Raw genomic sequence first — 120,902 nt, forward strand, 5'->3', positions numbered from 1 at the left:
GGGTTTCCTGAATGCAGCACACTGATGGGTCTTGAGTCTTTATCCAATTTGCCAGTCTGTGTCTTTTAATTGGAGCATTTAGTCCATTTGCATTTAAAGTTAATATTGTTATGTGTGAATTTGATCCTGTCATTATGATGTTAGCTGGTTATTTTGCTCGTTAGTTGATGCAGTCTCTTCCTAGTCTCGATGGTCTTTACATTTCGGTATGATTTTGCAGTGGCTGGTACCGGTTGTACCTTTCCATGTTTAGCGCTTCCTTCAGGAGCTCTTTTAGGGCAGGCCTGGTGGTGACAAAATCTCTCAGCATTTGCTTGTCTGTAAAGTATTTTATTTCTCCTTCACTTATGAAGCTTACTTTGGCTGGATATGAAATTCTGGGTTGAAAATTCTTTTCTTTCAGAATGTTGAATATTGGTCCCCACTCTCTTCCGGCTTGTAGGGTTTCTGCTGAGAGATCCGCTGTTAGTCTGATGGGCTTCCCTTTGAGGGTAACCCGACCTTTCTCTCTGGCTGCCCTTAACATTTTTTCTTTCATTTCAACTTTGGTGAATCTGACAATTATGTGTCTTGGAGTTGCTCTTCTCGAGGAGTATCTTTGTGGCGTTCTCTGTATTTCCTGAATATGAATGTTGGCCTGCCTTGCTAGATTGGGGAAGTTCTCCTGGATAATATCCTGCAGAGTGTTTTCCAACTTGGTTCCATTCTCCCCGTCACTTTCAGGTACACCAATCAGATGTAGATTTGGTCTTTTCACATAGTCCCACATTTCTTGGAGGCTTTGCTCATTTCTTTTTATTCTTTTTTCTCTAAACTTCCCTTCTCGCTTCATTTCATTCATTTCGTCTTCCATGGCTGATACCCTTTCTTCCATTTGATCGCATCGGCTCCTGAGGCTTCTGCATTCTTCACGTAGTTCTCGAGCCTGGTTTTCAGCTCCATCAGCTCCTTTAAGCACTTCTCTGTATTGGTTATTCTAGTTATACATTCTTCTAAATTTTTTTCAAAGTTTTCAACTTCTTTGCCTTTGGTTTGAATATCCTCCCGTAGCTCGGAGTAATTTGATCGTCTGAAGCCTTCTTCTCTCAGCTCATCAAAGTCATTCTCCGTCCAGCTTTGTTCCATTGCTGGTGAGGAACTGCGTTCCTTTGGAGGAGGAGAGGCACTCTGCTTTTTAGAGTTTCCAGTTTTTCTGCTCTGTTTTTTCCCCATCTTTGTGGTTTTATCTACTTTTGGTCTTTGATGATGGTGATGTACAGATGGGTTTTTGGTGTGGATGTCCTTTCTGTTTGTTTTCCTTCTAACAGACAGGACCCTCAGCTGCAGGTCTGTTGGAGTACCTGGCCGGCCGTGTGAGGTGTCAGTCTGCCCCTGCTGGGGAGTGCCTCCCAGTTAGGCTGCTCGGGGGTCAGGGGTCAGGGACCCACTTGAGGAGGCAGTCTGCCCGTTCTCAGATCTCCAGCTGCGTTCTGGGAAAACCACTGCTCTCCTCAAAGCTGTCAGACAGGGACATTTAAGTCTGCAGAGGTTACTGCTGTCTTTTTGTTTGTCTGTGCCCTGCCCCCAGAGGTGGAGCCTACAGAGGCAGGCAGGCCTCCTTGAGCTCTGGTGGGCTCCACCCAGTTCAAGCTTCCCAGCTGCTTTGTTTACCTAAGCGAGCCTGGGCAATGGCGGGCGCCCCTCCCCCAGCCTCACTGCCGCCTTGCTGTTTGATCTCAGACTGCTGTGCTAGCAATCAGCGAGACTCCGTGGGCATAGGACCCTCTGAGCCAGGTGTGGGCTATAATCTCCTGGTGTGCCGTTTCCTAAGCCCGTTGGAAAAGCACAGTATTCAGGTGGGAGTGGCCCGATTTTCCAGGTGCCGTCTGTCACCCCTGGAAAGGGAACTCCCTGACCCCTTGCGCTTCCCGAGTGAGGCAATGCCTTGCCCCTGCTTCGGCTGGTGCACGGTGTGCTCACCCACTGACCTGCACCCACTGTCTGGCACTCCCTAGTGAGATGAACATGGTACCTCAGATGGAAATGCAGAAATCACCTGTCTTCTGCGTCGCTCACGCTGGGAGCTGTAGACTGGAGCTGTTCCTATTCGGCCATCTTCAAAAGAGGTCATTTAAATAGTTAAGTAGAATATTGTTTTTAAGAAACAGCTTCTGCTTATTAAACATGTTCCAAACTTTTACATAAATTATTGCATTTAATTTCTTAAAGCAAACCTATAACATGGATATTAGTAGACATATTTTATAGAGGAAACTTATTCAGAAAGGCTGAGTATACTTTTCTAAATCTTTCTCATCAGTGGCAAAATCAGATTCTGAATCCAAATCTGATTCAAATCCCAAGCTCTTTTCACTATGTCAAACTAATTGCATTGAATGAAATCAGACTAAGCTGTTTTGTGTGGAACTCTGTGCCTATCACTTAAGAGAGTATGCCTAAGGACTTTCTGCTTTTACTATGGTGGAAAAGACTCTGAACTGCCCGTTTTATCAGGAGACCAAATCTCATACAACCTACTAAGAATCATGTGGCTTAGTCATGAGACTGTGACCCAGGCCTTCATCTCCACATATGTTTAAAGAAGATCTTGGAATTAGAATGGTCTCTATGATATTTCCAGTACAGAAATTTTAAGCTCGTGCAGTAATGGAAAAAAAAAGTGCAAAAAAATAGGAATTTATTGTCTTAAATAAAGGACAAGAAAAGCAGAAATTGGGTTGACAATAATGAGGTGTAAAACCTACTCCTCGTAGCTCAACTCACCATGAAATAATCATATTAACACCTGTATCAGTCCATTTTCATGCTGCTGATAATACCAGACATTGGGTAATTTATAAAGAAAAAGAGATTTAATGGACTCCCAGTTCCATGTGGCTGGGGGGGACCTCACAATCATGGCAGAAGGTGAAAGTCACATCTTACATGGCAGCAGGCAAGAGAGAAATGAAAACCAAACAAAAGGAGTTTCCCCTTATAAAACTATCAGCTCTCATGAGACTTGTTTACTACCATGAGAATAGTATGGGGGAAACCACCCCTATGATTCAATTATCTCCCACCAGGTCCCTCCCACAACACATGGGAACTACGGAAAGCTACAATTCAAGATGAGATTTGGGTGGGGACACAGCCAAACCATATCAACCCCTATTGAATGAACAAAATATGTGAATGTAAAAGAACTTGCCTTAGCCCACCAAGATGCAGTCCTTGAGAAGAACTTTATGAAATTTATGAGATCCTAGAATACACCATTAAAGGAATAAGGATGTAAAAATGGGAGAGAAGAAAATAAATACAGTTTACATTGGCGAGCAAGTTACCTTTGTGGGGAACTGAAGCTAAACCCCTTAAGGAACCTCAGGTAGAGAGTGTAGAACATGTCTCAGAGATTGCCTACCTGTGGATTAAGAAAGCTGGCATTTATATCTACCAACATCCATCTTGGTACCATATCCGAGAGAGGCCAGCCAATCACTTGGGTTCCCATCATGGAAGATACAGTGATTTGCCTCTGCAGCAGTAGATTCTTGAATGGATTTGGATTTATCATCCCTGTGGCAAGGCTTCTTGCAGCCATACCATCTGCGGAGTTACTAACTGCTTTATTCGCTGTTATGGGAGGACATACATTATTGCTTCTGATCAAGGAATTCACTTGATGATGAAATAATATAAGTCAATGAAATGATGTTCCTGAGATTCACTGGTCCTATGTGGTATTCCATCATAGAAGCAGCTGACATTATGAAAGAATGCAATGGTCTATTGAATGCCCAAGAAGCTAAGAAAGAATGCCTTATGAACTTGGAGTATAGACCTATAGCATATGGTTTCTTTTCTTTTCTTTTCTTTTCTTTTCTTTCTTTTCTTTTCTTTTCAGACAGAGTCTTGCTCTGTCACCCAGGCTGGAGTGCAGTGGCGCAATCTCAGCTCACTGCAACTTCCACCTCCCAAGTTCAAGTGAGTCTCATGCCTCAGCCTCCTGAGTAGCTAGGATTACAGGCATGCACCACCATCCCTAGCTAATTTTTGTATTTGTAGTAGAGATGGGGTTTCACCACGTTGGCCAGACTCGTCTTGAACTCCTGGCCTCAAGAGATCCACCCACCTTGGCCTCCCAAAGTGCTGGGATTACAGGCGTGGGATACTATACCCAGCCAGGATACAATATATTTCCTAAAATAGTAGTTGATAGTTTGAGCTATTCTGAAGTGGCCAGACTAGTAAACCAAAGGGCAGATATCACATAAAGACAGAGATGCCTGAGGAGTCCCAGCTGTTCTAGCCCTCAGCTTGTTAAGTCTGTCCAGCTCAGATACCAGACACGTGAGTAAGGAAATCTTTAGATGATTCCAGCTCCCAGTCTATGAGACACCTCTACTGATGCTAAGTAGAGCAAAGTCATCCTCCACAAAGTTCTGCCCAGACTGCAGATTTATGAACAAAGTAAATGCTACCATTTTAAGCCACTAAGTAAGTTTTGGGGTAATTTATTATGCAGCAACAAATAGCATTACAGCATCCTCCACATTAACAGAAAAAATGTTTTTGATAACTTCACTAGGTGCAGAAAACATACTTGATAAAATTCAACAACAATTTATGATAAAAATGGAAACCTCTTAGAAAATTAGGAATGAAAAGAAACTTTCTCAATCAGACAAGATCAGGCATGTTCAGGGTGGTATGGCCATAGACATACTACATAACAGTGAGCCATTAAAAGTTTTTCTCTTGAGATCAATAAGAAGACGTGAACCATTGCTATATTCACTTCCACTGTACATTGCAATGTACACTTCCATTGTACATTGAATTGCAGGTCCCATTCATGGGAATAGAATGTTAGCTGAGTGAATAGATAGATAGGCAGGCAGGCGGATAGATAGATAGATAGATAGATAAATGGTAGGAGTGGGAAGGAACGTAAACTGTTATTTCTCACAGGTGACATAATTAGGAACTTTAAAAAGCCAAAGACATATCAAAAATTAATTAGAATTAGCTAATTATCAAATAAAATATCAACAATTAAAAACAATTACCTACTGTCCAAAAATTATATAAAAAGATTTTTTTATAAATGTAAAACTTAAAATGCCAGGTGCCTAGAGGTAAGTTCAATGAGAGATGTATAAGAGCTCTTCACTGAAAGCTAGAGATAAATAAAAGATATAAATAAATGTAGGAAAATACCATGTTTATGGATTAGAAGGCACAATGTTGTATAGATATCAATTCCTCCCAACTTCATACATCAATAAAATGCATTCTAATAAAAATTTCAAAAGAATTTTGGTGAAAATTGACAAGCTGATTTTAAAATTCGTTTAAGTGCAAAGGAGCAAAGTTGTCAATGTAATCTAAAGAGGAGGTGGAGGAGGAATAGGAGAAGGACACACATTGCCAGATATTAAGGCTCATTATGAAGCTGTAGTAAAGAAGACATTGTGGTATTGGTGTAAGATAGCCAAATAGACCAAGGGCTAACAACTGTGAGTCAAGAACAAACGCCAAATATGCATAGCTAATTGGCTTATGACAAAGTGACACTACAGAGCAATGGGAGAAAGGATGGTCTTTTAAATAAATTTTACCAGATTAATTGTATATCCATATGGAAAAAAATGAATCTTGGTCCTTTACCTTACACCATAGCAGTTATGGGTAGATCGTAGTTCTAAGTGTGAAAGTAAAATTCTAAATATCTTAAAAGAAAACATGGGCAAAGATTTGGGGGTAGGCATAGATTTCTTAAATGGTGTACAAGACACTAATCAAAAGAGAAGCACTTGATATATTGTACTACATTAAAATTAGGAATTTATGTTTATAAAACACATAACTTTATAAAAGTAAAAAAAGCCAGGCCATAGATCAGGAAAAAGACATTTGCAATACATATCTCACAAAGGACTTTTGTCCAGAATATATTAAAAACTCCTACAACTAAATTAGAACTAGGTAAATTATCCAATAGAAAAATGAGTAAATAACTTGAACTAGAACTTCACAGAAAAGGAATATCTAAATGGTCAATAAACATATGAAAAGTAATTCAACCCCACTAATCACTGGGGAACAACAAATTTAAAGCACAATGTGATACCAAAAAGAATTTCTCAAAAAGAAAAAAAAAGAACAATTAACAATAGCAAGTGTTCCATGTTCTGCAGGAGTGTGTTTTGGTATAACAGCTTTGGAAAACTGAACAAACACATACACACACCTTACAAGCCAGCAAGCCCATCCTCAGGTATATGCGGAGAAAAAAACGTCAATGTTCAGCAAAAGGCATTTACAAAAATATTTGTAGCAGCACTATTCATGATAGCCAAAAAACTAAAACTAACCCAAATGTTCATCAACAATAGGATAGATAAGTTAATTGTGATATATTCATACACTGGTGGAATACTAAATAGAAATGAAAATAAATGAACCTCAACTATGTATAACATGGATGAATCTCACAAATATAATATTTAAAGGAAAAAAATAACATGTATGAAAGAATGCATAATGGATGATTCCATTTCTATAAAGTTGAGCAACATGCAAGCCCAATCTGTTAAAAGTGCTGTTAAAAGTGAGAAGAGTGGAATTCTGTGCGGGGGTAAAGCGATGAGTTACTAATGGACAGGGGCCATCAAACAGACAATGGTTTTGTCTGTAATGTTACAGAAAATCCTTTGAGTTTTGTATCCTTTTCTGTAGATTAAGGGTAGGCACATGCGGGATTCAGAGTAAAGGCATTCAGATAAAGATTATGGTATGAACATGGTTTGAATTTCCTGGCTTCCATTCTTTCTGAGGTACAAAAAAGGTGAGGCAAAGTTAATTACAGAAACTTTAGGCAGTGGATTTGTGTACTGGAGTGTGTCATATTTATGCGACATATTGACCAAGATGACAACACAAACTGATATTTGGTAAATAATTATTTAATTAACCAGCTCAAGTCCAGGAAAGTAGACATTTGAGCTACAAAAGGCTAGATTACCAATAATTACACATTTTCTCTAGCAGTAATAAGAAAGTTCTCCTAGCCCAGACACTTATTAGAGTGATGGTGCTTAAGGAAGAGTAGGGTTGATGAATGAAGATTCTGTATGTTGATTTGAAGGGAAAAATAAGTCCTTCATTTCCTCTTTTTCAGAAAATTTCTGATGGGTGTTCATCAATTTGTCTCTCTCTTTTTCAAGTTGTTTAATCTCCAGAGACAGCTTATACACCTCCAGGGCCACTTTCACATCCTCTGGGCTTGGGAGACACTGCATGAGTTTTCTGCCCGTGAGGACTTGCTCACAACCTTCAGGTGCCTCCTAAAAGTGATTTAAAGAAATGAGTAGGGGATGGGAGTACATTCTCTTTTTTTTTTTTTTTTTATACTTTAAGTTCTAGAGTACATGTGCACAACGTGCAGGTTTGTTACATATGTATACATGTGCCGTGTTGGTGAGCTGCACCCATTAACTCGTCATTTACATTAGGTATATCTCCTAATGCTATCCCTCCCCCCTCCCCCCACCCCACAACAGGCTCCGGTGTGTGATGTTCCCCTTCCTGTGTCCAAGTGTTATTGTTCAATTCCCACCTATGAGTGAGAACATGCGGTGTTTTGTTTTTTGTCCTTGCGATAGTTTGCTAAGAATGATTCCTCACGGATCTAGAACTAGAAATACCATTTGACCCAGCCATCCCATTACTGGGTATATACCCAAAGGAATATAAATCATGCTGCTATAAAGATGGGAGTACATTCCGAGAGTCATTACTGGCAAAAGGGAGATTGACCTGAGGAACAAATAGGAAATCTGGAGAGACAGTGCATCCTAGCAAGTGTTCACATGCAAGCCAAGCCCAGATCTGTCCTTGAGCAGCAACCAAGCAGGTTGAAGCCAAAAAGATGCAGGGCTCCAAAGGAGATGCAAAGCACGTCCACAAGGACAACTGAGGGATGGTTCTGAGGACCAACCGGAAATAGAAGAAATGCACAACCTTTATTGTAGAAAATGTAGAGCTAGGGGTCAGGACATCTGGGTCAATAGACTCTCAAGTCTAGAGATTTGGGCTCTAGACACAGAGCAGGAAAATGTGTCTCTCTTGGCTTATCACCATGCAAGTTTGTGGTAATTGTGCTAATTGTGGTAAGTTACTTATGCTTCCTGACAAAAGTCGGATCTCCTCATTGCTAACTGGGACACAACCTTGGGAGAGGCCACTATTTTTAGGGATTGGTAGCACAGAACTTCCTTGAATTGTGCCACTTACCCACTCACACCTGGGCACTTCTGGGTACCAGGTTCTCTTCTCTGAGCAAGTGATACTTTTGAGACCAACCACACCATAGCCAGAATCACATTCAATGGTAACATTTTCAGGCTCAACATACTGATCCTTATCCACAGACAGCCTTCCATTCACTATTTCTGGTTTCAGACACAGAGCTGTAATGAAAATGTATTTTTGATCACATTGTTTCTCAAAAAAAGTCATCATAACAGCACTGGATAATAAAAAGGATATAAAATTATATTCACAATTATATTCTGGTCCTGCATGTTGTTCTATGCTTTTATTTTAATGATAATTATAACAGTAATAATTAGCATTTATTGAACAAGTACTATATGTCAGTCTATGTGCTAATTTTTTTACTTATCTCATTTAATCCTCACTACCAATCTATGAGTTAGATACTATTATTATCACAATTTTACCAACAAGGAAACTGAAAAGTTAAATATTTCCTCAGTATCACATAGCTTATAGGTGGTAAGAATTGGTGCTCTCAATTGCTGCATCCCACAGCCTTGATTTGTGGATTCTTGATATGTACTTTCCATTGTTCTTGCTTCATAATCTTCCTGGGTTAAACGGAGCCAGTGGTGATTATTAGCAGAATGATGAAAGCTCTAAGCACAATCAAGAGACAGAGCCTTACTTGATTCGTCTTGTTTCTACAGCAGGTTTACCAACAGTACCACCATCAGGTAATCAAAAGTGGAAATGTAAATATCATGGGGAGATGGTGACCATCATGAAGTTTTTGTGGAGATTTCCAACACTTCATAATTTGGGAATTAACACTTGAGATTCCTCTTTCTTGAGTAGTTGAAATTAACTCAGGATTCTCATGAAAACTAGAGCCACAAAGGTATTCTCAGGTAAAAGATACTGTCTCAACATATTCTGGAAAGACACATAAGAACCTGGTAGTAGTGGTTCTCTCTGAACATAGGGCAAGCTATGCTTTTGGAAGACTGGAGTAGGAAGTAAAGTTCATTTTCAATATACCTGTCAATTACTTTTTAAAATATATCAGGCATAATTTAAATAGTATGAATAAATAAATAAAGACAAAATTTATGCTGCCTTTGATTAATAGGAAACATTGCTATTAATATTTTCTAATTCTATCTTCTATGGATTATGAGTTGAGTTGGAGTTACCTTTACATTGAGGAGGTGCATGTTGCCAGTGAAAAGACTTGCAGTAGATTGTAGCAAATCCAGCCAAAACATATCCTTCATCACATTCATATGTAGCCTCAGGATAAGGAGTTATTAAAATAACTTTCTTATAGTGTCCATGGGCAATACTGGGAGGGTAACTGCAAACTTGGATGATGAGAGAGAGAGAAGAGCATGAACTCATAGTTTCAGATTAATCTCCCCAAATCTGAGTGATCTGTAGGAGATTCAAATGTTCCCATCCAAATCCTTTTTCCATAGGGTAACTTGACACAACTCAACATTTCTACTGCTTTCAGGCTGAGAACCTAGAGAAAAGCTTGATGTGAATGAAAGCAACTCTTGGGTTGAGAGAATTCTCCATTTTATAGGACTTTTCTTGGTTTTTGTTTACATGATCACTAAAATATTTCACTGCTTAGGGAAATTAAATGAGCTTTGGTACGAAAGCATGAATTCAACCACAGAGAGTCATATTAAATGAAAATCATTCTCAATAGAAGTCAGGCTAAGTAAAGGAATAGTTGTAAAGGCCCTGAATAACTGCAGGATCCCCAAACAATCTTGTCCATAACTACAACACCATAAGAACATAATTACCATATCTTACAATTTAAACAATGATTTCAGTGTTGACATAAGTAATATCAAATGATGGGGTAGTCACACTAGAAGGGAACTTTCAAGTTTCAGGAACTTTTGAATGAAAAATTGCAATAAATTTAGAGCCCTGAGAATGTCAAAGGAAGTCCTGTGTTGAAGGATGATTGCCTCCGAAGATTAAAACTAAGTGACAGGGATTTTAAAATGCTCCATTTTCTAAAAATAAAATAATCAGCATCTTTAACAACCATGGACATATGAAAAAATAAAAATACCTCTATTGGCCTTTTTCATAGATCCTTCAAATTCATCTAGCACTATTTTTTTTTTTTTTTTTTTGAGATGGAGTCTCACTCTTTTGCCCAGGCTAGAGTGAAGTGACACAGTCTTGGCTCACTGCAACTTCTGCCTCCCAAGTTAAAGCAATTCTCGTGCCTCAGCCTCCCAAGTAGCTGCGATTACAGGCATGTGCCACCACACCTGGCTAATTTTTGTATTTTTAGTAGAGACGGGGTTTCACCACGTTGGCCAGGTTGGTCTTGAACCTCTGACCTCAGGTGATCCGCCCACCTCAGTCTCCCAAAGTGCCGGGATTACAGGCGTGAGCCACCGCTCTCGGCCCCATCTAGCACTATTTCTGTTTGACCAAACTAGTCAACTCCTCCTTCCCTAAACTTGTTATGTACATTTCCACTTCTATATATTAATATTTCCTCCTGGGACTCCCCTTTATTAGCATCCGCTTACCTTCTTTTTTTTATTTTTTTATTATTATACTTTAAGTTTTAGGGTACATGTGCACAACGTGCAGGTTTGTTACATATGTATACATGTGCCATGTTGGTGTGCTGCACCCATTAACTCGTCATTTAACATTAGGTATATCTCCTAATGCTATCCCTCCCCCCTCCCCCCACCCCACAACAGTCCCCAGTGTGTGATGTTCCCCTTCCTGTGTCCATGTGTTCTCATTGTTCAATTCCCACCTATGAGTGAGAACATGCGGTGTTTGGTTTTTTGTCCTTGTGATAGTTTGCTGAGAATGATGGTTTCCAGTTCCATCCATGTCCCTACAAAGGACATGAACTCTAATTGTTATCTCAAGTCCCACTTCTCCATGAAACTTTGTTTGATTATTCCAATACACAATGTCTGTTCTTTCTTTTTATAACACTTGTTAGCAGTAGATTACTTAAGATTAATAGGGTTTAATTAATGGGACATAAACAAATCGAGTGGTGCAAAGGATATATTGTAACAAATGTTTTGTACCCATGCCATGTCCCTTTGGACTTCTGACTACAGTCGCAGATGAAATATATAATTTTACAAAAGCTCAGATTTACGCTGATGATGTTCTACGGAAAGCATTCAATGTGAATCTGTCAGTCTCACTTTGGAGCCTCCTTTGCAGCTGAAAGAGCACAGTTGCAATTGAGGCTCAGTTACTGACTAAATTACTGAAGCGGTTACTGCCCCTTAGGGCAACCCTAAACCAATGAGCAACAGAAAGTATTGGATAAATGTCCCAGTCTCCCATCCTTCAGACAGACAATGATGAAAGGCATTCCTTACACTTCTCTGTGGTCCCAAAGAATTGAGCCCCTGCTGCTTATAATAGTCACCTTTGCTGATTCCCCTTGTCTCTCTCTCATCCCTCGCTCCTACCTCCTAGAATCACCTCCAAAATAAACTACTGGCTCCCAAGTCATTTTCTCAAGCTTTGCTTTTAGAGAAACCCACAAACTATAGTACCGAGTAATCACCATCTTGTTGATGTGAAGAGTCTTTCATAATGAAGATACTTCCATAATAATAACATTTTCAGTGTCTTATCCTGATAAGAGACAGATGTTTATCACCTTAGATGCTTATTTCTTCTCCTTCATGGTATTTCAACAGAGAGGTGGTTCAGTAGGTCTGAGTTAAAGCAAGGAAAGAAAAGGCTGACACTGTCAGCCACTAGGCTTCAAGGCTCTCCCTAACAGATCACTTCTTCAACCTGGAGCTTCCATTGTTACACAATATGTAAATCATGTTTTCTCCCTTGACTTATAAATATGGAGCATTGTGAGGTAGTGTCCCTCTTTACTAAAACATCAGCATACATGCAGGAAAATGACAAAATGAGACTGAAAGACTTCATCAATTCTACTTTTTTCTCTTACAAGAAAATTTCTCCTGTAAGTTTGTCTTCCAACATATTTTGTTCTATAGCTGCCTTGCATGGTGCTAGTGATGTGTATCTGTGATCCTTTTTGCACAATGCTTCTTGCAGGAACAACCTCTAATTCAGTTAAAGTACTTTGATCTTTTGTGTAACCAAGTGGAATCATTTGGGGAATCTAGGAAATGATTATGACAGGTTCTCTCAATATTCTTACCTGGCTCACATGCTGGCATTTTAGGCTTCCATGTGCCATCTGTGTGGCATGAACTCTCCCCATCAACAGAAACAGGGTAATAGCCTTCATCACACATATATGAAACATAATCTCCATAGGCATAGACACATCTACCAGTGAAATACCTCCTTTCATTTATGATTCTGATATTCTCCAGATCTGGTGTTGGGCAACATACCCCTGATGGATTAAAAAATGTTCAACATTACATGTCTGTATAAAAATATCTCATGTACCCCATAAATATATATACCTACTATGTACTCACAAAAATTTTTAAGAAAATTTTTAAATGTTGTTCACATTTAGTAAATCATTCAGGGGGACACACCTTTGGCTGAGGACCTGATTCCACCTTATAGAAGATACTAATATCTGAAGGCAAACTCATAGAAGCAGAGAGTAGAACGGTGGGTGCCAGAGGCTGGAGGAGGGAGGGGTAACAACTCCCCAGTTGTTCAACAGGTATAAAGTTTCAGTTGTGCAAGATTAATAAGTTCTAGAAATCTGCTGTACAAATAGTGCCTGTAATTAGCAGTACTATATTGTACACTGAAAAACTTGTTGAAAGGGTGGATCTCATGTTAAGTGCTTTTGCCAAAATTTAAAGTGAGAAAGAGAAAGAAAGAAACAAAGAAGTTGAGGGAAGAGTTAAACCAAGCATCTTCTCCAAATTCTGCCATTGTTTGGTTGAAGTGCTATTACTTAATTTCCCTCCAACCGTGTTTCTTCATTAGAAGTCCTTAAAACGAAGTGTTGATTTTGGCAGTAATGAGCTAAGCAATTTAGATTCACCTTCTCTTTGATAACAAGTAGAAAAACATGGTGGGGAGGGGGCAGTTAATCCATGAAGAAAGAATTCAGGTGCTAAGACCTTAATTGTCTTAGTTGTTCTTTTAATGAGAAAGAAAGATACCCAATGAGGTGTACCAGGAATGTAGAGCTGCTTTTTTTATATATATCTAGAAGTATATGATAATTCTCCTCCCCCAAAATACAACTGAGTGGCTAAGAAGCTGATCAGAACTCAATGTGTGTGTGGTAGTGGGGATTGATTGCTGGTAACCCACAGCTCTTGGGAATCTTTAGAACTACACCTTGAAGTAAGAATAAACCAAAAATAGACCAACTATCTATAATAAGTATTGAAGCCCAGGCTTGTATCATTACATTCCCTGATTGGATTCGGGTCATTCAAAGCCCTTAATGCCCCTTACTACCTGCCACAAGCAAACAGGAGACCAGACAAGGTTATTAAAAAGCCAAAGAAAGCAAGACACAATACTAACAGATCTGAGAGGATCCAGAAAATGAAGTTCTAAACATTGACTTAAAAGCCACTTTGCTTTGTTATGTAGAAGGAAATAAAATACAACATTGAGAATTTTGGTAGAAAAATCAATATCAATACTACAAATCCACTACAAATGGGAATCTTGAAACTGAAAAAACAATAAAGTTAAGAATTCAACTAATAATTAATATCAGATAATACATCAATGAAGAGAGAATTGGTGAACTTAATTTATATTCATAGTAAAATACTGAGAAAGAAACAAAAAGTAAAAACACAGGTAAGAGCACAGGAAATATAGAAGATTCAGTATAAAAGCTTAACACAAATGTGGCCAAAGTATCAGTAGAAGAGTGAAAATAGGGCTGAAATTATACTCAAAGAAAATACTTATTTGTAATATTGAAGTATTTGAAGTTGAAAATTTTTCCAAAATCAATGAAAGCCATCAAACCTCATATTCTAGATATATCCTAAATCTCAAAAAAGGCTAAACACAAAGAAACCAACCTAGACATATCAGACAAAAACTGCCACAAAATAAAGACAAGAATGTCTTTAAAAGCAATCAGAAAAAACAGAAAACCTTCACATGATCAACAGTATGACTAATAGCAAAATTCTTGACAGAAACAATTAAAGGCAGAAGACAATGGAATGAAATCTTTCACATGACCACGGAAAATAATTGCCAATATAGAATTTTATATCCAGCAAATGTATCTTCAAATATTAAGGTGAAATAAAGACACATTGAGAAAAACAAAGAGAGAAATTTATCATCAACAGGTTCTCACTAAAAGAAACTAAAGAGTATTTATGAGGCAAAAGAAAGGGATAACAGATATGACTGAAGAATCAGAAGAGAATAAAATAGTAATTATGTGAACAAATGTAAACTAATTGGATTTACTAAGTTAATAATGCAATAGTAATAATGATAATAATAATGCAGAGTTTAAGACACATTTAGAATTGAAAAATAAAATCATATAAGTCAGGCAGGATAAATCAAGTTAAAGGTTTCTAAGGCTTCTCATTGCCTGGGAAGAGGCAAAAGTAGTAAATTATGTGTAAACATCATAAAAAGATCTAAAAGTAAATAAATACCAAGTAAATACCAGGTAAAAAAATGGAAAAAAAATTTAAAATCAATTCAAAAGAAGGGAAAAAAGGAATGTAAAACAAAAATGTATATAGCAAATAATGGTAGATATAAATTCAAATATATTAATAATTACACTAACTGTACACTGACAAGTGCTCTAATTAAATAATGAAAATTGTCAAGTAGGATTAAAATATCCAACTCTATCCTGCTTCCAAGATACACTTAAAATATACAGTTACAGAAAGTATAAAAACAAAAGACTAAAAGGATAAACCATGTAAACACTAACTCAAATAAAGATGTCAGAACTATATTAATGTAAAAGTAGAATTTTAAAGATAAAACAGTTATAGTATAGAGTCATTTTATAATGATAAAAAGTGAAATTTATCAGGAAAATATATCATTCTAAATTTGTATGCATCTAGCAATGTAGTCTCAAAATGTACAAAGCAAAAAATGATTTGAAAAAACTAAAAAGATGGCCAGGTGTGGTGGCTCATACCAGTAATCCCAGCACTTTGGGAGGCCGAGGTGAGTGAGTTTCTTGAGTCCAGGAGTTTGAGACCAGTCTGGACAACATGACAAAACCCCATCTTTACAAAAAATACAAAAATGAGCCAGGTGTGGTGGTGTACACTTGTAGTCCCAGCTACTGAGTCAGGAGGATGGCTTGAGCCCGGGAAGTTAAGGCTGCATCGAGCCGAGATCATGCCACTGCATTCCAGCCTGGGTGACAGAGCAAGACCCTGTCTCAAAACAAGCAAGCAAGCAAACAAACAAAAACTCTGAAAAGATAAAAGACAAACAAAACTTTTTTAGTAACCGAGAGAACAAGTAGACAAGAAATAAATATAAATATGGAAATAGATTTGAACAAAACCATTAAAATTAGATCTAATTGATGTATATGTAACATTGCACCCAACAACTGCAAAATATGCATCTTTTCAAGTGCACACAGAACATTTATAAAAATTAACTATATGCTATGGAGTGAAGCAAGTCTCAGCAAATTTCAAGGATTGTGCTCAACATTTTCAATATCAAAGAAGATACACACACATATATACACAAAACAAAGTTCAAGTCTTCTTACTCTCACACTCGTTGGAAGATGTCCATGTCAAATTTTCCTGACAAGTCACAGTCAGAGGCTCATCTAAAACAGGTCTATAGCCAGGTTTGCATAGATATTTCAACTCAGTTCCAATTTCAAATATTTCGTGATCACTTAGGTTGTAGTCATTTCTCTCCCAGGAAGCATAGGAAATGTCCGGTAGGTCGGTGCAACCATTCACTCATAAAGAAAGCACAAGGGTGAAAGAAACGTGTTACTGGGAATGGCAGAGTGACTCATGAGCCTGTCACAAAAAAAGGGATATAACATAGTCATTCAGCAAAAAATGAGATGGTAAAGATGAAATGGGAACTCCAGAAAAAGACTCGGCAGCACCACTGCCCAATAGACTAGTGTCTATTAAGTGCATGTGTCTACTAAATGCATGTGCCACTGGAGAGGCTGTACTGAGAAGCATGCCATGGTGCAGGAAGGGGACAGTTTCTAGGTGCTGGGCCAACTCTGTAGGAGGTTAGTTTTCCTTTCACGTCTCTGTACTTTAGAATGGTTGGTCTTCAGGGGAAGCATTAGGATCACTAGAAAGACACAGCAAAAATTTGCTCCAAGATGAGACTGACTTTCTAATCTCATTGCCTAATGGGGAATTAAAATAAGAGGCATTCTTCTTGACATCATGACACTATCATCTGCAACTTCATTCTTTGGCCTCAAACCAAGCCCCATATAACTTTTGCAGCTGGGCCTTTCGTCTTGTATTTTTTTTTTCTATTCAACAATATGCTAAAGGTCAGTGTGAATCAAGGAGAGGATACGTGTCTGTCAAATTGTATATTTATTGAATTTCATTACTACACATTTTGAATGGCACCTAAGTTCATGTGATAGCAGAAGAGACTAGATAAACCACAATGTAGTGGTGGCTTCCACCTCCAATTAACTATGTGAGCTTGTGCCAGTTACTTAATCTTTCTTTTTCGGTTTTCTCATCATTAAAATTGGATAAAAAATAGCAACTTCTTGGAATAGTTGTAAATATTGAATGAGTTAATTGATGGAAAGCACTTAGAACAGTGTTTATAACATAGAAAATGCTCAGTAAATGTTGGCAATAAATCATTAATGTTATAAATGATCTGTATGCATTTACAACATGAAGGTCTCAAGACCAATATTGGCCCATAGAGCATTTCTATGCAAATTATAAAAAAGAACTGTCTTAAAGGAATCTTACTTCCATTGTTCAAAAAATTCTCATGATATATTGATTTTGTTAGACTGAAACACTTCACTATTGTCTCCTGGAAAATTTTTATAGCAAATATATAAGTCTACAATATCTATGAAGTCATTGGTCTCATGACTATATGATATATATGAAATTCTTCCAATAGCACTAAGAGATTATTAACAAAAAAACTTCCTTTTAACAAGAAAAGTATTAATTTATCTTAAAATGATTATTGGGAGTAGAGTTGGCTTGTGCCTATGAGCATGCCACACCTATGTCAGGATAATTTTAGATCCAAATATTGGAACTCCATTGTAGTCCATACTCACTGGATACGCAAGAGGGAACAGAAGGATACCACTCATTATTCGCTTCACAATAGATTAAATTGCTGCCTCTGAGGATATAACCTTCCTCACAGTTAACCACAATAGAGTCTTTGTAAGTATAGAGGGGTCCAAATCCAGAAACAAAGATTGCCTTTGGAATCTGTGGTCGACGACAGACAATTTCTAAAGAAACGTACAAAAGACATCTGAGTTATCAGAGAAAAATGGCAGTAAAGATGTGACTGTAACTGTTGGCATGGCTTCAAGGAGGGCCTGATACAAATATATATTTAATAGGCACTGAAAAAAGAAAACGTTTTGGAGATTTGTATACTTCCTGTCAGTTGCCAGAAACCTCAGCAAAATGAGGTCCCATCATGTTAATCATGTAAAGTCCTCCAACTTTCTCATCAATAAGAATGGGCAATATCTAAACCCTGAAGTCCAAATCTCAATGTCTCCAAATCCTTCCATTAAATGGCCTAATTTCCTGGATGATTTTGGTTGGGGGTCAGTGACCCATGGTAATGATATGGTGTCATGCAGAGGCAGCCAGAGTATCGGGAAATCTGTGCTGCGCTTCCATAAGCAAAGAACAAGCCGCCTTCACCCCACATCATGTTAGTCATCACGTCCTGTCAATCCTGCCATCTTAATTCCTCTATACTTCCTCAACTTCCCTCCAGGCTCACTGCTGTGGCTACAGTTGAAGCCACCTTCACTTCCTGGCTGAAAGGTTGCAACAGGTACCTATTAGTTATGTTTTGTCTCACTTCAGATTGTCCTTTTAATGTCTTCCCTTTTCCTTCATTCCAAACTCCTGAAAGTGACAGACAAAGCTTTCGTAACCTGGCCCCTACTAACTTATGCAGCCTCAGCTCCTGCCTTTTCCACTTCTTGCAGTCTTTTCACTATTATTCTCTCTCTCACCCCAGCACTGGCTGTATCCTGTACTGAGTCAAAACAATATGTGGTACTATGGTTTTTAGGCACTTTATTTGCAGTAAAGAATAATGTCCTAAACCAGCAAGCTTAATCATTACTGATATTGACGTAACATCTCTTCTGGCTTCCGTAGAGAGGCCAAGGGAAAGTACTTTCTTTCATTGTCTTTTATTACCTTTATTACCTGCTGGTGTTGGTGTTTTGTTTGCTCCTTAGGCATGCATGGTTGACATTATTAGTGTCCACCCATATTTCCAGTTATTGTAAAGTAAACAAAAGACAATGTTCCCCGGTTATTCTGTATTAGGCAGAAATAAGGAACTAGTTCTGGTCAAAAGGCTGTAATGACAAGTGATATATGTCACTTCCAGGTCAAAGAACTGAAGAGCCGGAGACTGACTTTCCTTGTTCTCTTCTCCCACTGAACTAATTGTGTAAGTTTTGACATGGAGGTGTCAAAGATCTAAACAATCTGAATTACCGTATAAGTGACAGATGCCCTAGGGAGTTTCCCAGGCTAGCAGTGCACTGAGAAGAAACTTGAAAAAAACTTTTACTATATAAAGGCCTTGAGATTTAGGTGTTGATTACTACTGCAGTACAGCCTATGCTATTCTGACTGATACAGCATGTAACAAGATTAGTTGAACAAATGAATGACTCCATCATTGCAGTGATTAGTTTCTCTTTGAATCATTCCATCTTCCCTAATAAATATGCCTTCCTTTTGTTTTTAAACAAATAAAAGAGATCAAAGCAGAACTCATCATTCTGACTTACTTTCACAGATAGGAGGGTTTGGGCTCCAGACACCTATTGTTTTATTCTCCACGGTGCAGGAGATGGAGGCGTTGCCTATGAGTGAGAAGTAGGGGTTGCAGCTGTAGGTGACAGAGGAGGCATATGTGTAGAATTCTTGATCTCCACCACTGTGCTTCCCGTTCCTGATGTCTGGAGGGGGCTCGCACTTGGCAACTGAGGTGAGTGAGTGAAGAGAAAGAAACACTCAGGGTACGCATTGTGTTAAACCGAAAATTCATGCAAATTCTAATGGAGGGTAAAAGAAGCAGTGAAATTTCACAGCAGTGTTATTACCTAAAGTAGTTTAGGTCTGTAGTCAGGTCGGAAAAAAAATGTTTTACTTACTTACACATTCTGGGAGAGGATCACTCCAGTCAACTCCTTTACCTTGGATCTGACAATGACTGGTGGTTGAGCCAATTAAAAAAAATCTAAATAAGATAGGTCAAACATTTTAGTGGAATTCATTTACTCTAGACATAAATTGTCTATGAGGTTTTGGACAAATGGGAAAAAATAAATATTGAGTACTATGCTTAGTACATGTGTGATGTAATAACCTGCACTCCAAATCCTCACGACATGAGTTTACCTATATAACAAACCTGCACATGTACCCCTGAACCTAAAGTAAAAATTTTTTAAATATATATTTTTACAAACTTTCTTATCTCCTGTTTGTAATCCTGAAAATGTATTTATCTTTCTAAAAAGTAATTTGTTTCCCATAAGTGCCTTTCTCCCTTCATTTACTGAAATGGTATATAAGCCCCAAATTCTCATCACCCCCTTTGAGTTACTCATCACCAAGCTCTCCCACATGTATGTTGCATGAATAAACACTGTAATTTTCTCCTGTTAAAGAAAAAAAGAAACAAATTTTTATTAAATATTTTAAAATGAAAAAATAATGCTGTCTTGATTACTAACTACCATTTAGGCCAACTTACATTTTCTCATATCAAGCAAAGGTCTTATTTGTTCAGTTTTAAAATGCTCTAGCTTGTCTAAGCAACTTAAGCTCTTTCTTTGTATCACATGGTACCCATCCGCAATGAATAAAAAGAGAACACAACAAGTTTTACACCTAAAATCTGAGGACTTGGCTTAAATCTTACACTCTTTCCCTAACAAGCTATAAATCAGGCAGTTCAAAACAAGTAAGTGGTTCACTTGAGTTTATTATGTAGTTTCTTTTAAATAAATGAGCAAGAGACATTACTGATGTGTACTAGTACTCTGACCTCTAATTTGAATCTTTCTTCTGGCTTCTAGAGCTTGGCTTACTCTCATAAACCTGAGAGTTCCTTAGGAACTGATAAGTTCCTAACTTCCTGATTATCATCTCATTGTTCTTGCTCTTGACAAGTCCCAGTCTTCTAGGACTTTTTGCCTTTAAAAAAAATTTACCCTGAATATCAATAATAAGTTCCTGAATAAAATATTATCAAACAGAGTCCAGGAACATTTTAAAAGAAAATTATACAATGACCAAATAGTATAGTTTTATTTCAAGAAAAAAAGGATCCTTCAAAATTAGGAAATATATTAATATAGAATAACTTGTTATGGACTGAATGTATCTGTCTCTCAAAATTTATATGTGGAAGCCCTAACCCCCTAGTGTGGCTATATTTGCATAAGGAAGTAATTAATGTTCAGAAAGATGGGGCCCTGATCCAGTAAGATTAGAATCCTTATAAGAAAAGACACCACAAAGATCTCCCACTTGCAGTCCCTGCGCCCTCATGCTGACACCAGGAAAGGTCATGTGTGGACACAGTGAGAAGACAACCAGCCATCTGAAACCCAGGCTGGGAGCCCTCAACAGGAACCAAAACCTGCGGGACCTTTTTCTGAGACTTCTAGACTCCAGAACTGTCCCAGCCCGCGGGATTTTGATATTTTGTTATGAAAGCCTGAGCAGACTAATATATACATGATATTAATAAATCTATTAAGAAAAATAAACCATCTTCTTGATAGTCACTAAAATGGCATTTGAAAAATAATCAACAATTAGTTTTGGCCAAAAATGTTCAATGTAACAGGAATCCGTACAGATACACCTCCACTAAATTTAGGAAGAAAATGCTAGTCATTTCTGCTAGAGTCAAGAGTAAGAGAACAATAACTGGTATCGATTTTTTATTTGAGATAATTGCTAGCATAAGTATATAAGAAAAAGGAATTAGAAATACAAAAATCGGAAAAGAGAATATAACAGAATCATTGTTTTCAGATGACATAATTACATATCTGGAAATCCCAAGAAAATCCGACTGTATTAGTCCGTTTTCACACGGCTGATAAAGACATACCTGAGCCTGGGTAGTTTATAAAGAAAAAGAGGTTTAATGGACTGATGGTTCCATGTGGCGGAGGAAGCCTCAAAATCTTGGCGGAAGGGAAAAGGCATGTCTTACATGGCAGCAGGCAAGAAAGAATGAGTGCTAAGTGAAAGGGGAAACCGCTTATAAAATCATCAGATTTGGTGAGACTTAATCATCACCATGAGAACAATAACGGGGAAACCGCCCCGCCATGATTCAGTTATCTCCCACGGGGTCCCTTCCACCACACGTGGAAATTATGGGAGCTACAATTCAAAATGAGATTTAGGTGGGAACAAAGCCAAGCCATATCACCAACTGATAGACTATTATAAGTAATAAGGAAATTCAAGGCATTAGCTGAGATATGAGATTAATATATAGAAATAAGTAGTTTCCATATATACGAATAAAAATTGTTAGGAGATATAATGGAAGAAAAGACACCATTTGCAATCTCAAAAATAAGACAAAAATAAAAGAAGATAGTAGAGACTAAACGTAAGAATTGAAAAATGTAAATGGAGAAAACTTTAAAACAGTCCTGAAACACACACACACAGCCACACACACATAGACAACTAGGACAAATGGAAAGTCTTGGCTGGCAAGATGCAACATCATAAAATGTCTATTCTCTTAAAGTTCATTTAAAAGCTTAATACAATTGATTAAAAGTAAAAATCAACCAATATAAAAGTTCATATAGAAATATAAACAAGCAAACATAGGAAAACTATAAAAACAGAACAGTCAGGCGGATACCTCTAAGTGATGTTGCACACTAAAAATTCAAGAGAAAGGAACTGGTTGTGTGAATATACAGAAGGACTAAAAGCATTGAATAGAACATCTAAAAAAGACTAATATACACTGAAGAATTAAATACGTATTTTTAAAAGATGTTCTCTCACATGGATTAGATGTAGACTTATTAATAAATGATGCCAAGACAATGTGAAGGCCATCTAGAGAAAGATATGGATTCTTTCTGTATTTTTTTAATATTTGCATGTGAACCTATACTTACCTCAAAATAAAAAGTTTTTCACCCCTGAGAGTTCTGAAAAAAATAAAAAACTTAAAAAATACTATACAGAGATTTTATTTTCTCTTTTTAATAGGCAAAAAATTCAAAAATAGTAAATCACAGAGGTAAAGACACAGGCATTTGTTTATATTACAAAATTTTACAGTTTATAAACAGCAATTTGGCAATATTTAGGAAAATTTCAAAGCATCTTCTCTCTGATCCAACAATCCCACTTCTGGGAATTCGTCCTACAAACATCTCTCTATATTAATACATATAACATAACATATATAAAAAGTATGCATCAGGACATTGTATGTAACAGGAAAAGATTGGAAACACACGAAAATCCATCAGTAGGAATCATTAAATAAACTATGATAAGCTACGATACATGCATTAGAAAACTATACGGCTATAAACATACATATACACACAGAGAGAGAGAATGAGGACACACTTGGTGCATGAATGTCAAAGATCTCTAGTACATATTTGTCTTAGTTATTTCTGGTTGCTATAACAAAATGCCATAGACTGGATGGCTTAAACAACAGAAATTTATTTCTCACAGTGCTGGAAGCTAGGAAGTCTGAGATCAGGGTACCAACATAGTTAGGTTCTGGTGAGGGCCTGCTTCCTGGTTTGCAGATGGTTTGCCTTCCTGCTGTGTCCTCACATGGCAGAGAGAGAGAGAGAAAGATAGACAGAGAGAGAGAGAGAGAGAAAGCTCTCTCACGTCTTTTTATAAGGACACTAATCCCCACATGAGGACTCCGCTCCCATGACCTAATTAGCTCCCAAAGGCCCCATCTCCAAATACCATCACATTGGGGATTCAGATATGAATTTTGAGGGAATACCAAGAAAATTCAGTCCATAGCAATGTTGTAAGTGAAAAAAACAAAAGCAAGGTTAGAAACGATGTATGCAGTCAGGTATCTTCTGTATAATAAAGGGGGAAAAGTATTGACAAAAATACTTGTACTCACTTGTATTTATAGAAGTAAACACTAAAGGGATAAATCTGAAACTAATCAATGTCATTTTCTGTCAGAGGGCAGAGAGAAATGGGATGAATGAGGATGGGGTGGAAGTGAGAATTATTGATGTATACCTTTTTATTCCACTTTTATTTTTGAAACATATAAATGCATTAACTCCTTATAAAAATTAATTGAAAAGGAAATTATTGCTTCTAGGTTGCCTTATACTCACCCCTCTGAGCAGCTGAATTCTATGGTTGAACCAAGGAGAAGATCTTTTTTAACTTCCACTATCCCATTGATTAATTCTGGATTTCTACATCGTTTCTCTAGGAGGAAAATTAAAATAATGACTCATGATTCCAATTACTCACAAAATAGAACATTAGGGGAAAAAAAAGTCTGGTTCACTAACTTTAACTCCTGCTTCCAGATAGACCTAGAGATATTTTTCAATGCTTATTTCTTATTCTGACTCATTAATATTTTGCTTTGAGAAAAAAATACATGTAAACATATATCTCATTTTTCTGACACATTTTAAGAAGAGAAAAAAAAACTTCACTTAGTTTCATTTGCTCAGTTAGACCACTGTGATAATGCTGGATGTATTTATTGACCAGTTGTCCATAAAAATGTATGCTCTTGAAAATATATGATCTTCGTCACAGGGAAACAGAAGGAAAAGGGAAGCAGATGCTATATTCTAACTGTTCGAAAAATATGTCCAAGTGTATTCCCAACTGATTTCTTCTAAATACTATAGGTGATGTTAATTCTGAACTGTTTTGATCGAAGATTTTCATATGAATTAAGTAATTCATTAAGTTCCTAAAGAACTTTCTGGGAAAAAAAGTAAAGGTGAGAAAAATAAATGTTGATACTTACTTGCACAAAAGATGCTATAGTTCCACGAGCCTTTGGCATCACAAATCAGTCGACTTGAATTGATTTTACCATACCCAGGGTGGCAGGTGTACTTCAGAGTAGTTCCAGTTTTGAATTCAGTATCATACAACGGATTTATTGGAGAAGCAAATGGTAATTTGGGTGGAGGACCACAGTCACCTGCACACACAAAAAAATGGCAAGGAGCATCAACAGTTATATCTTGGGACACAATGTCTCGATGTCCTAGTACTAAGTTTTCTAGAGCAGAGACCATGATTTTCTCTTTCATCATAACTCCTATTATGTCATTGTTCAATGAGCGCAGTAAGTGATAAATAATACACATTTGTTGAGTAATGATAATGACAGCAATAATGAGTAAACACAGAAAAATTCCACCCGTCTTTGACTGTATAAGTGCTAATTTATTAGAAAGTGAATGAATAGACTTGATTTTCGTCATTCTATCAGATTGCCCATATCTGTCTGCTCAGAATATAGGTAGCTATGCCATGCCATATGACTCTACCTCCTGCCTTAGCAGAAACATATTTTCTACTAATAATAGCATTATGCAAGATTAGTTGCCTCAGTCAAGGATGAGGAGGCATTTCATTTATGTCCTTTTGGACCTTTTAGATTTAGAATAAATGGCCTGTTAAAAAATAAAATATTTTTCAAAAGCATCACAAGGTGGAGAATCATTAAACCCTTGAAAAATAAAATCTTAATTCTACTTCCCTGGCAAGAATTAAACAAAGTACTGAGTGGCCTTCCAAATGCCCCAGAAGAATTATACCGACCCCCTCTACATTCTAAATAACCACACAGGCAGTGAGAGTTCATGGCCAGGCTGGCAGATAATACGCATTTATTACAAGTCATGATTGCTTCAATGTTAAGTTGTTCAGAGTTTCCTGGAGAGAAAAATTCTAAAAGGGAGCATCAGGAGGTTCTATAAAACAAGACTTTCTTTTTTTAGTTTATAGCATGTCTCTCAAATTCCAGGTGGTCAAATATATCCCATAATGTTAAAGATCTCTTAGACACCTCTTACAATAGGGTGTATGATGAACTCAGTTGCATGCTGGTCACCTGGCCTGTCTCCCCACTACTTACCAAGGACAGTAGCCAACAAAACAGTGACCAGCATCATTTGGAACAGAGTTGAATTGGAGACTTTCCACAGCCTAGAGATGAGTGAAGCTGCCGTTTCTCCTTTTCTATCGAGGGTGGAGCCCTCAAGGAGTGCAAGTGGAGCTCTCTGGGAGTGCATGATCTGATGCGTCTTCAGTGTTTTCCTGCTGAAAGAACTCAACTTAATAAACAGTCATTGAATTCTTACCTTTCATAAAGTACTACGAAGAATACAATGGGAACTGTTTTCAAGGAGATTATAATCCAATGTAGAAGGAAAGGCATTAAATGTTTGTAATAAAAGATAGCTTGTATTTTCTGTGACAGGAGCATATTCAGGAGACCAGTAAATTCCAGAGATCTGGGGTGGACTGTACAGAGGTAGTAGATATTGCTGTGAAATTTGGAGTGTTAAATGTGGGATATTTTATGGCAATAGTAAAAATTGAGTAAAGGCACAGCAGTGAGAAGGTAAAGGTTATTTCTTGAAAATAGTAATTAGTACTTCAGATTGATTAGAAGATAAGGAATTCCTGATAGAAGATGATAGTTAAAGATAGAGAGGCAGGTTAGAACTGGGTTTCATCAGGTTTTCAATACCAAGTTTGGGAGCTTGAAACTAGGGAATATACATATACTTTTTTTAAGTGACATGATTACTGTGTTTTTGAAAGACTATTATGGCAGATGTATACAAGGTAGATTGAAAGAGGCAGAGGGAAGAGACAGGGAGATTGATTAAGAAGACTATAGCAATTGGCCAAGTGAACCAAGGAAATTATCTGAACAAGGAAATGGCAGAAGAGTTATAGAAGAAAGAGCAAGCTTAAGAAAAGCAAGAAAATGACAAGACAGAGGAAAAGAGTTGGAGATGTCTCTATCTATGAATCATATATCTATCTATATCTATCCATCCATCTATATGATTTTCTTATGGCAACTGTCAACAAAAGCAAAAATCCATTGGGTCATTCAGAATTTTTTAAGTATGGTTTTTACCAACAATCACCAACAATAAGTAGTATTACTGTTATGTTTCTTGGTTCCAGTCATTCATTCATTAATCAGAGACTTCTTCAAAGCAAGATCTCTATAAAGTCATTCTTACCCCTGAATGAGAAAAACCCTCACATATCCTAAGTTCACTTCAGAAACAAGTTACTTAAGAAGTATGACCCAAAGTGATATATAAAATTAACTTTCAGTGAAATATAGGATTTCACCTTTTGTTCTGAAACCTTAGGTAGGTTGAGATGGTTTCATATTGCCATCTGTCCTTAATTATATGAATTGCCAACTCATCTCCATTTAAGTCAATAGGCCAATGTTGTGGGGCATTTCCCCTATATTTTCTTCTAGTAGTTTTGTAGTTTGGGGTTTTATTTTTATTTTTTATTTTTTTTCAGTAAATTCTTTTTTTTTCACTTTTCATGTTTTATTTTATTTATTTATTTTTATTACTATTATTATTATACTTTAGGTTTTATGGTACATGTGCGCAATGTGCAGGTAAGTTACATAAGTATACATGTGCCACGCTGGTGTGCTGCACCCACTAACTCGTCATCTAGCATTAGGTATATCTCCCAATGCTATCCCTCCCCTCTCCCCCCACCCCACAACAGTCCCCGAAGTGTGATGTTCCCCTTCCTATGTCCATGTGTTCTCATTGTTCAATTCCCACCTATGAGTGAGAATATGTGGTGTTTGGTTTTTTGTTCTTGCGATAGTTTACTGAGAATGATGATTTCCAGTTTCATCCATGTCCCTACGAAGGACATGAACTCATCATTTTTTATGGCTGCATAGTATTCCATGGTGTATATGTGCCACATTTTCTTAATCCAGTCTATCATTGTTGGACATTTGGTTTGGTTCCAAGTCTTTGCTATTGTGAATAATGCCGCAATAAACATACGTGTGCATGTGTCTTTATAGCAGCATGATTTATAGTCCTTTGGGTATATACCCAGTAATGGGATGGCTGGGTCGAATGGAATTTCTAGTTCTAGATCCCTGAGGAATCGCCACACTGACTTCCACAAGGGTTGAACTAGTTTACAGTCCCACCAACAGTGTAAAAGTGTTCCTATTTCTCCACATCCTCTCCAGCACCTGTTGTTTCCTGACTTTGTAATGATCGCCATTCTAACTGGTGTGAGATGGTATCTCATTGTGGTTTTGATTTGCATTTCTCTGATGGCCAGTGATGGTGAGCATTTTTTCATGTGTTTTTTGGCTGCATAAATGTCTTCTTTTGAGAAGTGTCTGTTCATGTCCTTCGCCCAATTTTTGATGGGGTTGTTTGTTTTTTTCTTGTAAATTTGTTGGAGTTCATTGTAGATTCTGGATATTAGCCCTTTGTCAGATGAGTAGGTTGCGAAAAGTTTCTCCCATTTTGTAGGTTGCCTGTTCACTCTGATGGTAGTTTCCTTTGCTGTGCAGAAGCTCTTTAGTTTAATTAGATCCCATTTGTCAATTTTGGCTTTTGTTGCCATTGCTTTTGGTGTTTTAGACATGAAGTCCTTGCCCATGCCTATGTCCTGAATGGTAATGCCTAGGTTTTCTTCTAGGGTTTTTATGGTTTTAGGTCTAACATTTAAGTCTTTAATCCATCTTGAATTGATTTTTGTATAAGGTGTAAGGAAGGAATCCAGTTTCAGCTTTCTCCATATAGCTAGCCAGTTTTCCCAGCACCATTTATTAAATAGGGAATCCTTTCCCCATTTCTTGTTTTTGTCAGGTTTGTCAAAGATCAGATAGTTGTAGATATGTGGCATTATTTCTGAGGGCTCTGTTCTGTTCCATTGATCTATATCTCTGTTTTGGTACCAGTACCATGCTGTTTTGGTTACTGTAGTCTGTAGTATAGTTTGAAGTCAGGTAGTGTGAAGCCTCCAGCTTTGTTCTTTTGGCTTAGGATTGACTTGGCGATGCGGGCTCTTTTTTGGTCTGTAATCCATTTTGAGTTGATTTTGTATATAGTGAGAGGTAGGGATCTAGTCTCATTCTTCTGTATGTGAATATCCAATTTTCCCAGCACCATTTATTGAAGACTGTCTTTTCTCCAGTATGTGTTCTCACCTGTGTCAAAAATCAGTTGGCTTTTGGTGAGTAAGTTTATTTCTGGGCTTTCTCTTCTGTTCCATTGGTCCATTTGTATATGAAGCTTTTCCCCATTCAGTATGATGTTAGCTAGGAGTTTTTTATATATGGCCTTTATTGTATTAAGGTGCATACCTTCTATACTAATTTGTTGAGAGTTTTTGTCATGAAGGAATGTGAAATTTGTCACATTCTTTTTCTGCACCTATTGAAATGATTATATCATGTTGGTCTTTCTTTCTTTCTGTTAATGTAGTGTGTCACATTTATTGATCTGAGTATGATAAACCATCCGTGGATCCCTGGGATGAATTCCACTTCATCATAATGAATAATCTTTTTAATGTGCTCTTGGATTTGCTTTGCTGGTATCTTGTTAGGAATCTTTGCATCGATGCTTATCAGGGATATCAGCCTATAGTTTTCTTTTCTCGTTGTGTTCTTGTCCAGTTTTAGAATCAAAGTAATGCTAGCCTTGCAAAATGAGTTTGTAAGTATTCCCTCCTCTTCAATCTTTCTGGAATAGGTTGAGAGGAATTGGTATTAGTTCTTTTTTAAGCGTTTGGTAGAATTCAGCAACGAAGACATAAGGTCCTAGGCTTTTATTTGATGGAAAACTTTTTATTACTGATTCAATTTTCTCTTCAATTCAACTTTAATTGTTCTGTTCAGGTGTTCTATTTCTTCATAACTTGATTTTGGTAGGTTGTATGCATCCAGGAATTTATCCATGTCTTCTATCTTATAAAATTTGTTGGCATACAGTTGTTTATAATAATATCTTATAATACTTTCTATTTCTGTGGTATTAATAGTAATGTCTCCTTTTTAATCTGTTTTATTTATTTCAGCATTCTCTCTTTTATGGTTAGTCTAGCTAAATGTTTGTCATTTTTGTTTATATTTTCAAAATCCCAACTTCATTTTATTGCTCTTTTTAATTTTATTTTTTTTTTTTTTTTTTAGACAGAGTCTCGCTCTGTTGCCCAGGCTGGAGTTTAGTGGCACAATCTCGGCTCACTGCAAGCTCCGCCTCCTGGGTTCACACCATTCTCCTGCCTCAGCCTCCTGAGTAACTGGGACTACAGGCGCCCGCCACCATGCCCGGCTAATTTTTTGTATTTTTAGTAGAGATGGGGTTTCACCGTGTTAGCCAGAATGGTCTCGATCTCTTGACCTCGTGATCCACCCGCCTCGGCCTCCCAAAGTGCTGGGATCACAGGTGTGAGTCACCGTGCCTGGACTCTTTTTAATTTTTTTCATGTCTTTTTCATTTATTTCTGCTCTGAGCTTTATTATTTTCTTCCTTATACCAATTTTAGGTTTAGTTAGTTCTTGTTTGTCTAGTTCCTTGGGGTGTTTATTAGAAATCTCTCTTCTTTTTTATGTAGGTGTTTATTACTATAAACTTCCCAATTAGAACTAGTTTTGCTGTGTCCTATAGATTTGGGTATAATGTGTTGTCATTCCCGTTTGTCTCAAAAAATCGTTTAGTTTTCCTTTTAATTTCTTTTTGACCAATTGGTTGTTTAGGGACATGTCATTTAACTTTCATGTATCTGTAAAGTTTCCAAAGTTTTTCTTGTTGTTAATTTCAAGTTTCACATTATTGTGATCAGAAAACCTATTTGATATGATCTCTTCCTTCCTAAATTTTTCAAGACTTGTTCTGTGGCCTAATATCTGATCTATCCTAGAGAATGTTCCATGTGCAGTTGAGAATGTGTATTCTGTAGCTGTTGTGTGGAATATTCTGTAAAGGTCAGTTAGATCCATTTGGTCTATGGTGCACTTTAAGTCTGATGTTTCTGGGTTGATTTTTTTTTTTTTCTAAATAATGTGTCCATTGCTGAAAGAGATGTTGATGTTCCCTAGTATTATTGTATTGCAGTCCATCTCTCTTTAGGTCTAACGATATTTGCTTTATATATATGGGTGCTCTAGGATTGGGTGCATATGTATTTATAATTGTTATTTACTCTTGTTGAATTGATCTTTTTATCTTTATATAATGACCTTTTTACAGTTTTTTTTGACTTCAAGTCTATTGTATATAAGTATGGCTACTCCTGTTTGCTTTAGGTTTTTGTTTGCTTGGAATATCTTTTTCCATCCCTTCAATTTGAGTCTATATTTGACTTTAACCATGAAATGAGTCTCTTATAGGTAGCACATCATTAGATCTTGTAGTTTTATTCATTTAGCCACTATGTATCTTTCAATACAAAAAATTAACTTATTTACATTCAAGGTTACTATTGATAGGTAAGGACTGACTCTTGCCATTTTATTAATTGCTTTGGTTGTTATATAGATTCTGTTTCTTTCTTCATTTTTTGTTGCTTCCTCTCTTGTTGGTGGTTTTCTGTGATGTTTAACTTGTTCCATTTCTCTTTCTTATCTGTGTGTCTGCTGTAATTTCTTTCTTTGTAGTTAACCATGCAACAAACATAAACAGTCCCATAGTTATATTGACCATTTTTAGCTGATATCAACTTAACTTTGGTTGCATAAAAATACTCTAGACTTTTTCTGCCTTTCTCGCAATTTATATTTTTCTTGCCCTAATTTACTTCTTTATCTATTCTGTGTTCCTTAGCCACTAATTGTAGCTGTTGTTGTTTTGACTGTTTTGACTTTAAACATTTATACTATAGGATTGAGAGATTTACATAGCACCATAACATCACTGGAGTATTCTAACTGTGATTTGTAAATTTACCTTACTAGTGAGTTTGGTACTTTCATGAAAACACATGTAGGCTTTCTTCATTCTTTTTTACTATTATTCATTTATTTTTCCCCTTGACTGGATTATTTCAAAAGATCTAAATTGTATTTTACTGATCGTATAACTTTTAAGCAGCATAGCCAGGATATAAACCTAGATTTTGGAAATTTGTCTATGAAAGTTGAATATGTACATTACACAACAAGCGTGTACACCAAAAGACATGTATAGGAATATTCATAGTTATGTAATAGCCAAAGAACTAAAACTATCTAAATTGTATCCTTAATAAAGTGGATAAATAAATTATAGTACAGTCACAGAATGGTATAATGTATAGCAATAAAAATGAATAAATAACAACTAGACACAACATAAATAAATCTCACAAATGTAAGCAAAAGAAATCAGTCAAAATATAATACATACTGCATGATCTCATATATAAAAAGAAGTAACAAACACTCAGCTAGATTATTTAGGGATGCATACTTATTTTATAAAACTATAAATAACAGAAAAAAGGTGATTGCTACAAATCAAGAGAATGATGGCATTTGAAAAGGAGGAATAGGGCAAGATGAGGTGAGGCATGAGGAAACAGGTTCTGTAAGAAGTGATGACAGACTGAGAGGACTGGCATGTTAAGTAAAATCTTTCTGGAATAAATTAGGGATGTATCTTGGAGGAGGATAGAAACTGAGTAGCTGGATAAAATAGGAAATACTGTACAGTATTGGACCATAGTTTTCTACATGCTGGATCATAACATGTCTATTCATACTGTTTTAGTGTTCAAACACTGTTGAAAGATTTGGATTCAGAAGTGGGACTTGGTTAAAACTAAGCACACACCTATATCAGACCCTCTCACAGTTTTGCAATTGAGAAGTGAAGGTAGTTATACATTTGCTGATAAAATTTTTCAGTATTTTCTTTTTAACTAAAAAACAAACTTGGGAAGTAGGGGTAAGAATCCCCAGTCTGCTTTAATTCTCATTATGTCCCTGTTCTATCTTCTGGTACTTCCTCCTCATAGAACTAACTCTGGACAATCCTTGAGGATTTGCTTTTAACTATTGATTTTTTGTTTTTAAATAAGTCCATTGGGAGCACTAAATGTCCATAGAGAGTCATATACTTTTTGGTTGCAATGTTTTTTGTTTTTGATTTTGTTTTTGTTTTTTTTTTGGAGATGGAGTCTGGCTCTATCACCCAGGCTGGAGTGAAGTGGCGATCTCAGCTCACTGCAACCTCCACCTCCCGGGTTCAAGTGATTCTCCTGTCTCAGCCTCCCGAGTAGCTGGGACTACAGGTGCACGCCACCACGCCCAGCTACTTTTTGTATTTTAGTAGAGACAGGATTTCTCTGTGTTGCCCGGGATAGTCTTGAACTCCTGAGCTCAGGCAATCCACCCACTTCAGCCTCCCAATAGGCATAATGTTTTTAAGCATTAGAGTGAGGGTGGAAATAATTAAATGGAAAAATATTTAATTTGAATACAATTTTTTAAATCTCCAATATATCAAACACTATTAAGTAAATGAAATAATAATAAAATTTTAAGGCCAGGTACAGTGGCTCATGGCTGTAATCTCAACACTTTGGGAAACCCAAGAGGGTGAATCCTGTAAGCCCAGGAGTTCGAGACCAGTCTGGGCAACATAGGGAGATCCTGACCCTGTCTCTACAAAAGTAAAAATAAAAAATATCAGCTGGGCATGTTTGTGCATGCCTGTGGTCTCAGCTACTCAGAAGGCTGAGATAGGAAGATCATTTGGGCCCAGGAGGTCGTGGCTGCAGTGAGCCATGATAACACCACCACACTCCAGCCTGGATGGCAGAGCGAGACCCTGTCTCAAAAAAAAAAAAATTAAATTAAATAATTAAAGCAGATATAACGATTAAAATTTCATGTTTTAAATATAAAAGCCTTCTTTACAAATCACTCAAAAATAAAATTGTCAAACACATGAGGAAAGAACACAAACAAGCAAATCAAAACAGAAGAAATACAAATGTGCATGCAGAGTGGTTTATTGAGGCATTCTTACAGGAACATTGTCTGTAAAGGAAGAATGAGAAAGAAGAGAGAAAAGCAAAACTTTGAAGCAGTTGCATCAGAGACTTCAGAGCATCCTCTAAAGTTGGACTGGCCCTTCAAAGGTGTCCAGGATTAAGTAAAGCTGGGCTTTTGTACCACTGCATCGACCAATCAATAAATGTGGGTGTCCCAGAGAAAGACTGCCACCTTGAGTGAGGCAGCTGCCCCAAAATATCTGTGTTTGCTAAAATGCAGATTCCCAATCCCCTAATCAAATAGATCTAATGAGGCTTCAATGCCTGAATTATTTTTAAAATGCCTCAAGTTATTCTCACGTTCAGCAAATGCAGGAATCACTAGTCTAACAGAGACGAAATCCATTCATTTTTCTATGTATTCCAGGGTCTATCTTTGATTCAAAACAAAGCTTTAGTAGCTGTACCTGGATATCAGTAGCTTGCTTAACTTCTTGTAAAAGCATCAGTCTTAATTTATGTTTTAATAGATCAACTCAGTTCTTATTAAAGGCTGGTATATTTGGCTATTTGAAAAACAACTTTGCTATTGTCCATGTTACTGGCATTGTCCTAATTATGTTATTCACTGTTTCTTATTAAATGGCCCATGGGATAAATTTTAATTTTCTATTTTAAGTTTTTCTATTTTAATTAGTGAAAATAAGTTCCTCTTTCAGAACTGTTTCTTTTTATCAACTAGTAGGAAATATATAATCATTTTTCCTTGACTGAAAATAAACTCAACAAAATTGCTTATAAGTCTAAATTTTGGTGAATTTGCTGCTACTCTTCCTGTACTTCCTCTTCCATAAGTCTCGCTCTAAGCAATCCTTGAGTAGTTTGACTTTGCATTTTTATTTTAGCATCTTTAAGTTATCCGTGCCGTGCCAGTTATCAGTATATTTCCTCTCAGATCCAAACTAACCATTTATTACAGCTCTGTGATAATGAATGAAATTCCCTTAAGTATTAATCCTTTACAATGAGAATGATGTTTAATATTCTCATTAGAGGATGCTTGAGGGACATTGCAGGAAGCAAAGATTCTCAATCTCCAATTGAGAGCAGCTGTTTCCTGCTGCTACATGATGGGTTAGTAAGATACACGGGGGTGGTCTGCCCCAGGCCCTCTTCCCAGAATGCACTATCCCCTGGCAATCTTGCAGTCGTGGACCAGGCTGGCTATCACCTCCCCGTGGTTCTTCTGACGGATACTTCTCCAAGACTCTTGCCACAACAGCACCCCTACTCCCTCTTCATGCCCTCACACCTGGCCACCTACTTGCCTGTGTGCTTTCTCTGCCTTGAAGGCTTGCTACTGGGGTCACTTTTCTGCACACCTGCCCATCTGGCCACTATCTGTGGTTCCCCTCACAGATAGCTCATGTTCCAGTGACCCCCAACCCTATCTGCAGGCCTATGCATGTAGCCACCAGCTGGAGCTCACCTATATTCTGCCTCTATTCTGGATATTTGGTTTCTACTAGCCCAATGACCACAGACCAGCTCTTCTCCAGGCAACTAGTGAACTTCTCTGGCATCCAGTGGATAGCTACTATACCTTTTTTAATGAAGTCTAAACCCCAGCCTTGGGAAGGGGCACCTCATTGCAGTTTGTCTCCCTTGAGTACCCTGTCTCAGCCCTAGAATACCATACAGAGTTTTCTTAAATTTTATACTTACTTTTTTATCAGAGTTTAGTAATTCTGTATATTAAATTTCCTCTATTTAAATCATTCTATGGTTTCTATCTCCTGATTGGACCCAGGCTGACACGTAGACATTTTGGGATAATCTAAAACTTGTAATAAGCTTCTATTTGGTATTGAGATAGATGGCATATAAAGTTTCTGAGGGAAAATAATTTTATGAAAATAATTTTTAATTACATAATCTATTCAGTGTATTTACATTTTGAATAAAGAGTATTATTTTTTAAATAAAGGAGAATTCACTACATCCCTAAATATGCAAACAGACTCAGTATCAAAAGGTCACTTATTGGTTAAAATTGGCAGAAACAGGGGAGGAGCCAAGGTGGCCAAATAGGAACACCTCCGGTCTACAGCTCCCAGCGTGAGTGACGCAGAAGACGGGTGATTTCTGCATTTCCATCTGAGCTTTGAGGAGAGCAGTGGTTCTCCCAGCACGCAGCTGGAGATCTGAGAACGGGCAGACTGCCTCCTCAAGTGGGTCCCTGACCCCTGACCCCCGAGCAGCGTAACCGGGAGGCACCCCCCAGCAGGGGCAGACTGACACCTCACACGGCCGGCCGGGTACTCCAACAGACCTGCAGCTGAGGGTCCTGTCTGTTAGAAGGAAAACTAACAGAAAGGACATCCACTCCAAAAACCCATCTGTACATCACCATCATCAAAGACCAAAAGTAGATAAAACCACAAAGATGGGGAAAAAACAGAGCAGAAAAACTGGAAACTCTAAAAAGCAGAGTGCCTCTCCTCCTCCAAAGGAATGCAGTTCCTCACCAGCAATGGAACAAAGCTGGATGGAGAATGACTTTCACGAGCTGAGAGAAGAAGGCTTCAGACGATCAAATTACTCCGAGCTACAGGAGGATATTCAAACCAAAGGCAAAGAAGTTGAAAACTTTGAAAAAAATTTAGAAGAATGTATAACTAGAATAACCAATACAGAGAAGTGCTTAAAGGAGCTGATGGAGCTGAAAACCAAGGCTCGAGAACTATGTGAAGAATGCAGAACCCTCAGGAGCCGATGCGATCAAACGGAAGAAAGGGTATCAGCCATGGAAGATGAAATGAATGAAATGAAGCGAGAAGGGAAGTTTAGAGAAAAAAGAATAAAAAGAAACGAGCAAAGCCTCCAAGAAATGTGAGACTATGTGAAAAGACCAAATCTACGTCTGATTGGTGTACCTGAAAGTGACGGGGAGAATGGAACCAAGTTGGAAAACACTCTGCAGGATATTATCCAGGAGAACTTCCCCAATCTAGCAAGGCAGGCCAACATTCATATTCAGGAAATACAGAGAATGCCACAAAGATACTCCTCGAGAAGAGCAACTCCAAGACACATAATTGTAGGATTTACCAAAGTTGAAATGAAGGAAAAAATGTTAAGTGCAGCCAGAGAGAAAGGTCGGGTTACCCTCAAAGGGAAGCCCATCAGACTAACAGCAGATCTCTCGGCAGAAACCCTACAAGCCAGAAGAGAGTGGGGGCCAATATTCAACATTCTTAAAGAAAAGAATTTTCAATCCAGAATTTCATATCCAGCCAAACTAAGCTTCATAAGTGAAGGAGAAATAAAATCCTTTATAGACAAGCAAATGCTGAGAGATTTTGTCACCACCAGGCCTGCCCTAAAAGAGCTCCTGAAGGAAGCCCTAAACATGGAAAGGCACAACCGGTACCAGCCACTGCAAAATCATGCCAAAATGTAAAGACCATCGAGACTAGGAAGAGACTGCATCAACTAACGAGCAAAATAACCAGCTAACATCATAATGACAGGATCAAATTCACACATAACAATATTAACTTTAAATGTAAATGGACTAAATGCTCCAATTAAAAGACACAGACTGGCAAATTGCATAAAGACTCAAGACCCATCAGTGTGCTGTATTCAGGAAACCCATCTCACATGCAGAGACACACATAGGCTCAAAATAAAAGGATGGAGGAAGATCTACCAAGCAAATGGAAAACAAAAAAAGGCAGGGGTTGCAATCCTAGTCTCTGATAAAACAGACTTTAAACCAACAAAGATCAAAAGAGACAAAGAAGGCCATTACATAATGGTAAAGGGATCAATTCAACAAGAAGAGCTAACTATCCTAAATATATATGCACCCAATACAGGAGCACCCAGATTCATAAAGCAAGTCCTGAGTGACCTACAAAGAGACTTAGACTCCCACACATTAATAATGGGAGACTTTAACACCCCACTGTCAACATTAGACAGATCAACGAGACAGAAAGTCAACAAGGATACCCAGGAATTGAACTCAGCTCTGCACCAAGCGGACCTAATAGACATCTACAGAACTCTCCACCCCAAATCAACAGAATATACATTTCTTTCAGCACCACACCACACCTATTCCAAAATTGACCACATACTTGGAAGTAAAGCTCTCCTCAGTAAATGCAAAAGAACAGAAATTATAACAAACTATCTCTCAGATCACAGTGCAATCAAGCTAGAACTCAGGATTAAGAATCTCACTCAAAACCGCTCAACTACATGGAAACTGAACAACCTGCTCCTGAATGACTACTGGGTACATAACGAAATGAAGGCAGAAATAAAGATGTTCTTTGAAACCAACGAGAACCAAGACACAACATACCAGGATCTCTGGGATGCATTCAAAGCAGTGTGTAGAGGGAAATTTATAGCACTAAATGCCCATAAGAGAAAGCAGGAAAGATCCAGAATTGACACCCTAACATCACAATTAAAAGAACTAGAAAAGCAAGAGCAAACACATTCAAAAGCTAGCAGAAGGCAAGAAATAACTAAAATCAGAGCAGAACTGAAGGAAATAGAGACACAAAAAACCCTTCAAAAAATTAATGAATCCAGGATCTGGTTTTTTGAAAGGATCAACAAAATTGATAGACTGCTAGCAAGATTAATAAAGAAAAAAAGAGAGAAGAATCAAATAGATGCAATAAAAAATGATAAAGGGGATATCACCACCGATCCCACAGAAATACAAACTACCATCAGAGAATACTACAAACACCTCTACGCAAATAAACTAGAAAATCTAGAAGAAATGGATAAATTCCTCAACACATACACCCTCCCAAGACTAAACCAGGAAGAAGTTGAATCTCTGAATAGACCAATAACAGGAGCTGAAATTGTGGCAATAATCAATAGCTTACCAACCAAAAAAAGTCCAGGACCAGATGGGTTCACAGCCGAATTCTACCAGAGGTACAAGGAGGAACTGGTACCATTCCTTCTGAAACTATTCCAATCAATAGAAAAAGAGGGAATCCTCCCTAACTCATTTTATGAGGCCAGCATCATCCTGATACCAAAGCCGGGCAGAGACACAACCAAAAAAGAGAATTTTAGACCAATATCCTTGATAAACATTGATGCAAACATCCTCAATAAAATACTGGCAAACCGAATCCAGCAGCACATCAAAAAGCTTATCCACCATGATCAAGTGGGCTTCATCCCTGGGATGCAAGGCTGGTTCAATATACGCAAATCAATAAATGTAATCCAGCATATAAACAGAACCAAAGACAAAAACCACATGATTATCTCAATAGATGCAGAAAAGGCCTTTGACACAATTCGACAACCCTTCATGCTAAAAACTCTCAATAAATTAGGTATTGATGGGACGTATCTCAAAATAATAAGAGCTATCTATGACAAACCCACAGCCAATATCATACTGAGTGGGCAAAAACTGGAAGCATTCCCTTCGAAAACTGGCACAAGACAGGGATGCCCTCTCTCACCACTCCTATTCAACATAGTGTTGGAAGTTCTGGCCAGGGCAATTAGGCAGGAGAAGGAAATAAAGGGTATTCAATTAGGAAAAGAGGAAGTCAAATTGTCCCTGTTTGCAGACGACATGATTGTATATCTAGAAAACCCCATTGTCTCAGCCCAAAATCTCCTTAAGCTGATAAGCAACTTCAGCAAAGTCTCAGGATGCAAAATCAATGTACAAAAATCACAAGCATTCTTATACACCAATAACAGACAAACAGAGAGCCAAATCATGAGTGAACTCCCATTCACGATTGCTTCAAAGAGAATAAAATACCTAGGAATCCAACTTACAAGGGATGTGAAGGACCTCTTCAAGGAGAACTACAAACCACTGCTCCATGAAATAAAAGAGGATACAAACAAATGAAGAACTTTCCATGCTCATGGGTAGGAAGAATCAATATCATGAAAATGGCCATACTGCCCAAGGTAATTTACAGATTCAATGCCATCCCCATCAAGCTACCAATGACTTTCTTCACAGAATTGGAAAAAACTACTTTAAAGTTCATATGGAACCAAAAAAGAGCCCGCATCGCCAAGTCAATCCTAAGCCAAAAGAACAAAGCTGGAGGCATCACGCTACCTGACTTCAAACAATACTACAAGGCTACAGTAACCAAAACAGCATGGTACTGCTACCAAAACAGAGATATAGATCAATGGAACAGAACAGAGCCCTCAGAAATAATGCCGCATATCTACAACTATCTGATCTTTGACAAACCTGAGAAAAACAAGAAATGGGGAAAGGATTCCCTATTTAATAAATGGTGCTGGGAAAACTGGCTAGCCATATGTAGAAAGCTGAAACTGGATCCTTTCCTTACACCTTATACAAAAATCAATTCAAGATGGATTAAAGACTTAAACGTTAGACCTAAAACCATAAAAACCCTAGAAGAAAACCTAGGCATTACCATTCAGGACATAGGCATGGGCAAGGACTTCATGTCTAAAACACCAAAAGCAATGGCAACAAAAGCCAAAATTGACAAATGGGATCTAATTAAACTAAAGAGCTTCTGCACAGCAAAGGAAACTACCATCAGAGTGAACAGGCAACCTACAAAATGGGAGAAAATTTTCGCAACCTACTCATCTGACAAAGGGCTAATATCCAGAATCTACAATGAACTCCAACAAATTTACAAGAAAAAAACAAACAACCCCATCAAAAATTGGGCGAAGGACATGAACAGACACTTCTCAAAAGAAGACATTTATGCAGCCAAAAGACACATGAAAAAATGGTCGTCATCACTGGCCATCAGAGAAATGCAAATCAAAACTACAATGAGATACCATCTCACACCAGTTAGAATGGCAATCATTAAAAAGTCAGGGAACAACAGTTGCTGGAGAGGATGTGGAGAAACAGGAACACTTTTACACTGTTGGTGGGACTGTAAACTAGTTCAACCCTTGTGGAAGTCAGTGTGGTGATTCCTCAGGGATCTAGAACTAGAAATTCCATTTGACCCAGCCATCCCATTACTGGGTATATACCCAAAGGACTATAAATCATGCTGCTATAAAGACACATGCACACGTATGTTTATTGCGGCATTATTCACAATAGCAAAGACTTGGAACCAAACCAAATGTCCAATAATGATAGACTGGATTAAGAAAATGTGGCACATATACACCATGGAATACTATGCAGCCATAAAAAATGATGAGTTCATGTCCTTCGTAGGGACATGGATGAAACTGGAAGTCATCATTCTCAGTAAACTATCGTAAGAACAAAAAACGAAACACCACATATTCTCACTCATAGGTGGGAATTGAACAATGAGAACACATGGACACAGGAAGGGGAACATCACACTTCGGGGACTGTTGTGGGGTGGGGGGAGAGGGGAGGGATAGCATTGGGAGATATACCTAATGCTAGATGACGAGTTAGTGGGTGCAGCACACCAGCATGGCACATGTATACATATGTAACTAACCTGCACATTGCGCACATGTTCCATAAAACCTAAAGTATAATAATAATAAAAAAAAAGAAAAAAAAAAAAACAGCAACTATATGCACGAGACTAAACAGATCTCATTCACACTGCCAGCCCAGAGAGGGGACTCTCTGTACCCTTTCAGGAGGATTTTGGGCAATAAAGCCAAAATCTGTACTTAAAATAGGTGTGTCTCATAAGACAAATTTTTAACTCATTTATTAAAGGTCCTAGTGGACATTCCAAACTAGTAACTTATACCTAGAGAGAGAAAATACAAATGCTTACTGTATAGTTATATAAAAATAGAAATCCATCAAGAGTCCAATCCTCAAGAAATCACACAATTTGTACCCAAAGGCTGTATATATATCAAGGAAGGATGACTTCCTTCCTTGATCTCAAATAAAAAAAAAAAAAAATTGGCAGAAACAGCACTAGGAAGGGTAATTCCTAAATTCAGAGAAATATTAGAAAATAGCATCCCCCTTTTTTAGTGCCCATAAATATAAAATGGTAATGGAATCAAAATAGTCTCTCTTTAGTTATAACTTTTTTAGGGCAGAGCCTCTAGCTTACCAATTGCTTTCTCCCCACAGTTATTAAACCTGGAATAGAAAGAATTCACTTCGTTTTAATTTATTTTCTTGTGAGCAAAGAAGGATATTTGGCAGCAGGGATTTCATAGTTGACTTTTCTCAGGCTCAACTAAACTTTAGCACCAGATTCACATTCCAAATAACCTATACATTTTTTACTCCTGGTGTAATTATTCAGCACCACTGTGGGTGAACTTCTGAAGGAAATATATGAACTAGTTAGTCACAGTGTAAAGAAAAACATTTAACTTAAAGCAAGCAGACAAATGCAACTGCTGTCTTTTAGGGATAGGAGCAATCATTTCAGGAAAGAAAGTTCTCTCGATGTTGATAGTGCAAAAGTAATGTGGTGATGGAAATAGCCTGAGGAATAGAGGGAGAAACAGAATTTTAAAAAGTACAGAAGCATAATTGCCTCATCTTGCACAGGAGAAATTTAAGTTGTAAACTCAAGTTGTACACAGGCAAAAAAAAAAAAACAAAACAAAAAAAGCAGAAGTTCCTTCTCTGGAGCAACTGGACAGCAACAAAGAAGACACCTATAAACATTAGTATTTGGATATTCATTGTCCTATACTTGTCATGAGATAGGACCACCAAAAACTCAATGGCTCAGAGCAGGTAGAACTTTATTTTTCTTTCAAATACAGTTTGGAGGCAAAAACCCATTCAGGATGGAAGGCAGTACTGCTCAACATGGTCAACTAGGGACTAGGGCCTTTTCTCCTTGTTGCTTTAATATCCCCTAGGATGCTGTCCTTCTCAAAAAGGCAGAAGCTGGCTCTCAGGCACCCTATCAGCATTTCATCCCTCAAGAGTATGGAAGAGGAAGAGGAGAGCAAGAAGCTTCCTTTTTAAGAAGGTGACAAGCGTGTTGCATTTATTGGGAGGTTGCTCCAAGGGAGGGACAAGTTGAGCAACACTGTGCCCTGCTGAAATGGTAGAAGTGGTTCTATTACTTAAAGTGAAAATAGAGGTTAATACAGGGAAACAATTAACACTCTCTGTTATAGCCACAAGTTAATTTAAAATGCCTCACTGTCCCATCATGCTGCAAGTAAGCCTGCTGCCAGCAAAATTTATTCACATACACAGAACTTTAAATGAGATTATTTAGGCCTTACTCTTAAAGAACAACTGCTGACCAATGATCATTAGCAGAGGTTTGTAGGGAGCAAAATCATACTTCTCTATTGCAAAATAGCTCCATAGAGACAATAATGAATCTAGGTGGAAAGAACAGGATTACTATTTTTTAAAAAACAGAAAACAATTTTTAAAAATTCTTTGGAAAATGTTAGAAAATGTTCTTAAAAGAAATTGAAAAATTCAGAAAAAAAAATGAAGTCAAGGAAATCTCCAAAAAAGTGTTTGGAGAATTGAAGGTAAGAATGAAGGCAGAAAACATAACTAAATCCAATAATTAACAAGGAGGTCCAATATCAAATGATTTTGGTTCCCATGAAAAAAGAAAACTGTGAAGAAATGTTACTGAAAACATTTTCTAAGAAAATTTCTCAGAATAAAAGAACATGAGTTTATAGAGTGAAAGAGCCCATCAAGAATTAGCATAATAAATAAAAATAAATCATACAGTAAAGTATACCAATGTGATATTTTAGAACACCATGAGTAAAGATTGTATCCTAAAAGCTTCCAGCGTTGAGGAAAAATCAGATCAGAAATCAGGATGTCTTCTGACTTCTCAATAGCTGTATGGAATATATTAAAGCAGTAGATAAATTCCTTTAAAATGAGAGGAAAAATTACACTTTACCCACCCTACTACACCCCGCCAAACTATCAATCAAGTGTGAAAATAATGACAGTTTCAAGAATATAGGAGTTCACTCAATAGCTTACTTCGTATACATCATTTCTTAGGCAGTTCCTGGAGGATGTGCTCCAATAAAATGAGGAAATAAGAAAGAGAACATGAGTCAACAAAGTAAAGACAGGGCAGGAAGGCGAGTCTACAGATTTGAGAACATCCATTGCTTGTTGTAGTGTGTAGCAGGCCCTGTCAATGTCCTGTCAGTATCACCAGCGCCCTGCCACTTTAGCACACTCTAAACAACTTCCAACTGCCTATATCTGTTTCCTTTTACCCAGGCTTTTTCCACAACCATCGAAGCCTACTCTGATTTGCAATTAGCAGGATAAACTGAAGATAACACCTTGCAGAAGCAGACCTCAATTAACAACTGATGGAAGTATGTATAAATATCCCAGCTCCCTACCCTTAGCTATGATTGCTCTGAGGCGCGAGTTCACCATCTTTACCAGTTTCCCTTGCAATGAGGCTGTGGTCATCCTAACCAGCTTGCTAACATATCCTTTTTGGTTGACTTTCCTTCCATATCTCACTGCCTTTCTCTCCTGGTGTTTCCTGCACCTCCTAAACAAATTACCTACAGTTTAATTCTTGTTTCAAGGTCTGCTTCTAGGACTTTGGGAGAAAGACGCACAAGAATAAGAAAGGAATTGATAAAGCATATGATATCTCAACATTTGGAATAGATTTGGTAGACTGAAAAATCTCTTGGTGCATTTAGGAGGAAATGTAAGTAGAAATACAGAAAACAAAACAAGCAAGCAAACATTACTGGAAAAGGACATTATAGACAACATATTAAAACAAAAGCAATGAAACATACTCACAAAACACTATTTGGTATACTGCATAGTCATAACATGTAAAAGTTATTATTGATGTAACCAAAATTATGCAATAATTATATTGAAACAAAAAGGAAAAGCAAGTGGTATATTAGAAGATGATTAAATATATGTCTGTAATCAATAGATAACAGCTAAAATGAATAATTTAAGAAAAATAGAAAAAACATTGCCTTAAAATATGAACACAAATATCAGGAAAAAAATGTTGCAAGATATGACAGTGGTTCTCTGGGAGTAGGGAAAGGGAACTGTGTGCACCAGATAATATGCTAATTTGTTAAACGTGAATGTATCTTAATTTTAAAGATAAATAAAGTTGATAGGTCAAGAAATAGATGCGTTTCTAACATGGTTTATAATTTATAGAATTATATACAGAGTTAAAATCTTAAATGAGAAATTTAAATTTAAAATGGAAAGAGAAAAATGGATAATATAATGGAGGTAAGCTCTCTATACCTACCTTTATTGTTTTAATATTTGTTAGAATATATATATATTTATTTTAAATAACTTTTAAAAGGGATTTAAATAAAAGGATAAATTAAAGAATGGAAGGATAATTTAAATCTATGTGAAAATAAGTCAACACTGCTCCTTTATATTAGTAAAGAATGGTGAGAAAGGAAAAATAAAGGGCTAATATTTAAAAACCTCAACTATTTCTTCTGTACTCTTAAAGACTGAGACTTGGGGTGGATCTTTGTTTAAGCATGTTAATAACATGAAAATATAAGCATACATAATTACCCATTCTTATCCGCTCATAAAATGGTGTGGAAAGTGACTTTCTGGATAGTGGAAATTTTAATTTTATTTATGAAATTAGTTCATTTATGGTTGGTGGAATAGAAGATCCTCAGCACCACTCCTCCCCAGAAAAGTACAGCTAGTAACTATTCAAAGACAAGAACACCACCTTGAATTCACCAGAACCTGAGAGAGAAGAGGAGAAAGCCCCTACAACAAAACCACAACTGGTAACAGAAATGGCCATTTTAGACTGTGCCACTGTCTCCCCTAAGCTGACATAACTGCCACTCACAGAGAACTTCCCTGGACCCACAGTTTCCAAGGTGGAAGGAGGGAACTGGAAGTGGACATTCTATCTCCCCACTGGTCTGGGAATTTTCATGGGAAGCCCACGGCAGTCCTGTCCCACAGGAAGCACTGGGAATGCCAGGAGGACTGAACCACCTGGGGTGAATTGAAGACAAGTGGGGGGAAAAGGTGCTTATCACGGGAACTGGCATATGGATCTTGGTGGCTACTCCGCATTTAAATCAGCTGGGCATCACACAGAGGAGACTGGATAGTGCCATAGTGCTTCATGGGACACAATCCATGGGAAGGCCTGAGTCCCTGGTCAGATTTCCCACACGGCCCAGATGCTTACATGGAACTTTCCCCTGACCTGGAAGCAACTGAAAGGTCAGTGATGAAGTTCTGGTGCTCTCTTAAGTCTTCCCCAGACCTGGAAACCACTGCAGGTCTGTGTTTAAGTTCCTGTGCAAGCTATAAGTTCTGGTACTCACAATAAGTCTTCCCCAGATTGGGAAACAATGAAAGGGTGGTGATTTAGTTCCAGGGAAGTGTTTAAGTTCTGGTGCTCAATATAAATCCTTCCCAGAATGGGAAGCAACTACAGGCCAGCAAATAAAGTTCTAATGTTAAATAATAAAAGTCTAACATCACCAAAGAACATCTGCAAAAGTTGGAAGAGGTGGTCATCTCTTCAAATGCACAGGCATCAATGTAAAGACACAAGACTGAAAAAAAATCAGGGAAAAAAACCAACAAAGCTCTGGTAATAGACCCTGAAGAATTAAAGATCTGTGAACTGCCTGAGAAATAATTAATAATAACCCGCTTTTAAAAATCCAGGAAATCACAAAAAGTATCAATAGAAAATTAAATAAAATTTATAAAACAATCCAGAAACAAAATAAGAAATTTGACAAAGAAATAAGAACAATTTTTATTTGATGTTTGTTTTTTAGAGATGGAGTGCTCACTTTTTCACCCAGCTTGGAGTGCAGTGGTATGATCATAGCTCAATGCCATCTTGAATTTCTGGTCTCAAGTGATCCTTCAGCCTCAGCCTCCCAAGTGACTGCTACAGGCACACGCCAGAATGCCTGGCTAATTTTTAATTTTTTTGTGGAGACAGGGTCTCCCTATATTGCTCAGGCTGGTCTCAAACTCCTGGGCTCAAGCCATCCTCTCCCTCTGGCCTCTCAAAGCACTGGGATTACAGGCATAAGCCACCATGCCCAGCCTAGGAACAACTTTTAAAAACCAAATCAAAATTCTAGAAATAAAGAATGCAATAACTGAACTGAAAAACCCAACAGAAAACTTCAGCAGCAGACCTGATCAAACAAAGGAAAGAATCAGAAAGGCTGGGCCCTAACACAGTGCCTTATGCCTATAATCCCAGCACTTTGGGAGGTCAAGGTAAGAGGATTGCTTGAGACCAGGAGTTTGAGACTGGCCTGGGCAATATAATAAGACTCCTTGTCTCTTAAAAAAGCCAGGCATGGTAGTGCATGCCTGTAGTCCTAGCTCCTCAGGAGGCTGAGATGGGAAAGTGGTTTAAGCTCCAGGGTTCAAGGTTACAGTGACCTATGGTTGCACCACTGCACTCTAGCCTGAGTGACAGGGAAAAAAAAAAAAGATTCAGCAAGCTCAAAGACAAAACATGAAATTAACCAATCAGAGGGCAAAAAGGAAAAAGAATAAAATGCAGTGAAAAAGGCCTATGAGAATTATGGGACTCTATCAAACAAACTTCTGCATAATAGGAGATTGCAAGGAGACAAGAGACAAAAAGGCCTAGAAAGAATATTTAAGAAAATAATGGTTGAAAATCCCCATATCTGGAGAAAGATTGTAGAATTCAGGTACATGGAGCTCAGAGCTCATCTATGAATGGAGCTCAGAGGTCACCAATCCACTTCAACCCAAAGAGGAATTCTTCCCCAAGGTACAGCATAATGAAATTATCAAATGTCAGACCTAGAAAGAATACTGAAAACAGCAAGAGAAAAGAAATATGTCACATTAAACAGAGCCCCAATACAACTTTCAGATTTCTCAGCAGAAACTCTGCAGGCCAAGAGAGAGTGGAAGGATATATTCAAAGTACTAAAGAAAAAAGTCCAACACAAATATTAGTACCCAGCAAAGCTAACTTCAAATATGAATGAGAGATAAAGACTTACCTGGACAAACAAAATTTGAGGGAATTCATCAAGACCAGATTTATTTTAAGAGAAATGTTAAAGAGAGCTCTTCAGTCTGAAAGAAAAGAACACTAACGTATTAGAAGAAAACATCTGGAGGTATAAAACATATTGGTAAAAGTAAGTTTACAGACAAATTTAGAATAATGTAACTGTAGAAACTCAACCACTTATATCTTTAGCATGAAGACTATAAAACAAACTATTACAGATAATAACTGCAACAATAGAGACAGGCAATATAAAAAGATGCAAATAGAGACATCAAAATGTGGGGAGGAGTGATATTAAAGAAGAGTTTGTTTTTGCTATCATTCTTTTCTTTGTGATCGAAGTTAAATTGTCAGTTTAAAATAACCTGTTATGACTATAAAATATTTATAAACCTTAGGGAAACCACAACACAAAAACTTATAGTAGATACATTAAAAAATAAATGTCAACCACTGTGGAAGATAGTGTGGTGATTCCTCAAAGACCTAGAACCAGAAATACCATTTGACACAACCATCTCACTACTGAGTATATACCCAAAGGAACATAAATCATTCTGTTATAAAAACACATGCATGTGTATGTTCATTGCAGCACTATTTACAATAGCAAAGACATGGAATCAACCCAAATGCCCATCGATGATAGACTGGATAAAGAAAATGTGGTACATATACACCATGGAATACTATGCAACCATAATAAGGAATGAGATCATGTCCTTTGCAGGGACATGGATGGAGCTGGAAGCCATTATCCTCAGCAAACTAACACAGGAACAGAAAACCAAACACCACATGTTCTCACTTATAAGTGGGAGCTACACAATGAGAACACATACACATGGACACAGGGAGGGGAACAACACACACTGGGGCCTGTTAGGGGGCAGGGGAGAGCACCAGGATAAATAGCTAATGCATACAGGGCTTAATACCTAGGTGATGGGTCAGAAACCTGCAGGGGCTCCAGCAACAAAGAAGAAACAGCAACAGAAAAAGAAGAAAGGTGGAAAAGGTGGCTGGTGATGAGAATATTCTTGTTGCAGACTGTTTTTAAACTAGTCTCAGTGACACTAGGAATATAATAAAGGTAACACAGCAAGAAGCACAGAACTGCTCCCTCTTCATCTCCATATTTTCATAATTTCTTGTGTTTCAAATAGGGAAACATCTTCCTCAAAGGCTGCATAGTGAGATATGACCTACTGGTTGCCTCATGGCTTTGTACGGATTATGAGGACTGAAAATAATTGGGCATTTACCCATCTTGGTATCTGTTGTATCTTTTATCTGTGTGTGCTGATTCGATCTTTTTTCAGTTTCACATACCTTATCTAAGGTTTCCCAGGATTTAAACAGAAACTATTTCTACGATTTCTGCTAGAGTCTGAAGATACTTGTTTCTGTTCAAGTCCCACTTTAAATTATGTCTTAGGAGGCCTTAGGAAACTGAAAGTGGAATCTTCTGAGCATTCCTAAATATCTGCTTAGAAATATCATGTGATAAAGAGGGACCTTCTTAATACACTGATGTTCTTCACTTAATTAAATGGATGGCCACAAGAAAAATAAAGTAAATGTCTTAAATAATTTAACCATAAATTTGTTGTCACGTGATACTGGAATATGGGATACTTTTCATATATATATATGAAAATATATATAAATTTCATATATATTTATATATGAAAAATATATAAATTTCATATATATTTATATATGAAAATATATATAAATTTCATATATATTTATATATGAAATTCATATATATATAAAATTCACAGCTGTTCAATGTGAAAGTAATTTGTAAGTGAGGAAAGACAAGAGCAACATTTACATCACAGATTGACTGTAAAATACTTCATTACATTGAGAAAGGTAATCAATGGTCAAAATCCATAACCAGAAGGAGATACCATTTGAGTATCTATCAATGGGCCAAACAGACCTGTTAGATTTTAATACTGCCTGTTATGGAACTCAGATACTGATTTCCTCTCTATGTAGGAAGCCAATGTTCATATTCTTGATAATAGTCCTTAATCTTTCTGATTGAGGCAGTCCAAACCCATCTGACCTCAGAACACTAGGTCTAAGAGTCAACTTCTTACATTGATATATTTTCCTTGAGTTCTTTCATGGTGCTGTATCAGCATGTTACCATAATCTGAAAATGACATGGGGCACAAAGGAGCTATATATATTTCCTTCTGAATATATACCCCATTATAGGAATAACTGTTAGTTAGTTAGGATTCTATCATTGAAAATTTTGACCCAAGGCACAGCAGTGAAATTTACAGTTCTCAATTTAGTTGTCATTATTGACAGGCATTGGTATTATTAGTCATTGCTAAGCTACTGAAACTTCAGTTCAAATAAGTAAGTTTTAATTGTCAAATGAAGTATAAACACATGAACTTTCTAGAAATATTTTCTCTTTTGGATAGGTCTTTAGCCAGTACATATATATACTTTGTCAAATATATGGATGTGCATATGTACATTTATAAAAACCAGTATGGATACATCCATTCACTGTGGTACATTTTAAAATAAAATATTTTAGCAGTGAAAAAAAATACCTAGGTGATGGGTTGATAGGTGCAGCAAACCACCATGGCACACATTTACATGTGTAACAAACTTGCATGTCCTGCACATGTAACCCAGAACTTAAAATAAAATAAAATTTAAAAATAAATTAAAAATAAATAAATAGCATGAAATCAAAAGATACTACTAGAGACAAAGACTTAACTATGAAAGAAAAGAGTAAGAGAGGAACAAAGAAAGACTCAAAAAAAAAACAGAAAATAAGCAACAAAATGGTAATAGTACATCTTTAGCTATCAGTTATAATCTTGAGTGTAAATGGGTAAATTATCCTATTAAAAGACATAGAGTGGCAGAATGGATTTTAAAAAACAAGACTCAGCTATATGCTGTTCTCAAGAAGCTCATTTCACCTATAAAGACATGCATATGCTAAAAGTGAAAGGATGAAGAAAGTAACCAATGCGAAACAACCCAAAAAAAGCAGGAGTACGTATGCTTAGATAAAATAGACTTCAAATCAAAAACGATTTTTTAAAAGAAGATTATTTTGTAATAAATGTAATGATAAAGAAGTCAATATGGCAAGAGGATATAACAATTGTGTTTGTGTATGTATGTATGTATGTATGTATATACCCTCCACACCAGAGCACCTAAATATATAAAGCAAATATCAATAGACTTAAAGAGAGAGATTGACTGCAATAAAATAACACTAGAAGATTTCAACACCGCACTTTCAGCAATTAACAGATAATCCAGACAGTAAATTGACAAACAAACTTAGGAGTTAAACTACACACTATACCAAATGGAACATTTCATCTAACAGCTGCAGAAACATTTTCTCATTACCACATGAAATATTCTCCAGGATTATGTTAGGCCATAAAACAAGTCACAGCAAATTTTTAGAAATCAAAATTATACCAAGTACCTAAAAACAAAAAAGGCCATTAAGTCACAAACCCATAGCTAATACCATACTAAATGGGGAAAAGTTGAAAGCCTTTCTTCTAAGATCTAGAACAAAACAAAGATGCCGAGGGGAGGAGCCAAGATGGCCGAATAGGAACAGCTCTGGTCTACAGCTCCCAGCCTGAGCGGCGCAGAAGAGGGGGTGATTTCTGCATTTCCATCTGAGGTACCGGGTTCATCTCACTAGGGAGTGCCAGACAGTGGGCGCAGGAGAGAGGGTGCAGTGCACCATGTGCCAGCCAAAGCAGGGCGAGGCATTGCCTCACTTGGGAAGTGCAAGGGGTCAGGGAGTTCCCTTTCCTGGTCAAGGAAAGGGGTGACAGATGGCACTTGGAAAATAGGGCCACTCCCACCCGAATACTGCACTTTTCCGATGGGCTTAGGAAACGGCACACCAGGAGATTATATCCCGCACCTGGCTCGGAGGGTCCTACGCCCACGGAGTCTCGCTGATTGCTAGTACAGCAGTCTGAGATCAAACTGCAAGGCAGCAGCGAGGCTGGGGGAGGGGCGCCCGCCATTGCCCAGGCTTGCTTAGGTAAACAAAGCAGCCAGGAAGCTCGAACTGGGTGGAGCCCACCACAGCTCAAGGAGGCCTGCCTGCCTCTATAGACTCCACCTCTGGGGGCAGGGCACAGACAAGAAAAAAGACAGCAGTAACCTCTGCAGACTTAAATGTCCCTGTCTGACAGCTTTGAGGAGAGCAGTGGTTCTCCCAGCATGCAGCTGGAGATCTGAGAACAGGCAGACTGCCTCATCAAGTGGGTCCCTGACCCCTGACCCCCAAGCAGCCTAACTGGGAGGCACCCCCCAGTAGGGGTAGTCTGACATCTCACACGGCCAGGTACTCCGCTGAGACAAAACTTCCAGAGGAACGATCAGACAGCAGCATTCACAGATCATGAAAATCCGTGGTTCTGCAGACACCACTGCTGATACCCAGGCAAACAGGGTCTGGAGTGGACCTCTAGCAAACTCCAACAGACCTGCAGCTGAGGGTCCTGTCTGTTAGAAGGAAAACTAACAAACAGAAAAGACATCCACACCAAAAACCCATCTGTACAACACCATCGTCAAAGACCAAAAGTAGATAAAACCACAAAGATGGGGAAAAAACAGAGCAGAAAAACTGGAAACTCTAAAAAGCAGAGTGCCTCTCCTCCTCCAAAGGAACACAGTTTCTCACCAGCAACGGAACAAAGCTGGACAGAGGATGACTTTGATGAGTTGAGAGAAGAAGGCTTCAGATGTTCAAACTACTCCGAGCTACAGGAGGAAATTCAAACCAAAGGCAAACAAGTTGAAAACTTTGAAAAAACTTTAGACGAATGTATAACTAGAATAACCAATACAGGGAAGTGCTTAAAGGAGCTGATGGAGCTGAAAGCCAAGGCTTGAGAACTACGTGAAGAATGCAGAAGCCTCAGGAGCCAATGCGACCAGCTGGAAGAAAGGGTATCACTGATGGAAGATGAAATGAATGAAATGAAGCGTGAAGGGAAGTTTAGAGAAAAAAGAACAAAAAGAAATGAACAAAGCCTCCAAGAAATGTGGGACTATGTGAAAAGACCAAATCTACGTCTGATTGGTGTACCTGAAAGTGACGGGGAGAATGGAACCAAGTTGGAAAACACTCTGCAGGATATTATCCAGGAGAACTTCGCCCAATCTACCAAGACAGGCCAACATTCATATTCAGGAAATACAGAGAACACCACAAAGATACTCCTCGAGAAGAGCAACTCCAAGACACATAATTGTCAGATTCACCAAAGTTGAAATGAAGGAAAAAATGTTAAGGGCAGCCAGAGAGAAAGGTCGGGTTACCCACAAAGGGAAACCCATCAGACTAACAGCGGATCTCTCGGCAGAAACTCTACAAGCCAGAAGAGAGTGAGGGCCAATATTCAACATTCTTAAAGAAAAGAATTTTCAACCCAGAATTTCATATCCAGCCAAACTAAGCTTCATAAGTGAAGGAGAAATAAAATCCTTTATAGACAAGCAAATGCTGAGAGATTTTGTCACCACCAGGCCTGCCCTAAAAGAGCTCCTGAAGGAAGCCCTAAGCATGGAAAGGCACAACCGGTACCAGTCGCTGCAAAATCATGCCAAAATGTAAAGACCATCGAGACTAGGAAGAGACTGCATCAACTAACGAGCAAAATAACCAGCTAACATCATAATGACAGGATCAAATTCACATATAACAATATTAACTTTAAATGTAAATGGACTAAATGCTCCAATTAAAAGACACAGACTGGCAAATTGGATAAAGACTCAAGACCCATCAGTGTGCTATATTCAGGAAACCCATCTCACGTGCAGAGACACACATAGGCTCAAAATAAAAGGATGGAGGAAGATCTACCAAGCAAACAGAAAACAAAAAAAGGCAGGGGTTGCAATCCTAGTCTCTGATAAAACAGACTTTAGACCAACAAAGATCAAAAGAGACAAAGAAGGCCATTACATAATGGTAAAGGGATCAATTCAACAAGAAGAGCTAACTATCCTAAATATATATGCACCCAATACAGGAGCACCCAGATTCATAAAGCAAGTCCTGAGTGACCTACAAAGAGACTTAGACTCCCACACAATAATAATGGGAGACTTTAACACCCCACTGTCAACATTAGACAGATCAACGAGACAGAAAGTTAACAAGGATACCCAGGAATTGAACTCAGCTCTGCACCAAGCAGACCTAATAGACAGCTACAGAACTCTCCACCCCAAATCAACAGAATATACATTCTTTTCAGCACCACACCACTCCTATTCCAAAATTGACCACATAGTTGGAAGTAAAGCTCTCCTCAGCAAATGTAAAAGAACAGAAATTATAACAAACTATCTCTCAGATCACAGTGCAATCAAGCTAGAACTCAGGATTAAGAAACTCACTCAAAACCGCTCAACTACATGGAAACTGAACAACCTGCTCCTGAATGACTACTGGGTACATAACGAAATGAAGGCAGAAATAAAGATGTTCTTTGAAACCAACGAGAACCAAGACACAACATACCAGGATCTCTGGGATGCATTCAAAGCAGTGTGTAGAGGGAAATTTATAGCACTAAATGCCCATAAGAGAAAGCAGGAAAGATCCAGAATTGACACCCTAACATCACAATTAAAAGAACTAGAAAAGCAAGAGCAAACACATTCAAAAGCTAGCAGAAGGCAAGAAATAACTAAAATCAGAGCAGAACTGAAGGAAATAGAGACACAAAAAACCCTTCAAAAAATTAATGAATCCAGGATCTGGTTTTTTGAAAGGATCAACAAAATTGATAGACTGACTAATAAAGAAAAAAAGAGAGAAGAATCAAATAGACGCAATAAAAAATGATAAAGAGGATATCACCACTGCTCCCACAGAAATACAAACTACCATCAGAGAATACTACAAACACCTCTATGCAAATAAAGTAGAAAATCTAGAAGAAATGGATAAATTCCTCGACACATACTCTCCCAAGACTAAACCAGGAAGAAGTTGAATCTCTGAATAGACCAATAACAGGATCTGAAATTGTGGCAATAATCAATAGCTTACCAACCAAAAAGAGTCCAGGACCAGATGGATTCGCAGCCGAATTCTACCAGAGGTACAAGGAGGAACTGGTACCATTCCTTCTGAAACTATTCCAATCAATAGAAAAAGAGGGAATCCTCCCTAACTCATTTTATGAGGCCAGCATCATCCTGATACCAAAGCCGGGCAGAGACACAACCAAAAAAAAGAATTTTAGACCAATATCCTTGATGAACATTGATGCAAAAATCCTCAATAAAATACTGGCAAACCGAATCCAGCAGCACATCAAAAAGCTTATCCACCATGATCAAGTGGGCTTCATCCCTGGGATGCAAGGCTGGTTCAATATACGCAAATCAATAAATGTAATCCAGCATATAAACAGAACCAAAGACAAAAACCACATGATTATCTCAATAGATGCAGAAAAGGCCTTTGACAAAATTCAACAACCCTTCATGCTAAAAACTCTCAATAAATTAGGTATTGATGGGACGTATCTCAAAATAATAAGAGCTATCTATGACAAACCCACAGCCAATATCATACTGAATGGGCAAAAACTGGAAGCATTCCCTTTGAAAACTGGCACAAGACAGAAATGCCCTCTCTCACCACTCCTATTCAACATAGTGTTGGAAGTTCTGGCTAGGGCAATCAGGCAGAAGAAGGAAATAAAGGGTATTCAATTAGGAAAAGAGGAAGTCAAATTGTCCCTGTTTGCAGATGACATGATTGTATATCTAGAAAACCCCATTGTCTCAGCCCGAAATCTCCTTAAGCTGATAAGCAACTTCAGCAAAGTCTCAGGATGCAAAATCAATGTACAAAAATCACAAGCATTCTTATACACCAATAACAGACAAACAGAGAGCCAAATCATGAGTGAACTCCCATTCACAATTGCTTCAAAGAGAATAAAGTACTTAGGAATCCAACTTACAAGGGATGGGAAGGACCTCTTCAAGGAGAACTACAAACCACTGCTCAAGGAAATAAAAGAGGATACAAACAAATGAAGAACTTTCCATGCTCATGGGTAGGAAGAATCAATATCATGAAAATGGCCATACTGCCCAAGGTAATTTACAGATTCAATGCCATCCCCATCAAGCTACCAATGACTTTCTTCACAGAATTGGAAAAAACTACTTTAAAGTTCATATGGAACCAAAAAAGAGCCCGCATCGCCAAGTCAATCCTAAGCCAAAAGAACAAAGCTGGAGGCATCACGCTACCTGACTTCAAACTATACTACAAGGCTACAGTAACCAAAACAGCATGGTACTGCTACCAAAACAGAGATATAGATCAATGGAACAGAACAGAGCCCTCAGAAATAATGCCGCATATCTACAACTATCTGATCTTTGACAAACCTGAGAAAAACAAGCAATGGGGAAAGGATTCCCTATTTAATAAATGGTGCTGGGAAAACTGGCTAGCCATATGTAGAAAGCTGAAACTGGGTCCCTTCCTTACACCTTATACAGAAATTAATTCAAGATGGATTAAAGACTTAAACGTTAGACCTAAAACCATAAAAACCCTAGAAGAAAACCTAGGCATTACCATTCAGGACATAGGCATGGGCAAGGACTTCATGTCTAAAACACCAAAAACAATGGCAACAAAAGCCAAAATTGACAAATGGGATCTAATTAAACTAAAGAGCTTCTGCACAGCAAAAGAAACTACCATCAGAATGAACAGGCAACCTACAAAATGGGAGAAAATTTTCACAACCTACTCATCCTGACAAAGGGCTAATATCCACAATCTACAATGAACTCCAACAAATTTACAAGAAAAAAAACAAACAACCCCATCAAAAAGTGGGTGAAGGATATGAACAGACACTTCTCAAAAGAAGACATTTATGCAGCCAAAAGACACATGAAAAAATGCTCATCATCAGTGGCCATCAGAGAAATGCAAATGAAAACCACAATGAGATACCATCTCACACCAGTTAGAATGGCAATCATTAAAAAGTCAGGAAACAACAGGTGCTGGAGAGGATGTGGAGAAATAGGAACACTTTTACACTGTTGATGGGACTGTAAACTAGTTCAACCATTGTGGAAGTCAGTGTGGCGATTCCTCAGGGATCTAGAACTAGAAATACCATTTGACCCAGCCATCCCATTACTGGGTATATACCCAAAGGACTGTAAATCATGCTGCTATAAAGACACATGCACACGTATGTTTATTGCGGCACCATTCACAATAGCAAAGACTTGGAACCAACCCAAATGTCCAACAATGATAGACTGGATTAAGAAAATGTGGCACATATACACCATGGAATACTATGCAGCCATAAAAAATGATGAGTTCATGTCCTTTGTGGGGACATGGATGAAATTGGAAATCATCATTCTCAGTAAACTATCACAAGGACAAAAAACCAAACACCACATGTTCTCACTCATAGATGGGAATTGAACAATGAGAACACAGGGACACAGGAAGGGGAACATCACACTCTGGGGACTGTTGTGGGGTGGGAGGATTGGGGAGGGATAGCATTAGGAGATATACCTAATGCTAAATGGCGAGTTAATGGGTGCAGCACACCAGCATGGCACATGTATACATATGTAACTAACCTGCACATTGTGCACATGTACCCTAAAACTTAAAGTATAATAATAAAAAAAAAAAGATGCCAAGTTTCACCACTTTTATTCAACATAATACTGGAAATCCTAGTCTGAGCAATTAGACAAGCAAAAGGGGATAAAAGGGCATTCAGATTGGAAAGGAAGAAGTCAAAATGTCCCTGTTGGTAGATGACACTATCTTATATTTAGAAAAACATAAAGACTCCATCAAAAAACTGTTAGAATTGATAAATGAATTCAGTAAAGTTGCAATATTCAACATTAATACAAAAAAGTTAGTGATATTTCTGTAAGCCAGTAGAGACTGGCTGATGCCATTGTGCTTAGTCAACAGATGGGACCATACAGAAAAGGCAACTGTAGAAGAGTCCATCTGTATCCTGGCCATATGGCCTTGACATACTCTAGAGGTTACTGCAAATGGTCCCATAGGTGCCATTGGCTACCCATGTGTCTCTGACTGATGGTGAGCCCCATCCTTGCAGCCTGCTCAGCCAGCCAACAGTGTAGATCCCTTGGGTCTGGGAGCCATTACTACTGGAGCAAAACTTCACCAGTGAGAGAAGAGAATAGGCAGAAAAATACCCAGGTCTTCTTCCTGAGGAGGACAACTCAGAGTTGGGTTCTACATGCTCTCAGATGCTTCCAGCATGATTGAGTCCCAGTTGGCAATGAAATAACCCCCTCAACAATGTTCCCTCATGGGCTTTCTTCCCTTCTCCATCTTACTGCCCACTCACTCATAGTGTTTTCTGGAACCACCTTTCAGGGAAACTAGTTGCTCACAAATTCTTGTATCAGGGGAAATTCAAAAATAAACATTAAACCAAGAAATGCCTAGTAGCCTAGTAGGTAATGGCTTTTAAGATCATGGATAGATACGTTTGATGTTAAGTGGGTGTCTTAGTCTATTTTCTGTTGCTTATAACAGAACACCTGAAACTGGGTAATTTATAAACAAAAAAATTATTTTTTACAATTCTCAAGGCTGGGAAATCCAAGGCCACGGCTCGGCATCTGGTGAGAACCTTCTTGGTGGGGACTTTGCAGGGTCCCAAGGTGGCACAGGGCATTACATGGCAAGGGGGCTGAGCATACTAACTCAGGTCTCTCTTCCTCTTCTTATAAAGCCACCAGTCCCACTTCTGTGATAACAGCTGCGAAAATACACTCTTCTCATTAGCACATGAAATATTCATCTATGAATGGTTTAATCCATTCATCAGGACAGAACCCCCCTGGACCAGTCACCTCTTAAAAACCCCACCTTTCAATAGTTCCACATTGGGGATTTACTTTCAACATGAGTTTAGAGGGGACAAACATTCAAACTATGGCAGTGGGTTTCTCCAACAACGCCACCTCCTCTGTTACGTCTAAAGTTCAGTGAAAGCCTGCCATAATGCCATTTCCTTCACATAATTTTGGGAAAATTAAGCCAAAAAGGCCAATGTTCAAAAGGCCAGAGTTCTGTGTGCAGGGAGAGAAAAGACAGCCAGAGGAGCTGGGATAAGAGTGAGAAAGAGACTGCACAGGAAGCAAGAGTCAGAAAAAGTGATGACTTAAAGGAATAAAAGTTCCTAGAGTACCCAGAGATATAAGGAAGTTTGATATGGGATATCTCTTCCTGTGTGGGGCAGTTGCTCAACCTGTTTTAACTTAATATTAAGGAAAATGGTGACCAAATCAGATAGAAGAATTGAGAATATGCAGAGGACTGACATGTGGGCTTCATCTTCATCTGTCTTTCGAAGTTCCTTCTCTGGGGTTGGAATGAGGAAGTCAGACACAAAAGTAAACTTCCTTCATGGAAGGCAATAGTGGAAATGTGGCATGAGTCAAAGAGACAACGTGCACAGGGGCTCAGGGGAAGGCGTGACTCCCCCAGAGCGGGAGAATGGGGGAAGCTTTAAGGGTGTGTTGACATTTAACCTCACCAGGGAGGACATGAGTGCTGTGCACACATGAAACTGTGGAGTAAAGGCAGTCTGTCCACGATAAGAACCCAAGTATGGCCAGGCATGGTGGCTCACACCTGTAATCCCAGCACTTTGGGAGGCCAAGGTGGGCAGATCACTTGAGGTCAGGAGTTCGAGACCAACCCGGCCAAAGTGGTGAAACCCCATCTCTACTAAAAATACAAAAATTAGCTGGGCCTGATGGCACACACCTGTAATCCCAGCTACTCAGGAGGCTGAGATGGGAGAATTGGGTGAACCTGGGAGGTAGAGGTTGCAGTGAGCCAAGATCGCACCACTGCACTCCAGCCTGGACAACAGAGTGAGAGTCTGTCTCAAAAAAAAAACAAGCAAACAAAAAAAACCCAAAAAAACCCAAGTACCTATTATTTGTGGCCCAAACAGTAAAACAAATGTATTAACTTTGTATTATGGGTTTTTTAGGGACGCTTATTTCACAGAGTCCTAAATGACCACAAAGACAAAATAGTTTTTTATACGTATATTTTTAATCGAAAAAAAATTTGTGCTTTGTGTCTTGAAAAGCAAAAACATGAGCCACACAGAGGACGATTAATAATTTCACAATCTCAAAACACTAAACTTTAGCAAATTATCATTTCTAGATATTTATTATGATGAATATCACTGCCAAATTGACAGCAGATTTGCTAAACTGATCTGTATTGAATTGCAAGAGGCAAGCCAGCAAGACACCTTTTTCTCCTTCTTTTGAGAAAAATTATAGTTCTTTATCCAAAGTGGATTGTCTTGCACTGTCTCTCTGTAGTTCCAGTTGTTCAATTTCCAGAGACAGCTTATACACCTCCAGGGCCATTTTCACATCCTCTGGGTTTGGGAGACACTGCATGAGTCTTTTGCCTGTGAGCACTTGTTCACAGCCTTCAGGGGTCTCCTAAAAGAGATATAAGTGGTGGGTGTGATTGAGAAGCTTCTCTTCTAATCATGAAGGAGGGTGGATCCTGACAGTGGAAGGATTACAGGATTGAACCAAGACCAACCTCAGACTGGTGGTTGAGGCTGGGAAAACAAGAAATCACTTGGGTCCCACCACAGTCTTCCCCAGGGGAACATGGATCTGTACTGAGACAGCTGTCCAGAAGGCCCCCATGGTAACAGATGCTGTTTTTGCTGACCATCCAGAAATGGAACAACAATGTATTATATAGCTTAGCAAAAGTTAAGCTAGGAATCAGTACTACCAGGCCTATGAAACCCCGCTCTGTAAGGGCTCAGTTTTTCCTGTTCTCAAGTGAGAACGGGAGAACTTGCCACCCCTAACTTACCAGAATGCTTCAAGACAAAAAGAGTTTCTTTGAGTGAGAGTGGCTCAGAAATGAATCCCGACAAGTCAGATTTCACCATTGTTGAGTGGTACAGAGCTCTGGGGGATGCCACCATTTTTAGGGGTTGACAGCACAGACCTTCCTTGAATTGTGCCACTTACCCACTCACACCTGGGCACCTCTGGGTACCAGGTTCTGTTCTCAGAGCAAGTGATACTTTGGGGACCAACCACACCATAGCCAGAATCACATTGGATGGTGACATTTTCAGGCTCAACATACTGATCCTTATCCACAGACATCCTTCCATTCACTAATTCTGGTTTCAGACACAGAGCTGTAATGGAAACATATTTTTAAGAAATCTGTAAATCAATGAAGAAGGACATGATAACAGTCTCGGATAATAAGAATGAACTGTATTTAGTTTGCTAATTGTTCTATCTTTCTCTTCATTTGAAAACAATCATATTAGCATTTTATTGAGTATGACTACCTATCAGACTTCTGCTAAGCACTTTATGTTGCTATCATTTAAGTCTCCTGGCAGCCCTATGAAGTGAGCACTGTTATTATTCCCATTTCATCTAAGAGACAGTTGAGATACATTACGACACTTGCTCAAAGTAATAACATTTTCATATAATATGACAACATATTTCTTTTTTTTATTATACTTTAAGTTCTGGGATACATGTGCAGAATCTACACGTTTGTTACATAGGTATACATGTGCCATGGTGGTTTACTGCACCCATCAACCCGTCATCTACCTTAGGTATTTCTCCTAATGCTATCCCTCCCCTTGCCCCCCACCCCCTGACAGGCCCCAGTGTGTGATGTTCCCCTCCCTGTGTCCATGTGTTCTCGTTGTTCAGCTCCCACCTATGAGTGAGAACATGTGGTGTTTGGTTTTCTGTTCCTGTGTTAGTTTGCTGAGAATAATGGTTTCCAGCTTCATCCATGTCCCTGCAAAGGACATGAACTCATTCTTTTTTATGGCTGCATAGTATTCCATGGTGTATATGTGCCACATTTTCTTTATCCAGTCTATCACTGATGGGCATTTGGGTTGGTCCCAAGTCTTTGCTACTGTGAATAGTGCTGCAATAAACATACACGTGCCTGTGTCTTTATAGTAGAATGATTTATAATCCTTTGCGTATATACCCAGTGATGGGATTGCTGGGTCAAATGGTATTTTAGTTCTAGATCCTTGAGGAATCACCACACTGTATTCCACAATGGTTGAACTAATTTACACTCCCACAAACCGTGTAAAAGTGTTCCTATTTCTCCACATCCTCTCCAGCATCTGTTGTTTCCATGACGGGATATTTCTAAAAGAAGGTATGTGACCCCAGAATCCCAACTAATGTGGTAACTCTCACTCACAGTTTTGATAGCTGCAAGATTCTAAGTATAAAAATTTCCTTCTTGCAGACATTTATGCAGCCAACGGACCTAAGAAAAAATACTCATCATCACTGGTCATTACAGAAATGCAAATCAAAACCACAATGAGATACCATCTCACGCCAGTTAGGATGGTGATCATTAAAAAGTCAGGAAACAACAGATGCTGGAGAGGTTGTGGAAAAATAGGAATGCTTTTACACTGTTGGTGGAGTGTAAATTAGTTCAACCATTGTGGAAAACAGTGTGGCAATTCCTCAAGGATCTAGAACTAGAATTACCATTTGACCCAGCAATCCCATTACTGGGCATATACCCAAAGGATTATAAATCATTCTATGATAAAGACACATGCACACGTATGTTTATTGTGGCACTATTCACAATAGCAAAGACTTGGAACCAACCCAAATGTCCATCAATGATAGACTGGATTAAGAAACTGTGGCACATATACACCATGGAATACTATGCATCCATAAAAAAGGATGAGTTCATGTCCTTTGCAGGGACATGGATGAAACTGGAAACCATCATTCTCAGCAAGCTATCACAAGATCAAAAAACCAAACACTGCATGTTCTCACTCATAAGTGGGAGTTAAACAATGAGAACACATGGACACAGGGAGGGGAACATTACACACTGGGGCCTGTTGGGGGGTGGGGGGCTAGGGGAGAGATAACATTAGGAGAAATACCTAATGTAGGTGACAGGTTGATGGGTGCAGCAAACCACCAGGGCACATGTATACCTATGTAACAAAACTGCATGTTCTGTACATGTAATCCAGAACTTAAGGTATAATTTTAAAAATTTCCTTCTTGACTATTATTCTCCTGTGTACAAAAGAGACAATGATGGCAAATAAATACTGAAGTTTTTGACAGCAAAGTCACACATGTTGACAGCAAACTTCTGTGCATGTAAAAATCAGACCTGATCTCAACTCCTCCTGTCCCCACAACTGCTGCAAACTACGAGTCCCCCTTCACCCTCCCTGACCCCTCACACCAACACACACCATCTATATCATAGCAGGTGGTGCCTGCCCTGCATGAGACTCTGGTGGAAATAACTGTCACTCATGATATTTAGAATTCACTCAGGGGAGCCTATATTCATACTAGAGCAAGTTTCTATGGAAACTTTGCCACAGGCCACAGGTACACTAAGATAAAATGTGATGCTTTTAGAATATTGCTGGAAATATACAAGAAACCAGGTGTGGGCTGCCCCAAGAAGGCTGAATTTTGTGATTGGGAGAAAGAAATGGAGGAGATTAATGTTTGTGTGTGCCCTTTGTACTTTTTGCATTGGGTACCATTTGCATATATTGATTATTTAATATAAATCAAATCAAATGTTTTCATGCTGCCTCTGACAGGGAAGAAACTTAGCTCTCAGTGCTCTCAGGACACGTCCACTCACTTAATCTTGAGCTGAAAAGGAAGTTGGAGTTACCTTTACATTGAGGGGCTGGAGCTGACCAGCGTGAATTACTGCAGGAGAGTCTCGCCTGTCCGTCCAGAATGTAGCCTTTATCACATTCATATGTAATCTCTTCTTTGAAAAAGCTGTATGAACTAGATTGTTTATAATGCCCATGGGCAATTTTAGGAGGAAAATTGCAATCTTGAGGGAGAGACAGAAAAGTGAGAGAGCATTAGCTTGTAAAGTGTATAAAGTAGCACATTGCAGAATATGTGTAGTTTGTAGGAGGCTTCATTCTGTCCTTCCATCCTTGCTGCCTGTAAGAGCACGTAGCCAAACCCAGACACTTCTACTGCCCTCCTGTAAGCCTCAAGCTGAGCAACCATAGAAAGGCTCGAGATATAGCCCTTAGGTTTTCCTTCATCTTATTGACAAGTTCACTCAACTTTCCATTGTTTAGGAACCATATTGGCATGAAGGTTGAATTCAGCCTTAGGTCATATCATACTCATAGTACACTTAGTCACTTTCAGGCTAAATGCAGAGATTTGCATCTGTGAGAAACTGTAATGATGTTATATCATCCACAATCTCTGAGTCATTGCTCCCCAATCAATACTGTCCATCCATGCCCAAGAAGAAAATATTGCATTTTAAAACGTTATAGAAAAGAGCTCATTGGATAAATGAATATGGTTACTTGAACATTGAAATAGTCAAGAGGACATGGTGCAGAGCACCTCTCTGAAAGGGAACACTATCAGGTCCACAAACACTCTATGAGAAAGTTAAAAAAAAAAAAAAAAAAAGCAGAGCAGCAGGAATGTCGGACAAAGTACTATACCAGTGGACTATGGCAGTTGTAAGTACTATAATAAGATGCTCCTGGAAGCATGGAAAAGGTGATGGCCCACAATAAGTCAGACTGAAATGCTGGGATTGCCATGGCAGATGGTATAAGAAGGGATTAAATGACTCAGGGAAGTGAGCATGCTGGAGTGGACATTTGTGTACACTGAAAAACGCACCAGGTAGTTATGCCACATGGGAAGTCCTAGAGGGAACAATATTTACCAAAGCTATAAGGAATTCCCTGAAAAGAGGAGAACCAGCATCAAATGCTGGAGCTGATGACAAAAAAGGTAATTAATGAAAAAGGTTCACTGATAGCCGTAGCAGTCAGAGAGCTGCTCATATGCCTCAGAAGCTAAATAAATGCAAACATTATAATGAATTGCAAGGTCAGAGAGGCAACCAGGGGTGCCTGAGAGTTATGAAGATTAAACCATTGCATTCTTAGGGGTGAAAACAGATGAGCAGCCAACAACAATATACACTTTATTTGTACCATCAAAAGAAATTAAGGATGGATGATCAAGGGACCAACGGCATTTGGCCCAATAAAAAGTCACCATCCTTTGCCCAATATATAAACCTAGGACAGTTTTCCAGCCTGGTAATCATTAATTGAAGATGAAGCCAGTTGCCAGGAGTGAAGATGCTACAAAATCTTGGAAGGTTTGCACAGTAATGAATCTGCCAGTCCTCCAAGAGGACCTATGTTTATTTACGTAGGTAACTGTGCACTGATAAAAGAGGTACAATAATTCAAAAATTATTGCACATAGAGCTTGAGTTGACATGGATACCTGGAACCAATATAGCTCTCCTATTAGGCCAGTTTGTGGTCATTTACATTATCCTCGAACATATAGTCAGAATAGACAAAATTGGTAGTTGGCCCAGCCCCTGTATTGGGTTCTTGACCTGCGGGGTAAGAGCCATCGTATGCAGGAAGACTAAGTGAAAGCAATTGATACTGTCCACCCATCTCACCCTCTCCCCAAGGCAAATAAAGTAAATTTAAAGAAAAAAACACCACCACAATATCTCCCAGGGGTGGGAGAGGAACATGAAAATTAGTGCCGTTCAAATAGCTAAAGACATGGGAGTGGTCATCCCTATGATATTTCCATTAAATTCTTATCTGTCTACTACAAAAATTAGAAGGATTCTGAAGAACTACAGTATACCACTGAAAAAAGGCACCATATTTTAGTTCCTATTGCAGCCATTGTACCAGATGTGGTATCTTTGCTAGGGCAGATTAATGTGGCTTCAAGTAAACGAGGTCACTGATTCAGCAGAGGCCCTTCTTTCCTTTCCTAGCAGAAACAGTTTGCATATACATGGAAGGTGTCAGGAGTGTACATTTGCAGGTTTTGGGCTATGATAACCCTCTTGCCCATGTCATAATAGAGTCTGAATATATCTTGACCGTCTGGATATCCACAGAACATGACATTGATCCAATATATCAATGGCATCATGTTAATTCCCCCAGATAAGCAAGAGGTATTAGCATGATGATGCTCCAAAGTAAAAAATACAATAAAAAATAGAGTCAGTGTTTGCCACATCAATAAAATTTTCAGAGGTCCAAGGTTCAGGGAACACTAAGATATCCCATCCAAACTAAAGTCAAATTATTGCAAATTGCACATCCCACTCTGAAGAATGCAGTACAGCACCTAAATAGGACTTCAGATTCTAGAGGCAGCATAATTCATACTTGGGGTTACTGCTCTAACCCATAGGCTAGGGGGGACAAATGATTGCCAGGTTTGAGCAGGGCCCATGTTAGGAAAGTGCTCAACAGCAGGTCTAGTCTGCAGTGAAATTATCCTGTTGCTTGAGCCTTAGGACCCAGCAGAGCCTAGTGTATTTGAAGGTGGTTGTAGTAGGAAAAGATGTAAACGTCAACAGGACAATTACACCACAGACCCTTGAGATCCTGAAGCAAGGCCATGCACTGCAGTAGAGGACTGTATGCTTTCTGAAATATAACTCTTGGCATGTTACCAGGTCCTGATAGAGAAAGCTCTCAACAGTGGGTCATCAAGTGATCATGCAGCCAGAATCACCCATCATGAGCCAAGTCTGTCAGACCCGTCAGGTTATAAGGTCAAGCAGGCAACCATTCATTATAAGATGGAAGTAGAGCATCTGGGATTGAGCATGGTCAGGACAAGGTGGCACAGGCAAGCTGCACAAACAGAAAGCCCAATTCCTACCTGTGCCCAGCCACTATGGCAGGAGTGCCTCTTCTTTAGCTCACAGTTGTGGCTATACCAGTTATCCAGTATAACCAACTGTCCAGATGGGGAAAACTCTGAGCGTGGTTCACAGATAAATATTTTTGGTATTGTAAGCCAAAAATACAATTCTAAGGTCCCCCAACCATCTGAATGGACCCTTCCTCTTGGCCAAGGCATTCCAGAATTAACCTGAACATCTTGTTCAGGCCATGATGGAAGAGAGGGTTGGACATTCCCCATTATACCCCTCCAACATTAACATCAACACAGATCTTAAGTCTAATAAGAAACATTTATGGCTCAGTGCGGTGGTTCATGCCTGTAACCCCAGCACTTCGGGAGGCCAAGGTGGGTGGATCACTTCAGGTCAGGAGTTCAAGACCAGCCTGGCCAACATGGTGAAACCCTGTCTCTACTAAAAATACAAAAATCAGCTGGGCCCAGTGGCATGTGCCTGTAATCCCAGCTACTCGGGAGGCTGAGGCACGAGAATATCTTGAACCCAGGAGGTGGAGGTTGCCGTGAACCGAGATCACACCACTGCACTCCAGCTTAGGCAGCAGGGAGAAACTCTGTCTCAAAACAAAACAAAGCAAAACAAAACATATCTCCACAACCCCTTATCATAAACCAGATATTCCTTTCCTCTGATAATAATTCAACCAATTGCCAATCAGAAAATCTACCTATGATCTGGAAGCCCAGCCTCACTCCTCCTTCGCCGACACCACTTCACTTTGAGTTCTCCCATGCTTCCAGATCAAACCAGTGTAAATCTTACATGTATTATGTCTCCCTAAAATGTATAAAAGCAAGCTGTACCCCGACCACCTTGGCCACATGTCATCAGGACCTCCTGAGGCTGTGTCACAGGCGCGTCCTTAACCTTAGCAACATAAATTTTCTAAATTGATTGAGACCTGTCTCAGATATTTTGGGTTCACACTATGTATTGTAGAGAAGTGAGAGATCACCTCCACCCCTAATCCCCTTAGCTCTTATGTGGGCTCTTTGGCTGGATCTAGAAATCAAATTGACACTAGGTAGATTAACAAGGGAAAAGCACACAAAATTTATTCATACATGGGGATCTTCCCAAGAGGGTAAAGTCTGAAGAAGTGGCCAAAGCAAGATATTTTATACTTTGTAAACAAAGAACAATAAATTTGAGAAGAAATGACAGGACAAAGAGGATTTGGCTAGGAGCAATAAATTTCTAGGAGAGTCACTAAGAGATGTATAGGGAGGGGCTGTAAAACTAGTGGAAGATAAAAGCTACTTTGGGAAGCTTAGTATTCAGGTCCACTGCAGCCCCTAATTCCCAGTCTCTGGTGATAAGGGCTATTTTCTTGCTCTAGTAGGGGGAGGGTACTGTTCCCAGAGCAATCTTTATGGCTTGTGCATGCAAAAAGAGACAGGACAGCTAGCCCTTTCTGAAACTTCAATTCCTCTAATGTTTTCCACTTGAAATATTCAACATACCAATTCAGCATATTTTGAAATGGCATGCCCTTCACTCCTTTGGTGTGTACAAGCTAAAATGAATGGAAGCTGCATTACAGCCCAATCAAGGTCAGTCCTGAAAGACAACTCCTAAGGGGTAATCTTCCTGAAAGGAAGTGCTGTAGATGGTGCACCCAAAGAAAGTGGCCTAAGGATAGGCTAAATTAGGATTCAGGGCATGGAATGAATGGCTTGTCTGGTCAAGGTCCTAGTCCTGTAAGGAGAAAGATTGGAAGATTGGGCACAAAGAGATCTGGGGTAGGAGCAGGTAAGTGGACATTTGAGAGTGGGCAGGAAGTGTGAAGATCCTTATTTTGTGTGTTAACACCAGAGCATTCCCAGTAGAAAAGGTATTAAACAACCAAGTAAAAGAAAAAAGTCTCAGCCAGTTGAAGTAAGCCATTCTCTGTTATTGGTCTCATGGGTGCTGGCACAAGAGGAAGAGGAGCAGAGTGGTTGTGGTGGCATGCATGGAAGACAAGCATGGGCCCAACAGTGTGGGCCTCCCACTCACGAAGGCTCACTGTTGTCACTGAATCTCCAACCTGCCAACAACAATGCTAAGTCCCTAGTATGATACCATCACTTGAGGCAACCAAAAAGCCACTTCCTAGCAAGTTGACTACATTGGACCTCTTCTACCATGAAAGGAAGAGAAGTGTATTCTGATAGAACTAGACAAATATTGCAGGCATGGGTTTGCCTTTCTTCCTTGCAGAACCTCAATCAGCACGGTCATCTTAAGGGTTATAGAGTGTCTGAACAATTGGCATTGGCATAGGATCCACTACATCCAACTAGAAAACCCACTCACAGCAAAGAAGGTGTGTTGTTGGGACCCTGCTCATGGAATCCACTACTCAAATCACATATTGCATCATTCAGAACCTGCCAACCTGTGAAAACACTGAATGGCCTATTAAAGGCACAGTTGAAGTGCCAGCTGGGAGGCAATGCTTGACAGTGATGGGACACTATCTTCCAAAATGCTGTATTTATTTTGAATCATATTGACTTTTATATGGCTCTGGGTCCCCAGTAAAATAAATACATGGGTCCAGGAACCAGGGGATGGAAGCATGAGTGGCCCCATTGGCTACCACTCTAAGTGACCTACTTGGGAAATTTGTGCTTCACATCTCTGAAGCTCTGGGACCTGCAGGTTTAAAAGACCTGGTTGGCAAAGTGGGAACATTTCTACAAGTGGGAGATAGGAATTTTCCTATTGATGAATAAGCTGCAACTAATGCCTGATCACTTTGGGCTCCTAATAGGAGTAATGAGCCCTCACCATTGCTAGATAGAGATATCAAACACAAAGGGAGGAGGGTGGAATGCGTTAACACTTGAGCCTTTTTTTTTTTTCTTTTTGGGACAAACTCTTGCTCTGTTGCCCAGGCTGGAATGCAGTGGCATGATCTCGGCTCACTGCAAATCCGCCTCCCGAGTTCAAGTGATTCTCCTGCCTCAGCCTCCTGAGTAGCTGGGACTACAGGCCCAAGCCACCATGCCCGGCTAATTTTTTGTATTTTTAACAGAGACCAGGTTTCGCCATATTGGCCAGGCTAGTCTTGAACTCCTGACCTCAGGTGATCTCCCCACCTCAGCCTCCCAAAGTGCTGGGATTACAGGCGTGAGCCACCATGCCTGGCCCACTTGAGCCTTTTGGAGAAGCAGAAGGAGGCATTCCACACTGCGTGCTGGTCTGACTGGAGGGCTCAGAGGCAACAGAAGGCTGCTGTTTGAGGAAGAAGAAGGAAACAAGTTCAGAAAGGCAGATTCAATAGATTTCGACAGTTCTTCTTCTGCAGATTGAGACATATGGACCAGAAATAAGGGAAGAAAGAGAATAATACAAAGAAACAAAAACGCATTACTTGAAAAGTCCAGCGTATCTATTACATGTTGTCTATTTTCACTGATTCAGAAAAGAGGAAACTGAGGAGGCCAAAAGAAAGGGAACACACAATGAGGAAGAAGGAGAAAGTTGGACCCATTCCAAGAATCAAGCAAGGTATATGAATTTTTTTTGCCTAATTTTAAACCTTCTCTTAATAATCTCCATCACACTGATATGAAGAAACTCCCAGAATAAGATAATTCTATGAACTCTTACTGTCTCCACAGGATGGTGTTCGGGGACTCCATGTGCCACCTGCTTGGCATATAGCTGAAAACCTACTGCTCTCACGACATGAAAATGAAATCTCATCTCCATAGAAATAAACACAGTGATTGGCAGGACGACTTTTCCTGTGTTGAGTGATTTTACCATTATTTAGCTTTGGTTCAGGGCAACATAACGCTGAAAAATAAAATGTGAGGTGCATGGTTAGTAAAATCACCATGAGGAAGCTTCTATGGCTAACAACCTCATTTCCATCTTTGGAAGATCTCACCACTGAAGAGAGATTGGGGAAACAGAAAAGGAGACCCAAGACATTCCAAGTCTGGTCTTTCCCCCCTTATTTGCTAAAGTCCTCTAATCCAGTTATTTCCTTCCAACTAAGCATTTCATTAGGAGCCTCCAAAATGAAAAATTGGATTAAACCTATATGAAGAGCCAGGTGTGGTAGCTCATGCCTGTAATCCCAGTTCTTTGAGAGTTCAAGATGGGAGGATTGCTTGAGCCCAGGAGTTTGAGACCAGCCTGGGCAACAGAGTGAGACCTTGTCTCTAAAAAATAAAAAATATTAAAAAAAAATTTAACCAATATGAAAATGTAAATTTTCAAAATTATTCAAGGGCAATGACAAACAACATCCATTTACTTATGGCTTCATTATTAAACTCTCTATTAACTTACACTTCACAAGTCACAAGGAAGAAGAAAGTTTTCAAAAGTTTATATCCACCTAAGAGCTAAAGCATATGAAAAAATTTAAATTACTGCTTATTTCAAGGATTTTTGTTTTTTGATGCAAAATTTGAGAGAAATAACCATTTAAATGGCAAGATCTTGCTTTATCACTCAGGCTGGAGTATAGTGGCACAGTTATGGCTCACTACAGTCTCAAACTCCTGGGCTCAAGCAATCCTCCCACCTAAGCCTCCTGAGTAGCTGGGACTACAGGTGTGTGCCACCACACCCACTAAGTTTTTTATTTTTTGGCAGACAAGGGGTCTCACTCTGTTACCCAGGCTGGTCTCAAACTCCTGGCCTCAAGTGGTCCCCCCACCTTGGCCTCCCAAAGTGCTGGGGTCACAGATGTGAGCCACCACGTCTGGCCAAATTCTTTAATTTTTTAATACAGTAAGAGCTGCTATAGGGACATAATTTTTTATTCATTAGTAGAAATACTTTAAGAAAAAACTTGCTATTGTCTGATGTAAGAGAAAACATCAAAACAGAATAAAATATTACATTCTCCATGTCAGTAACTCGACCAGTATTAAAATGGGGTCTTTTGGACATACTTAAACACTTCCAGTGCTCATTTGTTTAGGAATTATAATAAAAATATTCAGCAATCATATGGTTTGGATATTATAACAACAATAATATTTATGAAATGCTTTGCAGTGTAGAAAATACTTTTAAATATGTAAGTCATGAGTCTAAATTCACATTTGATCAGGTTTCATAACTTGGATAAATACTACTTCTGCTTTTAAAATGGTTAAAAATATTCTTCATTAAATAATTAAATCAATAAGACCATAGTGGGTCAAATAAATGTAAACAACTGGGTCCTGCTCTGTCATCCAGGCTGGAATGCAGTGTCATGATCTCGGCTCACTGCAGCTTTGGCCTCTTAGCCTCAAGTTATCCTCCTACCTAGCGTCCTGAGTAGCTGGGATTACAGGCGTGTGCCACCACATCCCGCTAACTTTTTAAATTATTTGTAGAGACAAGGGTCTCACTCTATTGCCCAGGCTGGTCTCAAACTCGTGGGCTCAAGCAATCCTCCCGCCTCAGCCTCCCAAAGTACTAGGATTATAGGTAGGAGCCACCGCACCTAGCCTAAATACAACTATAAAGGAGGTTTTTAAACATTTGTAAGCAATGCTTTTTGTTATTTAAGTAATGGCAGTAAGTTTTATTAAGTATATTTTTAATTCAGTCCTTTTATTAAAATCTTTTATTCTATTTCCCCAAAATGAGTCTGAATAACTGCAATTAAACTTTGTTAAGCCTTAATATGAAATAAATAATCTTCTGACAGTTTGATCTAAACTACCACTTTTCATTATTTGTGCATTTCACACATTGTTCAAATTCTGATATGCAGCATAAAATTCCCTGTATTCTTGGCTTCAGTGTCTTCACCTCTAAAGTGGCAAGGTTCCGATAGATGGATAGAAGAAAGCATTTTCTTCCCCTCTTGTCTGTTCCACTGAGGCTCATAAAATAGTATCCACTTGTCGTTCAGTCCCTCGCTCATTTCCACAAATAAAAGAGGTGCGTCTCCTACCAGAGAAACTGGAGAAAGTCTCCTTTCTATGCTTCCGAAGTGAGAATACCGAGTCACGAGTCAGGATTTGTCTTCTAGAGGCAGATCAGGAAGCCCTATCATCTCATGGTTCAAGAGGCATGAGACACAAGTCACCCTGCAGCTGGTTACGTTCATGACTGTTTCACAAACTTGTCTTCTGCCAAACACCCCAAAGCCCATATGGGGAGGTAAGGGCTATGAAGGAAGCCTGACTCTGACAATAGTTGAGCTGTATTCTCCATTCTAGTTTTACCAGTAAGAAAACTAATACATAATCTGCATAATGTTTGACTTCTGTGTCTACTTCTCATTTGATTCTGAACTGGGATAAAGAAAGGTTACAATTTCTCAGTGCCTCAAACTGTAACATGTTTATGGTCCCCTTCTGGCACTAACAGTTTACTAATCTGTTGAATTAACTTAATTCTAAACTTGTTGTGAGGGATAAAATTATATTCATTTAAGGTAGAGAATCCTAGCACATACTGGACATTTAATATACAAAAATATTAAAAAACAAAAACTCACCCTCACATCCTTGGTATGGGGTCCATCTCAAATTTTTCTGACAAATCACAGTTGTAGGCGCATCTGTAGTGGGTTTGTAGCCAGGATGACAGCGGTACCTTAACACAGTCCCAACAACATACACATCCTCTTTTGTTGGCCTAGGATATGTTTCCCAGGAAGCATGTGGAATGTCTGGTAAATTAGTACAACTATCTACTCATGAAAGAAGAAGAAGAAGAACAAAAGGACACTATTACTAGGGCTGCCACAGCAGTCAATAAGGCTGTCCTGTCAAAGGGGGTCATGTGTTCATTCAGCCTGGAACCAGCCTGCAAGGCCTGATGTATCAACCACACCAGAAAACACACACGGACATTCACTCAAATGTGCACACCTCCAGAGAGGCTTTTTACTAAGGGCACTCCCAAGTGGTTTCCACATGCTGTGCCAAGTATAATAATATTAATTCTCATTCCTCTTCTTTACACTTCAGAGATTTTAGTTTCTGAACTGAAGCATGGCAGGAAAACTGTCACAAACAAATCTAACTATGTTTCCTGATTGATTGGGGAAAATAAACAGGAGCCGTTCCCCTCATCCAGATGATACCAGGAATGGCTTGGCAAGAAAAAAACCAAGCTCCAAACATTTTTTGAGCCTGGGCCTTGGGTCTTGTCCTCTTCTCTCTTTCCCAATGCTACTGATTCATATGATATGGAAATATAATGCAAACATCTACCACGTTGGATGATTATTACATTTTATCCTCAGACATTTGAAATGGAATATAAAAGTTCTTTTTTAACAGCATTATTCAGATTAAAGACACAACAAATAAATTCACCCATTTAGAATGTGCAATTCAATGGTTTTTAGTATATACAGAGTTGTGCAACCGTCATCATTAACTAATTTCAGAATATTTTTATCAACCCAAGAAGAAACCTCATATTCATTATCAGTCACTCCCTATTTCCACCTCCCCCTAGGTCCTGACAACCACTAATCTATTTTTTTTCTTTATGCATTTGCCTAATCTGAGCATTTTAAATAAATGGAATCACACAATACATGTACTTTTTGTGGCTGGCTTATTTCAGTTAGCATAATATTTTCAAGGTTCATCCATGTTGTAGCATACATTAGTACTTTTTATTTTTCATTTTTATTGCCAAATGACATAATACATTTTACGGATAAACCACCTTTTGTTTATTCATTATTCAGTTGATGGGCGTTTGGTTTGTTTGGCTATTATGAACAATGCTGCTATGAATCTTCATGTGAAATTTTTGTGTGTGGACATATGTTTTCATTTCTCTTGGGTAGATACCCAGGAGGGTAATTAGAGTCATATGGTAACTCCATGGTTAAACTTCAGAGGGACTGCAAAAACTCTTTTCCAAAATGGTCGCACCAATTTACATTCCTATTAGCAGTGTATGAGAGTTCTAATTTTTCCACATCCTCACCAACATTTGTTATTGTCTATCTTTTTTATTATAGCCATTCTGCTGGATGTGAAGTGGTATCTGATTGTTACTAGAAGGCTATCCTTACAAGAAATGCTAAAGGAAATTGTTCAGACTGAAAGCAATTGACACCAGACGGTAATTGGAATCCACACAGTAAAACAATGAGCATCAGCAGAGGTCATTATGTCAGTAATTTGAAACACAATATAATATATATTACTACTCCTTCCTTCTCTTGGCTGATTTAAACAGCAATTGCATAAAACAATATGTATATAATTGCATTATTAAGCCTATAACATACAGAAATGCAATATATTTGACAATAACATCACAAGAAAGGTAGGAGGGAACAAAGCTGTACTGTAGTACAGAAATGACACCAGATGGTAACCTGAATCTACAGGAAGAAATAAAGAGAGCCAGAAATGATGAATAAGAAGATTAACATAATAAACTCTATAAATATATACTTGCCCTCCTTTCTTCTCTCAGCTACTATAAAAGACATGAAACATGAAATTATATCAAACAATAATTATAAAAATATATTGTGCAGTTTGTAATATATGTAAGTGCAAAATATGTTGTTGGATTCTTGGTTGAGGTTTTTATCTTTCTGCACTTTAAATGCGTCATCTAGCTGCTTTCTAGCCTCCATTCTTTCTGATGAGGAATCAGATGTTAATCTTACTGGGGTTACATTGTACATGATGTGTTGCTCTTCTCTTGCTGCTTTCAAGATTTTCTCTTCATTCTTGGTTTTCAACATTTTGATTATAATGTCTCCAGGTCTAGATCTTTTTGCAATATCCTACTTGAGTTCAACAAACTTCTTGGATATGTAGATTAATGTGTTGTTTTGGTTTTTTGTTTGGGTTTTTTTTTTTTTTGGTCAAATTTGTGATATTTTCAGCCATTTTTCCTTTGTATAGTTTTTTAGCTCCTTTCTCTTTCTCTCATCTTTCTGGGATTCTCATTATACATATGTTGGTACACTTAATGATGTCCCACATTTCTCCGATGCTGTTTATTTTTCCTCATTCTTTTCATCTCTGTGCTTCAAATTGCATAATCTCAATTTATCTTAAAATTCACTGATTCTTTTTCCAACTCAAATCTACTGTTGAGTTCCTCTTTTGAATTTTTCATTTTACTTATTGTGTTTTTCAACTCTAGAATTTCCATTTTCTTTTTAAAATAATTTCTATCTTTATCAATATTTTCTATTTGATAAAACACTGTCATAATACATTTACTTAATTCTTTAAATATTGTTTCCTTTAGTTCTTGGGACATATTTATAATAGCTGCTTTGTGATTCTTTGAACTTTTCTGCTAAGTCCAATCTCTGGGCTCCCTCAAAAACAGTTTCTATTGTTGGCTTTTTCCCTTTACATGGGTCACTCTTCCCTGTTTCTTTGCACGTCTGACAATTTTTGTTGTTGTTGAAAACAGGACATGTTAGATAATACATTGCGGCAAGTTTGGATATTGATTCTCCCTTACCACCTTTAGGATCTGTTGTTGTTTCCTCATTTTCTTGTTTGTTTAGTGACATAATTGGACTAGTTCAGTTAAGTCTATTTCCTTCAAAGTGTGCAACATCTAACAGCATGTCTCAGAGAGCACAGACTTGGGCATGTACACAGTCTTTTTAACTGCCAGAGATAACTGTGGTTTTCTCTTTGACTGTCTCTTTCTCTTTGAGACTTTGGGTGGTCTACCTCTGTTGGTATTACATACAACCATTGGCCTCCAGCAATTTTTATCTGATTGTTCTACTTTTTTCAACAACTCCCTGGGGCATAATATGCTTCACAGTCTAATCCAATTAAAGTTCCTTGAAAGGGGCAGAGTGTTTATGGTCTTGGAAGCTTGCTCCAAATCTGCCCTGGAAGAATGTCTGTCCTATAGATCAGGAGCTGGGAAATTAGAAAACTCATTCTTCCCCAGGCACTGCACTAGAGTTCCCCTTATGGTGTAGGAGCTGTGAGAAGAAAAAAGGGGGAAGTAGGAACTGGCACTGCCACCCAGCTGTGCCCACCACCAAGTATACATATTCCACAACACAGAGCTGGGGAGAATAGCAACTGCCAATATTCATAGCTGTCAACCTACCCATAATAGTTCTTCCATTCTAGGAAGCTGGGGAAGATGGGAGATGCCACTTGGCTGCTGCGCCAACTGGAATAGTTCTCCTGCGACATAGAGCCATGAAAAAGGGGGGACTGACTTCTTACCAGCTGCCCCACTTAGATCCTCCCCATATAATGGGAGTTGGGGGTGAAGGAACAGACACTGATGCATGTTTGCTGGCACCTATTCAATATTCGACTTCCACAGCATGGATCTTTGAAAAATACTGTCATATAATTTTCACTGGCTGCCAAATCCACCCCAAATAACTTTTTTACCCCAGGGAGCTGGGGAAGATGGGAATTGCCACTAGTGGGATAAGCCCACAGAAAGCATCCTCCTGCAAGGTAGAGCTGTTGCAGCCCCTAGTTCTAATGCAGTGTCCTCCCACTGTTCCTATCAAGTCTCCATATTTTTGCTGAATAAATGCTTCTCAGTTTGTTGTAGTCCCTTTGATCACTCTCCAGAGACCTTAAATGGTTTTCTTTGCTAATTTTGACCAGCTTGGTGGATACCTCTTCAGGGGGGAGGTTTCCCCAAACTCCTCCACCACTGTTCCAGAAATCCGCAGAAGTTCTTGACATTTTGTGAGGGCAAAACTTAGAGCACAAGGCATCAGTGGCTTCCTTCTCTTACCAGTTGTATAACCTTGGGCAAGTCTTTTAGCCTCTGTGAACAGCTTCTCATCTGTAACATAAGGATAATCATAGTGCCCACAATTATTGGGAGGATTTGTCGAGTTAATCCTTGTTATGCACCTAGTCTAGTGCCAAGTTAGCATTATTACTATTGTCATTATTTTTAATAATCCACATGAGTTTATAACTTCAGAGTGTTGGAATCATAACCAGTTCACACAACACTTTTGTACAAGTTATAAAAGGCATTTTTCCTCAGGACAATTTATTATTTGTCTTTCAAAGTAATTATAATAATATAATGATTTTGTCAGAATAAGACAATTTTCTATCAAATTCCAGAAAATTATTGAAATAAATATACAAATCCATAATATCTCCAATGTTAACACCTCCCTTTAAGGTTGGAATGTGCACAGTCTTGTGGTATGTGGCAGTCTTGTGTGATGATATATGACCTTGCAGAGTGCATTAAAATCATTCTTCTTTCCAACAAGAAAAAAATAAAGGAAATTATTGATCTAGATGTAAATTTTTACTGTAATTCATAGTAGGTCTATGCATGCAAGTATACCCATATTAACAGTACTGGGTACCTTTAGATGCCAAACATTGAAATTCCATCATAGTCCATACTTACTGGGCTCACAAGCAGGAGGAGAAGGATTCCATTTGCTATCAGCATCACAACGAATTACACTGCTGCCTCTGAGAACAAAACCTTTTTGGCAGTTAAACAAAATAGTGTCTTTGTAATTATAGATGGGTCCAAATCCAGAGACAATTTCCCCATGTGAAACATCTGGCTTGTGACAGGTGATTTCTAAAGAATCGTGAGAAAAGACAAGTGGATTTTAAAAGATAGATGGTAATAAGGATATTACTGCCACTGCTAATCCAGTTACAAGTGCAACACAAATGCCTGATGAATGTGCATGTCTAGTAGATACAAGGGAAACATTTTAAAGTGAATACACATACACAAACGCATACATATATAATATATCTGTATATATTATATATATATATGTAATCCTTTTAGTACCAGTTTTTATTGGTGGAGAAGTTGAAGAAGTTATCCACAATTACCTCATAGAAAGACCAATGTAATGGAAACTCATTTTACTGAGGCTTTTAAAAGCTGAAATTATTTATATTATGTTAATGATACTTATAATATTATATGTTTTATATATTCTATAATATAGTCTTATAGAATATATAACATTATACTAATAGTATTATATATTATATATTTGATATATATTTATATATACATATATGTATGTGTGTGTGTATATATATAAAATATGTAATTTCAGCTTTTAAAATGAGTTTTCATTGCATTGGTCCTTCTTCGAGATGACTGTGGATAGCTCCTCCAACTTCCCTACCAATAAAAATCAGTCATACATAACCCAGCAGAAACATATTTCCAAGGCCCCCAAAACTTTCAGTATAATGGACTAATTTCCTAGATGATTTTGGTTATGGGTCAGTGGCCCATGGTAATGACATAGTGCAGAGGCAGCCCAGGGGATCAGAGACCCATGCCCCAACAAGCAGAGAACAAGCCACCCCCTATCTCACACCCCTCACCCACATCCTGGCAGTCATCCAATCCTGTCAATTCTGCTACTTTAATTCCTCTACAATCCCTTAACTTCTGTCCAGCCCCACTGCCATGCTACAGCGGAAGCCACCTTCAGTTTTTGGCTGGAGGTTTGCACAGGTGCTGTCTTAGTCTGTTCCTGCTGCTATAACAAAATACTTTCACTAGTTTTAAATGATGGAAATTTATTTCTCACAGTTCTGGAGGCTGGGAAGCTCAAGATCTAGCCACCATCAGATTCAATGTCTGCTTGCTCTCCCCTTTTAAGATGGTGCCTTCTTGCTGAGTCCTCACATGGGGGAAGGGATGAATGCTCTGTCCTCACAAGACAGAAGAGCAAAAGAGACTAGGGCTCTCCCTTCAACCTCTTTTATAAGGGCACTAATCCCATTCATGAGGGTGGATCCCTCATGACTTAATCACTTCCCCAAAAGTTCCACCTGTTAAAATGATCACATTGGGTCTTAGGTTTTATCATGAGTTTGGAGATGCACATTCAAGCCATAGCAGGTGACTGTCCGTTAAGTTTTGTCCCACTTCAGGTTGTTGTCCCACAGCCAGAGTTATCTTTCTAAAATGCGGCACATTTATTCCCCTTGTTAAAGCCCTTCAAAGTCTCCCCTCCATGATTGCTCTGAACGCCTGAGACTGAAACACAAGGCCCTTCATAACCTGGCCCCTGCCCACTTTTCCACCCTCAGCTATTGCCACTTTCACTTGTTGCAGATCTAACTCCAGGCATTTTGCACTGTTGGCAGTATCCTGCTCTTTTGTGCCCCTCGTCTGATTGTGTCCTGTGGTGGGTTAGTAAGCAATACTGTGTAAACTTAGTAATAAAGTAAGATTCCTTAGACTAGCACACTAACTAACATATCTTTTGACTCAATTATCACTTGCTTTGTCCTGTTGCCCTTCTGGCACTTAGTAGGTTTTGCTTGCCCTACAGGCTTATGTGTTTCATCTTATAGGTGCAAATTATATTTTCAGTTCCGCTTCTTGAACAGACCAAGACTACCTTCCCCAGTCCTCTGAGGCTACTCTCTAGTTCGAGACAAAAGCCTGTAATGGAAAGTGATATGTGGTTGCTTCCAGGCCAAACTCTTAGCCAGGACACAATTGGCCTTTCTCTCTTCGTCTACTGAAGAGACTGTGAAGGCACATTTTAAAATGGAGGTGCCATAAGATCAAAGCAACCTGGCTTGCTGAGCTAGTTGCTAAGCTAACACAGACTACAGCTGCCCTGGAGAGTCTCCTGGACATGGAACAAACTCAGTGTGAATGAGAATAAACTTTTACTTCACCAAACCAGTGAGATGTTGTTGCTGTTTGTTCCCATATACTGTTAGCTCCCAGTTCACCACTCCCATTTTTATGGCTTTTATATTCTAAAACAACATGCAATAAGTATCAGGTGGCCAAATAAATGATTGCATCAGAGCAATAATTAGTTTATCTTTGAATTTTCCATTTGCGCCCCCTCCGCCCCAATAAATTTACCTTTCTTTCTCTTTTAAACAAAAGAGAGCAAACATTTTGATGCAGAATTCATCATTATGACTTACTTTCACAGGTAGGAGGGCTTGGTCTCCAAACACCTATTGTTTCATTCTCCACAGTGCAGGAAATGGAGGCATGGCCCAAGAGTAAGAAGTGGGGGTCACAGCTGTAGGTGACAGAAAAGCCATATGCGTAGAAATTTTCTTCACCGCTGTGCCTTCCATTCCTGATGTCTGGAGGAGGCTCACACTTGACAACTGAGGTAAGTGAGTGAAGAGAAAGAAATACTCAGGGAAGGCATCGTTATAAATCTAAAATTCATGCAAATTCTAATGGAAGGTACACATACCTGTAAAGATGCACGGGGACTTTATTACCTAACAGAGTTTAAATTGATAATCAAGTCAGAAGAGTCTTTACTTACTTTCACACTGTGGGAGAGGATGACTCCAGCCAACTCCTCTATCTTGGACTTCACAATGACTAGTGTTTGAGCCAATTAAGAAAAATCTGAATAAGATAGATCAAAGATTTTAATGGAATTCCTCCTACCCTAAATTAAAGAGGTCTGAGTAAATAGAATTGTTACTCAATATTAAAATAAGGAAATCATATTTTCTTGGATATCATTTCCCATTGAGCACTCCATTCAGTAAAATTTCATTACTGCAATGAGATGCGTGTGTGTTTGTTCCTTTGGACCCTCATTCCTTAATCTGTTACTGAGCATCTACTAGGGATCAGGAATGCAGTTCATCCAGAGCTCAAGCACAACAATAAAAGGCTGGCTTCAGTGTGTTCTGTCGTTGTCTTTGGGTGAGAGTACCAGCTAGATTACTGCGTCCACAATCTCCCCATCTTTGGCTTGAAGCTTCCTCTGACTTCCGGGTGGGTGTCTTATTCCCATACATCATTAGCTTTCAGTTCACCACTTCCATTTTTATGGCTCTTGACATGTCCTACTCTTTCCTCAGTTTGTCTTCCTGCCCTCTATCTTATGCTAACAGAAAAAAACAAAAGATATGAATGATTACAAATTGTAGCATCATCAAGGATATTGATAATCATCAATGATATCAAATTGTAGCATCATCAAAGAATAAACCTATAATGTGATAGAACACTAAAGTAAATGTCACCTTCAGCAATCTAAGAGCCTGTGGAATTTATTGAATAATAACTTCAAGAAAATATATCTCAACTACAACTACAATTAAGTATTTCTTTACTTTAAAATTTCTTTAAAATGTAGTTTTTCCAACCTAGCCCAGAGACTAGGTGCAAAATATTGTTTCTGGTTGTTTCAATGGGAACACCTTAATGTTCCAACAGCATCTTAGTTCTGATTCTTTTCACTTTCCCTTATGGAAGCCATGCACAATAAGGAAAACAGAGGATAAAAATGAGAAAATCAACAAAAATGAAACAAACAGAAAAGATAAGAGAAAACTAATAGATATAAGTAACAAGCAAAAGAGAATCAACATATGCTTAATTGGATAACCTAAAGAAGGAATCCAAGTAGAACAAAATAGCTTTTTAAAAATTTGTTTCAGGCCAGGTGTGGTGGCTTACACCTGTAATACCAGTACTTTGGGAGGCTGGGGCAAGTGAATTCTTTGAGACCAGGAGTTCAAGACCAGCCTGGCCAATATGACAAAACCCCATCTCTATTAAAAATACAAAAATTAGCCGGGAATGGTGGTGCACACCTGTAGTCCCAGCTACTTGAGAGGCTGAGGTGGGAGGATTGCTTGAGCCCAGGAAGTTGAGGCTGCAGTGAGCCATGATTGTGCCACTGCACTCCAGCCTAGGCAATGGGAGTGAGACCTTGACTCAAAAAATATATATATTTCAAGTAAATGTTACTAAAATAAAATAATACTTCAATCTACATATTAAAATTGCACATCACATAGTAGCAAAAAATTAAACCAAGTGATTTCTACCAAAACAACTAAGAGTAAAAGTATTAGGTTTCAAAGATAAAGAATAATATCTTTAGATATTCAAACAAAGATCAAGCCATATGGGAAGAAATTTCAGATCAGTAGTATTCACTAGCAAAAGATAGTGCAGCAGTACCTATAAGACATCCAAGAAAAGAAAGGATGAGCCAAGGACTATATCAAGCCCCATTATCTTCTAGGTATCAATGCCTCAGATATATTATCTGAACCTGCAAGAACTCAAAGAATAATTTTCACTTGGGACTTTTTTTTGGGAAACCACCATAGGACAAACTATAGCCCACCAAGAGATGACAATGGCAACTTTAGCCAAAACAAACAAAAATGGTAGCAAATATTGTACCTGCAGATCTAAGACAAAACAAATGTGATTTTAAGTGTGACTGAAGGAAATATAAATGTTATATGCTCAGACAGCACTGAAATAGTATAACTAAGAAAAAATAGAGATAGGGAAGAGAGGGTAAAATAAATTCCCTTGTTGCCTGATCGTTTGCAAAATTGAGAGTGAAAGCAACCATAGACACATATGAATATTTCACATTAATGTTAAATACAAAATAAACACTAAGATAATATAAATGATACAAATTTACTGGTAGGGAAGATAGAAGGAGTGAAGGAGGGGGAAGAATACAAGATGTTTATTGTTGTTTATAACAAGGAACCAATTTAAACTATCTAAAGATAAAGAGGAATAATGGTATTATATAAATTTCAATGTATATAGGTCAACACTAGAACCAAATTTTGAACCTTCCTAAATACCACTATATATTTTTAATAGAAAATAAATATACACATACATATATATTACAAAATATGAAATAATATTACAAAATCAAGTCTATAAGTATGACTCACATCAATAAATGTAAACTCCTAATGAAAGAAAAACAGCTTTAATTGGAGCAAAATTCAGCTCTATGTTAGGTTTGTTAACAAACCTAAAAGTGTTTCAGACAGATTAAAAATAAAAGGCAGGATAAAATTATACCAAGCAAATTCAAATCAAAAGAAAAGCAAAGATAATAATTTTAATATCCCATAAGTTAGACATCAGAACCAAGATTATTAAATTACACAAAATGGGTACTTTATATGTTAAAGATTTTGATTTTCAGTGAAGAGCTATGAATCTTTATATAGCAAAATATGTACGTAGCAGCAATTTTAATAAAACAGAAGTAAATGAGACATAAGAAAAATGATCAAAATATGCTATTATCATTAAATTATTTTATAATAGTTAAAATAATTATAAAATTATTAATTTACTTTAACTCCTATCTTCATGCTTAAGGTATATAAAGACAAGCACAATGAAAGATTCAAAACAACTTATCAAGAAAGTAGATCTGACTGGGCACAGTGGCTCATGCCTGTAATCCCAGGAGTTTGCAAGGCCGGGGCAAGAGAATCCATTGAGCCCAGGTGTTCTAGACCAGCCTGAGCAACATAGCAAGACCTCATCTCTACAAAAGTTAGAACTTTAGCCAAGCATCATGGCACATGCCTGTAGGCCCAGCTACTCAGAAGGCTGAGGCAAGAGGATTGCTTGAGCCAGGGCAGTCCAGGCTACAGTAAGCCAAGACTGCACCACTGCACTCCAGCCTGTGTGATAGAGGGAGAACTTGTCTCAAAAAAAGAAAGTAAATCTGATGTGTATATAGCAAACTCTATATACTACTAATAAAAAAATCATTCATTTCAGTGCCTGTTGAAATATTAATGAAAATTGATGGTATATTATGATGCACCCTAAAACCTCTGTAAATTTTAAAACATAAAAATAAGTAACATTCTTGGTTAATCTAGAAGTCTTTTTATTTCTTTTCTTTTTTTTTTTATTTTTTTATTCTTTAGAGATGGGTCTCGCTATGTTGCTCAGGCTAGTCTTGAACTCCTGGGATCAGGTGATCTTCCCACCTCAGCCTCTCAAAATGTTGGAATTACAGGCGTGAGCCACTGCACCTGGCCCAGTCAGTTTGGAAGTCTTCAGTGGAAGAATGCTTCTACTGTGGGACGCAGCAAGAGTTCCAAAAATTAGAGTTGCCAGATTTAGCAAATACAAAAACAGGGTGCCTAGTTAAATGGGAATTTCATGTAAACAATGAACAGTTTTTTTAGTTTAAGTGTGATCCAAATGTTGCATGGAACATACACTAAAATTATTTGTTGTTTACCCGAAAATCAAATTTAACTGGGCATCCTGTATTTTACCTGAAAACCCTAAATTAAGCTTGGAGGTTGAGACCTGCCAACTCTGGACCCTCATGCAAGTGAAGGAAAGGCAAAGAAGGAGTCCACTCTGATGGTTGGTGTGACTAATCTTGATAATGAAGGGAAAAATTAGATTGCTTCTGCACAGTGATGGTAAAGATGAGTATGTCTGGAATGCAGGAGATTCCCTGGAGCACCGCCTTATACTCCAATGCCCTATAATTAAAATCAACAAAAAACTATAATAACCCAAATCAGGCAGGACTGCTGATGGCCCAGACCATTCAAGAATAAAGGTTTAGGTGACCCCATTGGGCAAGGAACCAACGTCAGATGAAGTGCTTGCTGAGGGCAAAGAGAATATGGAATGAGTAACAGAAACATGTCGTTATAAATATCTGCTACAACCACATGACCAGTTGCATAAACAAGGACCATAAAAGTTGTGAATATTTCTTTCTTATTTTAATATAAATAGACATTACATTAATTGTTTTTCTTTTTACCCCTTTCCTTCCCCTACTGTATAAGATGTGTTCGTAGTGGCTTACCTTACATCTCAATATTTAAGTTATAGAATATCAAAGGGGAGATACGACTCAGCTCAAAGGGAATTCTCTTTTAGGAAGAGAATTTCCATGTTTTTGGGTGTATGATAATTGCATTATGTAAAATGTGAGTATTACTTTGCTATTGACTTTATTTGGAAATTAAGCTAAGTATGGTTAAAACTAGTGTATACAAATATCACATTTGACAAGGGGTGAGCTGTGGTAGATTTATGTTGTGTCAACTTAGCTAAGCTGTAATTATGTTTCCCAGAATTATCTTCCATACATAATGCCAAGTTAGTATGGCCCATAAAAGATGGTAGATGTGAATTAGTAGAGCCATACTCCATATGCTAGAAAGGTCAGGGCAGAGCACAGGATGTGACTGCAGTTCACAAGCACTGTTGTTTCTCTGTTCTATCACTTTGTTAGCAGAGGGCTCAACCAGGCCACTGCAGAGCCAGCTCCTGCAGGATCTCCTCCTTGATGTACCCTGGCTTCTGATCCAAGTACATTAGCACTGTGACGGACAACTTCTACAGGACATACCCATTTTTGAAGTTGAAGGCTAAGGGGCAGTGAAAGAACAAGATGAATTCCGGTTTACAATGGTGGGCTTTACTCACTCATCTTTGCAGGTTCCAGTTTGTCCTTGAAGCACTCAGTTCATGTCTATCTTCCCTTCCTGAGTCCCTGCCCTGCTGACTTCAGGCCACAGCAATAGACATTGAAGGAACAGCCTCCTGTAAACACCATTTAACTATCTCCCACACCTATGTCAAGTTAGGTCCCTACAATAAATCCTGCGGTTCTATTTCTCCAGGTAAATCCTGACTGACATAATTAACGTAAGTAGATAAGAAAAAGAAAATGGAAATCTAAAAATTGGAAAGTAGGAGGTAAAAGAATCATTGAAATGATGTGATTACAAACCAGGTAATCCTAAGAGAATTCAACTGAAAGAATTTTTTAAAATTTTTACAAATAATATGACATGGTTTGGCTGTGTCCCCACCCAAAACTCATATTGAATTGTAGTTCCTATAATCCCCATGTGTCATGGGAGGAATGTAGTGGGAAGTAATTGAATCATGGGGGCGGTTACCCCAATGCTATTCTCATGATAGTGAGTGAGTTCTCATGAGGTCTGTTGGTTTTATGAGGGGCTTTTCCCCCTTTACTCAACACTTATCCTCCCTGCCGCCATGTGAAGAAGGTGCCTTTCTTCCCCTTTGCCTTCTGCCATGATTGTAAGTTTCCTGAGGCCTTACCAGCCATGTGGAACTGTGAGTAAATTAAACCTCTTTTCTTTATAAATTACCCAGTCTTGGGTATTTCTTCATAGCAGCATGAGAATGAACTAATGCATAATAAAAAAATTTAGAAAGTTAGCTGAGATATCAAACTAACATGCAGAAATCAATAGTAGATAGATGATAGAGATAGATAGATGATAGATGATAGATAGATAGATAGATAGATAGATAGATAGATAGATAGATAGATAAACTAGTTACAATACAAAATGGATAAATAATCCATTTAAAATACCAAAAACTTTTTTTGTTTGGTTTTGCCAGAGGTTTAAACTCTTCAAGAAATGCAAAATCTATGTGAGGAAAGCTGAAACACACATTAAGAAACAAGAAAAAAAAGACTAAGATGAACTGAGGAAAGCATAGCAAAGGGTAGCAGAATATGCCAAAATAGACCAGTTTGGCATAAGGATTGTTTTTTGAGTTAAAAGCACTTGAAACACAGCAAGATGCAGAAGGGCACTCTGACCTCCCCTTTTCTTCCTGAAGGCAGGAGATGAAACTCTCACAGGAAAGATACCTTCCCTGTACCTTAAGGAAAAGAACACTCTTATCACCAGAGACAGGGAGTCAAGGCCAAGAGAAATCCGTACAAAGAAACTTTGTACAAAGACCACTTTTTGGATCTTCATTTTCCTGTGAAGGTTCCTGTGTACTTGTTAAAATAAAACCTGTGTGCTTTTCTCCTGTTAATCTGTTTCATGTCAACTTAATTCTCAGGCCTGGTGGAGACCCTAAGAGGGTAGAGGAAAAGTTTTGCCTTCTCTACAGTAACATATTCTTGTCTAGAGAGAGTCAACATTATAAAATATCTATTCTCCTAAAGTTAATTTTACCAATTTATTTTTCGAGATGAGGTCTTGCCCTGTCACCCAGGTTGTAGTGCGGTGGCACTATCATGGCTCACTGCAGCCTCGACCTCCCAGGCTCAAGTGATCCTCCCGCCTCAGCCTGTTGCATAGCTGGGACTAGAAGTGCGTGCCACCATACACTTGGCTAATTTTTTAAATTTCTTATAGAGACAAGGTCTCCCTATGTTGCGCAGGCTGGTCTCGAACTCCTGGACTCAAGAGATCTTCCCACCTTGGTCTTCCAAACTGCTGGGATTACAGGTGTGAGCCACTGTGCTTCACCTAAAATTAATTTTAAAACTAATCTAACACTGATTTTAAAATATGTCTAACTTTAAAGTTCTTATAGAAAAATAAATACGTGCTGTCAGGAAAACTTCAAAAAAGAAGAGCAATAAGATAGCACTACCCATATTGGCTATTAAAACATATTATAAAGCCTCATTTATTAAATGACTGTGAAACTTGTACATAAATGTACAGAAAAAATACTGGCATTGAATAGAAAGTCCAGAAATAGACCTAGATAAGTATATGAATTTTATATAGTATCAAAGAGCATCTCAAATCAGTAAAGGCAAACTTTTAAATAAGTGGTGTTGGGGTAACAGGAAAGCAATATGAAAAAATATAGTCTAAAATCTGTACCTGATACTGTATACTGTATATTAACTCCAAATAAATTAAAGCTTTGAATATTAAAAAATATGAAAATATAAAAGAAGTAGAGGAAATATAGGCAATTTTTTTAAACCTTATATTGGGGAAGGCCTTAAGACATAAAATCCAAAAGCCATTTCTAAAAGGGAAATTGATGAATTTAACAACATAGATACAAATAATTTCTCCTTAAGGGGAAAAAAATACCAATAGCCAAGTCAAAAACATTATACATATACATACACACACACACACACACACACACACATACATACACACACACACACACACACACACACACAGTGGGAAAAGTTACAGTATATACCAGAATCAAGGCCTAAATCCTGCTATGCACAGACTCATGTGTATGTCTAAATGTATATATCCTAAAACTTAAGAATAAAAAGTTCAACAAGTTAAGGAAAAAAAAACAGCAACCAGGCATCAGACATGCTAACTAGTGCACAAATAAATACAAACATCCCTTGGACATAAAAAAATATACTCAACCTCCCTGACAATAAGAGAAATGTACAGTGAAACTATAGTGAGATTTTATTTTCACCTCTTACATTGGGAAAAATTCAAAAATTGAGAAGTTTTCAAAAGTTTGACAACACAGTTGGAGAGTTTATGGAGAGACAGACATTTGCATACTCTGCAAAACCACGAAACCCTTAGGGAAAGCAGTCTGACAATATCTTTTAAATTTTCAAATATACATACTCTTTGAGCCAGGGAGGCCTCCTCTAGGAAGCTACCCTGCAGATGTAACTACATATGTATAAAATGACATACATACAAGAGAATAAGTCAGAGCATTGTTCAGAATAGCAAAAGATTGGAAACATCTATGGATCCATCACAAGGACAGCAAAGCCATGACACAACTACACAACAACATTCTATGCAGTTGTAAAAAGAAATTGAGGAAACTCTCTATGCGCAAACATGGAAATATCTCCAGTATACATTGATAAGTAAACAATAAAGCAAGATTCAATACTAGGTTCATTAGAGGAAAAAGGGGAAAATAAGAATATATGCTAACTTCTTAGCTTGTATTTATACAAGGAAACACTAGAAAGATACATACGAACCAATAAAAATAGATCTTTGCTTGAGGACAAGAAGGAATGGGGTGTATGGAGATAGGATGGAAATGAGAATTCTCAGCGTCTATCTTTTTACATCATTTTAAATTTTGAAATATATGAACACTTCAGCTATTTTTTAAATAAATATAAAAGAATTGTTCATAGATTACCTCACACTCACCCTTCTGAACAGCTGAATTCTATTTGTGATCCAAAAGATAAATCTGTCTTAATCTCCACTTGCCCATTAGGTAACTCTCCTGGGTGTCCGCATCGTTTGTCTGGGAGAAAAATTTAAACAATGATTAGTACTTCCAAGTACTCACAGATATGGCATTAGAAAAGAAAAGAAATTAACCGAGGTTCACCTCTGCTTCTGGAAACACGGAGAGATTTAGATTCAAACTTATTTCTAACCCTGACTCACCTCAAAATTAATATAAAATTTGATCTCATTTTTTTCTGGTACATTTTACCAATAGAGAAAAATGACCAGTTAAATAATTGCAGCAGTAGAACACGTGGTCCAGGACTTAATAAGCTGACCAGGGACGGGAGAGCTTTGCTTCATTCTATGTCTATGGCATGTACTTAGAACCTAGGCCACTCAAAAATGCATGTCACAAAAGGAACAAAAAAGAGAAAGTATCGATTGTATACCCCTACTATTGGAAAACACCACAGAATGCATTCCCAACTGACAGTGAATCATAACTTTTCTTCAAAACACAGCAAATATTTTGAGTGAGGTTCTTTTGAAAACTGCATTGCCACTTTCTAGCCACCTACCTTTTTTATAATTTTTTAAAAAGTGAATCTGATTTTCAATATATCATAATGAAATTTGTGGTTCATTTCTTGAAAGAAGTGTTTGGTGGATTACTTTATAAAGAATAGACTTCTGACCAGGCCCAGTGGCTCATACCTGTAATCCCAGCACTTTGGGAGGCCGAGGCAGGCAGATCACTTGAGGTCAGGAGTTTGAGACCAGTCTAGCCAATATGGTGAAACCCTGTATCTACTAAAAACACAAAAATTAACCAGGTGTGGTGGCGCACGCCTGTAATTCCAGCTACTCAGGAGGCTGAGGCAGGAGAGTCACTTGAAACCAGGAGGCAGAGGTTGCAGGGAGCCAAGATTCCACCACTGCACTCCAGCCTGGGAGACAGAGCTAGACTCCGTCTCAAAAAAAAAAAAAAAGAACTGAGTTATTTTTCAATGCAATTAACTACCCCTAATTTTTCTGTTTTGCTTTGTTTTTCAAAAAATGCCACAAGTATGTACATTGAAATCAGTAATTGACAAACTGTCTTCTTGGTGACTAAAGATTCAGAAAATTTAGTTTCTGAGACAACTTTCCAAAGATAGGAAAAGCAAAGGAAAAAAATAAATGTTGATACTTACGGATACAGAAGGTATTATACACCCATTTGCCATCAGAATTACAGGTAAGCGTCTGAGTTGAATGGGATCTCATGTAGCCAGGGCGGCAGGTGTATTTCAGAGTAGTTCCAGTTTTGAAGCGTGTCTCAGTCAACGTAATATCCACCGGGGCAGCAAACGATAAAGTGGGTGGAGGATCACAATTGCCTGGACACCAAAATGAGAAGGAGCACCAAAACTTATACCTTGGGACACAGCATCTTATTGTTTCTGTAGTGTGATGTTTAGAGCAGGGATCGTTCTTTTCACCTCTAGTCAAGAAAAATCATAACTCCTATTATACTCTCTGTTCAATACACCTAGTGAGTGATCAGTAATATATATTTGTTCACAAATGATAATGACAATGATAACAATAAACAGTAATGATAAGAGGCAGAATTTTTTTCCCTTCTCTACTACACATGGGATAATTTATCTGAAAAAGAAGAAAGACATGAACTTCACCAACCTATTAGACTCCCCATAACTGCTGACTCAAATGCATCTGTGCAAAGTCAGAAGTCCCTACAAGTTGCCTCAACAGAAACATATTATTGTATTGAAATAACATTATATAACATTGGTTGCCTCAGGGAAGGGAAACAGGGTGGCTGAGAAATGGGTAAAAATAACATTTTTAATTTTTTTTTTACATCTGTTTGATTTTGAATGATATGGAGGAAGAAGCATGGAGCCCTTGAAGCATAAAAATCTTAACTTTGCTTTTTTTGCAATAATTACCAGGCTGATTTACTTTTTAAGCACCCCCTGAATAAACCCACAAACAGTGAAAATTGTTTAGTCATAGTAATAGATAATATCGATCTGTCCATATTATCATCCATATAGATGGTTGGGAGAGAAATTCTTTCCTAGAGAAATAAAAATCTAGGGGAAAATGTCTAGAACACTATTTCCTTTATGTGTAAAGCAAATTTCCCTAACTTCTAGCCTGTCAAATAAACTACCTGTTGATGAAGCTGGGTCTCTGCTAGAAGCTCAGTCATCATTTTTTTTAGGCTTAAAAGTGAATGCACAGATGATCTTGATTGTTTGTTGCTGATCTGAGCTTGTTTTCCACTACTCACCAAGAACAGCAGGCAACAGAGCAGCGACCAAGGTCATTTGGAAGAGAATTGGATCAGAGACTTTCCACAGCCTGGAGAAGGGCCAGACTGCCATTTTCCCTTTTCTATGAAGAGCCCCAGATGGAGTTTTTGGGGGGTGCATGGCCTGCTGCTTCGCTGATGTTTTTCTGCTGAAAGAACTCAATTTAATAAATAGTCATTGAATTCCAACTTGTCATAAAGCACTAGAATAAATGTTATGGGATCCATGTCTTCAAGGAAATGACAGCCTGGAGTGGAAACAAAACAAAACAAACCGCTGAGCACAAATGTTACAGCACAAGACAGTAAGGATTGGCCTCTGCAGAAGCTGTGTGCTCAGAAGAGAGATTGATTCCAAGTGGAGGGAGGGAGTGGGCTTTGCAGAGGAGACTGCATCTGCACTAGGTATACTGAAGACATTGCAGAATGGATGCAGGTCATGTTGAGGGAACAACAGATAATACTCCAATTTGGCTGAATGTCTGAGATGGGGAAGGGACAGTTTACAGATGTGTCTGAATGGGATGTAAATGTCAAGTTTAGGAAATTCATAGACTTTACTCTTTGGGGAATAAAAGTGCTTGTTTTTGATGTGAATGTTTGTTTTTAAGCTGAGGAATGACACAATTATTATGCTTTAAGATCATTATGGCAGACATGCACAAGATAGATTGAAGGGATTAGAGGAAAGAAACAGGGAGGTTGAGTGAGAAGACTTGCAATTGGCCAGATGATCTAACAAAGAAATGGCAGAGGAGTTAGAGGAAAGGTACAAACATAAAAAAAAAAAAAAAGGCAGAAAAATGATGGGATAGAGAGAAAGAGTTGAGTTGCCGTATAGAAGTATTGGGAGTTCCTTGCGAGAACTATTGACAAAGGCAATAAACCATGAAGCAATTTGCAGTTTTGAAAAATGATCATACACACACACACACACACACACACATATATATATTAAAAATATACATGGCAAATGCACTTTTATTTTTAAATCAGACTATATAGACTTGTTTAAAGCAAAATTAGTAAGGACTTTTTTTGTTAATCTTCATCACCACTTCCCATTCCCTTTGGAGAACACGACATAGCCTAAGTTTGCATTAGGAAAAGATCCCTTTCCTTTGGGTAGATACTCAATAGTGGGAATCAAAGGGGAGTTCTATTTTTCGTTTTTTGAGAAATCTCTGTACTGTAAATCTATAAAAATAAAAAGAAATTAAGAAAAGAAATAGTCCTTGTCTTCAAAGGAATATATGAAGTTAACCAAATTCACTCCCATAAAATAGTGAATTTCATCTTTTACTTCGACATCTTTGTTAGATCCAGATGGTTGGACGCTCTCATGCATCCATAATTCATACAAAGCCCATATATGTTTAGGTAAAGGGAGTCCCTTCAATCAATATTTCTCCCCAAGATGTTTCAGTCTCACATAATGTAGGACTGTAATGTAATGTAATGTATATCTAAGGTAATGCTCAGTCCCTCAACATAAAACTGGTCTCAGTAATATGGAACAGTCTTACATAATGTGGGACTGAAACATCTTGGAGAGAAACTGTGTGGGAGAAGGGAAGTTTATAGTGCCCTTCATACTTTGTGGGGTCTAATTTCTTCGTTGAGTAAAGACTCACATAAGCTTCTTATCTTTCTAAAACTCAGTTCTGATGAAGCCATCCCTCCACCTGTTGTCAGCTGTGGGAACCCCATGTCACACACGTCCTGTCCCATGAGCTCTATACATCCCCACCGGGGCAATTCTGCCAATATGTAAATTCACCTAACGAGCAATTTACCAGTTGTAGTCACTTACTGGAAATGTGTTCACAGACTTTGTACTGAATGAATCCAGGTGGTCTAGAGAGGTTGGGAGGAGCCAGGACCAACGTTCTGGGCCTTCATGCTTCCCCTTTCTACCCAGTTTCCTCTTCTTTTTTCCCCATTATCCTCCTTCCTAACTCTATGCTCCTCTCTGCCCTCACAATCTTGTGAAGCTGGAGACAGCTGAGAGCCAGGCAGGTTGCATATCATGAAAACCACCTCACTCATAATCTGTGAAATTTATAAAATGTGACAAATTTCTCCCACCCAATAAGATGTGTTATGAACTATGAAAACTATGGGAAAAAGTTTCTTCAATTTTTGACAATGAGTAGATTTGTTGTGTTTATTGAATTTCAGTGAAATTGAAGAAAGAGATTAAAAACACCAGCGGGCTGGCAAAATAGAATTGACTATGAAAAATCAAAAGGATAAGAGTATAAAGTGGAAATTTCCCATAGGAATTGTTGCAGTTGTTATTACATTCACAGGAAAAATATATATGTTGAATATGTTCAGAAAAATATTCATGACTATATTTACAAAAATACAACCATAAGATTAAATCATTAGCTTCAAGAAGTTGAACAAAAATATCTTAAATGCTGCTAGAATATGTATTCATTAGCTACATTCAAAAAGAATATATTTATACTCATTGAATATTCAAAATGATTTTTTTTTTCTTTTTCTTTTCTAAAATTGTAATAGAGATGTGATCTTACTATGTTGCCCAGGCTGGTCTCAAACTCTTGGCCTCAAGCAATTCTCCCACCTCGGCCTCACAGAGTGCTGGGGTTACAGGCATAAGCCACCATGCCTGGCCTCCAAAATGAATATTTCTTAAAACAATGTTAGATAAATTGATACTTTGATAAATTCAGCAAATTTATTTCTATGAACTGATCCTTCAGGTACTGGCATTCACTCAATTGGCTTTGATGACTAACTTTTCAGTATTGTGGTCTGACCCCTTAGGCTCCAGCTATCCTGGACAACCAGAATTCCTTACCATTCCCAGCGCTTTCCTATCTCCCATTCCTGTCCACATCATCTACCCTCTCTCTTTTTCCTCTTTAATTCCTACTCATTCTGCCAGTCCCTTCTCCAGCATTCCCTCCTATCCAGGCAAGCCTCCACATACCAAGTACAATTTTGTATTTATAACTCTGATTCAGACTTGGTCTGTAACTCATATCTGAAGTCTGCCTTCACCACTAAACCACAAGATCCTTGAAATGACAGAGTACGCTCCCATTTATTTCTGCCCCACATTAGTACCTAGCCTGCACCTCATGAAGTTAAAGTGCTCAAAAAATGTGCATTGAATTTAAATCCAAAAGCTCCTAGTGATAACATGTGTTCCAAAGAAAAGTAGTACTGTGCCATATCACTGTCTCCCCTTACAGTGTATGCTTTGTTAAGGACTGATTTTACCTGATTTTAAAGCAAGGCAAACACCTGTATTTTAATGAGAACTGGCCCAAATAATTTTACTCTAGGCTCTTCCATTCTTAAACCAAAGTCATCATATCATCAATTAGTCAAGGGAGGACAGTGAAGGAGGGAAGCAGTAAGCAAAAACTGGTTCTCCTCCTTCCACAGGTTATGACAGGAGATACAGACAAATGCAGACCCTACACTGTCATGAAGAAGATATTTCACTCCCTTTACTTCAGCCTCACACCTAGGCCATGGCCACAGAGCTGGGGACAGAGGAGGACAGTGTGGCCAAGACCTTGGGCATGGGCTCTGGAGTCACACCCAGAACATGTGAGTTGGCATCCTGGCTCTACCACATGGGAACCGAGTCTCATGGGCAAAACACTCAGCTCTTCTAAGCCTCAGTTTCCTTTATTATAAAATAAGAAGGATAACTGTAATTTCATCTCGGAATTTCTGAGAGGGGCTTGGCATGGTGTGTGGACAGCACATAGTAAACATTTAAAAGAAATGATAGGGAAGAGTTTCATAGAATTGGCATTGGAATGTCACTGTCAGAAGCCGAACTCCTGGACGTCAAAACATTGTCATCATTATGATTTAAAATTGCAATAAATGGTTGCATCACCAGGGAATGTAATCACCCCAATGCCGAGGAACATCCACTGAACTTCTGGCTAGAAGCCCTGGGTCTGGTCTCCACTGTGGCCTTTGGTACAATGAGATCTACTGTGTCATGCACAGCAGAGGGATGCTGGCGCCTCGGGCTGTCCTGGGGCTTTGTCTTCCCTTGCCCTCAACTATCTTCCTGAAAGGAAGTCATCCACATCCATAACTTTAATCATCGTACCCGAATCACCCTCAGGTTGGACACGGTAGCTCACGCTTGTAATCCCAGCACTTTGGGAGGCTGAGGTGGGCAGATCACGAGGTCAGGAGTTCAAGACCAGCCTGACTAACATGGTGAAACCCCGTCTCTACTAAAAATACAAAAATTAGCTGGGTGTGGTGGTGCACGCCTGTAATCCCAGCTACTCAGGAGGCTGAGGCAGGTTAATCACTTGAACCCAGGAGGTGAAGGTTACAGTGAGCCGAGATCACACCACTGCACTCCAGCCTGGGCGACAGAGAGACTCCGTCTCAAAAATAAATAAATAAATAAAATGAATCACCCACAGACCTCTGGGCCTAATTGTCTCTGGTTCATGCAAAAACTTCCATGCTCCATAAATTCAATTGTTAATAATTAGTTTATTCTGTCTTATTCCTTCCTCCGTGTAAGTTTTAAGCTATTCAGGCTTGTCTTCTTTACTCTGGTTGTTAACTAGTTAAATTCTGGTGCTTAAATTAGGTCTTTCTAAAGGCAATGAAATAAATCTCTGTAAAATAAGGAGGAACTCTTTTCCTCTGCAGCTGCAAAAAAGCAGATGATAATCTACGTGACAAAACTGACCTTGCAAATGTTTTTTCTAACAAAGGAGTCGTTCCTGGATTTTAGAGATGACTGCTCTGCCACATGACAGTAACTTTTAACCTCAGAAGAGTGTAATTCTGAGTTACACTTTTCTTAGTTATCTTAGTGAATTTTCTTTTCTGGAATAATATTTAAATGAACATTTCTGTTTACTGAAAGTTATAAGTGCTTGTGAGTTTTCCTTGCCAAATCCAGAAATAATTATTACACTTTCCTCTTTATCTGCAACCTTGAAAGTAAACTAAAACTTTTTGACTCTGTTAGATTTCTGATTTAAGCAAAAAATAATAATAATAATAATTTAAGTTAAAATTCCCAAGGTTCAAATCAGTATTTCCAATTACTTCATTTGTAATTTAAATGGCACCTTGAATTTAATATATTTCAAACTAAATTCGCTATGTTCCTCCAACACTACTTAATATCTGTGCTTTCTGTCTCAGTGAAGGTGACAATCTCCACCCAGCCTCCCAGACTAGAAATCCAAGTCATTATTGCCTCCTCTGTCTCACCTCCTTGCACTATTCAGAGTCGTCAAGTTCTATCAAGTTGGTCATAGCAGCAGCACCAGAATCTGCCACTCTTTCCTACACTCCACTTCCATAGTCCAGGTTTAGGTTCCTATAATTCCCTTCCCCTCACCCTAGACCACTACAAAAGCCTTCAAACATTTATAAGCCAGCTTCCATGTTGATGCCATTATGTCCCTAAACAGCAATTTACGTGTTGTTACTCTGCTTAAAAACTTTCATGGTTCCCAGTTTCCATAGGTTCCCCATCTGTCCCAATTTTCCCATCATTTCTGCCTTAGAACATCATGCTTCAGTCTCAAGGAGGCACTTACCCTTCCCCAAAAACATTCTGGATTTCTTTTTTGAGACAGGGTCTCACTCTGTGTCACCTGGGCTGGAGTGAAGTGGTGCAATCACAGCTCACTGCAGCCTCAACCTCCTGGCCTCGAATGATGCTCCCACCTCCATCTCCCCAGTAGCTGGGACCACAGGAGTGTGCCACCACACCCAGCTAATTTTTTAATTTTTTGTAAAGACAGGGGTCTCACTATGTTGCCCAAGCTGGTCTTGAACTGCTGGCCTCAAGTGAACCTCCCACCTCAGCCTCCCAAAGTGCTGAAATTATAGGCGTGAGCCACCACACACAGCCAGGATTTTTTAAAAAAACATCTGCAAGCATTTGCAGTTAATGTCTCCCATGCATTAATGCTCTTACCTCCAACTTCTCCTTTATTCACTATTCCTTTATTCACTATTCAGATCAAATGCCACCTCCTTGGTGAAGCATTGCCTGACTTCATCATGAAATGCCAGTGTTTTCTGTTCTTCCAGTACTTGGCTAATACCTTAATTGTAACATTGTTTTGTATCCTAACTATCTATTTGCTTTTGCCTCCCGAAATACATTGTGAATTCCTTGAAGACAAGGAAGGTATTTATTCAACTTTCCATCTCTAACGTGGTATTGTAACTGGTCTATATAACCCCGTGACTCCTTTGTTAAAAAAACACATTTGCAAGGTCAGTTTTGTCACGCAGATTATCATCTGCTTTTTTGCAGATGCAGAGGAAGAGAAAAAAGTTCCTCCTTATTTTGCAGAGATTTCTTTCACTGCCTTTAGAAAGACCTAATTTGAGCACCAGAATTTAACTAGCTTAAAACTTACACGGAGGAGACCGGGCGCGATGGCTCACGCCTGTAATCCCAGCACTTTGGGAGGCCGAGGCAGGCGGATCACGAGGTCAGGAGATCGAGACCATCCTGGCTAACACGGTGAAACCCCGTCTCTACTAAAAAGACAAAAAATTAGCCGGGCGTGGTGGCGGGCACCTGTAGTCCCAGCTACTCGGGAGGCTGAGGCAGGAGAATGTCGTGAACCCGGGAGGCAGAGCTTGCAGTGAGCCGAGATCGTGCCACTGCATTCCAGTCTGGGCAACAAAAGCGAGACTTCCGTCTCAAAAGAAAAAAAAAAAAGAAAAACTTACACGAAGGAAGGAATAAGACGGAATAAATAATAATAAATCTAAAAGGAATGAAACTCAATTTAATTTTATCTTTAGAATGAGAATGACTGTCTCACTGAGGACCAAATGAAATAATGTGTGTGAAATGCTTTGTCAGTTTTGAAGAGAGATAATACAGTGACTAGGCTTCCCTAACAAACCATCAGGATGCATCCTAACTCTTCTCCAACTACGGCGTTTGCAGTTCACCATGACTACTCCTGGTGGTCCCTCAGCAGAAACCAGCTGGCCACAGAGTATGGGAATGGAGGCTAGAACTTGCGAGCTGAGAAGACCCAAGTTGGAATTCCAGCAATACCACAGTCTAAGTCTGTGATCTTGAAGAAGCTATATCAGCTTCTTGGATATCAGTTCCCTCCATCTCTAAAATGATGACATTAAAACTAGATGAACAAATTCTGCAATTATGTAACTGCTCACTGAAAAGCTGAGACTACTCTAGCAAACTTTCATATTTCAAGGACGTCATCTTTTAAATTCCTGCAGAAATGGAACTAACTCAAGAACTTTAGTCAGCATTGCGGGTCCCTTGTGAAAAAATACTATCAGCACTTAGCAACGCAGTACAACTTGAGAGTCACTGGAAAAATCTTTAGTCCTCAAATTTCTCCTTTCATGAGAAGTTACTTTTTAAGTTAATGTTTATTTTGTCTAACTTCCCCCTTTTAAAATGCAGATACCTTGTGAAAGGATAGTATTTTTCTCCAGTCTCGGGCTGAGTGTCTTCTTCCTTATACCTGGGCTCTCAATTATATCACTTACAAACTCCAGAAGGAACTTGCTTCCACACTTTCCCCACTCTTCCTAGAATCTCTTTTTTTTTCTTTCTTTCTTTTTTTTTTTTTTTTTTTTTGAGATGGAGTTTCACTCTTGTTGCCCAGACTGGAGTGCAATGGCACGATCTCGGCTCACCCCAACTTCTGCCTTCCTGGTTCAAACGATCCTCCTGCCTCAGCCTCCCGAGTAGCTGGGATTACGGACATGTGCCACCATGCCTGGCTAATTTTGTAATTTTAGTAGAGACAGGGTTTCTCCATGTTGGTCAGGCTGGTCTCGAACTCCCGACCTCAGGTGATCCACCAGCCTCAGCCTCCCAAAGTGCTGGGATTACAGGAGTGAGCCACCGTACCTGGCCAAATCTCTTTATTTTTCTGTCAGCTCCTTTATTCTGTGCTCATACTATATTCAAATGTATCTCTAAGCTTAATGCCAACCTTCTTTGATGCTTCTGCCTCTTCTGTAGTCTACTTTTTATTCTTTTAGTGTTGCCATATTTAGAGATAGAATAGGAATCAGCAAAGAGATAAGTGGTTGAAGAATTAAAATGAGGATCAGAATGGTACTGTATCCTGGCCAACCAAGGAAGAAGAGAATTTCAAGAAGGAAGGGTTATCAGCATCTTCAAATTAAGAAAGTAAAGAAGATGAGGACGACTAAGCCTGCTAGTCATCCAACTGGAGGCTGGCCAGTGTCCTCCTTATTACCAAATCTAAACATCTTTGCTGTCAATGGTGGAGGAGATTTGGAGTGGTTAATCAAATCTCAAAATAGAAATGGCCCCAGTTTTCAGAATGTAGACTATGAAAAGCAAGCTTCCTGTGAACTCTTTGAAAAGTCTGGTTGACCCCTTGCCTCAACTCTCTGATGTGGGAAGGTGGTGAAAGATCAACAAACCAACACAGCTGTCTTTTAGATACAGTAACAAGAGCAACACCTTACACCTCTTCTTCTTTAGCTTATTTTATTAGAATGCAATATTATTCCTCCATTTATAATTTTTAAAACTTGAGGCTCAGATAGGGTTTAAAGTACCTCTCAAGTCTTACATCCCCCAATACAGTGCTCCTGAAAAGATTTCTGCTGAAAACACCTCCAAGCTTTTGTCTCTGTTTTATCCTTCTAATCCTGCACTCCTTAAAGGGCCAAACCACCAGCCTTTCCTCCAAGCTATCCCAAGGGTTTAGTAGTCCACCGACCTTTGGTAGTTGAGGAAGAGCAGAAGACTCTATGATGATATCTTGGATAGTTTCTCAAAGAAGAAAACTGCCTTGATCTATGTAGTCCGGGTTCCTCCCCAGATCAGAGTTTATCATAATACCCTGAAGTTGACTGGTAATTGCTCCACCAAAAAGTCCCTGAATTTCAGCCATGCGGTTGGCTGGTTAGGGATGGCTGATGGAAATAGATGGGCAGAAACTTTTGACGGGCCCAATGAATGATTAACAGCAGAAATAAAGCAGCACTGTTTACCTAAGCTCCTTCCTCTTTGCTAGTCCTCATTCTTCATAACATGTCGCAATTGTTTATTTTCTCCTCTGCCAACCGTTTCCCCTAAGTGGAAAGGTAATTTGAATTTGAAGCCAGAATTCTTTTTTCTTTTCATAAACACACAAGGGTTATGCAAGACACAGTCCAGCTAGCCTGGAAACCTTAGATACTGCGAGGTTCAGAGAGCCTCCACAAAAATGATCCACTTTCCATGACACTAGGTCCAGTATGCTTTCCTGGAGTTTGAAAACTGATATTCTTGCCCAGAGCTCGTCTCTATCCCACCCCAAGGAATTACAAAAGGTGGGGAATTTATCAAACATGCATTGGGTTGCCACTATGTGCTGACTTATCTAGAACATATTTGGAGTTCAGCAAATGTTAACTGCTACTGCATGTCAGGCACCGGAGGGCCTCCAAAAATTGATCTATCCAGTATGCTCAGAAGAACGCAATGAAGGACCGGCCATGTTTCTTCTCACATAGATCTAAAAAGACCACAAGCACTTACATTGTCCAATTAAGCTACTAATCCTCAAGATTAACATTTGTGTGCTCAGAAGATTGCTATTAAAAGGTCATTCTTTCTGAGAACTTCACTTTTTCTGTAATAAATACTAAAAGTCCCAGAAGAGTTTCAGAAAAGGAACTAAACTACAACAGGTTGAGTTAATCAAGGAAGTTTTTACAGAAGATGTGAGATTTGGATAAAAGGTAGAAATTATTAGATAAAAGTGGTAAGGATATTAGATGTAAAGAAACCATGCGCTAGGTCACCAAAGTAAGACACTGATTTGACAAGAATGAAGATAGAGGATTCCAGATTGCACAGTCTTGAGACTAAATTGGAAGAAATATCACCTTTAAAGCTACTATTTCTTTAAAGTACTGTTTTCCAATGTATTGAAGTCCTTTCATTTACTTTCCACAGTGACTCTTGCAGATTTTTCTCTCCAGGTCACCAAATTGTCACATTCCCTCTCAGCAGATGCTCTTACCTCCTACTTTACTAAAAATCATTCTACCTTAGCTTCATCAATGTCAAATTTTCCCTCCTATTCACTCCTCATTCGAGGAGAATTGTTTCTTCTTTTCCTGCCTCATTTTCAATGCATCTCTCATCCTGAAATGTCCCTTCAATTTTGCCAATACCTCAAATTCCACCTTTTTTCTTTACTGTGATGATGAACTTCTCAAAGATGTGACTTGTTCTACCTGCCTGTTCTTTCTCATTCATCACTCCACCTGTTGCTTTCCAATCTGGCTTCTACCCCTCTTCTACTGACATGTCTCTCTGAAGCACACCCTTAGGTCCAAGTCCAAAATACCTTTAATTCATTTCTTATGATCTGTCTGCAGCGTTTGTCACTGCTGATCATTTCCTTTCTGAAACTCTCTTCTCCTTTGGCTTCCGTGACACTAAACTTTCCTGATTCCCTTCACTAATTTCTCTTTCTTAGTTATTGTTACCTTCTCTTCCTTCTTCTCATTCCTAAATATAGATATATCTCAGGCTCTTCTTTTTTTAAAAAAATTATCTTCGCAATTTTAATGATCTTGCCTTCTGTCACAGCTTTAACTATTACCAGTAAGAAGACTAGCCAGCACTACATTATTATTTCTGATTACTCTCCGAAACTCAAGACTTACTTTCTTAGGTTTTTTTTTTTTTTTTTTATTGCCCACTGGACATCTTGCAAACACTTCACCCTCAGCACATCCAAAGAGGAATTTCTCATTTCCGGCCAACAAGCTTCACTTTCTGACCCCAACTTTTTCTGACCTCTGGTTCTCAGGAATAAAATTTCAGATTCACTTTTGAACTCTTCCTCTCCCTCACCCTTCAATGTTTGATTAGTTGACAGGTTGTTTTGATACAAGTTTTCAATATCTCTCATGTCTGCTGCTGCTTTTTCATTTCTGCTGCCATCAAACCAGTTTGGGTTGATAATGCCTCCCATATGGACTATTGTAGGAGTCCTTTCATTGGTTTCTCTTAGTTCTTTTCCCTCATCAACCAATACTACAACCAACATTGTGAGAGAAATCTTTATGTTCTGTCCTTATTACTTCCTTGTTTGAAAGGCTTCCATGTCTTCATGGTCTCACTGCCAAAAAACAAATGTCTATTCTCTGCCTACCAAAAACAAGTGTATATTCTCTAGCATGTCATTCAAAACCCTCCATAAACTGGCTTTGACTTATCTTTCCAGCCACCTTCTCTCTCACCAATTTCCATGCTTCATCTAGGCCAGTCCAGGCTATGTGCAAGTTCCTAAACATATCCCATTTTTTCTGCCTCTGTGCAATGCCTTCTAAAATTATTATTAGAAATTCATTTTACAACATTAAAAAACTTTAAGAGAATAAACACTTATAATTTTATATTCTAAGACAATTGTTTTTATCTGTGCCTATTATTGTCTAGTCCTTTCCCACGAGAATAAAGGTTTTACATAAATGCAATCATAAGCCCTTGTTATTAAATATTCTATTTTTACTTAAGATTATATTTTTAAGATTTCCTACTTCCTCATATTTATCACCATATAGGTCTGCATTACATTTAAAGTACCATAATTTATTCAAAATTTTCCTAAGAGTAGACATTTCAAATGCTCATAAGGTCCTCCTAGATAGATAATATATACAAATAAGAAGTAGCTTCAATTTCAATCATTTTGCTCCAGTGAGACTAATCCTAGGAATGAATTTACTTGGTTAAAAATCTTATTATTGGCCAGGCATGGTGGCTCATGCTTGTAATCCCAGCACTTTGGGAGGCCGAGGTGGGCAGATCAGCTGAGGTCAGGAGTTCGAGACAGCCTGAGCAACATAGAGAAACCCTGTCTCTACTAAAAATACAAAATTAGCTGGGTGTGGTGGTGCATGCCTGTAATCCCAGCTACTCAGGAGGCTGAGGCAGGAGAATCGCTTGAACCCAGGAGGCAGAGGTTGTGGTGAGCTGAGATCACACCATTGCACTATAGCCTGGGCAACAAGAGCGAAACTCCATCTCAAAAAAAAAAAAAAAATCTTAATATTGTCTTACTCCATTTCTCAAATACTCTTTCCAACCGGAATGAGCTCCTTAATCTTTGTCTCTAATTCTCACTTACTTTTGAAGGCCCAAATAACTGTGACTTCTTCCTTGACAATATTCCTGCCTCCTCCTCCCAGACAGAAGTGAACCTCCTCTCATCTGAGCTCTCATAGCCCACTGTTTTCTGAAAAATGTTTAGTTCATTCTAACCACTCTAATGCTACGTGTGTACATGTCTTGTGTCTACTAGTAGACTCTGGGGTACTCGAGAGTCCATCTCTTATTCCCCTTCATAACTTTACCTAGTGATTTTCTATTATTTCAAGCTGGCTTATATATTTTGGTTGCACTTTATCCAGATATCCTATGTGTTTCAGGTAGCAGTCAGGATGAGAGGTGGGAGAAACTTGTCATGCCAGCTCAGTATGACATTTTGATTGAAAGCCTTAGGATTCTTATTTCTTCTACCCTCTAAAAAGGAGAATTGTAAGTAAAAAATAATTTAAAATTTTTGTTTCTAAAAAAAGAAGAAATATATTCATTTGTGTTGCACCATCTCTAATCTACCATGCAGGACCAGGTTTCATTCAAGAGGCAGTAAGCAATTTTCCTGCAGATTTGGAAACCTGTTTCCATAAGCCAGATGTGGGCAAGACTGGGAGGAGAGTTTGGGTCCTAGCTCTCCTTCTGTCCCAATGGGTCATTTGTAAGGATGCAACTATTCTAAGAATATTTTCCAAAATGGAAGGTTAATTTTTGCCTCATAAGTTGCGGTTAGTTTTGGTTTCATAATTCATGGTCTCATGTTAAAATACGAGTTACGCTCTTGGCTGAGATCAGAGTTTTCCATTCTCCTTACAGACTGGAAATTAAGCCCTCTATTCTCCAATAATATGTTGCTAATTCTGGCCTTAGACAACCACTACATTTGGCCTTTTCACATTCTGAGAACAACACACACACACACACACACACACACACACATACACACACACAGTGCATTATACAACTGCAGTTGGCAATTTCAGCCCAATAAGAGGTAAATCTGAAACCAATCTCAGAACCAAGAAGAAAATTTATTCATAGGTTTATTTCTATTACATCTGCTCAGCTGCAGTGTTACAACAATTTTGCCTTCAAGTCAGCTTTCTTCAGCTCCAGAGAATATTTTAGCTCCTCCATTGTCATGCCACTTTCCTTTAATTGTTGCATAAAGTTCTCCATGGCTTCGCAGAGGTCCTTACTCTCCTGAAAGGCAAGCTGAAGAAAGAAAATTTTTTACAAGTTACAACATAAGGACTGAGACCCAGCTGTATACTCTGAAGCCAGTGAGCAGCAGTTAGCTCTCTGAATGGGGGCTGAGAACCAGGCTAGCTTAAGTAAAGATTTGGGTTTTCAACATGGCAAATCATTTATATTTTCTGGCTTAAATATACTTATTAATATTATCCCAGTAATAAATATGAACTAAAAGAAGAATCTCAATGAAAATGGATCTGTTTAGTGTTGTTTGTTTAGTTTTGGAGCCTAGAAGAATTTTAGAGACTTTCCCAATTCTCATGCATTGTGCTTATATGCTTTGCTCTATAACAGGGATCCCCAACCCCAGGGCCACAGACCGGTACCTGTCCACGGCCTATTAGGAACTGGGCCACATAGCAGAAAGTGAGCGGCTGGCAGGCAAGCAAAGCTTCAGCTGTATTTATAGCCACTCTGCTTCGCTCACATTGCTGCCTGAGCTCCACCTCCTGTCAAGTCAGCGGTGGCATTAGATTCTCATAAGAGCATGAACCCTATTGTGAACTGCTCATGCGAGGGATCTAGGTTGACCCCTCTTTATGAGAATCTAATGCCTGGTAATCTGTCACTCTCTCCCATCACTCCCAGATGAGAATCTAGTGCCTGATGATCTGTCACTGTCTCCCATCACTCCCAGATGAGATTCTAATGCCTGATGATCTGTCACTGTCTCCCATCACTCCCAGATGAGATTCTAATGCCTGATGATCTGTCACTGTCTCCCATCACTCCCAGATGAGATTCTAATGTCTGATGATCTGTCACTGTCCCTCATCACTCCCAGATGAGAATCTAATGCCTGATGATCTGTCGCTGTTTCCCAGCACTCCCAGAGGAGAATCTAATGCCTGATAATCTGTCACTCCTAACTAGATGGGACCCTCTAGTTGCAGGAAAACAAGCTCAGGGCTCCCATTGATTCTACATTATGGTGAGTTATATCATCATTTTATTATACATTATAATGTAATAATAATAGAAATAAAGTACACAATAAAGGTAATGCATCTGAATCATCCCCAAACCATCCCCACTCTCCCCACCCCCATCCATGGAAAAGTCATCTTCCATGATACCCATCCCTGGTGCCAAAAAGGTTGGGAACCACTGCTCTATAAGGCACATGAGACAACAACTTCTACCAACAGGGTCTCATGAGGTATTTGTGATGATGATGGTGAATGGGAACTTCCAACTTCCATTTATAAAAATGTGAGTTAATAGCTTATAAGCCCCTTCTACAGCCAGGCCAAGGCCAACCCATTCAAAAGCAAAATGTCCCACATTAAACAGATATATACTGAGCATATGCCAGGAGTGATGCCAGGCCCTGGAGATCCAGCTGTGAACAAGACAGACACGAGCCTCCTACTTACAAGTGCCTTCTCACACTCTGGTTTGGGAGCTTCCTGGATCAATTTGCAGACTGGAAGTGCACTGCTCCACTCCCCATCAATGCACTGCTGCTCCTGCATGCCCACTAAGTAGTACCTGAACAGAAATTAGAACAAGGCTTAGCTTTTCCACTTTCTGAATTGGGTAATGGAGACTGGTTTTGTGTAGTTGTATTTCAGTATTTCATGCTGTGATGGAATCCACCTCCCTGCCCTTGAGCCTCAATGCATGCTTAAGTTATATCAGTATTACAAAGCAGTTCAAAGTAAAACCATTCTCCTGGAGGTGGGGAGGACCCAAATGATGAGTCAACCCATAAAACATAAGAGAAGCGAGAAATTCTGAATCAGGTGTTTACGCACACAGGTTTCGGGTGGGGAGAGTGATAGAAGCACTTTATCATTCAATAACCTAAAAAGGCATCTGGCATCTAAGCTCTAAAAAGGAGTAGAAAATGAGAGACACCCTGCAAATAAATCTTAGCAAAGGGGCTAAAAAGGAGCAATTGCTTTTAATCAGAAAAATATGAGAGTTGCCTGCAAAGTGCATTGAAGGAATATAATGAGATCGAAATGCCAGTGAGGCCACATGACTCTGAGTTAATTGGGGGCTTTAAGGGTCTATACACTAAGTCCTTCTATTCCTGCACTTCTGTATTTGTTTTTTAGTATTTATAGTCTCTGATTTTTTTTTTTTTTTTAGAAAAACATACATTTTAGGCCAGACACAGTGATTCATGTTTGTAATTCCAGCACTTTCCAGCACTTTGGGAAACCAAGGTGGGAGGATCACTTGAGCTCAGGAGTTCAAGACCAGCCTGGGCAACGTAGGGAGACCCTGTCTCTACAAAACCTTAAAAAATTAGCCAAGCGTGGTGGCCCATGCCTGTAGTCCCAGCTATTAGAGAGGCTGAAGTGGGAGGATCTCGTGAGCCTAGGAGGCAGAGGTTGCAGTGAGCTATGAGTACACCACTGCACTCCAGCCTGGGTGACAGAGGGAGACACTGTCTCAGAAACAACAACAAAAAAAACAAAAAACCCATACATTTTATTTATTTATTTGTTTTAAAACAGAGTATCACTTTTCCACCTGGGTTGAAGTGCAGTGGTGCCATCTAGGCTCACTGCAACCTCCGCCCCCTGGGTTCAAGCGATTCTCATGCCTCAGCCTCCTGAGTAGCTGGGATTACAGGAGTGTGCCACCACGCCCAGCTAATTTTTGTATTTTTAGTAGAGATGAGGGTTTTGCCATGTTGGCCAAGCTGGTCTTGATCTCCCGGCCTCAAGCAAACCGCCTGCCTTGGCATCCCAAAGTGCTGGGATTACAGGTGTGAGCCACCACGCCCAGCCAAATCCATTCATTTTAAATAATTTATCTTGTCTTGGCAGAGAGGAAAAAGGGATACTTGCATTGGGGTAAGTAGGATACTTTAGTAGGATCAGTCTGTCTTCTAGGGATTGAGGAGAGCTAGCAGAGGGCCAAAGCAGCTCTCAAAATCAGAATGAGCTCAGAATCCTGCAGCAGTAGGAAATCAGATGACCAGGTGGACACAGACTGGGTTATTCCCAAAAACAATGCTGCCAAGGGGCAAGATCTGGCATTTGACAGGCTGTGTTCAGTTACCTGTCTTCACAGTAATAACTAATGGTGGATCCTAAGGTGAAATTTTTTCCTTCAAAATAGCCGTGAGCTGGATTCCCAGGAGGGTCACAGTCCCCTGAGAGAAAGAAGTATAGAAGTGACAGTTATGAGGGCCAGGCATGCTCAATGAACAGCACCCCTAATTGCAGCTGTTTATGCCAGCACCTGACGGCCTCAGAGCAACACCTGTGCCAGCACCTGACATCCTCACAGCAACACCTGTGGGATCTGGAAACATGTTCTTCATTCATTTCCTTCTCTTCTAAATCATATTTCTCCATGGGAAAGAGCTTTCCCCCAGCTCATCTTCTGAGTTATTAGGGATTTGGGAGTATTATCTGACTAGCAGGAGCTCAAGGAAAGAAATTTTAAGTTGTAGAGAAGCTAATTGTTAATGTACAAGAAAAGAAAAATTGGGCCATAGGTGAAGGCTGAAGAAATAACTCCCTGAGAGACGAGATGAAACATGTGAGCTCAAATGGAAGCTAACATCCCCTGTGGATAAGAGTTGTGAAACATGAGTGTATTAGTCCATCTCACATTGTGATAAAGAAATACCTGAGACTGGGTAATTTATAAAGAAAAGAGGTTTCATTGGCTCACAGTTCTGCAGGCTGTACAGGAAACGTGGTGCTGGCATCTGCTTGGCTTCTGGGGAGGCCTTGGGAAACTTACAATCATGGTAGAAGGCAAAAGGGAAGGGAGGCATCTCACATAACAGGAGCAGGAACAAGAGAGAGAGGGAGGAGGCACTACACACTTTTAACCAGATCTCATGAGAATTCACTCACCGTCATGAGGACAGTACCTAGGGAGATGGTGCTAGACCATTCATGAGAAATCCACCTGCATGATCCAGTCACCTCCCACCAAGCACCACCTCCAACACTGGAGATTACAATTCAATATGAGATTTGAGCAGGAACACACATCCAAACTACATCAAAGAGAGTATCAGAAAAAGGGGAGAAGTTGGGAGCGGTGGCTCACACCTGTAATCCCAGCACTTTGTGAGGCTGAAGTGGGTGGATCACCTGAGGTCAGGAATTTGAGACCAGCCTGGCCAACATGGTGAAACTCAGTCTCTACTAAAAATACAAAAATTAGCCCAGCGTGGGTGCACACCTGTAATCCCAGCTACTTGGGAGGCTGAGGCACGAGAACCACTTGAACCTGGGAAGTGGAGGTTGCAGTGAGCCAAGATCGTGCCACTGCACTCCAGCCTGGGCAACGGAGCAAGACTCTGTCTCAAAAGAAAAAGAAATAGGGGATGACATGGCTGGAAGGGAAGAGGACAAGTCTGTGGAACTGTGGAAAGAAAGCAGGATGACGTGTTAGGAGTTGTGAGTCTTGATACTGGCTCTTCCACTAGCTATGTAGCACTAAAGCCATTTTGCTCCTCTTGGCTTCCTTCCTAATATTATCAGACAAGCAGGTTAAATAATATCATCTCAAGGTCCCTGTCAGCTCTGAGACCACAGGACACTAAACATGTCGATCAAAAACAGTGGCCAACAATGATTATGTAGGTGTATATTTACAGAAACATAAAAATCTTCTGAACAAATGGTTGAGTAAAAACAGCAGATCATGAAAAAGCATGTATAATATTATTTTTGTAAATCATGGTTACACAAACACAAGCACAGGAAAAAAGTATGGAAAGTTATATGCCAAAATACTTAATGCCCTTATCCTTAGATGGCTTGTACATAATTGGTTTCGTCTTTTATTTTTTGTATTTTTCTACAACAAAGGTGTATTAATATTACTTATGCAGTTAATACACTGTAATTTTTTAAAGCTCAGAGACTGAGCTCAAAGGCTAAATAGAGGAAAGCAAGAAGAATTTCCAGGAGTTGTTCGGGGGATTCCAGTCCACCAGAGTTCTGGTAACTTTTATGAGTACAATTTTGAACGGAAGGAGATGATGTGGTAAACAGAAAGAATAAACAGAAAGAATCCGGTTTATTCAGAAACCTAGGGAACTTATCCTAGATTTAGATAATGAAGTGACATAAAAAGACAGGGATCCTGTGGTTAAGAGCTAGGATAGAAACTACTGAATTAAAAGAGAGTAAAACAGAAAACATTTGGAAGAAATAAGGAAATACTTTAAACTTGTGTCAAGCTAATGACGTAAAATGCTATTATATGCATGTAATTTAACTGTATATATAATAGTATGTATGCATGTTTTAAATAACCCCAAATTCCCTCATGTAAGAGCCTATATAGTTTGTGCTCTTAAACTGCCTGTCTTTATCATTTCTTTTTTTTTTTTAGAGACAGGCCTCACTATGTTGTCTAGGCTGGCCTCAAATTTCTGGACTCAAGCTATCCTCCTGCCTTAGCTTCCCAAGTAGCTGGGACTACAGGTGTGCACTACCATGCCTGGCTTTTATTATTTTAGTAGCTACTGCCAAAATACATCCAAATAGTGACAGCACTTTACACTCTCACTGACGTAAACGGCTATTTCCTCAGGTCATGAATAGTATTAAATTAAATCCATCTTTTCATTTTTTGCTAATCTGATCAGTAAAAGATGTATATCTAATTTTAATTTCCAGTTCTATAGTCATTTGTAATGTTCAATATCCTTTCATATAATCAGGAGATAGAAGTGCTGTTTAGGGCCATTATTTTGGAATTGCCTGTCCTTACCCAACTTTGCTTATTTTCTATTGGGTTGTTTTTTTTCTTACCGATCTCTAGGGGATCTTTGTTTATTAAAAACATTAACTCTTTAACAATCAAATATGTTGCAAATACTTTATTCAATATGATGTCTTTTAGTAGGTAGAAGTTTTTCTTTTAAAAGTTTAATTAAATCTGTCCATTTTCTTCCTTTATGACTTCTGAGTTTTATGAAACTGCTTAGGAAGGCTTTCCCCATCCCAATGTAATAAATATATTATCTCATGTTTTCTTTTAATGATTTAATAATTTTGCTTCTTATAGTTATATATTTAAAATCCATTTGGAATGTATTAGGCATATGGTGTGAGCTAGAGCCCTAACTTTGTCTTCTTCCAAATAGATAATTATTCCATCACCATTGAATAGACTTTTCCTCCTGACTTAATCTGTTCTACTTATATGTACCTATACTTTGCTATTTTAATGATATATAATTTGTAGTACCTACAGTTTGCCATATTGTGCTCATAGTAACTTTGTAGTATTTTTTACTATCTAATACGGCAAGTATTCCTTTCCCTTTGATCCAGTCAAATATATACATCATTCATCATTTTCCCAAAAATATTTACAATGTTAGATGTGTATCCTACCAGATGAGATTCTTTAATTAATGTTTTTTTCATATTTTTGAATTTAAAATTCTGGGAGGCATTGCATTGTAATACTAAGTCTGCCCATCCAGGATCATGCATGTCTTTTCTTTCATTCAAGTCTTGTTTTATATCTTTCAGTAAATTTTCATATAGATCTTGTGAATAGAATTACTTTTACATTTCAAATTCAACTAATAGTTATTAATAGAAAATGAAAACATTGATTTTTTCAATATTCATTTTGTATCCAAGCATATATTAAATATTTTAGTAGACTTTCTTGGATATTTGAAGTATATTCTGCAAATAATGGCATCCTGTGATCCAGCAATCATTTTAGGAATGTATCCTATAGAAATAACAACGTAGTAGCCGGGCTCAGTGGCTCACGCCTGTAATCCCAGCACTTTGGGAGGCCGAGGTGGGTGGATCACGAGATCAGGAGTTCGAGACCAGTCTGGCCAAGATGGTGAAACCCCATCTCTACTAAAAATACAAAAATTAGCTGAGCATGGTGGCAGGCACCTGTAACCCAGCTACTCAGGAGGCTGAGGCAGGAGAATCGCTAGAACCCGGGCGGCAGAGGTTGCAGTGAGTCGAGATCACACCACTGCACTCCAGCCTGGGCAATAGAGTAAGACTCCATCTCAAAAAAAAAAAAAAAAATAGAAAGAAATAACAATATAGACATAAGAATATGTGTGTGTATAAAATATTCATTTCAGCATTGTTCCTAATAGCAAAAATATTAAAATAATATGAGAGCCATATAATAAATTATGACATACACATATGCAGTTATTAAATAGCAGGCAATAGAGCTATATGGACTGGTCTAGGAAAATGGCCATGTATATATTTACATGAAAAAAAGCAATTTAAAAATATATAGCAAGTCCCTTTTCTATAGGTATATTTATATATATACATACACACAAAATGGCATTTAATGCTTATTTAATTTAAATATTTTATTTGTGTGTGTTTGTTTTAAATGTCTGTATAAACATAAGAAAAAGTCATGAAATAAACACACCCAATTTACTAACTCTGAGAGATATGAACTGTAGTGATAGAAAGAGGGTCTTTAGCCTCTTGTAGATAATTTTGCAATAGATGAGTTATGATCTTTTTCACCTGTTTTTTGTTTACTTTTCAAACAAAGTCACTGTCTTGAAGTTAAAAAATAAAATAGTCGATGCTCCAAACTACCCTACATTAGACCTAGTAGGACAGGACCCCTATCTGAGAAGGAAAAAAGTGTGCTTTAGATGCCGTTCATTGCAATGGAATGTATTCTCTTGAAGTGAGATTAGGTTCTGTGAGCTCCATTTGTTTCATGGCTGTCTGCTAGATCTTAAGCCTGTCCCTGATATAAAAAAAAAAGAAAAGCATCCCAGGGATGTGGCAAATGTCCAAGTTTAGACTACTAATCAGTATTTTGGGGATTCTTGATGGTTTCTCTTGTACTTACTACTTTTGCAGATGGGAAAGGGAGGTGCCCAGGTGTGGTCCTCTAGACACTGGCTCCGATTGCTGCCCTTGAGGATGTAGTGGTCATTGCACTTAAATGTGATTTTGTCACTTACGTTCACAGGCCCCGAAGAACTGAACTCTCCATTCACCAGCACAGGATCAGGACAGTGGCCCACTGAAGAAGAAAATAAGCAATAATCTGAAAGGGCAAGTCTGAAGCCCAACACAGCAAAGGCCAGACCTCCTAAGTGTTCAGTGAGAAAACAGCAAATTAGAGTTAATACTGCACATTTTTAATTGAGTGAAGTACATGGTACTACCATATCAATGCAGAATGAAAAAAAGAGGAGACTGACCTAAGTACAGCCCAAAAGAGCTTTGTCATGCACAAGAACAACATGAATTGGCAACTGAAAGTAACTAATCATGTAACTGAAAGTTACCAATCGTATGTTTATTGTACTGTTATATTAAGCATGGCTCAAAATAGTAAGCCTATGTTTGAGGCAAGCATTTCCTTCCCTTTCATCCAGCCAAATATACACTTACTTAGCATTTTTTATTTTGTTGTGCTTTTTTCCCATGGCATGGAAAAAAACAGGACAGAATGCACAGGGATATATGAGTTTGGTTACATGAATGAAGGATAATAATATCAGTGTGTTCTACTCTAGGTATACAAGAGAACTAATGCAACTATTCTTTAAAAAATAATAGTAATAAATAGGATATGGATTAATTATTCCCCATCTCCTAAGAGGATACCAGAAATGAGTTTTGTGACCTTGAGCAAGTCAGTTGGATCTCAATTATCACATTGGTAAACTGAGAATATAAACTATTCCCAGTTCAAAAGTTATATGATAGGTGAAATAAAATGATACGATGCACTTACTTCAAAATAATAAAGTGAGGATATACATGAAACAAGATTAGTCATGTGTGGATAATTGATGAAATTATGTGATGAGTCTATATGAGTGAATTTGACTCTTCTGTCTTTTGTATACATTTTAAATTTTCCATAACATAAACATTTTTAAAGCAATATAAGGTTAAACAAATTATAGCAAAAAAAATTAATTCTAATATCTGGAAGACATTATTTCTTTCCCATAGAGGGAATTGATTCTGTTAATTCAACTAAATTAATGCTGATCAAGATCTGATCATAGAGCTTCCAAAAGAAGCTCCTCCACTGGAGTGCTTTAAAAGAGGTCTCCTAGAAATTGAGAATTTTTGTTTTCTTATAAAGTTTTACCACAGCCTATAGGAAGTAGGATGTGAAGGAGTAAAACAGGATATCAATATGGGCAAAGATACAGAAAGATCTAACTTACAGCGGCACTCAGCAGTGGTGTTATCCCACTCCTTAGAGGCATTGCAAAAAAGGGTCTTCTTTCCTACCAGGTGATAGCCCTTGATACAAACATAAGTCCCCAGAATCTGTCCTTCCACCTCCTTTGCGACAAATATGCTATTGTCCACTGGAGGAAGTTCTGGACAGTGCTCTGCTGGAAGGAAAAAGAAAACAGATTCACCTGGCATATCATGTGCTGTCAGGGAGCCCTTATTAGATTTCCCCATTCTCATGTCTTTTTGCTGGTTTATTGATCCTGATTCCTGTACTCTTCCATGTCCATGTACATCCATTTCCTTCCCTTCCAACAGATTTCCAATTTTTTTTTTTTTTGAGACGGAGGCTCCCTCTGTCACCCAGGCTGGAGTGCAGTGGCCCAATCTCGGCTCACTGCAAACTCTGCCTCCCGGGTTCACGCCATTTTCTTGCCTCAACCTCCCAAGTAGCTGGGACTACAGGCACCCGCCACCATACCCAGCTAATTTTTTGTATTTTCAGCAGAGATGGGGTTTCACTGTGTTAGCCAGGATGGTCTTGATCTCCTGACCTCGTGATCCGCCCACCTCGGCCTCTCAAAGTGCTGGGATTACAGGCGTGAGCCGCTACGCCCGACCGGATTTCCAAAGTTTTATTTTCAAAAGTATAACAGGAATTTTACTCAAATTCAACCACAAGTTGTCCACTTCTAAACAAATAGTCCCCTACCCAAATAGCGGTCCTGGAGTTTATAACAAGTAAGACCTCCCAGGATTTTGAAATTGGTACTATTTTTGCTCCCAGAACAGAAAGGGAAAGTAAACAGTAACCACCCACTTCAGAGATCAGGGTTATCATTAAATGTACACTAAGCTCCTATTGAGTGCAGAGCATTAGGCCAATTTGAGATTTTTCAATAGAAGAATAAATATTATAAATGTAAACTTCCTTAAAGCCCTAGACAGAGTTCCTCAAAACACCGCAAATGGACACCAAATGCCTGTAAGCTGAGTTGAAGGAAAGCATACATACCATCTGAAGCAGAAACCCGCCACGCAACCATAAGACAGCATGCATACCAAAACAACATCTGGTGATCAAAGTCCTCTCCCCAGGCTGGAATTCACCCAGCTCAGACACCCGGTTTGAAAAAAAAATATATCTTCTAACACTGCTTAAGACCAGCCTAACCACCTCCTCTCTAGAGAAGAGGTTATATTGATTTACCCTCCCTGGAGAAAATGAAAAGAAAAAAATCTTACGACAGGAAATCAGAACAGCTGTAAGGAAGTTGGTATAGGGAGGAACTGCAAAAATACAAAGGGATGGTAAAAGAGTTGCCAGGTTTAAAACTCAGTTTCAGAAATTTCCTGGTTTCTGGGAATGCAAATCCAGTTGACCAGCCTTTTTGAACTGCAGGCTTATCCTTCCCCAACAAACATGGGCCAAATGGTCTTGCCATGACCTTGACTTCTGTCAATATTTGCCAATGTTTACAGTCCAACTTCTGTAACTCTGGCCAGCACTAGGGAAAGAACGGGCTGTCAATCCCTGGTTCTTGCCCAGGTAGGACACAATTTTGAATGCTCCTTCATCCTCCTTTCCTGAATACCAGATAGCCTAAGGCTGTAAGCAGCACTGAAGACAAAAGCTCAAGGAAGTAAACTAACCTTACATGTCTCTGTCCCTCCAGAGTTAGGGCTTCCCAGCAAGGAGCTGGTCCTAACTGACTCCAAAGCTGAGAGCTCCAAAGTCCTGCAGTGACACATTGTTCTCACTTCCCAGGCCTGTACGTACCCAGGCTTCCTACTTTGTGGCTCTTCCAGGGACAGGATTTGGCCTGAGTCCAGAGTTAACCAAATGAGTAAAGAGAGAGGTGAGGGGAATGCTTTGGTCTCAGGAATTAAGGCATGAAAAATTGTTTTGAGGGATCCCATCTCATCTTGCTTGTGACTACTGTAACACTTGGTTGGTTCTCTGTGCTCTAATTATGAAACTGGGGAAAAATTCCTACAAAATTTCAGGTTTTAATAGAATAATAAAGCATTAAGGACACAGTAAGGTTGCAAATGTTCTTCTCTTCCCCATCCATTATTACTATTTGTGATGATTAATCTATGTCTTTCTCCTGAAAGGAATCAGGATATGCCACCCCCAAATATTTGGCATTAAGATTCTTTTAAGCTGAAGATATTTGAGATTCAGTGATATGGAAAGGAACAGAGATTTTGGGGGCTTTCCTTATCTGACTAAAGGCAGCAACCTTGGAGATAAGGTTACCATAAATTCCTTTTCAGGGTAGGTCTATCCTGGAGGGGAGAGCATGAGTAAAACATATTTCAAATTCCTTCTCCAGGGAAATGTTATGGCCTTGAAGGAGACAGAAAGAACACTCGTGCTTATATACACAAACATTATCACAAAACTTTCTAATTTCCTACTTTTCCCCTGAAAACCCACTTACCTTTCCAAAAAATAATGTTTTCTTTTTTGTTTGAGATGGTGTCTTGGCATGATCTCGGCTCACTGCAACCTTCACCTCCCGGGTTCAGGCGATTCTTGTGCCTCAGTCTCTCAAGTAGCTGAGATTACAGGCATGCGCTACCATGCCTGGCTAATTTTTGTATTTTTAGTAGAAACGGGGTTTCACCATGTTGGCCAAACTGGTCTTGAACTCCTGACCTCAAATGATCCACCCGCCTTGGCCTCCCAAAGTGCTTGGATTATAGGCATGAGCCACTGCACCCGGCCAGTAATCTGTTTTCTTATAAGTGCCTTTCTTCGCCCCACCTTCACCTGTTAAGATGATGTATAAGCCCCAATTCTAACCAACTTTTTGAATTACTCATCACTGAGTTTTCCCACATGTACTCAAGTTACATGTATAAATAGAATTTTCTCTCCTGTTAATCTGTCTTAGTCTAATTTGCAGGTCCCAGCCATTGAATACAATATGGTAGAGGAAAGGTGTTTTTTTCCTCCCCTTTATTCCCACAGGAAACTGCTAACTCCAGGACAGGGTTTGTGTCTGATTTGTATTTATATTCCCTTCCACGGTGCTCATATTGCAAAGCAGTTGTCTGTTAAATGAATGAAAGTAATGCAGAAATAAATGAAAAAAACACAGTCATCCAGAAACTCTACCACAGCCCCCAAAATCCATATGATCACTTGCCATTTATCACATGCTGCTTTATGATTTTTTATGTCTTATCTTTTCTCAACTAATATGCAAATTCCTATAGTGTAAGCAATCTCTAAGATATGATTTTCAAAAAGTTAAAAATATGACACTTAAGTAAATATAAGATGAATATATATCAAAGATTTAATTCAACTCATTAATTAATGAGGAAACATTCAGATGCTACAACTGGTTCAAAGAAGAATTTGAGGAATAGGAATGCATATAGTCAGTCAGTCAAAAGCATTCTGAAGTGACCTTTCCAATAGATACAAAACTGGTTAATATCCTACAGAGTAACAAACTGTAATATTTGCAATTGGCTTTTCTACCTGGTGGAAAGTAATTAAAACAAAATGGACAAAATATATTTGCTCTACTATAATCAGGAATCGTTTGCATTGTTCTCAGATAAGAATCATTTGCATTCCTATAAATTTACTGCAAATTAACCTCTATGCTTAAAGAGTTCTAAAAGAACTTTAAATAAAGTCAGTCAGAGTCACATACTCCTGTGAACTGATCATCTGCAGAGGGCCTGCTAGAAAATGCCCAGGAATCCATTGAGCATTTACTCCAATGATCTCTTTTTGCTAATCCTAAGCTTTGAATAACTTTTATTTACATACCCCATGTTCCACTTCTTGAGGAATGCATGTTCTTCAGTATCTTTTATAGATTTATATACAGAATGTTTGTACAATAAATTATTTTAAAAAGGAAAGAAAATCTAGTTTAGCCCTACATAAATATGGACATAAAATAGAACATGTATTACAGGAAATAATTGCAAGTAATTCTTCATCTTAATGGCTTACTTCAGATTCAGAACTATAGGACTTTAGAAACCATATCACTTATACTATTGTCTTACTAATATTTCTCCATAAAATATAAAAATACAAAAATATTCACACTAAGTGGGCTCTATAGAGACAATAAATAGCATCACAAAGTTTGGGTCAGGTTTTTTCTGTCAAATGAATTAGAAGAAAACTTTGCCTCAAAGGTTTTTGGATTTTAGAATTACAGATTAAAGACAGAAACAGAAAGTGATTGAGAGAGAGCGAGAGAGAGTAATATGGTGGGTCTTGGGGGAGAGGCAGAATCAGAGATAGATGCAGAGAGATAGAGATGCTCAGGAAGGGGTGTCTGGGGACTCTGAAGGACAAGTCTCCACCTGGCACTGCCATTGACCCCCCGCCCCAACCCCGCTCTTCCCTCCTCAGCCCTCTCTCCCCACAGGACGATCAAGAGCATCAGAGACAGAGATGGAGACAAAAGACAGACAGAGGAGACACTGACAGAGTGAATCAGAGAGAGACAGAGACAGAGGAATTTCTCCTCTTCCCTCTGCCTCCCTCCTCCTCTCCCCAACACCTCCCCCTTCACCACCTTCCTGCCTCCCTCTGCTCCCCTTCCAAGCCTGCGTGTTCTTCAGGGCTTACCTTCAGCTCCAGGACAGGGTCCTCCTGGAGCTCCTGATGGGTGAATATTTACACCACAAGAGTAAATAAAGATTACAGGCTTATATATTTTACTATGTGTATCCAAAATTAGGTAAATTAATAAATGAGCATTTGCAGGCGCTTCTATTCCTTTGAACATTAAAAGATAATTGGATCTATGCCAGATTGTTTCCTGGAGAACTGGGGTAATAGATCAGGTGAAACTGTTGTTCTCAGACTGGTTTCACTGCTTTACAATGGAATGGGCAAGCTGGGCGTAGTGGCTCACGCCTGTAATCCCAACACTTTGGGAGGCCGAGGCAGGTGGATGGCTTGAGTCCAGGAGCTTGAGACCAGCATAGCAAGACCTCATCTCTACAAAAAAAAAAAAAAATATATATATATATATATATATATATATATATATATATATATATTAGACAGGCATGGTGGCATGTGCCTATAGTCCTAGATACTTGGGAGGCTGAGACAGGAGGATCACCTGAGTCCAGGAGATCAAGGCTTCAGTGAGCTGTAATTGCACCACTGCACTCCAGTGTAGGCAACAAAGCAAGAACCTGTTTCAAAAAAACAAACAACAACAAAACACAAAGAAATGGGCAGATGGTAGTTAAAGGAAGAGATCAGGAGGTGAGGAAGGAGGAGTAGAAATATAAAAGTCAGCAATGCCCAATCTGGGGGAAGAGTTGTGGGAAGTTACAAAAGGGGGACACACATTGCAGGGTGTGTAAGATTTATTTAAGAGAATTCGGGAAAGACTATTTTAAGAAGTTCTACAGTGTGTCATGAATGGATTCCCTTTGGTCTTTGTCAAGAGAATTCAGAAAATATTTAAATTGCTCTTTTAATTGTGTTTTACATGTTGGGTTGATGTTTCCTCAATGCTTCACCAAAACAACCCGGGCCAGAAAAGTGTGGGGGGACGCACAGCCACGTACTCAAACTTATGTACAAGGCATTTGAGGTTGGGGCATGGAAAAATGCTGAGGCACTTTTTTTATGTTATGTATGTTATTTGTGCATGAGAATGTAATTCCTTGACCCTGAAAACAGGACAAGAAGTGGAGTGTGTGATAAGGAACGCTGAAAACAGCCTCCTGAGAATGCGGTTTGAGTGCTTTTACAAGGCCACAGGTGTCTCACAACCCAACCTCAAAAAGCCATCTGGTGGATGTTTGTGGTTTAACAAGCCCTTTCAATGAATATATGGTGGGCAGATATTGGGGCGGACTCTCTCCTCCGAAGAGCTGTTCCCTCCCCCACTCAGCTGGAATTTTCTGAGAACTCATTCTTGGCGTTCACTGCAAGCTATAAGCTTTGCAAAAAGTAGCCTTAAGGCAGATTCCATGGGAATATAAATTTTAAAAAGAATTTTTAAAAATCAAATTGTGCATGTAACACTGTAGAATAAGCTTTAATTATCAGTTTAGATTGACCTGCACTGTGGCAAGATCAGAGTTGATGCATTGTTACTCTAAGTTTTAGGGGACAAGAATAAGTCACCTTAAAATATGCCTCTTTGGCATAAAGATTATTTTGAACTGCAGGCAAATAAGATGCAATGGAAGCAGAAAGAAGTCTTCCTGGAGTATCTCTTAGATGACTATAAGCAGAAACTTCTGAGGAATGAGGACTGCTGTAAGTCCCTTCTCCGGAGGGAGCTTTATGTCCACAAAGAAGTCAGTGTCAAGACAGACCTACACAAACCTTCTCCATTAGTTTCTTTCAGGTATTTGCCTTCTCAAAATTTGCAGCCCTAGAAACAACGTTTTTTCCTTTGTCTTCTCACTTCTCTACAAAGTTATTGGTCTTTTGTTAAGATGCTATATAAATCTAAGCTCTAACTCCCCTTTGAGTTACTCATGATAAGGTTCCTCCCAGGTGGGGTGTGCTGCACATATTAATAAATTGTTTGGGTTTCTCTTGTCAATCTGTCTTGTCAGTCTAATTTACAAGGTCCCAGGCAGAGAACCTAGGAGGGTAGAAGGAAAAATAATTTTTTCCTCTCTTACAAAGCAATGGCAGCCTAACTCCTCAAAGGCTACTGCTCACCTTGTTATAGCCCTTCAGACCTGCTACAATGTTTCAATTACCTACTAAGGCAGGTTGCTACTTCTTCTTCAATAGCTATTGAACTCTTCTTTGGTAACTAAACCCTAATTACAGCTGGCACAAAGCCACTTGGAATAAAAATATTCCAGCCTGCATGAAAGCTG

The 120,902-nt window shown here is 38.7% G+C and overlaps 3 protein-coding genes and 1 long non-coding RNA gene across 10 annotated transcripts; 1 reads left to right on the plus strand and 3 right to left on the minus strand.

Moving 5' to 3' along the window:
• Positions 1-6,932: 6,932 nt before the first annotated feature.
• LOC100443687 (zona pellucida sperm-binding protein 3 receptor-like) lies at positions 6,933-45,506 on the minus strand. The gene is made up of 12 exons (XM_054521592.2): positions 45,362-45,506; positions 25,642-25,823; positions 24,520-24,699; positions 23,864-23,960; positions 19,625-19,710; positions 19,259-19,453; positions 17,534-17,716; positions 15,995-16,195; positions 12,470-12,670; positions 9,462-9,629; positions 8,281-8,456; positions 6,933-7,331 (listed from the first exon to the last, which is right to left on the minus strand). Exons 1-12 carry the CDS (start codon positions 45,418-45,420, stop codon positions 7,083-7,085), a joined length of 1,977 nt encoding a protein of 658 aa, XP_054377567.1. The 5' UTR covers positions 45,421-45,506; the 3' UTR covers positions 6,933-7,082.
• On the plus strand, positions 11,847-70,580 carry LOC129048123 (uncharacterized). Of its 4 annotated transcripts, none has more exons than XR_008510206.1 (6): positions 11,847-12,268; positions 18,220-18,279; positions 18,850-18,912; positions 43,747-43,847; positions 69,921-70,007; positions 70,121-70,580. It is a non-coding gene; the product is annotated as an uncharacterized LOC129048123 (long non-coding RNA). The 4 variants fall into 4 exon arrangements; XR_008510208.1 differs by lacking the exon at positions 18,220-18,279 and adding an exon at positions 19,318-19,458; XR_008510209.1 differs by lacking the exon at positions 11,847-12,268 and adding an exon at positions 19,318-19,458 and having other exon boundaries at positions 17,117-18,279.
• C4BPA (complement component 4 binding protein alpha) lies at positions 59,723-97,647 on the minus strand. 3 transcript variants are annotated; one of them, XM_054521670.2, is made up of 12 exons: positions 97,468-97,647; positions 91,482-91,648; positions 90,373-90,558; positions 89,150-89,249; positions 80,725-80,810; positions 80,366-80,557; positions 77,832-78,014; positions 72,958-73,152; positions 70,110-70,298; positions 63,423-63,593; positions 60,704-60,879; positions 59,736-60,151 (listed from the first exon to the last, which is right to left on the minus strand). In XM_054521670.2, exons 2-12 carry the CDS (start codon positions 91,621-91,623, stop codon positions 59,978-59,980), a joined length of 1,794 nt encoding a protein of 597 aa, XP_054377645.1. In that variant the 5' UTR covers positions 91,624-91,648; positions 97,468-97,647; the 3' UTR covers positions 59,736-59,977. The 3 variants fall into 3 exon arrangements, with proteins under 3 accessions (XP_002809571.3, XP_054377645.1, XP_054377643.1); XM_054521668.2 differs by having other exon boundaries at positions 91,482-91,750; positions 97,468-97,563; XM_002809525.5 differs by lacking the exon at positions 97,468-97,647 and having other exon boundaries at positions 59,723-60,151; positions 91,482-91,683.
• A 6,997-nt stretch (positions 97,648-104,644) lies between these two features.
• On the minus strand, positions 104,645-115,418 carry C4BPB (complement component 4 binding protein beta). 2 transcript variants are annotated; one of them, XM_002809528.4, is made up of 6 exons: positions 115,066-115,418; positions 114,038-114,211; positions 112,696-112,872; positions 107,905-107,998; positions 106,263-106,377; positions 104,645-104,847 (listed from the first exon to the last, which is right to left on the minus strand). In XM_002809528.4, exons 1-6 carry the CDS (start codon positions 115,121-115,123, stop codon positions 104,707-104,709), a joined length of 759 nt encoding a protein of 252 aa, XP_002809574.1. In that variant the 5' UTR covers positions 115,124-115,418; the 3' UTR covers positions 104,645-104,706. The 2 variants fall into 2 exon arrangements, with proteins under 2 accessions (XP_002809574.1, XP_054414536.1); XM_054558561.1 differs by lacking the exon at positions 115,066-115,418 and having other exon boundaries at positions 114,038-114,400.
• Positions 115,419-120,902: the final 5,484 nt, after the last annotated feature.

This window comes from Pongo abelii, chromosome 1, assembly GCF_028885655.2.
Source record: "Pongo abelii isolate AG06213 chromosome 1, NHGRI_mPonAbe1-v2.0_pri, whole genome shotgun sequence".
Taxonomy (NCBI): Eukaryota; Metazoa; Chordata; class Mammalia; order Primates; family Hominidae; genus Pongo; species Pongo abelii.

Coding starts and splice junctions, on each gene's coding strand:
- LOC100443687 (XM_054521592.2), bottom strand. CDS start 45,420: ATGTCCACTTCCAGTTCCCTCCTTCCACCTTGGAAACTGTGGGTCCAG. Junction 24,700..25,641: donor TTTGTTGGCTACTGTCCTTG/GTAAGTAGTGGG, acceptor TTGTGTGTGCAG/GTGACTGTGGTCCTCCACCC. Junction 23,961..24,519: donor CTATAGCATCTTTTGTGCAA/GTAAGTATCAAC, acceptor TTTTCCTCCTAG/AGAAACGATGTAGAAATCCA.
- C4BPA (XM_002809525.5), bottom strand. CDS start 91,623: ATGCACCCCCCAAAAACTCCATCTGGGGCTCTTCATAGAAAAGGGAAA. Junction 80,558..80,724: donor TCCTCTCCCACAGTGTGAAA/GTAAGTAAAGAC, acceptor CACTTACCTCAG/TTGTCAAGTGTGAGCCTCCT. Junction 60,152..60,703: donor AGGTGCCCAGGTGTGAGTGG/GTAAGTGGCACA, acceptor TATCTCTTTTAG/GAGACCCCTGAAGGCTGTGA.
- C4BPB (XM_054558561.1), bottom strand. CDS start 114,350: ATGGATGTACATGGACATGGAAGAGTACAGGAATCAGGATCAATAAAC. Junction 112,873..114,037: donor CACCACTGCTGAGTGCCGCT/GTAAGTTAGATC, acceptor TTTCTTCTTCAG/TGGGCCACTGTCCTGATCCT. Junction 104,848..106,262: donor CAGAGTGTGAGAAGGCACTT/GTAAGTAGGAGG, acceptor TTCTTTCTTCAG/CTTGCCTTTCAGGAGAGTAA.